Source organism: Ciconia boyciana, chromosome 1 (genome assembly GCF_034638445.1).
Source record: "Ciconia boyciana chromosome 1, ASM3463844v1, whole genome shotgun sequence".
Taxonomy (NCBI): Eukaryota; Metazoa; Chordata; class Aves; order Ciconiiformes; family Ciconiidae; genus Ciconia; species Ciconia boyciana.
The window spans coordinates 162,408,413-162,517,473 of NC_132934.1; the positions used below are offsets into that span (position 1 = coordinate 162,408,413).

At 43.2% G+C, this 109,061-nt stretch overlaps 2 protein-coding genes across 6 annotated transcripts; one reads left to right on the plus strand and one right to left on the minus strand.

Annotated features, from left to right (window-relative positions):
* Positions 1 to 1,352: 1,352 nt before the first annotated feature.
* On the plus strand, positions 1,353 to 43,608 carry DZIP1 (DAZ interacting zinc finger protein 1). Of its 4 annotated transcripts, none has more exons than XM_072849973.1 (19): positions 1,353 to 1,496; positions 6,673 to 6,756; positions 6,831 to 7,334; positions 10,864 to 10,948; positions 12,491 to 12,615; positions 15,836 to 15,997; positions 16,738 to 16,875; positions 18,187 to 18,249; positions 19,510 to 19,650; positions 22,112 to 22,160; positions 23,498 to 23,554; positions 34,033 to 34,178; positions 34,508 to 34,703; positions 35,061 to 35,190; positions 35,382 to 35,432; positions 36,265 to 36,467; positions 36,851 to 36,981; positions 41,952 to 42,123; positions 42,917 to 43,608. In XM_072849973.1, exons 2-19 carry the CDS (start codon positions 6,754 to 6,756, stop codon positions 42,997 to 42,999), a joined length of 2,439 nt encoding a protein of 812 aa, XP_072706074.1. In that variant the 5' UTR covers positions 1,353 to 1,496; positions 6,673 to 6,753; the 3' UTR covers positions 43,000 to 43,608. The 4 variants fall into 4 exon arrangements, with proteins under 4 accessions (XP_072706074.1, XP_072706078.1, XP_072706076.1 ...); XM_072849977.1 differs by lacking the exon at positions 42,917 to 43,608 and adding an exon at positions 37,597 to 37,642 and having other exon boundaries at positions 41,952 to 42,028; XM_072849975.1 differs by lacking the exons at positions 41,952 to 42,123; positions 42,917 to 43,608 and adding exons at positions 37,597 to 37,642; positions 38,390 to 38,695.
* A 1,380-nt stretch (positions 43,609 to 44,988) lies between these two features.
* On the minus strand, positions 44,989 to 108,799 carry CLDN10 (claudin 10). Of its 2 annotated transcripts, none has more exons than XM_072853977.1 (5): positions 108,730 to 108,799; positions 52,043 to 52,204; positions 51,797 to 51,878; positions 46,019 to 46,126; positions 44,989 to 45,289 (listed from the first exon to the last, which is right to left on the minus strand). In XM_072853977.1, the coding sequence occupies exons 1-5, from the start codon at positions 108,797 to 108,799 to the stop codon at positions 45,175 to 45,177; spliced, it is 537 nt and encodes a 178-aa protein (XP_072710078.1). In that variant the 3' UTR covers positions 44,989 to 45,174. The 2 variants fall into 2 exon arrangements, with proteins under 2 accessions (XP_072710078.1, XP_072710068.1); XM_072853967.1 differs by lacking the exon at positions 108,730 to 108,799 and adding an exon at positions 58,937 to 59,242.
* Between the last annotated feature and the right edge of the window lie 262 nt (positions 108,800 to 109,061).

Consider the following 109,061-nt stretch of genomic DNA (forward strand, 5'->3'; position numbering starts at 1 on the left):
AATGCCTGCTTTAGTAGCCCAAGACGAGCAGATCTGCAGAAGCAAAAGCCAGGCCTGAGGACCTGATGTCCACATTTTACACATGTTCAGGTTTTCCTTCAGACTAAGCTTTAGCCTGATCCTCTGGATTGAGCGCCCATTAGTGACTGGAGCACGCTGATGGACCCTTAGGACATTAAAACTGAAGCATCCAAATGATTACTGATTTTCTTAAAGCTGCTGTACGCAGCATATGTGCCCACATCAACACTGTCGCAACAGCATTTCATGGCTCAGGAAGGAAAGTTGGTGGCTTGGTAAGTCTCTGAGCATGCATGTTGAGAGCCAAAGTCTTCCAGAGCTTATTGCCTATATACTTTGGAAAAAAAATGGTGTCTCCCTGGCCAAATGGAACTCCTCGATGAAGATTAGGTGTTGTAAATGTGCAGTGGTCATCTCCTCCACTGAATTTGCCGGCATATTTTATATTAAATACAAACCGTTTGAAATTTTCCTCCTTGCCACAAAGGCTGCACAGCATTTACTTTGGAAAAACAAAACTGAATACCTTACAGGGAAGGGGAAGAAAATTAGGAGGATCTGACGTAATCTGTAGCCGTTGGAATGATTCTACCTGCATGATACGATACGTATTTTCATTGAACCCCGTCTCTTCACCTGACATTACTTCAGTTAAGATACCTCCAGGAAAGCATACTCCCGCCTTACCCTCGCACCGGAACTTGGTGTCCTCTTGCACACTTCAGGAAAACACTCATGGAAGAGCCACCCCCGCCGTGGAAGTTAACATTACGCTCCCTGCGGTCCCCTGAGCTCCCCGCTCCGGCTCCGCGGGCGGGCGGGGCCCTGCCGCCTCCGCCGCCGCCGTCTGCCAGGGCGCCCTGCCCTCCCCTTCTCGCTGTGGAGTGCGCTCTTTGACAAGTTGAAATGTATGCTTTTCGGTGACTGCGTGACAAAAAGTGCCTTTAATGTCAAAAGGGAACCTTTCGAAAGCTTCTTTTAACTTCCTTTATATTTAAAAAGAAAAAAAAAAAGGCGGAAAAGAGGCTGCTTCTGGTCCGAGAGACTCGGGACGCCGCTCCTGGGCTAGGACCAAGACAAAGGACATCCCGCCTGGGCATAAACGTCTGCCGGGCGGGTTTCAAGAGCCGAGAGCCGGCGAGCAGCGGGGGAGCGCTGGCCTGCGCCCCGCAGCGCCAGCCTCGGCCCCGAGCCCCCCGCGCCGCTCCCCCCCGCAGCCGCTGCCGCCGCCGCCGCTGCCCCGACTCATCCTCCGCGGCCTCGGGGCAGCGGGAGGCGCAGGGGGATGGGGACGGGGCAGGCGAGGAGGAGGAGAAGGAGGAGGGGAGCTGCCTCCCTCTGCGGCACGCACCAGTAACCGCCCGGGTCGGGGGCGGGGAGCAGCCGCAGCCCCGCCACCCCTCCGCGCCCGGCGGCGGGGAACCGCGCTCCGCGGAGCGCACGGCCGCCCCTCCGCCGTGGAGGAGCAGCGTGAGGTGAGTGGAGGGGCTCCCCCGCCTCCCTGCCCCCCGCCCCGCGCGAGGCCGGGCAGCCGTTGGGGCGCAGGAGGGTGAGGGGAGGGAAGCGCTCGGCGGAGCCTCTCCTCAGGAGAAGGCGGGAGGGAGCGGGGAGGGAGGCCGCTCCCCGAAGCGGAGCCGGAGGTTTTGGCTGGGAGATGGAGCCCGGCTTAGGGCCTCCCGCAGGCCCGGCCCTGCTCGGCCGGCTCCCGCGGCACCTCGCCGAGCGCCCCGCTGCCTGCCCGCCGGGCCCGGGCTTGGCCTGCGGGCACAGCCGGGGTGAAACGCCGCTTTTCCCCTGTGCTGCCCACCCCGGTGGCAAGGGGTGACCGGGGGAGCAGGCCTCCTCCGCAGCCCACGACCCTCGGGTTACGCCGGTGCCACCCCTAACCGAGGGGGCTCGTGGGTGGGTGACAGCCCTAACTTCTGCATGGGCACAGCTCCGAGGATGGAGTAAAGCTGACAGAAAGAAAGAAAAGTGTTGGAAATCCGTGCGGGCTGAGACTGCCCGTTTTGATCACTTTTTTCCTGTCTTTCTGCCTCCATTGAGATAACCTGGGCAGCTTGTGCCTCTCCTCAGCTTAGCGGTGCTCCGCTGCCAGGTCACGTTCAGTTAAAGCGGGTTGAGTTGGAGCTGCGTGAAACTCCATGTGGATATTCCTAACTAAATACATCAGTCGAGGAAAATAAGCATATCCACGGGTTTGGTTTAACTTTGCTGGCTTTAAATAATGAGGTTTTTTATTAAACCCATGCATCTGCAAGTTGAAGAGCCTTATTGCATTGTGTGCTTTTTCATGCTCCTGCTTGACACACAAACTGGCAGTTTACAAAATCCATGTGTTTTCTATATAAAGACATTTCTCCCATGTCAAATAGATAGAGCAGATCTTTGGGAGATAGATTTTATTATGTACAACTTAACAGTTCCTTTGACTAGGAAAAGTATCCAAATACAAGTTTTCAAGGTGTTTTAAGGAATTTGAGGCATGAACATTTTGGACAGTAGTCAGTATTTGAGCATTTTTAAAAAATCTAGTTGCTTACAAATAAAAGTTATTTATGTACTCTAAATGGAAGTGAGTCTGCAGTATATTAGAAATAGCTCTAAAGGAGATTAGTGGTATATTTTCTTAATACTTCAGGTGTCAGAGCAGTGCAAAGTTCAGTGGTAAACTAGGCAGATCTATATATGGTATATATAAAAAACGTTAAATAAATTTCTTTGAAGGTAGCAATTGCTGGTGGCCCTGTTCATGGAAAATGACGTGGCAAAAATGTCACGCTTGCAGGGGAAGACTGCAATGTTACAAACACCACACAGTATCTTTCTAAATTTAAAAAAAGTCATGGTAAGTGATGGAAGAATCTGAATGGAGGATGTACTGAACCTTAGGTATTGCAGTAAAGTGTGGCCAGTAGGCTTAAGGTTAAAGGTCCAAAAAGGAAAGTTGTAGTGCCAAGTATTTTGGAAGATTGCCTTCCAGGGTGGCTCAAGCCAACAGGCAGGAGGGCTCACTCTCCTGTGTTCATGTTATTGCCTTCTCTGTTCAAACTTCCAATACATTGAAATTGATTTTGTAGATTAATGAAACCTTGCGCTGCGCCTAGATATGTTCTGGGAAAGGTTGATTTTCAACCTTTTTACAGAAGTGGGGAAGACAGAAGGGTGTAACTTTTCTGTATGTGGATAAAGCAAGAGAGAAGTCCTTGTGGTTCTCTGTGGGTATGAAAAGACAGGCATTTCTTCCAGCTTTCCCTTTTGTGCGGGGGTAGATGTGGGTGTGAAGAATGGGAGAGGCTGGTAAGAATTGAACCACAGGTTGCTGAAGTGAGTGTCTGCCCCCCCCCCGAGACTGATCTGGGTCTCTTTGATACTGCCTGGGGTAGGGTTTTGGTAGCTGAGGGCTGGAGGAAATGCTTGGGTCTGTGCTGTGAAGCAGAGGTGTGTCCCGTGGTCGTGGTTTTGGGATGCATGCTGGGTGTGCTGACTGCAAGGAAGATACCTCTGCTGTGGGTGTTCAGTAGCACACCCCCGTTTCTCCCTTCAGAGATTCATCTTTTTGGAGCATGAGTCTGGTATATGCCTGGGTTTCCTTTAGGAGGGACGGGGATGCGCAGCCTGTTCGCTTCCTGATGCCGAGTCAGAATGTAGCCAGCATGCATATGGAGAGCAGAGCTCATGGGGGGCACCACAGAGTAGCTCACTGTCCCAGAGGTTGCCCTGACCATAGGTTGGATGTATATACTGGGGTGCATCAAACACAGCATAACCAGCCGGTCAAAAAAGGTGATTATCCCGCTGTATTCAGCATTGGTGCAGCCTCCCCTAGAGTACTGTGTGCAGTTCTGGGCCCCACAATTTAAGAAGGATGTGAGGTCCTTCAATGCATCCAGAGGAAGGCAACAAGGCTGGTGAAAAGGCTGGAAGGAATGTCCTGTGAGGAGCAGCTAGGGACTCTGGGCTTGTCTGGTTTGGAGAAAAGGAGGCCGAGGGGCGACTTCATGGCTCTCTACAGCTTCCTGAGGAGGGGAAGTGGAGAGGGAGGTGCTGAGCTCTTCTCCCTGGGATCCAGCAATAGGATGCGTGGGAATGGTTCAAAGCTGGGCCAGGGGAGGTTTAGACTGGACATTAGGAAGCATTTCTTTACCGAGAGAGTGGTCAAACACTGGAACAGGCTTCCTAGAGAGGTGGTCGATGCCCCAAGCCTGTCAGTGTTGTAGAGGCATTTGGACAATGCCCTTAACAGCATGCTTTAACTTTTGGTCAGCCCTGAATTGGTCAGGCAGTTGGACTAGATGATTGTTGTAGGTCCCTTCCAACTAAAATAGTCTAGTCTAGTCTAGTCTATTCTGTTCTGTTCTATTCTACTTAACCTATGTCTGCTAATATGGAGGAATGAAATGAGGCCAGGTTTGTAGGAAGATTCAGTATATTTTGTTATATCAATTCATATATGTGGGAAAAGCAAACAAGCTTTTTGGCACAACAACCAACATAAAAACTTACATAAAACTAAGAGCTTGTAATTTGTGAGGGAAACGGTCTTTGCATTAGTGCATATAACAACATTGTTGGTATTTGCGTGGAAGTAGACGTATGTTGCAATTAATAGTAGACATGTTACCGTTTATATTGGAAAGGGCAATGTTAAAAATGCAGATGAGAGGTGAGGTTCATTGCAAGTTCCTAGGAGATGAATGGAGGAAAATATTAAGGGGGAGTCTGAGAGATGTGGAGAAAATGAAAGGGGACAGAGGAGGGTTAACAAGATGGTTAGGGGTCTACAGCACAGGATCTACACGAGGTTGAGGGGGCTGGGCTTGTTTAGTGTGGTGAAGAGAAGGCAAAGGGGCACTCTAATAGTGGCCTACAGTTACTTGGAGAATAGTCACAAAGATTTTTTCTTAGCAGTAGCAGATACTTGGTGAGGTATTAGGAAAAACATTTTCAACAGGAGGAGAGCACAGCCGTGCAACAGGTTGCCCAGAGAGGGCATGGACTATTCATCTTAAAAACCACAGGTGATGTGAACTAGTGTTGGTGATAGCCCTGAACTGAGCAGAAAGTTGGACTAGGTGATCACCAGAGGTACCTTGTGAACAACATTTCTGTGAGTTTATGATAGATGATGTAGAGGAACCTATGGAATGGAGTGTATGATCAAGTATATGTTGTGTGAATGTTCTTGGAGAGGTATATATCTAGGAATGAGCAGGAGGATGAGAAACTGAAGCGTGTGTTCACGGAAGGGACTGAAAAGCCAGGTAGGTATAAACATGGAACATGGTGGTAAGGCAAGGGCAGTGTAAGGGACTGAATTATTAAGAAATGGTAACGGGAAGAGCAGGTTTTTGGAGAAGAGTAGTAAGGATGAGCGAGGGAATAGGATAATTTTGTATAGTGGAGAAGAAGGATGCCCCTGCCTGAGGACAGTGTTTGAAGCCGCTGAGCAGGAGCAGGGAAATGGGAACACCATGCTGGGGAGTCCTAGGAATTGTGGTGAGGCAGGGAGATAGGCACCAGTTGTTGGCTGCCTTTGAAGAAAAATGTTTGAGCACGGGATGGTGAAGTAGGCGATGTACGCAAGCCACGAGATGCTTCACGGGGATGAAGTGTTTGGGAACGGTGCAGCGAGGCAGGAATGACAGGCAGACGTGGTGAGGTAGGGTTATATGGTTGTAAGAGGTGGTCTGGTGTGTGGCGATACCAGGTATGATGAGTGAGGAGAGCACGTGGAAGTGGCATGCAAAGGGTGTATGACTGTGTTAGGGTGAGGAAGGTATGTGAATGTGCCTGGCAGGAGGTTGGTGTGCGGGCGTTGGGAGAGTATGGAGTTGCGCTGGAGAGATTGCACGGGGCTACCAGCTGAAGCACCCAGGGGTGCAGCAGCGTGAACCGGATGTACAGAGAAATGGCATACGTACCATATGCTGATGGTGGGGAGGTGACAGGTGTCACCACATCTGGGAGATGAGTAGGTAGGGCTGGAGAAGGGCGTGAAACAGCACGGAGGTGGAGGAGGGTAACGTCGTGGTAGGGTGAGAAAGGTTTGTGAGTCAGGAGCGGTACGGAGGAGGGACAGGGTGGTGGGTGGGGAGGCACGCTGATGCAGTGAAGTGAAATGGGTCTATAGAGTGCCATGGATAGACTTCTACGGTGAAGTGAAGAGAGAAAACATACACTGTGTAGCTGTGGTGAGGGTCCATACGCGTAACAGCATAGCTGAGGATATGTTTGTTGATGGGCGTAGTGTGTGAAGGTGGTAGAGGATGCATTGGTACAAGCGTACGGTGTTCAGGGCAGGGGGAGCGCTGGGGTCCGCGAGAGAGGGCTAATCGGCACGTCGCTGCCGGGAGAACGTGGGGGTTCTGGGGGAAGAAGATACCGGGGCGGGGAGGCTGCCGGGATTTGTGCCGAGCACGGAGCCGAGTCCCCGCAGTGGGACACGGATGCCGCGTGCCTGGGCGGCGTGGCGACAGCCAGCCCGCCGCCTGTCCCGGGCCGGGCCGGGCCGGGCCGGGCCGGGCCGGGCGGAGGGGGCGCTGCCAGGGCAGGGCGCTCGGCAGGCGGTGTGTCGGGGAGCGGCGGGGCGGCCCGGGGCGGGCGGGAGGCGGCGCGGCCGGGCCTCACTCCCGCCTCCCCCCCGCGCAGGCCGGGGCTGCCATAGCGACGCGGAGGACGCCGGCGCCGAGCGGAGCCCGAGGGACGGAGCCCGAGAGACGGAGCCCGAGCATGGTGAGCGCCGGGGAGGGCGGGCCGGGGGGCGGGGTGGGTGCCGGCCCGGGCTCAGCCGTGTCTCTCTCCCGCAGCCCTTCACCGAGCGCGCCTACTACCCGCCGGCGGCGGGGGGAGCCGGGGCCGGCGCGGGGCCGGCGCCGTTTCCCGCCTTCCAGTTCCGCGGCCGCCATGAGGGCCCAGACTGGCGGCGGCTGAGCGCCGTGGACGTGGGCCGGGTGTCGCGGGAGGGGGACGTGGCGGCCCTGCAGGAGCACCTGGAGCACGTCACCTTCTGCAGCGCCGAGCGGGAGCGCTGCCCCCACTGCCAGGGCCCCGCCGACCCGCTGCTGCTCAAGCTGCTGCGCCTGGCCCAGCTCTGCACCGAGTACCTGCTGCACTCGCAGGAGTACCTCAGCGCCCAGCTCGGCAGCCTGGAGGAGGCCTTGCGGGCGGCCCAGGCCCAGCGCGACCAGCTGGGCAAGGAGGTGGCCCACCGCTCGCAGGAGATCAAGGGGCTCAAGGAGGAGTGTCGCCGGAGGAAGAAGATGATCAGCACGCAGCAGATGATGCTGGAGGCCCGAGCCAGCTACCACCAGGTGAGAGGATAGGTCCTGGAGGCCCTGACATCCACACCTTGCCGGCTCCGAGCCCACTGGGGACGGGTGGCAGAGCAGTCCCGCTCTGCTGGGGTGCAGTCACTTGCTGGGTGAAAGGCTGGGGCTGCAGGGACCAGTGCCCTTACAAAAAGGGAGTGCATTGCTTGCAGGTGCTTCGCTTCCCATCTGTGTTTCACAGATATTTGGCTGGTATCACAGGCGTTTGGGAGAGTGTCACATCATCTTTAACAAATCCTCTTTTTACTAACGAGTGCTCTGTATTCTTGTATTCACTTTTGACGCATCTGAAGTGTCAGATACATACACATACAAAACCTGTGATAAACGTGTTACTACTTTCTGTTGCTGTCTTTCCTTGTGTATCAACTACATGGTCAGAAAACACACAGGTCAAGTACATCAGAACTAGTGCTAAGCAGTAACCTACCTGTCTGCGAGTTGTCACTTTCCTGTGGTAATGTTCTCCAGGCACAAAGTTTCTACTTGTGTATGTGACTCAGAAATGACTCAGATATGATGGTAAAGAGCCCCAGTGAGGTAGCTCATCCCTAACTCCGCAGCAATCTGTTCCATAAGCGTCTTCCCTAAGAGCCTTAGTACATTGCTGTTCTGACTCTCTGTGTCATGGCATTCTGGTTTTTTGGGAGGGGTTTTTGTGTTCTGGGTGTAATAATTTGATTTAAATATTTTTCAGCTTCAGCATTTTTCAACAGGTTTCAGGAATGCAGTGTGCAGCTTCAAATGTCGTCTGAAGTCTAGAGAGTACACTGGACACAGACTTGACATGATTTCAGGCTAGCGCTTTGTGTCTATATGTTTAAAGTTATAGTTTTATTCCTTTTTTTTAATTCTTGGGATACTAGCAGTCCTGACTGTTGAAATTCTCCTTAATAATGGAATAGGTGCAGTACAGCAGCCAATGCAAGTTTTCTTATGTTATGTACAATCTTATCCCACAGTATAATACCAATTTCAGCAGGCTGGCAAAGTTTAATTTTTTAACACATCAGCTAAGTTGGCTCAAATGTTTCTGTAAGGGAAAAGATACCTTATGCCCCAAGAGTAGAGCTATACATATGGTAGACTTCATGGGAACCTTGTCTCAATGCATTCATTTGAGTGTTAGTCTTAAGGACAAGCTGCTGCTGTTGAATCATTTTAAAAAGCCTTTATGCAACTTACAGGACTGTCTGTCCTGTGTTGCAAAAGCAAACTGATTGCATGCATAATTTTACATGTAAAGTTAAGTAATTCTCATACTGTGATTGCCAGTTAAATATTACCAAGTTTTCCTGAAATATTTGTAGGATACAACTGTCTCAGTGGAAGCTGAAGAACATGGTAGTGATCTTGGCTCATCACTAATCTTCTGTTCAGTGGCATTTACAATAAAGCAGAGATGGAAAGCTATTTCCCATTTTTAGTTTAATTTCATATAAAGTAAACATCTACCCTCCCCCCTTTTTTCCTCTCTGTTAGTAAATTCTTGTCTCTAGAAGTTATTTAGGTTCACGTGGGAAAAGTGAGCTCAGGGAGTGACGTTGCACAGTTCCTGCAGTTCCTACAGTATTTTCCAGATCCTGAGTGTGAATGCCAGAGACAAATTAAACCCTTCCTAGGGTTTGTAAATGCAGGGCAGCACTGTGATCACTAAACAGTAATTGTGTGTTGTTTACCTGTGCCATGATCTTGGCTGATCTGCAGTGCCAGATAAGAGGGGTTTTGCTGGTGTTCCTGAGAGGATAGTTCAGATTTCATCCCCTCAAAGTCTTGGCTGTTTTGCAAACAAGCCTGTAAATAGTTACTTGCCTCTTTTAGTGGAGGCACAGTTTATATCTAATGTAACCATGCTTTGAAATTCAGATTTAATGCCTTTAATCCACCACCAATGTAAGTTCAACCATGAAATACTACTATAAAATGGTACCGGTACCTACAAGTCATAAATTTGAGACTCCTTGGTCAATACCTTCATCTGAGTAATACAAATTTAATTTTAATAATTTTTCGGGTTTTTGATACTTTGTTCAGAAATCTTATATTCTCATGCACAATGTAGGCATAAAGTGCACATTGTGTCTAACGCTGTGAAAAGTAGTTGCAAGAATAATGTTACATAATTCAAAACCTAAGTATTCCCTGTGTTAATCCTGTCTCCTGCAGTAAGAGCTTTCTTTCACTACCAGCAAGTCAAACTGACATGAAGTTTGTGCTTGAATGGATAACATTATTTCACAGCCAATTTCATTCCATAAATCATGTGCAATCTGGTACGCTGTAAGCTCCCTCTTGGTTGGCAGCAATGCTTTACTACCGTACTATATCTCTTTGCTTTGGTTTTTTGTTAGCACTTTCTTGCATTCGTCCAACAAAATTTTTCTTAACAATTCATGGCTTTAGTGTTTGCTGAAAGATATTTATATTTAATAGGATACCTGACTATCAGTGGCAGTATTTTAAATATTAGATGAAATCTGGGAATTTGGTTATGGTGGCAAGGTCTTGAATCTGTTAAGTCAGTCTCTTACAGTCGTATCACACTGATGAGGAAAAAGGACTCAGCTGAGTATTTGTGGTTTGTTAAAATATATTTATTTGAAAAAAAAGTATGAGAGGTAACGAGCAACCCTACCTAAAGCGATTAGGGGCTTTGATTCACAGTCTTGCCACTATGTTGCAAAATCTGTAGATGTAGCTTCTGTCCTTGGGATACCCATCTGTTTTTAATATTCTGAACATTAGTGGAATGTATTTTGAAGGTGAACAAAAAAAATCTTTTAAAATTGATAGGATCCAAATTTGACTTAAAATATGACTTAAAATTCGAATTTAAAAATAATAAGTAAATTACAGGAACATGAATTGAAAGAGCTTTACGCTTCAGAAGGATGCTAGGTAGCATACTAATGTATGTACCTCTTCTTGCAAAATTGTGTACTGTTGCCTTATTTTGGTTGAAATGTCTGACCTTTTTACATATCTATGGTCCTTCCAGTATTGTCATCTTACAATTCACTTATGTGTACTCAAACCCATCTTTATTGTTTTTTCCAACTGTATGGTGCTCTCCTTTGCTGTGATACAAGAGTCATAAGAATACCTGAGCTGCTAGTTGGCGAGACTCAGTGTGTATTTTGCTGAATAGTGTTGTCTTACTTTTTCCTTATACTTCTCTACCTACCTATATTCATCTCTTATCTGTGGTTTATATCAGAATTTGAACTTGGTTGGTCAGAGTCTTTTTTGTTCAGAGTTTCTACAGTGCCTAGCACAATGGGATTCTTGCCCATGACCATCACTGTGAGACATTAAATAACAGAAATAACTTTACAGAAATCAGGCACTGTGAGAATTTTAGTCATTATTCTTGTGAAATGTAATTTATTAAAGTTACCTACTTTTGATGTCTGGGCAAAATGTAATATAACCTGTTAAAAACCTTAACCGCTATACTTACCAAACAGATGTTACTAATAATAACTAAAATATTTTTATCTGTTTTTTGTAGTGTCAGTTTTGTGAAAAGGCTTTTATGAACTATTCCTTTTTACAAAGTCACATGCAAAGGCGTCATCCGGAAGAATCTCAGATTGGTATGTACTTTAATGTTACCAAAAAAATCAAGATAAATAGTTTAGAAAAGTGTAAACATAGTGAGAATGTGCAGTCCATGATTTTGTGTAACTGTGAAGAATGATTTTAACGTGGCAGATAGCAATTTGTGTGAATGCAAGCAACACTGACTGACAAAATCTATTGGGCGACATATGTTTCAGTCTCTGGAAAATAATTAACAAAAGATTGTATGCCATATTTACAGTACCTTTTAAAACTAGCATTCCCGCTGAATACTTAGTAGCAGACTTCAGAGCACAGTTTCTTTTTGGGCATGTGTGTTATGAAGGTGTGGATAAACGGAACAAGTTGCACTAAGGCAAGTGCATTTTGTGAATACCTATGAATCATCAGTACAGAAATAATCCAGGTCAGCTGAAATCAGTTTGAATAGGATCAGGCTCTCCTGAACTAAACTGACTGTAAAATATAGCGAGAAAAAGAAACTGTCAGTAATAATATAACTTCATGTATCTATGATAATCTTGGTTGCTATACCACTAACTTACATACTTTTGTCTCTCTGCATTGAAAAATGTTTAGTTTGAAAAACATTGCTCTCAAAGTTTATTTCATTCATCTCTAAATTCTCTCCTTCCTGTTAGGTTGCATGCTTATGATTTATTACTAAGGACTAACAAGTATTGACAGATGGCAGTGGTTAGAAATGAGTTAGGAAAAAAGAGCATTTAGGAGGAGAAAGAGTGGGAAGAATCTAGTGAGGTCTGAACTGTAGCTTGTCAGGCAAATAAAACAGCAGGAGCAGTGAGAGGGGTCTGAGTAAGTGTCTGAGGAAGCATTAACATATTGGAAGAAGAAGGAAGCTCTTGTGCACTTTACATTTGATAAAAATGTAAAGATGCTGCAGAACCAGTTGAACTAATTATCGTATAAAGAATTAGTCTGAAATGGCTGTATGAGGGAAATAATCCATGCAGTTATTTCTGAAATAATATTCTGCATTGTGCTCAGATTCCCAGATGATGGGCTAGTAAATCTTTGGTAAATTGATAAAATGTTTCAAGATTATGTATTGTTATAATTTCTGCATATTTTAACATGTTTTATTACAGTGACATTCCCTCTGACTCATTCCAGATAAATAATGAGTTGTATTCCAAATGGACTCCTTACAAAAGTTATTTAGAATAAATTAAAGGTAACAGAATGGAATAATTGAAGTTCACTTTGTCCTTCATACATCCTTTTTTGAGCCTGTGTTGCTTAGATTCCTTTGAAATTAGATTATATAATACTTTTTATTGTAAATATTTCGTAAATTATTTCACATGTCAGTAATATCGGTATTTTTCAGTCTTTAAGGATAACATTAGCAGTCCAGAGAACACACATATTTAAAATCATCTTTGGAGAATCACAGTAGTGGGAGGGGAAATGGTCTATGAGAGTCACACTTCATGAAGATGTTATTGAAATGCTATAGAAACACATCTGCAGTAAGTATCACATTTCCAGAAATTACAACAAACATTTTTAAAATCTGTTTTTCTTTCAAACAGAACAGAAGAGGAAAGCAAAGACAGACAAATTGCAGGATGAAATTGATAAACTGAAAGAGCAGTTGCAGCTCACCAAGTCCCAGTTAGAGGCTGAACAACAGGCTAATATGGTCAGGTTTTCTAAGGTAATATGTGCTAAATAATATGAACCTCTCAAAAGAATTAGTACTTTGAACTGTGTTCACTCATTTTGTAACTGGAACAGAACAGAAATGTATCTACAGCTTGCCTGCCTGGCAGCAATGGTACTTGGGCATTAGAGCGTATGTCCCCCTCATGCCCCCATAATTTTGAACATCTGCTTTCCCCTTACTTTTGTGTTAGACATACTTTAAATGAATACTTAAGACACACTTCTGTTAGCACTTGCCAGTTCATTAGATGTGTGGCCTGTTATTGAAGCAGATAAAATTGCTTTGCTGTGGTGAAATACAAGCCATTTTTAATATTACGATATTTTGTGATGATTAAATGTTTCTTATATATGACTGTGATTTTATATGTGACTCTATAAACTGAGTCAGATTTATTCTTTGCTGTGAAGAACTTTACTGTCTAACAGAGGTGTAAAGCAGTCAAGGAAGAGAGATTGAGAAGAAACAAAGCTATCTAGACGTTGCATGTTGGTCTTTAAATGCTTAGAATTTGGTTGACCAGAGAGCCAAAGCAGAAAGTAATCTTAGCTACTGCTGTGTGAATAAAAAACCTTAAAACAGAATGATTTAAAAGCAGTAATTATCTGTTTGTAATCACATGGAAGGCTTTATTTGGGATGATATTGAGTTTTGTGGTAGTGTTGACTAGCTCATAAAGAGAAAAAAAGAGTCTCTAAGTTACCTGTTTCTGTTTTTTAAAAGCTTGATAATTTCAGATCATCTCACAGTTTTCATTTCTGTTTAAGTAAATACAATCAGATAATTTGCTATTGAAACAGGGATGGAAATTTTTTTAAAGGAGGGGGGCTTTGTGATTCTTTAAGGAGCAAATTCTTGGCATAAGAAACAAAATAATTCTAATGATTCATTTAGATGTTGATCTTGGTATTGCAGTTTGCCTTGTATCACATTCAAAAGCAGGGGTTTCTGGCTGTTCACATAACCTGTGGGAACCTTGTCTTAATATATCACCCAATATTCAGAACTTCTTAGTGGAGTTTGAGGACCTTCAAACATAAAACCAACCATTATGTTTGGAAAGAAACACTACATTTTTAATTTAAAGGAAATCAACAAACCACCACTATCATTATTTTCTTCCTTGTTTTCAGAGGAAAAGCTGGTCTTCTGTAAAACATGCAATGTTTCTTTTCCTGAACACAGCTTCAGACTCTCCTTTCTTCAGTCTTTCTGTTCCCCTTCTCCTGGGACCATTCAGCTTCCTGTTTTTTTTCCATTTTCAAAAGTAACTGGATGACCAAATGAAGAGCGTGGGTAGTTTCACCTAGGAGTGCAAGCAGGGTCAGAATAATGAGCCTTGGCTCTATGTGGACATCTGCTAGGTGTTCTACTCATTCATTCTGTGCCTCACTTTTGAGAGGTACATCTATAACATATTTTTCCTACCCCTGAAGCATTGTTTTTCTTACGAGATGGAACTTGGAGTATTCATAACAGTGCAGCATAGATTTTTTTGGTGCCTTAGGGGCCTATTTTGAAGTCACTTGTCTTAGCTGAGACTCCTACCTACAAGGGGACTGCCTGAAATGTCCTGAAGCTACAGCCTGCAGTGTTACACAACAAGAAGCTTTCAAAGCTTCTGTGTTTTTCTGGGATGTCAGAGAAGATAGAAATGTGAAGTGTGACTGGTTACAGTTTGTCTGCCATGACTGCATCCACTGTCAATTCAGGTATCGTTATCTTGTTGTCTTTTGATAGAAAGGTCAGAAGATCTTTCCACAGTGTTTTTTGTAGGAGAACCACTACTGGAGGGAATTTGGATAAAAACTGTCATGCTTCCAGTTCTTGGTCCCTTCTACTCCTTTGAGGTGGAAGGATACAGAAGATCCCGCTCTTCATAAGTGTACAGTGATTGCTTGTTATAGTTAGTCGGAGAACAAATTCAGAGTGAATACTGTGATGGAAAGAAGTAGGAGTTGCCTAAAAAGTGCGTATATTCTGGACAGTGAAATGCAGGACTTTGAACAAGTTGAAGACTATATAAAAATGAGTGACTAGGTAATGGAATTATAAAAGTAATTTAACAGATTAAGTGGGGTAAATGTATACGGGGAAAAAATAATTCTAACTTCATCTACAAAATGATGGCTTCTGAGCTGAGTGTTATTACTGAAGGGCAAGATCTTAAGGTTGTGATACATAGTTCCAGGGAAATGTTAGCCCAGTGGTTAGTAGCAGCCAGCAAAGAAAATCAAATATTACAAATTATTCTGAAAAATCACTGCGCAAGTCACAGCCTAAATACTGTATATAGGTCTAATCCCTTTATCTCAAAAGGGATATGATAGGATTAAATATCCTGGAGGTATTTAAAAGACGTGTAGATGTGGCACTTAGGAACATGGTTTAGTGGTGGACTTGGCAGTGTTAAGTTTACTCTTGGACTTGATGATCTTAAAGGTCTTATCAGACATCAGTATCTCACCCTCCATCCCCACCAAGCTGTTGCCTCTTTTCCAGACTGACAACTCTTAGAGTGGCTCAGCCATTCTAAATACAGACTGTGAAGACACAGAGTGAATAGGTATCAATCATTCACTCTTTTTCCAGCTCAGGACCTAGCATCCATCAAATGAACCTGGCAGGAGCCAGATTCAAACAAAAAAAAGTACTTAGCTCTTCATGCAACTTGTAGTAGACCTGTGGGGCTCCTTGGCGAAAGATGTTGTAGTTGCTAAAAGCTGCCGCAGCCTCAAGGGACGAGTGCAAAAGTATAGGAGGAGAAATGTATCGGAGGTTACTAAGTTTACAAAACTGTATCAGGCTGAGGAAGTCCTCTGAGCTGAAAACAGTTGGCAGCTTGGAGACTATTAAGGAGAATGTGCATGTTTGCTTGCCCTGTTATTATCCTTTCCCACCTATACACTTATGGCCTCTGTGAGAAACAGGATGCTGAACTAGCTGGATCTTTGATATGACCAAGTAAGGTCATTCATGTGTTATTCAATGAAAAATAATGAACTACCAAAACTTCTTGAAGCATACTTGTTTTGCTAGCAAAATGTATAGTTCGCTATCCCAGAATTCTTCAGAAACTGGTGTTTTTTCATGTTTTTGATGTTACAGTGTTGCCCATTGAACGTGACTGCTTCCCACACATAGTTTGGGTGCTTGAATTAGTATTGCCTGTGGGGAAAAATAACAAATAATGTTTTTAAAATAATTTCAGGAATGTGAACAGCAAAAATCAAAAGAAGAAGAAATTCTACAATCATTTCATAAATGGAAAGAGGAGGAAAAAGAGAAATTGGCTGATGAAATAGAAAAAGTGAAAGAGATGTTTATGAAAGAGCTCAAGGATTTATCTTCAAGAAATTCAACATTAGAAAATGTAAGTGATTTAAATTTTCCAACATTTTAAGGCATGCATCCCTTACAGTAGATGGTAGTGAACTTCACATATTTGAAATGTGATGTAGTCGTCTTAGAGGTCTTCTTACAAAACTTTAAAAATAATGGTTGGACAACAGCCATAATTGTGTCTTTGTATACTGGTACTTTATTAACATAATTTAAGTTCTTTTTTTAATAGTATTGGTTTGGATGAGTGAATTATGCCTTCAGCAACTCGGTCAGTTTTTTCTTACTCCTCAACTTTTGAGTTCCTGTTTACAGATATTGTTTTTATTGCTGTCTGTTAGGTATCCTTATATTAATATTCTTATAACTGGCATGGAGAGGACTAACCTCTGCATTATAGTCCTGACAGTAGAACTGCACGTGCTTTCAATACATGCTCTGGAAATCCTTTCCAGAGTTTTGACTAGAAAGAGGATTGTAAAAGTATAGGTGGGTCAGAAAACAACTACGAACAGCATTATCAGAGCAGCTTATGTTTTGTAGCTGCTAGTTCCTGTGTATATTTGCAAGGTATATTTATGTTAGATGTATATATTAATTATTACATGAAATTTTAAAATGCTGAACTCATGAGAAATGTGAGAAGTGTCTGATGCAATCTCTCTGTTATGTTTTAAGTTATGTTTTAAGTAAATTTTGTATTAAATTACAGTTTTATAAAACAAAATCTGTATACATATTTGGATCTTCATTTTTCCCCCTGCCTTTTAGCAACTGTTAGAATTGCAAAAGTCCAATATGCAACAAAAATCCAATTTAGGGACGCTGAAAGACAGTCAAGAATTTACAGAAGAGAAACCTCAAAGTCCTCAGGATTATCACAATGTGGTTAAACTTCTGGAAAAGCAGGTAACGCTGTAACTTAATGCATTACTTTTGACAGACTACTTGTGTTCTTTTCATTTTTGTACATCTCTGAGTAGGATAAGTATAAGTAAAACTCTTATTCTATAAGTAAAATTCTTATTCTATAAGTAGGATAAGCATAAGTAAAATTCTCATCCCTCTGAATGTCTAAAATAGCTGTTTTTAAAGTTTTACTACTATTTAGTACAATCTCTGTAATGGAAATCAAGGAATTATTTCCCTTATCCCTTATAAATAAATTAATTTTTACTTATTTATTGATATTCTCTTATTCTTTATTATTAAATATATTAAGCTTTACCAAGTATGGTTGCAGTTCAATTCCAGAAGGCTCTAATAAACCATTATGTCTGCTGATCTGTGAGGCCACTTATGGAAAAATTCGAATTTTCCATTTTCCAAGGTGAAAAAAAATGTTAAGAAGCTTCCTGACAGGATTTGTCAACCTGTGGCTTTTGAGTCATACGAAGCGCTTGAGCTTGTCAGGTGCAACTTCTGTATCAGGACTATATCTTCTGACCAGCACAAATGCTGGTGCTAGTGCAAAGCTGTTGACAATCCAAGTCCTATCTATAGGAAAGACTGGGCTAGGAAGGGCCACTGAGGCCAAGATCACTGCATTGCTCTGAGGCTCACCTGCACGTCTGGGTTGTTCTTATAAAAAAAATGAGTTGTGAGGCCTTTAGAAATTCCCACAAACCTTTTAATGCTTGTTTTTTGGCACTTTGAGGCACACATTATATATTTCATGGTTCTTGGGATGTGAAGGTCTTCGTATACTGCTTGTATCATCTGGAAGTTTGGTCACTTCTGTTCAAAGATATGAAAAACTTAGTGAGTTTTACTTTATGTTTTTTTTATTTCATCAAAGAAAATTCGGTTCACTCTCAAACTCGTATATTAATACTGTTTTTTATTGTCATTATGCAAAAAGCATCATTAATGAGTGCATGAAATGACATTATTTGGGGGGGAAAAACCCTGCTCTTACTAATCCTATTGTTAATACACAGAGATGTATCAAAATACTTGTGTATTTCTCACTCACAGTCACTGTATGTACAAATCAAGGAGGAAATACGTAGTTTCTAGAGTGATTGGTAAGAAAACGACACTCGGACGCATAAAACATGCTGATGACTGTTCTACATCTTAAATACAGGGTTACTCAAGTTTCATATCATCAATAATCTTTTCAGTATTTATGCTTTATTTAGAAAAATAAAGCTGCATATATTGAACTAAATGGTAATGTGTTATTAACAGGAATTAATATTGATTTCCTCTATGCAGGAAAGTAAGTGGACATCTAGAATACAAGCCCTTCATCATGACCATGAGACAGAAAAGTCCCTGGTAAGTGGCACAACAAACCACTTACTTAAACTAAAAGGAGACTTTTTTCTTATTTTCTCACCCTTTCAGTAGTTCTTGATATGCTAGAATACACCTGTTGGATTAGAAAGCTTAGATATCAAGAGTTTATAAAAGTGTGTCCTCTTAGATGTATTTATTATCTCTGTATTTCTGTTGTGCTAGAATCTTGAAGTTTCAGTTAAGGCCAGAGTTGAAACAGAATTTATCATTTAAGAATCCAACAGACACCTGAAAGTGTATCTCTGTTTTGAAGAGCTCACAACTAATTCTGTGAGCACTGTAGTATACAGTGTTTTCTGTGTTATGTGAATATGCTGGACAGTTGAGATATAACTTGCCAACACGTAGCTTTCATCTACCCTGTACCTTCTGCTGCCATGGACCTATGGCATATGTCTCAATCTTCTTTTTGCTTTTCTATCACTTCTCTGTTGCTTTTTCTGTTGTAGCTTTCTAACACAGAATCTGTTCAGCTTTTCCAGGAAAAAACACCATGGCATTTTGTTTTGCATCAGTTTATATATTTTACTATACAAAGCTTTATTCCTCAGATTTTTTTTATGTCTGCATTTCTTTTTAATCTCTTTCCTGCTTTGTTTCTCTTGCTTCTTTTCCTTTCATTTTCCTTTCATCTGCGTGACCATGTAAGAAGTGAGCAGATCATAGTGGTCTGACCAATGCTTCTTCTCCTCTGGCAAGAAAGCAGTGGGGAGGAACCATGGAACATTCCCCAAAAAGGATGTAGTTAATGATACACCCACATACAATGCAAGAATAGAATAAGGCAGGAGTAACGTAAGTACTACTTTTGGGATGGTGCACCTAAAATATTGTTCCCTTTCTTCTACATTCAGGGCTAATATATTAGGTTTATCATGCAAGTTCACATCTCATCACCTTAAAATATCGTTTGACACTATTTATAACCAAAACATTTTTATAAGAGTCGTATGCTTTTTCCTGCAATCTTATTTTTAGGCAATCTCAGTAAAATGTTTGTATGTCCCTTTCTTTGTATTGAGATTTAGATAATCTTCCTTGTGTAAATAAAAAGTGATCCAGACAACTGTTTTGTAATATATGCAAGTCCCAATGAAATCACAGGAGACATTACTTTTTTTGCTGAAAAAAAAGTGTTAAAAATATTTAAGCATGACACTTGCTTGTTTAAACTTTATAGAATTAAAATATTTTATATAATATTAATATGAAGTTACTTTTCTTCTGATTGCTTTCTAGCTACTATCACAGATTGAGAAGCTTAAATCATCAGTGAGAGAAGACCTGAATAAAAATAACACCTTTTACAAGAGGAGGATAGAAGAATTGGGGCAGAGGCTTCAGGAGCAGAATGATCTGATTATTACTCAGAAGAAGCAGGTCTGTTTTGCGAAGCACTCTATGTTTCAGAGAGCACAGGACATAGAGAAACATTTTACTAGCATTTGATCTTTGCTGTGTCTCTGGTTGCATAGTTAATATTCCCAATTTGTAGTAGTATTGCTGTAACATTTTGGTTACACTTTGGAAATTATGTTGCTGAATAGAATAGATCTGGAAAAGAGACACAGGAATGTAAACCAGGAATTAAAACACAATTTAGAAGGAAAGGATTAATAAACCAAATGTTTTTAATAATTTCAACAGAAAGTTAAAAGATTACTAGGTCGCAGTCACCAAAGATCTCTGCAGATGAAAAATTTCTGATAGTGAACAGGATTTAATCTGCCACAAAATAATCATCATGAAATCTAGTGTTTGACATCTGAAAATACATGACTTCTCACACTAAAAATAAAGTATCATATTTATCACTTTGAGAATAATTAATTAAATTATTACCATATGAAATTTAACAATATAAAGTGCCGGATTCTCCACCTGGGACGGCATAATCCTGGTTATACATACAAACTGGGGGACAAGCGGCTGAAGAGCAGCCCCACGGAAAGAGATCTGGGGGTTTGGGTTGATGGCAAGTTGAATATGAGTCAGCAGTGTGCCCTGGCAGCCAAAAGGGCCAACCGTGTCCTGGGGTGCACCAAGCACAGCATAGCTAGCCAGTCGAGGGAGGTGATTGTCCCACTCTACACTGCACTGGTGCGGCCCCACCTCGAGTACTGTGTGCAGTTGTGGGTGCCTCAATACAAGAAGGGACATCAAACTATTAGAGTTTGTCCAGAGGAGGGCGACCAAGATGGTGAAAGGCCTTGAGGGCAAGACTTACAAGGGAGGAATGGCTGAGGGCCCTTGGCTTATTCAGCTTGGAGAAGGCTGAGGGGGGACCTCATTGCAGTCTGCAACTTCCTCAAGGTGGGCAGTGGAGGGGGAGGTGCTGATCTCCTCTCTCTGGTGACCAGCAATAGGACACGAGGAAATGGAATGAAGCTGCATCAGGGGAAGTTCAGATTGGACATTAGGAAAAGGTTCTTCACTGAGAGGGTGGTTGCTCACTGGAACAGGCTCCCCAGGGAAGTGGTGACGGCACCAAGCCTGTCAGAGTTCAAGGAGCGTCTGGACAACACTCTTAGTCATATGGTTTAGTTTTAAGTAGTCCTGCGAGGAGCAGGGAGTTGGACTCGATGATCCTTAGGGGTCCCTTCCAACTTGAGATGGTCTATGATTCTATGAAATAATTTCTTTGGAAATTAATTGTTTTTTCTTAAAAATATGCTTTTGTTCAAACATAACTATAGATTTTTTGAGGTGATCGGTGGGTGAAGATCAGGGTGGTCTGGAGTTTAGACTATAGCATGATTATGCGGTCCTTACAACCTATTCCTCTATTAGATGGTGCGTTCTTTACAAATCAACATCTGATTTTACACATTTTTCTTGAGATTAATGTTAAACCTATACTTCAGTGCTTAAAGAATTGGAAAGATAAGTAATAGTTTTTACATCTCCACCTTGACGAATTTGATAGCTGGAGCAATAGAGGACTTAATCCTAGACAAATTACTTGCAGTGAAGTGACCTTTTAAAACAAAACAGTATGACCACAGGTGTAAAATAGGTTCAGGGGGATCTGAGTTTGGTGTTTGTGAAATACAATTGTGAAGATCTACATTCTCAATACCTGGAAACTGGAAGGGCTTGAGAAATGTCTAACACTTTTGTAGAATCCAAATTGAGTGGACAATGAATTGAGGCACTACTGGCTATATCCAAATGGATAAATAAAAGAGGACCAGGGTCCAATATCTTGTGCCAGCTCCAGCTGACATTGACTGTGTGTCTATATGATTTGGGTTTAGCTTCTATTTTGTGAATTGAGAGTGCAGAACATTGTTTTAATGATACAGGATTCACAAGTTTCCTGTTTTCTTTAGATTGAATTACAGACAGCTTGTTTCCTCTACACTCTCAGTTTTGTTCAGCACGTCTTGGGTGTCAGATAGACAAAACTGTAGAGCAGACAGGCGAACTGTTCATATATTTAAAATCAATGTCTAATTAAGTGTTGCCCTGGAGTGGAGCGAGACTTGCAAAATTGAACATGAGTTGCTGAAGCAGAAAGTATTGAAACTGTAAGTGCTGAATTGGCCCATAAGCCCACTCTCCTTTCACTTTATAGCTTGTAGTAACAGGGTGTACAAAGCATGAGTTCACATAAGACAACAAAAAGAAATAAGTCTTCAGCATTCATTAAGCATGAATGAAATATGCATTAGGCAGTAGAATAGAGTTCCACAAAAGTAGTATTTTTCTCCCCAAATCATAGACAATAATTTCTGTTATGGAATAGTACTGAAACTAGGTATTTTGTACTCAATGTGCATTTCTAGATACTGATCATTTACATTTGTAACTATTCATGTATCTGTCTTTTCTCTTTTAGATAAAAGATTTGTCCACAAGATCAGTTGCAAGCTTTAAACCATATGATGGTAAGTACAAACTGTAAGAAAAAGCAGATTTTGTTTCTGATTTCAGCAGCTTGGCTGAAACAAAAGTTATAATTCATTGAAAAACATAGACATCAACTTTACTAACTAAATATTGAAATCAAATCAGTACTGGCAATTTATTTGTGTTTCACAGGGTGTCTACCTGTTTCCATGCCATGATTTTCAAAGTTCACGTTTTGCAGCTGTAAGGACTTTTAATGTACAAAGTTGATTGCTTGAGTAGTGAAGAGATGTGAAACATAGCAACTCTATTTTGTATTATGTAAACAACCTTTGGCTTTGCTTTATGAAGTGTAATTTTAATTGTTTTTTCATGCTTGACTGTTTGTAGGCTGCAGAACTTACAAAAGGGAAAATACTGAAAGAGTAGACCAAATTGATTAATTTATCAGTTAAGATACAGATGTTCAAAGAATTTTAAGAACTCTGATATTTTTGTCTGTGCAATGCTTTAACATCTGAAGTCCATTACAAATAGATAACCTGATAATAGTGTTTTGGGATGCAATCCTGCACCACAAACACCCGTATAGTTGATGCTGCAATTGCAGTGGCTTGAAGTAAGTTTGTTGCAATAGATGATGACAGCAGCATTAATTCTAATCTCAGTTTGGAAACCATCTTGCTTTATTAGCAGGACATTGGCTTGAACTGAATCTAACAAACAGCAGGGAGTAGGTTAGTTTGAGGAGAGCATAGTAATAGTATGGCTGTATGGCTTCTCAACTGGAGCTGGTCATATTCAGCCACGCTGAAGCACAGACCATGGCACACAACTGAATTTGCCCCTAGGCCCCAAGCTGATCTGAGGAATGTAGAACTGAAGTGATAATTCACTCCAAGGCTACACTCTATTAACCCTATATATAACACATGTTATATATAGGGTTTGCACTAATTGATATGAAGTGTGGATGCAGCAGATCCTCTTCGGGGAATACAAGTGTTGATCGGGCTAGACTTGACTAAGTAGCTTTGGGCCAGGACTTCTTCCCTGGGATGCAAAGGCAACATACAGACATGACCAAAGAGATGATCTGACTAGTGTGGGTTCACATTCCAGTTCAGTGACAATTTAATTACCAGTTTCTTTTCCTGGTTCTAGAAGTATTAAAAATGTTAAGCATATCTAGAGATGTACTTTTATGTTGTGAAGGACCAATTTTTACTTTATAAACTATTTGTTTACAATAATACACCAAAAATTGTGTAATTTATAAATATGATTAAATATTGCAACATCTATGAATCTGTATATGTCTGTTACTGTTTACTATAGTACATTTACATTATTTTTTACTTTTACGCTATTTTAGTGAACACTACTGTAGAGCATCTTGAAGAATCTAAACCAAGTCTACCAGTGATGCATGGTAAGTTTTTTTTGATAGGTCCAGATCCAGTACTTTCAAATCTAACACTCTGTCTTCTTAAATGTGTTGCTTGTCAAATCATAGCTGTAAGAGTAGTTGTGTTGAAATAACGTAATTTGAATTGCTTTGCTGTGTGTCAGCATTCCTATCCTCCAGTGAGAATTCCTATGAAGTAATTGTAAAGATGCACTATTGAAAAGAATAAATGAAAACCAAAATAAAATAATTTGAGAATATTTCCTAGCATGTGTATAGTATTGAGGCACTTTAAGGTAAATTAAACTAACTGAGGAAATAAAGTTATGTTTTCTTCTAGAAAATATGCTTATTTTCTGATATATGCATCTACTGGATAGGTATGTGCGTAAACTGGAATTTGTATAGAGAAAAATGTGGAGATGTTTGTTTATAAGTCTTGAAATACTGTATTTTTCACGTGACTTCAAATGTCAAGGAGAAAAAATACAGAAGACATAATCAAAATAGACAGTCAGCCCATCTAGATAGTTCTTCCAGAGGATATCTGTAGTTACATATAGATCATTATTTAGTTATTTTAACTTGTGGCATTGTGATATTGTTTAGCAGTGAGGGGAAGCGATGAACCTCCATTTGCATTGTTTGGTGCTTTGTGAAAAGAGTTTTCACTTTTTTCTCAGTATGCAAAGTAATGGAGAGTACTGTTACCATACCAATATTCTGCGATCAATTCATTCTTTACTTTCATTTCAAGTAGAAAAGCAATAGGAAAAATGAACTTTGAGCAAGTAAAATGTTTAAATGTTAAAACCATTTTATAAATTGAGTTATTGAACTATAACTAAATAATGATTTTATTTCTCTTAGTTTTAAAACCTGTCAAGGGGAGAGGAAATGGAATTTGTCTAAGAAAAATGTACAAAATTTTTCTTTTTCAACAAATTCAAAAAGTTCTGAAAAGGCATATGGGCAGAAGGAGCAGTATACAACAGAAGCTTTAGACAACTTGATGAGGAATGAAAAACTGATGAATATGAAGTGTTGATTTCAAAATATTTGTTGTGTCAAGAATTATTAAACTAAGGAAAAGAGATTTTTATTATATGGTAAAATTATTTTAATAGTACAGAGATTTCTTACTAACCTATGCAAGGTAGCTGTTCATTGCTAGAAGCTTTTTAAGTGAAGCTATACAGATGAAATGTTGTTGTGTAGAGAAAAGTAATAATATATTAAGTATAGATTATTAATAATAGTATTTTAAATAATCCAATTATTTTTCATTCAAACCAGCTTCATTGCACCAACACAGTAGTGCTGGTTCTAGCTAAGAGATCTCTCAGCAAGTAGCTTAGCTGTTGGCCTGAATTTAAGAAACGAGTTTTATGAAGAATATTGCTGCTAAAGGCTTACACACCAAGCTTGTCGAGCATTGCTTTCTTAGTGCATTTACTTTCGTTTGGACTGAGGAGGAAAACAGTTCTGTAAACATTAGTATTTTCTGTACTCTGACAATTGATATCAGCTCATTCAGATCTTTCCTGATTTCTTGCTGCTCCAAATACGAAGTTTGTGACACCTTATGAAACTTCTCAAGATAGAAAAGGCTGTTCCTGCCATTGATGTACAAAAGATTCACTATCAGTTTATTATGAAACCTCAAAGAAGGCGTTACCTTCCGATTCCTTTGCTGATGATTATTTTATTTATCTCTGCAGGTCTCTCTGTCTGTCCCCTTTCTTCCCTTCTGGATTTTTTTTAAACTTACCCTACCTAATTTCTGGATATAAAGGTTAGCAGAAATTATAGTGTCTTTCCCAAAATTTTGACGGCTCCTCGAGGGATTGACTTGCATACTGAATTAAGACATCATGGCTGCATCTCGTGCCATTATGAAAATGGAAGTGCTTGCTGGTAACTTCTGTACACAAATTTATTTAGCACAGAGCATCTCAGAAATCACAAGAGCTATAGTTTTCCAACCAAACGATTGCCTGCATATGGAATATCTTCCTTTTCTTTCTTTTTTTTCTCTTTGAAAGAAAATTTATTCTGGAAAAGGCTCTCTTATGTGAACTTAAGTACACTTTTCAAAGTTGCCTGGAAGCTTTTGCATCCTAAGATTAGTTCTGCACATCTTAAATCTGTGCTATGAAAAGATACCCAAATTACAAATGAGGTATCTTAGGTGTAAAGTAGTGGAATAACTGTGTTATCCTGCTGCTTTTGTGTTCATGTTCATGATTTCTTGGGAGACCTAATAGTCTGCCTTGAATGCCATCCTGGCTGACCATTCTTCTCTCAGTTTCTGAGCTAGCTGTAGAGTTTTGTGCAGATATAACTTAAGTCTTATCTTCAAAGATTACTTAAGTCTCACAAAAAGGCAATGGATTAATTATGATTTTTTAAAATAATATTTTAAAATCAGAGTTTGGCTCCTATATTACTCTTGAAATGTTGATAGTTCAATATTTAATCTTTGTTAGGTCAATAATAGTAGGTGGAATTGAAGACAGTAGTTAAAAAGCAAAGATATCAATTAGATTATTCATTAAAACCTATGACTCAGTCTTCAAACATGGTGTGGACTAAGGCCCAGCTGTTGTTAGGGTAATAACTGAAGCATCTGAGGAAAATTTAGTCAAAGTAGTCTTCATAGACAGTTCACAGAGAAAAGGGGCACCTTCAGAATTTGGTTCAGCCGAACTAAGATCTGAATTGCTCTTTGAAGTTGCCTGTGTCTCTTCGTTGACTTTAGAAGGAGTCTGAGATGAGTAGGCTCCTAACTTAGAGGCCTCAGGTAAGTGTAAAAAAATTATCATATTTAAGAATATTGGTGTAAAATTAATATTTGTGCTGCTTATGTGCAGTATATGGCTTCCCACTGATTAGTTAGGAGAAAAATATATGAAGTGCATTGATTCAAAGATGATGATCAAAATTATAAGTATCACAGATTAAGTCTAGCAGCTCTTCAGATGTGAAATTTGAGTATAAATTAAAGGAGTAGGTAATGACTATAGGCATGGCTTACATTCCTTACATCTTTAAGAACTGCAGCAATTTACAGCAAACAAGCTTTACGTTTCATCCTTGGTTTTCATATTGCAAGTGCCAAGTGCTTACTGTAGGTGATACTCTACTATATATAATTGTAACACTTCTGTTCAGGCTAAAAGTACTTCAACATTTCATATTTCAGAGTAAATAGACAGGATTTCTCCTTTAAATATTGGCCAGAAAACTGCTTTTCCAATAGTTCTGTCAGAATATTGGGGTTTTTTTAAAACCAGTAGATACGAACAGACAAATAATATATGATATGCTTGAAATATACACAGCCCGAATTCTTCATTATCGTTAGATATATTTCCTATTTCACCTGCATAGAAATGGTCTTCAAATATTATTTAAAACTGATATTTAATGATTTGTCCAAGTATGCCAGGCACATAATTTTTCAGTAGTATAATTATCCACTGAAGAAATTAAGGCAACCTGTACTTTTGATACATCTCATCTATCTCTCCACACATATTAGGTGGCAGAAAAGATATTCTGGAAGATGTGGGATGACACACACATCATTGTGGAGGTCATCTTAAGGTTGCTGGCCTTAATGATGGCTAGTATTAATATGTCTGGATTCAGGCCAGTGAGATATGAATATGAGCAGCCTTCAGTAAGACTGGTGTTGGTAGCTGCTATTTAGCTAGGTTCAAGCCTGAGGCTGACAGGAACTGTTCTTGTGAGGATAAAGCTAGGGTTAGGTTTTGGACTGAGGCTGGCTGATGACATATGGTGAGGCTGTGTTCAGAATTTGCCACTGGGCTAGGTACAGGATTTAGCAATGGTACTGTTTGGTTAGGGTCAGGTGTGGGACTGTTGGGGAGGACCAAATGTTGGTTTGGAGTTTGGAGTTAAGGTGGTTCATGCCAGCATAAGAAGTTGATTTATGTCAGGGTCTGCAAAGCGCTGGTATCACCCAGAGACTTCTGGTTATTGCTGAGCCAAGGTTTTACAAGGATCACTGACCTTGGGTTAGGATTAGGATTAGGCAGACATTGATTGGCAAATGAGAGTTATGGTTGAGTTAAGAAGGATCAGTTAAGCAAGGTAGCAGCAGCAGAGCCTGACTGAACAGGTTTAACTATGAAGTTGAAATTTATCTCTATTTCATAGGCAAGAAAGGGGTGGAGGTGAGAGCCAAGGTTCAAGTTGTGTCAGTGAACAAAGTATAATTGAGGTTGCATCTGAACTGCAAGACTGATGTAATCTCCAGTTCTACGAGTACTCTAGTAGTCCAAAGCAGGTGATCTGCTGGAGCACAACATGCCTCCTGCTGTGCTTCAGCCTCCTGGGATCCACTTCCAGTAAGGCAAGGACACAGTTTGGGTGTTCATCTGGAATGGGGAACAGAGAAGTGACTAGGAGCAAGTAATTTATACCTAGGTGTGAGTCCAAAAGGGAAGATAGCACTCTGTCTAGGTTCAACACTCAGGCTAGGATGAAAGCTAGGAGTAACATCCTGGCCAGCAAGATCTGATGTTGAAGATGTTCATGTAGAGCAGCGTCCACTAAGGACAGCTGAACTAGATTTAGGGCTGATCATTGACAGGAAGGTAACTGGCTCTACTTAAGTCAGAAGTTGTAGTGATTCCTTGTTTAAGGCTAACATTGGATTGTGGCTTGGTGAGATTGTGGGCAAAAAGGTCTGATGAACTAAAGAAGGTTACAGTAATTCAGAGTAGTTAGGATTTCTGTCTGCATAAGCAGGATTGTTTTCGATATAAAGTTAGCAAAGATTGCTTTGTACAGATTTGAGGTTTGGCTGGGTAGTCAGACTTAAATGATTCCTAAAAATAAGCTTGCTGCTGATTTCAAGGACGTGCACTAAGCTAAGAGCTGAGAGGTCTGATCAGACGGCTAGAAGAAGCACATCTCTGGTAAACACGAGGAGAGGGCTCCTTAGGGGGATGATGATCTCCACACCTGGCTGTAAACCAGAGGAGTGGTGAACCAAGCTGGTTTTTCTTACATTGGATTCCAACATGTTGTTTAATAAATATCTCTTAGAATAAGTGTACAGTAAAGAAAAATAAAAGGTCCACTTACATTGGAGAAGGTCGTGTTTCCAGGTGTTGCACTCCCCCATGTCTCAGCATTCGAACTCTGTCGTCATGCAGTGAACAACAATATTACATGTAGCAAGTAATACAGTTTGGTTTTGCTCTTGCAACTATTCTTTTACTGATTTTAACTTACTCTGTTTCTAGTATACTGAGGGAGATAAGCATGTACCTTAATGCCAGATCAGCAGACTATTTTCAGTTCTGAGTTCTGGGGACTGGGCTTTTCCTGTTAAGTTACTTGACAAGGGCTTGTGCAGAGATGAGTCAGCTCCTTTAAGCAGATTGCATTTGAGTAAAGTACAGGTAAAACAAGTATAGTTTAAATCCAATTACACAGCAACTGGCTAACTGTCTAGTAGGTCCAGCCATGAAACTCGGAGTCCTCAATGCCGGTGCAGCTAAATTAAATCCCCCCAGAACATCCCTCATCTGTGCTTCCGGCTCTGTCCTCCAAAACGGGCTCACTGTAGGCTTTTGGGAATGATCCCAAACTGTGCCTGAACATTGTTTTGGAGAATGTTAGTTGGTGCGGGGCAACAGTGTGCCAGGAACAGCTTTAGGAGTTCAGTAGTGTGGAGGATCATACTCCAGTGCCCAGGAATGCTCTGGCCACTGTAAATTTTACAGCCTTAGAGACTGAAAGACCAGAAGCCTGTTTGTCAATCGGTCTCTCAGAGTTTTGCTTTTAAGAGTTTCCATAAAATATATTGACATTAGAATCTTGTTAGCATCTTGTGGCAGTGTAAGAAGCATTTTTTTAGAACTACTTATTTAGAGTAAATTATATGGGAGCAAATCTTAAGTCTTGTAACCTGCTTGGAAAAGCAGGTGAAAAGCTGAATAGAACTGCAAGTATGGAAAGCATGGAGAGAGCAGCAGCCATACCCAAGCATTTACAACACCAGTTTTAGTCCCCTTCACATGGGGAATATTGGAGATGTGACAGTAAGTGTCACTTAGCTCCAGCTGCTCATTTCATTGTGCTTACCCATCACAGTGCATCCATGTTTGTACCTAATTGTACGAGAAGTGCTGAAGAGCAGGTATCTTTACTGCAACGTCACTTCCTCCCCTTCTACCCATACAGTGTAACAACCATTTATAGTGCCAAAGGTTTCTTGTGAAGGCTGGGGCAAATGTATGTTCGCCCAAAATATTGGCCAATAAATTGTTTTCTCCTATACTGCCAGTAGTTGAATGCTGAAAGTATAGTTTGCACATTTCTCTGTTTTTATCATAAACCCTAGAATAAACTAAAATTCTAATTTTCATTGAAATAAATTTATTTATGGAAGGTGAATATTAACATTTTAGAAACCTGAATTTTTATTAGTCTACATATAAGCATTTTCATGCATCTCTTATATCTGAAGTCTATAAAGTTGTAAATAAACTGTACTCTGGCTTCATTTATATAAAGCAAATTGTACCAGACAGCCTACAGAATAATAATTTCAATGTGTTTAGGAAGCTGTTTTCAGCAGAGAACATTTCAAGATTTCTTTAAGGCACATGATAATACTGAATCTCACTATATTGGAGTGATTGAAAATCTTTTAAAATTGCTTTTATTGGAAATTATCATATATATATATATAAAATTTCTCTGTGTCTTGCACGTATGGAGTCAGTACTTAATAATTCTCTGGAATAATGAGTACCATATTTTTTCCATATATTTTTGAGGATTTCTATGTCTGTCCATTTTACTTGCCTTTTGTAAACTTTTAGTATCAAATTGCACATACACAATATTTTAAAATAAATTTAAAAATTAAAATTCTTCTTATGAGAAATGAATTACAATATTCATTTACTTAATCCTAGGTGGCCTTGTCACTGTAGATGCTTAAAAACATCCTACCTGGACTCTGGGTGCCATTCCAGAAAGGCATGGGTTTTTCTATAGTTGTGTGACGTATCAGCCAGCCCTGTGTCGATGGCTTAAAACTCTGATATATCTGAGATTACACTAGACACCCATGTTTGGGCAACTGAATCACTCCTGAAGTGACTATTGTATTAGGGTCTCCTCTACAAAAATGTACGACCAAGGCAGTGAATAGTCACGTTGCATTGGGTTTGTGATTGGTAAGCAGGTTGTCAGCAATCAGGAAAATTGACATCAGTGTGTTTTTTTGCCTAACTTTCCCACTCTGGACCTTGACCTTCTTCTGTCCTGTTTGTCTGGTGTTCCTGTTCTTCCTTGTTATTAGAGCAGGCACCCTTGGTGCATATGCTGGAGCCCATAGAGGAGCTTTCAGAAGAGGAAAAAGGTAATGGTTGATTCAGCTCAAAATGTAGTGGCATGTGTTTTTTGAAAATAAAAACGTAAATATTATTTGATACCTACAGTATTTTTTCATTGTATTTGAGTATGCTTATGTGATTTGGGTGGGAACATTCCTTGTTTGTGTCAGTCTCCTGTTTGCTGTTGGTGCTTGTAAATATTATGATTTCGTTATCCAAGTTCAATGTTTTTATGGAAAGCTCGCTAACTCTTTAAAGCAGACGCATTCCATATGTCTAAAGGCACTTGAGCTAAGCAGAGCGAAAATGTTTGATAGGGAATACCCCCTTACTGGGAAATTTGTGGTGCTGACGCTATTGCAATGTATGCTTGCTTCTTTTTCAAACTCTGCGTAAGAGAATAAAGAGTTCAGATAGAAGAAGGAAGTTGGTGGTGGAGGTTGAAGCTGCCTACTTTCATAGATGCACCAAAGATACTTTTACAAGTAATCTAAGTTACGCCTACCTCTAAGCAGCCACAGCTCCAGCCAGGGTTGTGCAATTCTGAATTAAATTACGTAGCCCAGGGTTGGCAACTGTTCTGCTTCATCTGAGGAAAACTTGGAGAAGGCCACATTTACAGTGACAGAAGAGAAAGCATTGGTTCATCCTGTGTGGTATTCTTCTCCTGAAGAAGGCTAACAGTACTTTAGATGAAACACCAGATAGCTGCATAGCATAATAATCTGTACGGTGTGCAAAAATCAAAATCAGTCTTGAATCTTATAGCCAAGGAGTTTAAATTTTGAAGGAATGATGCTGTTTCGAAAACAAAATTGTCGTTAGAATACATCTGCAAGAAAGTGAGGGGTTTCCCCAGGGAAAATCCAGTGACTCTGAACAATCTTAAATAAAGACTGCTCGCATTTTTGCCGTTCTTTCTGCTATTTCTCTTGCTTGCCATCTTCTCTCTTGATGGATTGTCTTTGATTCTTCTGCTGTGCCTAAAGGCATGGCCTGCAGTACAAAAGAGAGAAAGAAAGAATGCAGTCTGAAAAGATAGACCAAGATTTTTTTGTTTTCAGTGACAGCCTTTTGTAAGGGAGAGTGTGAAAATTCTTGACTTGGCAGATTATTTCATAGCATTATGTAGGAGCTGAGACAGTGGACCAGACTTAAGGTCCCTTGTCTCCAAAGTTGTCAAATCTAGTATTTAGGGTTTTTTTAAAAACCGAAAATGAATAAGAAAACAGTTCCTTAAACAGTCGGCTCCAGCAAAGAGGATTTGACTTGAGTTAATTAGCAAGAATTAATATAGTCATTAATTAGGATAATGCTGGATAGTCTTGTAACCCATATTAGTAAGTAGTAATTATGAATTTTAAAACTATTTTAGATGGATCTATTTTATTGTAAGGATTAACATCTGAAAGGGACAGGATTTTCAGAAGGCCCCTTGGAGCCTTCTGCTTTAAAATGTCTCATGTCTGGCTTTGTGGGAAGATGCCATACCGCATAATGCACCTTTTCCTGATTGGGGATAGTCTGATGGCCTTATGTTTCCACACCGACCAGTAGTTTGCCTCTTCTGGGACTCAGCTCTCCACCCAAATCACTTTTAATCTCACCTCTGTCAGCAACTGAGTTGTCCACACAGTTCCCAAAGCCAGTTAAGATTTCAGCCAGATTCTGTCCTCTTCAACACAGATCTCTTAGTACAGTAGCTGGACTCTTTCAGTTTTCATTACCTGTAGTTCTTTCCCAGATCCATCGGAAGCCACTGCCTCAAAACAACCTAAATATCATTTGTGTATCTTGAGGCTTTTTTGGGTCTTCCTCAGGGTGCTCATCTTTCCCTTAAAGAAAATGAGAACTAAATCGAACTGCTTTTTAAGCAATCATTGTTTAAAAATAGGAAAAGCGGCACATTTGTTTTGAAAGAAAACATTTGAAAGTCACAATATGGAATTATTCCTTCATTCATGTCCTTGTCTGTGGGCTGGCAAATGTCTGTGGGCTTGTCTGTGGGCTGCTGCCCTGTAAGGCATACTGGACAGAGACAAACTCCTGCCCAAGGTTTACCTTTTATTTCAGGGGGCGAAGTTGGGAGTGTGGTTTACAGCATTGCTTTCCTGGGATGTTGTATACCCCTCTGTGTACGCTTTGCCAGCTTCACTGACCACTGCCAGACAGAAGAAGCTACCATGGTCCCACTGATTATTGGTTCACTTGGTATAAGTGGCATTCAGTAAAATTTTGTCTTGCCAGAGACACTTTAAAGGCAGGTTCCAAATGGGTATGTTTTGTGGCTTTACTCCCCTGTATGACCCTATAATACTTTGGCCTAACTTAAATGTCAATCTTTAATTTAGATGGAAGAATCTGTCTAGATGATTCTTTATTTCTTGCATAAGAGTTCATGTCATTACTGACAGTTAAAGCAAGGGAAAGAGACAGAAACTTCTTTGTCTGCTTTTAAGTATGTTTGATGTCATAGACCCGCATAGAAGAAAACACGACACTGAACTTTGTCCTTGAAAGAGTTTTGAAGATAAGTATTATCTGTCATGTATTTTCTGTGAAATGGTCTGCCTCAGACTAAGGTTTTGTCTTTACCAAGACTTTTGAAAGTGTTACAACTTTCCAAAGATTTGATTTCAGTAGGTGTTTTACATCAGAGAACATTGTGTTGTTTGAAGCTTTTCTTGAGAACAAGTTTGTCATATTCCTGTTCTAATTCCTGCTAGAGTTCAGCTTTGATTTGAAATACCACTTTTAGAGAACTTAATTGTCAGAAGATAGTCTTTCCTTATCAGAAGTTTCCAAATACAGTTCTAAAAGTAAAGATCTTTCTTGCTAAATATTCAGGCATATATCTTTACAGTGATTCTGTAACAAGAAAAATAAAAGACACTTGTGATGGTGAGTACGAAGTGCTGAGGTATAGATTCCAAGTGAGCTGACTTTTGTAAGCTAGTGCAAGATTTTCAAAAGAATACAACTCCATCTAGACAAAAGGTGCACATGTATGTCTCCGGTGGTTCTAAAAAATGCATGCTTCAGTGCAGTTTTTAATTGTCTCATGTACTGTGGATTTTTCAAATGTCTCTTAAATGCATTTTTCCATTCTTATTTCAGAAATTGAGAAAGGTGATCATAAAACAGCTAGAAGTAACCATTATTTAATAAATGCTTTGAAGACTGATCCTTCTTTAACTAAAGAGTTACGAGTTGTTTTGGAGCAAGCCCTGGAGGAGAAGCTGGAATCCTTGGGAATTAAAGCAGTAAGATTATTTTGAGTTATTTAAAAGAGGGGTAATCTTTGTCCCACTTTTTTGCTATTCTGTTTCACTCCTGTACCACGACCCTCAACCTATAAAATCCAAAGCTTAATTTCCACATCTTATAAATAAGTGTAATTCATTAACCTGAGAGGATGTCCATCAAATTACAGCTGTGGAGCATATGGCTACACTTGTGAGCAGTGTTGCCAACTTTTGTGATTTTTCTACAAGCTTTGTGATATTTGAAGTTTAGAAGAGTGTATGTGATCGTAGGATAGCAATCCCAGAAATAATAGCCCCTGTGTTTACAATACAATTTGTTTCCTTAGGGTGTTCGCGGTATCCCAAATGAGCGCTTAAATAAAATTCTGCGTGCTATTCAATCTGCTAGAGAATGCAAACAGAAGCAAGAGCCTGACATTCAGCGAATTCGAGAGCATCTTGAACGCCAAGTTAGCTTTCGAGTTGAAGAGAAGTCATCATCTTGTAATAGACCTGTTTCCTGTCCTCAGCTTCCTTCAGAAGGTTAAAATGTTTGGGGTTTTTTCCATTCTCTTACATTTTATAACTGCTATTTAAGGTTTATTTAGCAACATTTCTGTATAGCTGCTTTCATAATTTTTCATATAAATATTCTATATAGTTATGGCCAACTAAACAACTTCCTTTAAAGGGTTCTTGATATTGTGTTTAACTGCAGAAATCTTAGCTCCTATATTGGCAAGATACATGGTAACTGAACTGCTTTGAAGAAAAAATTACTTTTTTTCTTCTTTTTTGTAAAACTATAATCTATTGCAGAGACATCTTTAATTTTAGAAATTAAATATAAAAGATACCAACCATTGTTTCTAATAATCAGATAGATAACTTCTCTTGTAGATAAACAGAAGTTCAATCAATTGGGAATTTCCTCATCTGCCACACCACGAAAACCAGTAAAACGGTCTTCAACAGCTGTCCGCCCAGCTGAACAACGAACAGCCATCACTGAGAATACATCTACACCAAAGTAAGAGATGCTATTCTCATAGTACGCATACCTCAGGTAATAATCCTATGGGTTTGGGCTTTTGTGACAGATGTGAACATTTCCTGCTAATATTGTAAGAATTGAGCAAAGAATTCACATTACTTCTATATAAACTTTATGCTTACTTAGTTGACTGTCAGTCTTGAAATAACTTGTCTTGTTATTTTTAGATCCAGGAAGCTTTTTGGAAATGGAGTTTCCAGAAAGACATCTAGTATCACGTATGTTTTGTTCCCTTGTATTTTTGAAGGAAACATTTTTGGTGACTGAATATTCACATGCTTGCCACGCAAAAGCTATTATTAAGCTGAAATTATAAACACTTTCTGGACTGCATATTTCATATTTTGTTTTAAAGTATTATTTCATTTGAGTCTGTTGTTCTAATCCCTGAAAGATAGCATGTTCTCCTTTCAGAAGATGTATTCTTTATTGTGAACCAGAGAGGGACATTCAATAAAATAGGGTAGTATCTCCTTTAGTTTCATTCTCAGATGCTTCTTCTGAGCCAGTTAAAAGCATTTAAAGACTCTGGTGACCTTATTTTTTCAGTTGATATTTTCTTACTATGACCAAACTTAAACACAGTATTCCAGATTCCACTCACATCAGGCACATTAGTTTGTAATTTTCTGCACTGAAAAATTCCTGAATTATTTTCATCTAACAGAATATCAGAACAGACTTTCTGTGGTGCAGATTCCTTGACCCTGAATTTTTCACTCCCTGCTGATCCATGAAAGCCTATCTTTGTTTGCCTGGCAAGACTTGTTATATATTAGTCTATTGTTTTGTAAAGATAGTTGCATAGATGGAAATAATCATGTCTATATAAGAGATCATTTTGTGATAACTTTCTGAGTTTACTTAGCAGCATGATTTCTTTCAAATAGTTTTATGGATAGTTAGAATTTTATGGGAGCTCCTGTTTTTTTCACATAAGAAAAATGCACGTGTTACTGGAAAGGAAAATACAAAGAAGCTTAAATGTGTATGTATCAATGCAGTCACTGAAACCCAGTAAGTCCTTGGGTTGTATGTGTTTTTGCATAGAACTCCACCATTCAGTTCAGAGGAAGAAGCAGATGAAGATGATATTAAGCAGTCTTACATATCACCAGAATTACTGCAAAAGCAGTCAAAAACATCAAGGAGCAAAGTCAGTGCTTTTCAGAAGGCTTCTGACAAAAGCGATATGGATGGGACAGAGGAAAGTGAACTTGAAGAAACTGGAACACCTGTGAAAACTTCAAAAGGTTTTTTCACTACTTTTGTGTATACATATTGTAACAGCTGTGCATGATTTTGCATTTCCTGATAATATTTCTGTGTTAGAAAACATAATGAAGGCAGACTATCTAGTCTTGAGTGTATGTATATTTGTCTGCACTTTACGTTTTTGCTAATATGTTTATATTAATATAGTACTTAGAGATGTCAGTTCAAATTAGATGTGTATCGTGCTGTTTTATATAAATGCAGAAAAAGAGACAATCTGTGCCTCAGAGAGACTTCTGTCTAAAACGGTTTTTCTCAGCCTTTTACTTATTTTTACTTTGCGGAAGATTTCTAGAGCGTTTACAGTAAAGCCCCTTATTTGTGAATGGAAACTGTCAATCTAATTTTTTATGAACTTTAGGAGCAGTTATTCAAAAACTGACCGAACAAGTTGGAAAGAGTCTTTCTAACCATGGAAATAAGAACAAACCAGCTGGAGGGATTAATGTTGCGCAGGCATTTATTAAGAAAGAAGAGGTGCAAGAACTGAAGGTATCACTTTTAATAGCCATTATTATTTCATTAAGTAATTGAACTACATATATATCTATTACTTTTCTTTGTCATGCTGAAACCATCTTGATGCAGTGAAGAACTTAATTCTCAAAGACAGTTTTGGAATCACAGCTAAGTAGTCTTTTTGGGTACGTCTGCACTGGTATACAGAAGAGTGCTAGTGAGCGAGCTGTGGCAAGTGACCTTTTCATCCACACTGCTTATTAGCTTATACCATGACTGTTTTGGATCACTACAGCTAGCCCAAAGTTTGGGCACAATTGATATAGTTTTTATCTCCTATTCTAGCAGCATAGAGAGAGCCCTTCTTTAATTGCTTTTGTAGTATCTTGTTTTGATGGAAAAAATGAATTTGCTTATCCAATATTTTAAAATACTTTTACTTCTAGAGCTTTATCTGATATGGAACTTTTAAATACATTTTAGTGAGGGGACAAATTCCATTTCTGAGTATGGTCTTTGTTCTGCTGCCTCTATTTACAATCATATACTGCTTTCAAACTATATCAGATGTATCACTCATGTTTGTCCATTGAGTATGGCATGTGTTCACAATCGGAATACTAACACAACTTATTCTTTACCCCTCAGGCTCCTAAGGTCCCAGTCTTCCCCTCAGTTTAGAGTTTTATAATTGGTAAGCCACTTTGATGCAAATTGATCTTTGCCTGAACAATTTTTTAAAAAGAACAAAAGTTACTCCAAATCAGAAGTCAACAGCAGATAGTGCTATTTATTTCAGTTTTAGTAGTTGTTATTAGATTGAAGTAGACAGCCAGATACTAGTTCTAGCATTCAAGAAAATATTTTTTCACTAAATAAACAAATAATAATTACTGAAAATCCTGTTATCCATAATAAAACTGATAATCTTAGGGCTTCCTGACTAACAGTTAAATCTGAAATTTATCACTTCTGCCAGAAACAGGGACACTTCTATTCCAGTTTCCAGAAAGGAGTGATTGTCTTAATCAACTTTAGCTGTAATGGTAGGGTAATCACATTTAGCCTCTGTGCTTTCAATTGCCACTGGTGACACCTAACTTGTCCATTGACTGTGTGGGAGCTGCAAATCACACCAAACTCAAAATTATCAACTCAGACATGACTATTACAGTGTAATTTTCTGTCCAAATGTTACTTTCAAATTCTCTGCAATGTCAGATGATACGAGACTGTAAAATGTTCATGGTTAAATTTAGGGCATGTTACATTTTGTAAAGATCATAGATCTTTGTAAAGATCATAGATCTTTACAAAAGATCTTTATTGTTAAGGAATTTCGGCTTCAAGAGCAAAAAGCTGTAGCAAAATAAGCTTTAAAATCGATGTTTTAAAGATGCCTTAGTTTTCACTGGTAACTTCTCTTCCCACGTCTCTCAAGCCCCTGAACCTCAAGGCAGGGACTGGGGGAATGAAGTCCCTCCCATCGTGGGAGAAGATCAGGTTCGAGACCACCTGAGAGAACATGAACATACATAAGTCCATGGGACCTGACGAGATGCTGCCCAGGGTCCTAAGGAAATTGGCTGAGGTAGTTGCCAAGCCACTCTCCATCATATTTGAAAAGTCGTGGCAGTCAGGAGAAGTCCCTGACTGAAAAAAGGGAAACATCAAACCCATTTTTAAAAAGGGTAAAAAGGGAGGACCCTGGGAACTACCAACCAGTCAGCCTCACTTCTGTGCCTGGTAAGATCGTGGAACAGATCCTCCTGGAAGATGGGTCGAAACATATTGAAGATAGGGAGGTGATTAGAGACAGCCAACATGGCCTGACCAAGGGCAAATCATGCCTGACTAATCTGGTGGCCTTCTGCGATGGAGTGACTGTATCAGTGGACAAGGGAAGAGCTACGGATGTCATCTACCTGGACTCTGTAAGGCATTTGATACTGTCCCCCACAACATTCTTACCTCTAAATTGGGGACATACGGGTTTGATGGATGGACTGTTAGATGGATAAGGAACTGGCTGGATGGCTGCATCCAAAGAGTTACACTCAATTGCTCAATGTCCAAGTGGAAACCAGGAATGAGTGGTGTCCCTCAGCGGTCCGTATTGGGACCAGTACTGTTCCAATATCTTTATTAGTCGCATAGTGGGATTGAGTGAATCCTCAGCAAGTTTGCAGATGACACCAAGCTGAGTGGTGCAGTTGATGTGCTTGAGGAAAGGGATGCCATCCAGAGGGACCTTAACAGACTTGAGGAGTGGGCCCAGGTGACCCTCATGAAGTTCAAGAAGGCCAAGTGCAAGGTCCTGCACCTGGGTCAGGGTAATCCCCAATATCAATACAGTCTGGGTAATGAATGGGTTGAGAGCAGCCCTGCAGAGAAGAACTTGGGGATATTGGTGGATGAAAAATTGGACATAAGCTGGCAATGTGTGCTTGCAGCCCAGAAAGACAACCATATCCTGGGCTGTATCAAAAGAAGTGTGGGCAGCAGGTCGAGGGAGGTGATTCTCCCCCTCTACTCTGCTCTGGTGAGACCCCACCTGGAGTACTGCATCCAGTTCTGAGGTCCCCAGCACAGGAAAGCCATGGACCTGTTGGAGCAAGTCCAGAGGAAGGCCAGAAAAATGGTCAGAGGGCTGGAACACCTCTCCTATGAGGAAAGGCTGAGAGAGTTGGGGTTGTTCAGCCTGGAGGAGAGAAGGATCTGGGGAGACCTGATTGTGGCCTTTCAAAATATGAAGAGGGCTTATAAGAAAGGTGGAGAAAGACTTTACCAAGGCCTGTAGTGACAGGACAAGGCATAATGGCTTTCAACTGAGAGTAGGTTTAGATTGTATATAAGGAGGAAATTTTTTATGATGAGGGTGGTGAGACACTGGAACAGGTTGCCCAGAGAAGTTGTGGATGCCCCATCATTGGAAGTGTTCAAGGTCAGGTTGGATGGGGCTTTGAGCAACCTGATCTAGTGAAAGTTCTTCCTGCCCACGGCAGAGGGGTTGGATGAGATGATCTCTAAAGGTTCCTTCCAATCCAAACCATTCCATGAAAAATATTTTTGCTATCATTCATTTAGAATACATTGTGTCCCTGATGTATTAACACAGTGGTGTGTTGCTGTATGGACGTGATGAGTTTGAAATGAGTTTATGAACCCGGGGCAGGTGTTGCTACTTTGTTTCTGGAATCTTTACAGAACAGCACACCATCTTGTATTCTTGCTAATTATATATAAATGTGCATATATATTTGCATATATAGATATGTGCAAACATATTTGTATGTTTAAATGCAGGCATATAGTTCAAGTTAATTCTTTAAATTTTAGGTGGGGTTTTCAAAGGTGCCCAAAGACATAAGCACGAAATGCCATTGGAATAGTGGTTTCTCTGAAAATCCAAATTTTTTTTGTCAGCTTAAATACTAATAGCTTAAATACTTATAGCTGCTAATGGTTGTTCTCAAAACCCACAATACCATAAAACCTTTGTAAGGCATCCCATTGTCATACGTTTTATAAAGGTCATGTTTTACAGAAGTTACTTCAGAAACGTTTTAGAGAAAATTAATTTTGTGCTTACCTGAAGCTGTATTACCTGAGTTCACCTGTACCAGACATTGTATGGATTATGGTATTTCTTTGGAGTAAGTCTTTGAGTTAATAAAACTGCTTAGGAGTTTTGATTGGTACTGTGTATTTACACTTGATCAAAACTGAATTCTGTTTGAAGTTGACATTTTTCTTTGTATTTTGTACTTTAAAGATCACTTGGGATGTAGTGAGCATTTGAGGAAACTCTTCCTCCAGCATTTCTCAATATATGTGACACTGACTTTCCCATTACCACGCCCTCCAAATGCAGATAATTTAAAACAGCAAAATGTTGAATCCTGGTATGTTAATGATACAGCACACTGAGCAGATCTGTCAGTTTTTGAAAAACAGTTTGCAATGTTAAAATTGAATTATGTTGCAAGATAGAGCATTACTGCGGTCTCTTCCCTTCTTTCGAGACACACAACACGTTCATATTTGTTGATTCTTCTCTAGTATGTACATACCTTACATTGCTTTCTAATAGCATCTGAATCTTTCTTCTGTGCAACAGAAACAATATTACAGAAGCATATCTTACTGTAATATTGAGAGACTCCAGTGAAATAAGGTTTTCGCTTTCTGCGAAACCATCTTTTGCTTTCCACAGTTAAGCTCTCTAATAATACCTTGATTCCATTGAACCACATCTGACAGATAAATAGGGAAATGCTGTAGCTCTTCTTTCAAAAGCGGAATGAAGATATTCAGTTCTCAGGCAGATGAGATAAGAAAGACTATGACTTGTTGCCTTCAGGTTCATGTTTGACTTGACTCTCATTTTGTGAACTAACTCATTATGCAAGTCCACCACTTAATTAAAAATATACTTGTACATGTTGACAGTGAGTCTTAAGAGGAATACATATTTTAAGTTTGAGCACCATGTGGTTTTTTTAACTTTCATTATTTAATTTTCTCTTTAAATTAATTAGTTTTAAATTGAGGAGGCCTTTATTGCAATATTGAATTTTTCTAGTGTGAACACAGAATGCTTATATAGCAAACTAAACTGCCAGCTTGCTGATAACATCATGTCTTGATTTTCATGTAAGTAATATACATTCTAATGCTTAAAAGACTTTCCATTTCATTGGAATAGCTAATATCCTAGAAAAGACGATCCTTTTTTAGGTTAGACGTGTGATACCTGAAAACATAGGTTTCTGCCAGTTATGAAACCGGCAGAACTTTTAACTTTTGTAGTTCCTGACTTAAAAAAACCCACCAATGACTTTTAGCTTTAGAACTATAATAATGAATTAATATAATTTAGGTAATTGAATTATGTAGATTTTAAAACTGTGGTGATAGATATCATAAAGGCCGTGTGCCAGTGGAAAGGCGATGTGCCACAGACAGAGGAAAAATCCATGTTTTTTTCTTCTCCCTATTAGTTCACAGAAGTTGATGAAGATGATTGGGATATATCATCAGTAGAAGAAGACTTTTTATTAATGAAAGATGATAGAGGCCAGAAGGCATTGACAGTTCAGAAAAATGAGTCAAATGCTGCATCTGTGGTACATGCGTGGGGTCTTCCGAAGACAAGGGTACCAAAGGAGGAAGGTAATGTATTCATACTTCTACATTATAAGCCTTAAGCACCCAACATACCTAGAGGAGAACTTTAGTATACTGTATTACACATTGTAATTCAATATATGGTATTTTATATGAAAAGAACAAGTAAGAAAAACTGTGTCCTTGGTTTTGTGTCATATAAATATCATATATGATATTTATGATACATACTTATATGTAAACAACAGACACACATAAATACACAGAGATGCCAAGAAACTTAAATGTGAGATTTTAAAACATACAGTACTATCAGGCTTCAACCTCATCTTAAAAATTAATCATCCAGGGTTGTTTTTTTTTTTTTTAATCCTTTCCCAAATTTAAGGGAGGAGGGAAATTTTCTTACTTTGTCTTGAGAATAATAATCAAATTTCAGGTTCTAAGTGACCTTCCAGGCTGACATAAATATTTGAGCTACTGGTAAAGTAATAGCCTCAATCTGATATAGAACTTACATATAGTAGTTTCGAGCCCTAACATTTCAATATACTTAAAGGTTAAAGCTGTGTCAGTTATATAAAGATACTTCAGGTTATTTTTAAAGGGAAAGTAATGTTGACACTGGCTGCTTGTACTGTGCATTGTATTCTATGACAGAAACAGCCTTCACACTATCAACACTTGTAATTTCCTCAGCTGTTGAAATTCTGGACTTCCTGAAGTCCACAGATGTTTTCTCACATAGCATGTGACTTTATCTCATAGATAAATAAAGAGTAAAAATACCCCCAAAATATTATTAATAATTGTTAATATTTTTTTGTTATTTTAACAGGCCCTCATGAAGCTGATAATACAAGCACGTTAAAAAGCAGCTTAGTCACTGTAACAGATTGGAGTGATTCTTCAGATATATAATTGTTGCATTCCTGATGGGAGGCACTGCTTTTGGGTTCTGCTGGGGTTGAAAACGTAGTTGAAAACATCAAGTGTTTCCCACTCATTTCTCATGTTGGTCACGTAATAACAAGGAATACTGTTTACAGAGCTCTTGTGTCTTTCAGTCCTGAGTTTGAAACAAGAATATTCATATACACATTACTGGCCATGTCTATGTGGAAATTGAGAGTTAATGCTTCTTTCTCGTCAACTCAATGGTGAAAGTCTCTTTGATTTCACTGAGGTGAAGATTTTGCCTCTAATGTTTACATTAAAGATTGAAACTGGTTTTGCAAGAAAGCCTGTTAACCAATGAACAGAATTTACTTCAGAGTATTACTTTATAAAATTTTTAAATGCACATTTTCTTGTATTTTATCATAAACTTTATATAAAATTGTGCACATTTTAAATAAAATATTTCCATATATTAAAATATTATGTTTCTAACATGGTTCACAATAAACACTGAATGAAAAGGAAAAAAAGGCCTCAGCTATAAAGCTAGTTATTATTAAATGCCTACTATTTTGGGAAGTTACTCTTTTTTTTTTTTCTATTAGAGTTGAGTCTTAGTTAACATAAAAGCACAGAAATTGGAAAAGAAATTAAAATGTCAATCTAAGGTGAGGGAAGTACTGACCTGCCATTGCGCAAGTACTGTAATATTTCTGTCTTGTCCATATTGGCTGCCTTCTTAAAAAAAACACAATAGTGTTTTGACTTCAATGAAATGCAAAAATAAGGTAAAACAAAAAGAACCTTGAATGGCTTTGTAGTTCTGATGTATTTTAGATGGTATCAGATACAAAACCTTTTCTATCATACTGTGCCATTAGTAAATACAACTATTCATTTTTTATATTTACACCCTTGTCCCAAAATGAAACACCAAGGGCCTATCTGTTCAAACCTCAAGACAGACCTGAGTTTGTGTCTAATTCTAGGGTCCCAGTCTAGAAAGTGTTTTGTGGTTATTCATAATCTCTAATCTCATTTATTGAATCATTGTACAAATATTCCCTCAAAAGCCATTGCATTTCTATGGGCAGCACCCCCCCCCCCAAAAGTACTAGCTGTATTTTTGAACTGTTGTAACTAATTCAGGATTATCTAAAAAGTGCTGTGAAGTATTGCCTGCTTTTATTTGGTCGGCCCTTCAGGAATGTCATTGGCAGAGCAGGCCAGCTGGTATTGCCTGGGGTTTTTCCTTCCCTTTCGTAACCCATTCTGGAGCTGAAGGTGTCCTGGCACCCTGCCCAGCGGGAGGGAACGAAAACAACCCCCTGGAAGTGACTTGTCGCTAGCAGAGGTGAGTGCTGAGGCAGGGCAGGAGCCCAGTGGCACAAAGCAAATGCCGAATGTAGTGACTGTCTCCAAGCCTTGTCTTGCCCATCACAAAACTCCCCAAAAGCTGCAGCCTCAACCTTTTCTCTCCCTGCCATGCACACGAATGCTCACAAATCACGCATGCGTTCTTGTCATGCATGCGTTCTTCCTGGGCTGTGCAAGACTGTCTCTAGTGACTGTTCTTGCAACAACTGGCCCCGACTCATCTTAGCACCTGCTCCTGCCTCCCCAACTCCCATGCTGATTTTCAGTTCACCCAGTCTCTTCCTCTTCTTATTCCTATGGCACCAAGTTGACCAAGTTGCTGGTTTGTCCACGCTGGCAACGTGATAAGGAGGTAAGAGCCTATTGATTCCCACTGACTGTCATCATCTGGCGCTGCAGATACGATGTGCTCTGCAATTCTGATGTCACTGCTAATCAGTGGTGAGCTATTTTACATATTAACCTGCACAGAGTATGGCTGTTTTGTCCAGTACTGAACCCATTTCAGAAACAGTTGCAGTCAATATGATGAGTGTGATGCCATTCCCATAAGCAATTGCCATACTGAGTTGGTAAATACCCCATTTATTTTTTTCAAGAAAGCAACATCAGCTCATGATTTCCAGCTATAAACTTTACAATACCAACATCAGCCTTAACATATTATATAATAAAATTTACATCAATATGTAAAAAGCTGCAAGTTAATGTTTTAAAAAATCATTGTCTTAGTGGTAATTACATTGGGGTTGGGGGGAAATCACTGCATGAAACATACAAACTTATTTTTAAAACGCTTTGAATCTTCCAAGAGTACAATTAAACATAAGCGTTCTTGTCAAAGTGCTTCGGTGGGGTTTTGTCTGGGACACTGTTGTGGACCTTTGTACGAGAAGACATCACAGATGTGGCTCCATTATATGCATACCCCCTCCTGAAAAGAAAAGAGAATCAACCATTTACAGCTCATCCTACAGACAGGTAACATCTCTGTATGCAAGCATTACAGCAATATAAAACTAGAAGAAATGTATAGGAAGGTACCTATAAATTTCAGGGGAGGGGGCAGGGGGGACATCTTCCTTGCCTCTGTGGTCTCATTCTGGTTTGACATTTCCCTTCCAGCATCTCTCTTTGCAATTCACTTTTATATAAACTCGTATCCCTTGTTCACAGCCAAGTAAATGAGGGCCCAATCATGAAATCTTTAGGCTGTGGCAGATCCTAGGTGAACAGTTACTCCCTCCAGCTGTGCCTCTTCATTATCACCCCTCTTCTGCTGCTGGAGGTCCCACTGCCACTGCCACTGTCCTTCACCTCTCTCACTTTTGATCTGATGATTTGTGATTAAATGAACTTGTCTATCCACATCTGTAAGGTGACCTGACCACTTTTTCTACATCAGTGAATGCATTTTTTCCAGCTGTAGTAAATTTATCAAGTATATATAACACAAGTATTTGTTCTGAGTCAATAGCTTTTCTTAATTACATTAATGATGGACACAGCATTATCCTTAAATCCCATTATATTCTTTCAGCCACACAATCCTTTTCTGAACCTCACTACAAAGTGTTTTGGAAAAGTAATCAAGACACATACATATAGTGGATACAAATGCGCTAGTATTGATTTATTTCAGTAAGTACAGCTTGTGTTTTACCTTGGAGAATTACTGTTTTCAGCTATTGAGAAGCAGAATATACTGCCACCAATTATGCAGAGTGAAGCTCCAGCCCATCCAATGAACAAAGCTGCTCCTAATTCATACCTGCAGGAAGTTAATAAATGGGTTTAACAAAAGAGAGCATGAATTTAACAGTTTTTCAGAATAAAAGAACTAAATTTTATTTTTTCCTGAATAACTTTCCATTGACATACGCTTTATTCATCGCAAAATCAGCAGCTCTGCTGTTCACCCATATTCTTTTCATTATTTCCCTCTTACTCAGGAGGCAAACTCTGTCCCTGCGGTACACTTGGGCAATGCTTATCTCCCCATGCAGCCAGCCGGGATGCCTGGCTTTTCCACATCTCCTCCTGGATTGCTTGGCTGCAGGGCTACGCGTTTCTTTGACCCATTTACAGCGCACAGCTCCTGTCCCTTCGGACCATTCCAGGTTTGTTCCCGCTGGCTCCCAAGCTGGACTAGGGCTTTCAGTGAGCCGGCGACTAGAGCTGCTGCCTACAACTCTCCTTAACTCTCCTCTCTGTCTCTCAGGATGTCTCTCCCTCCCTATCCACGCTCCGGCATGCTTAAAACAAGAGGTTTTTATACGCGTGTGCGTATATATATAATATGCATATGCAATATGTATACACACACATATGCAATATATGCATATACATATACAGGTGTATCTGATACATGCATATGCAGACACAGATATGCACATACATGCACGCATATGCAGATGCACATGTGTATACACATGCACCCGCGCGTGTGCCGGCAACTTTCTGCTTCTCTAGTCCCGGTGGCTGGCTTCAGGCTGGAAGACACCGCTCCCCTCCGAGCCCTTGGGCAGAGCTCCAGGTCACCAGCAACGGTCCCCTCTGCCACCCGGGGCAGCCACCACTTGTTTGCAGCCAGAAACTGCTCAGTTTGACTCCAGGAGGAGATGGTGTTGCTTTAGGAGCATTATCACACAAGGGTAAGCCCAAGTTTCTAAAGCAACAGTAGTAAATGACGGACAAGAAGGGCACGGGGAAGACATTCTTTTCCTCCCCCTGCTTGAGCTCAGCACTCATAACCTGAGCTCTGGAGCTTCAAGACGAGCGGCAAGCCATGGCTGCCACTTGTCTGCTCCATTCCCCGGCTCTTTGCCTGAGGTGCCGCTCTTTACAACACACTCAGGATGACCTGCATTAGACCGCAGGCCCAACAGCCTCGAGAGTCTCATATTCCTCAATATTAGGCCAGTGTCTTCTGCTTCTTCTTCTCTGCCCCAGTTCCTTCTTGAGGAAACCTTTATCTCATTCTGACTACTAGGATCTAGGTTGAAAACACAGGCCCCCGTCCCCCCATCCAGCCGCAGTTATCAGTCAGGTGGCCGTGCTGTTCAAGCCTTTGTTAGTAGGTTTATTTATTGTAAGCTCTAGTGAGGCAGCCGAATGACAGCCTCTGCTTGACAGCCTGCCTGTACAACTGAAAGACTGTGCAGTTGATTCCATGTGAACAGATCCTAACTTAACATTAGCTGAAATACATAACTGAAAACACTGTAAGCTGTTCTACAAAACTCGTCTTCACAAAGATGACACTGTGGAAACACTCAAAAATTGCCAGTGAACCTAGACACCCAGAAAATGATATAGCGACTTCTATAATAGGGGCAAATGCTGGCTGGAGAACAAAAAATCGCTTTTCCATGTTTTCTTGAGATTCCACCCAGAGGTAAAACACAGACTTTAAAAAAAAAAAAAAGTCGTACAGGGAGAAAAAGCCACACTTAGGATATCAGTGCTAGATGCTATGGACACCCAGGTTCAAGTCATTTCTGACTCGGGGACTTACTGCCAAAAAGAGAGGGAGCCATTACAGCTCAGAGGTAGGACACTTTGTGAGGGCTTGCTTCCCGGGGATCCCTCCATCCCCACAGGTATTGCCAGAGCACACCTAAGGTACGGGGACCAGGGCCAGGCTCCCCACAAATGTCAGCGCAGACCACCCTGGTGCTGCAGAACACAGCTGGACCAAGACCCAGGAAGGCTGTTGCTGCAACAACTTCCTTGCCAAGACCATTTGCCTAGAAAGGGAAACACAAGTGCGCTTCTGCATTTCCATCTAACAACATTAAACGGTTGGCCAGAGGCTAATGTGAGAGAGAGAAGGAGACCAATTGCCATCTCCCCTCCTGAAGCTCTTCACTGGTACAGAAAAGAAATCAAGGTTACATTGGGTTTAATTGGGTAGAAAAGGGTTACCTGACTGTTGCCTACTAGTTGGGAAAGAAGACATGGGGTCCGACCTTTGTTCTTGGGATTTTTTGTACTTTTTAAGCAACATTTGTTACTATAACATGTATAAACAGATTGCATATATGGATCCTTCTCGGGTGACTGCCACTGCTAGGTTAATGAGTGAGTTGCAGAGCTGGCCTAATTGGTCTTTCCTCCACAACTTTAAACAGATAAAATAACTTTCTGATTTACACTGGTGCTTATGAGGAAAACTTCAAATTTTCAGTTGCACATCAACCTGTGTATGGCTCCCTGGATTTTATCCAGTCCACCTTTTCAGCATTTAAGAAGCCAACCCTAACCTCCCATCAAAATCCAGTCTGTAAAAAAACAACCTTACCATACAAAAACCCCCTTACATACATTGGTACCTCCAGAAAAAAAAGAAAAAAAAAGGAGATAGGCTTTTTTAGAAGAAATTTCTGCACTTGCTGTTTTTCACTTCCCTCTTTATCATTAAAATCTTTGCAGGAAACCCCTCTCTTCTCTTCTTATAATTCTTGGTTGCAAGAACCAAAGCAGCCACTCTCTGAAGTCTGTGGCTGTGTATCCACTGTCTCCAATCAGTGAAATCAATCAGATTAGAGATCACTTACAGACCGCTGGCAGCTCAGGGGGGAGCAGGACATTGATGAATGGTGGTGACCGCTGAGGACTACAAGAATTCAGCTGCACAGAACTGAAAGCCACCTTCAACTACACTGACCAAGCAGGCTAAAAGCAGATTTTTTGCTGTAATCCAGGGAGGCAGAATTCAGTGAAAGAAAGAAAATACAATATGAGTATAGAAGAAAAATATTCTAGTTGTTACATACATTAGGACCATGAAGTAAAATTCCAAGCAAACCAGTGGAAGCTTCGTTAGCTGACTGGATGTCGGCATATGTAAAGGACATACCTACCTACCTACCTACCGAATCGGCACAACTACTCAAGGGAAATACACATTTTGAATGTCTAATTCTTATGATGCTCGGAAAATGAAAAATAGATTCAAATGTAACAGCAGGAGAGTGGAAAGAGGGCCTGTGTGGACTGTGCACAATCCATTCAGAGCCAAGAAAGCTGAAGGGAAACAATTCTCTACAAAAGAGAACGGGAAGTTCGTCAGATAATTTGGATAAACTAACCCCATTCATCAGTAAGAATGATCACGATTATGGAGTTCAAACTGTGGCAGGGACAAAAAGGATAAACACTGTAAGAGGGGGTTTTTTTAATTAAAAGTAGTAAATAGTTTCCTAAGAGAAGCTGTGGCACCAACGTTAGCAAGACAGCAAAACAGAAGCACAGATTTTCCCCTATTAGATGTGTCTGAATAAAAATGAAATCCACCTTGGCTGCAAGTACCAAGGCGTCCCATGCGGTCCCCAAGACTCTGCACGTGTTATTATGTAGGGTCACGCAATTCCTTTGGAGCTGTTTTAAATTGCAATGCAAACTATCACATCGGGACATACAGTCCAGCCTAAGATTTCTTTCTAAGTAAGGCGGGTTTTAGGGTGTCCCCGTGGTGCCTGTCGTTCCTCAGTGAGGTACGTAATTCAAACCTGAAGTCTCTTGGGCAACAGCTTTAGGCAGGTCTCTGATCCCTCCTGCACCCATACATAGTCAGGGTGCCTCTTCCAAATGCAGAAGGCCAGAGGGAAATTCTGACGGCTGAGATGACACTAAACATCTCGTGTGGTTTGTTTTCCACTAAGAGCATCTCAAGCCTGTCTTTGACACTGCCAGAATAACTTCACGAGAGAAACGTGCAGTAAAAGGTGAAAGGTTGAAACCCAAAGCAGCACCCTCTCTCAGTGAAGAGCCAATGCCAAATTTCCACAATATACCAGCAAAGCCATTAAATGCTTCTGCAATGCATATCAAAGTAAGAGTTCACAGACGGCAACGAAATACATTACTCCAACATATTTTACATTCGTTGAGAGAGAAAGGAGTCGAATGCCACCATTAGCTTCATCTGATGCAAGGTCATCACATGAGCTACATACACCGTGCGCAACTCAAATTACAACTTGTGGCTTTCCTCTCTGCTTTATCTTTGCAGTCGTGATTATGTGTCCCCACACCTGAGCTATGCTGGTTGTTCAGGAAAAAGGTAATTTCTGCAGAGGATGTTTTACTACCTTTATTTCGATATTTAAACCGGATTTCTCATTCCCTTGCAGTAAAACTCAGCTGTGAGGTCTGCCTGCTCTTTTGCAGCAGAAGAGCGTAGGAATACAGTGTAGGAAAGGGACTTCTGGCAACAACCACGGTATTTTTCACTAGGAACAGTAAGCCTGATGAATAATTAACTTCTGGCTATATAGCCAGACTCCATTTTCTTCACAATACCTCACATCCTTGTTTCTTATGGAGGCCTTTCAATCCTGTCCTTACCGTATCAAACAAGCAGAAACTATAGCAGAATTACGAAGAAAACTAATACGAACTTGTTTTCAAGACAGGAGAAGCTGTGTCAGCCCTACATGGATCCAATTAATGTTATTTATTCAGACTATTTTCTTTCTATCAAGGAGAAACGGAAAGGCTTAGGGTTCCTTACTGAGTCCTTACTTGGGTCTCAGGGAGATGTATACCCAATGCTTGACATATCCTGGGATCACCACCAAGAAAACTTTGAAATCCTTGTCTTTACAGATAACTTTACGTTATGTAAGAAGCCAAAACAGGAAAGTCTATGATGCTATAATTTACAGCCAATGTTTTCAGACTTGTTAGTTAAGACGTGAATCCAAAATCCAAGCACTGGTTCATGAATTGCTGTCCTTGTAGGTCCTGAGAACTTGCACAGCTTTAAAGGGAGTCCTTAGGGATGCTCATCATTTCTAGTGGATCCTGCCATTCTATAAACTCTCGCTCCCTTAAATTTAATTACATGTATAGTCAAAGCATTTATGTTAGCGCTTATATGATTGCGGGTTATGATAAGGTTTATGATCCAAATTTCAGTCAACTGGATCTGAAAATCTGTCAACAAAAAGTCCACGGACCCTGCCAAAACCTCTCTGTAAGAGGAGTCCAGATTGCACAGTGCTCAACACCTTTATGGAAACCACCTTCTATCAAAAGCTTAAGGAAATCATTTTCTTCCTTTCCTATCAAATGAAGCACCTAATGAGTGCCTCTGTCTTGTGAAATCCTTTTGCTGCATCTCTGATACAAACGCAAGCTTCACTCCTGATTAACCCCATCTGCTCTGCAGCAAGTGAGGCAGAACCCTGCCAAGCTGCGATAAGCCTGGGCACAAAGATTACAGAGCAATCACTGTACGGGGAGGTGTTCGTTCGTTAAATTTCAGCACACGGTTACTACAGTTGGAAAATATGATTAAATAAAACTGCAGTCCACTCTCCTTCTCTGCCCAACAGGAGAAGCACCTGCTCTCTGTTTAAATGGGTTCTGGTGCGCAGTATGAAACTTAAGGTCTACTTCTTTGAAAGATTTATGGGTATAGGAAAGTACTTACTTTTGTGCAACAAAAGAAGGATCAAAGAACTCAGACGTAATCCTGTTTGCATACAGGGAACAACTAGTCATAGAGCACAACCCTGAAAAGCATAAGACAAACCATTCAGTGGAGCCAGCAGAAGAGCTTTGGGCCTGACCCTGAAGCCAATGAAGTCATGGAGAATTGTGCGCGGATTTCTGTGGAAAAGAAACAGCTCCGGTATGACTTCAAATACCCAAACTTAGAGAAATAAGGTGTATTTACCAGAGAGTATGAAAATCAGTCCAGCTAAACAAGCTATTTTTGCTTTAGTCTGATCGGAGCCTCCGACTTTGGTACACTTCATCCCAACCAGTCCAAAAATGGCACCGAAGAAGCCCAGGCAGACGGCGGAGATCATCAGTCCTCTGCAGGCTTGGATGTAACCTGTGGCGAGAAAGAGTAAGGCTAATGTGAGAACTGGGACCACAACGGGTTTCACTGTAGCTCCTCTCCCTCTGCGCAGCGTTAGGCATTCACTATTGCAAACCGAAGCAGACCTTGGCTGGAGTAATGTCACCTTACCACTGAGTGTATTCTCCTAGGTGATGTATGCCCTTCTCAGGGCATCATCACCTGAGCCCAGCTCCTAAGAAACATACTGTGGTATCCAGGGCTGCAAAAAATAATCCTGTGGAATTGCGTACAGTATCTGCAACAGGGTGTACCATGAGGTTTTGAAGAGCAACTCCACGTGGTCTGCACAGTGGCTGTCACAGGTTGCGGAGCCACTCTGCGCACACAAAGCAAGTCTTGCATGTCAGTCTTGTTGTGCGTGTGTGTTTCGGGTGCAATACGACTGGCAGCAGATTGGCAGCACTGACCCTGGCCGGGGTCCTGGGCCTGCCTGGGCATGTCACCGATTTGATCTGGACCCAAGAAGGCCCTCATTCTGCAAGGAAGTCAAACGTGCTGAGCTTCATGGACAGCAGTAACCCTTTGAGATAAAACAAACTACTGCCATACTTAAGCCTGGACAAATGTGGCTGGCTTCAGCCACACACAATTTTGCTGTGCTGGCTGAGGCTGCTCTGAGCTGGACCTCCCAGGGGCACGGCCTTTCAGCAGGACAACGGGTTGCTTGGCCTCTTCTCCCTTCCGAGAAGATCTTGTAATTGAAAGACTGTGATAACCTCATATCACTGTTTACAGGGTGGAGCACTGCAATCTTACACAGCTGAATAACTATCACAGATGTTTTTCTTCATAACCTGTTGTTACATCTCATTTAAAATGAAAATGTACTTCCACTATTAGGGTATTCATTCTTTTCGCTGTGATCTCCACTGGGTGGAAATGTTGAGAGCTAAACCACATTTTCATTGCCTATTACACCAAATTTTACATAATAACAAATAAACAAAAAAACCCAACCTGCATAAAAGTCTTTAATATATAGGAAATTAATATATTGCAACAGGAACTAGAGGACATCTAATGAAAACAGAAGGCAGCAGTTTCGAAACAAAAAGTGCACATGTTCACATAATGAAGTTGTGGAACTCCTTTCCACAGGGTATGTGGATGCTAAAGGTTTACAGAGATTCAAAAAGAGACTGGATACATTAAAGAGAAATCTGTGTCTGGGTGGCAGGTCTTTGAGCTGCAGGTGGCCATCACGGATGCTTGGCTGCCTTCTGCTCTCCTCACTGCCACCCACTTTGGCCACTGCTGGAGGCATATCAGCTCCAGGATGACCGCTCTGTGTTGGAACAGTATTTTTAAAAAACCCATTGATTCACAGCTTTGAGCAACAAGGAGCACACAAGAAGCACTTCGTACCACGTAACACCCCGTTTTATCAGTCCTACCGAATTTCGGTGCTGTGCCGCACGTCTGCGAACGCAACCTACTGCCATTTATCTACATCTGCTGGCATGCATACAGACTTCTTTCATTTGCAACATGCTTCTGTAGCCCATCTGCTAAAGAAATACAATAGTCAATGAAATGACTGTAGCTGTCGTACGCCTCTCATGTTGGAATATAAGAGAGAGAGTAATTTGTGCCCGTTGAAGTGTCTATCACATGTTAAGTCTGAACTATAAGGTAGACTCCTATGGTAGAAGGACGAGCCACCCTCTGGAGAAACCTCCTATTCTCCATTCGTGATAAATGAAGCAGAGAGCCTAGGGTGACTCACAGTGAACAGCCAGATTGCGGTTACCTAAAATCAGGTGAGATGACCACCTTTCTCACCCAACTGGGCACAGTAAAATTTCTTCAACAGTGACATAAAACCGTACTCCCAAACAGTTCAGTTCAAACTTGGGTGACAGGTCCACCTCTGCTGTTGAGTCAAACCCCCTGTTCTTACTCCTTTTTCTTCACTCGCGCAAAACCCAAGGGATGTCAGTAGGAAAAGGGCTTTATGAAGATTTCAAAAGGTGGTTCTTAGTTTATAAAACCCAAGTCTGAAGAAAGCAGTCTTGCTTTGTTAATTTTTGCTATAGGCATGGAAAAGTTGGCTTTTACTACTTTTGACGGTGTGTAAGGTATTTCTTGTAGCACACAGGTAAAGCGGGAGATGAAGGCTGGCAAGGAAGCTATTATTTTTGACAGGTCCAATTTATTGACACTGTTAGTAGCTAACTGACACATTAAAGTGCTGAACCATGAACATATTTACCCAGAGGTCCTCTAAACTTTTATTTATGTCTGAACCTCCTAGGAGAAACAGTAAATATTCACCCCAACCAAAATAACCAGCATATGCTAGGAACCACACAGCTGAAATTCAGCTGTTCCTGAAGGTCAATACACAGTTTTAGAATAGGCAGAGGGTAGTGAGACAGCAAGAAATAATTAACTCACTCAACCAGAAATCATTTTCAATTATAAACAGCATGAGGTGGAGGACCACTCAGTTCTGCTGAATGAATAACCTTCCTCACTAAATATTTCACCGAATTGGGCAGGCCAGGCACAGCGGGACTTGTTTCAGCTCGCCACAGCAATCACCCAACTGGCACACATTTTTAAAACAAAATATATGAAAAAAATTCACAATCTACACCAGTAACGTAGAAGAGCAGAAGACTCTGTTTGTTAGGCCCACTAGGTTGACTGGAGCATTAGGAAGCATGAAAGGGCGAAATCAACCTTTTCACCAAATCCAGCCTCCTATTGCTTGGACCCTATGTTAAAACTATGTATAGCATTTGGCTGTAAGAGTAATTAAACCTTTTCTTTGCTTCCTAGAAAGCAAGAACATTACGTTGCTTACCAAGGCTTATAATGCAGAGAAGTGTAAGGGGGAGCTGCCTATTTCTTCACACTCCTCCACTCAAGACCAAAGAGTGTCCCCTTTCCAAATATTTATTGTCTGTGTTTGCACCAGCTCCTGTAGGAAGCTTGCCATGTGCACGTTGACCACCCAAATGAAGCTCCCAAGCAACAAAAAGCCGTATGTTTTAAACAGACAAGCAGACAAACACGCATTACTCATAAAGTCATGTTGAGCAGCATTCCAAGAGAAACCTATTTCAAGGTGGGTTTTTTTTTTTAAAACAAATGGTTTTTTTGTCTTGCATTCAAATTAATCTTGTTAGATCTTCATCTTTCTTGCCTCACTGCTCTCACGCTTGCCTCTCATGCTCACAAAGAGTTAGGAGGAATTCGTATATTCATATCATATGACACTCAGAAAAAAACCATATGCAAAGTTCTGGGGACTGTCACTTTCACAATAAATGCCTCCGGTGGCATCTTGCAGTCTGCATCACGTGAAGTGTAAGAGGTTGCCTTACAGATACAGCACAGATTCCTTCTAAAAGTACACACCCATTGCTTTTGTATGCTTTTCTAAGCTCTAATACCCTCTTTAGCTCATAAGTAAATTTTTGTTCAGCTCTGATCTTGCAAAAGGTCATCAGATCCACTGTTGGAAGCACAGTAACTGATACATCCTCTTTTGGGGAGGTGGTTTCATCACTAAGTTTCCACCTATGACCAGTAGCACATAAAAGTAAACCCAAAATGACTGTAAGTCCCACAGACAGCAAGAACACTTTTGCTTGCATACAGAATGTGGGGCTGAGCCCTTAATGAGGGTTGGCCAAACTGATTTCTTCTACAGGAATGCATAAAGGTGGAAGGGCATCACATGCCATTTTCTCGGGTGGCCACTCATGTGGAGTGATGGCCTGAAAGCCATCAGGGCAGCCCCACTGCCATGCCACCCTACAGCAATCTGGGGGGCACAGTCCAAGACCACTCCATGCAAACCAAAACAAGGGTAACGGGGAACCGTCTCCAGATCACTCCTGACCCAAACTACGACATTGCTTCTGTAGAAGGAAGGACTTCTGCACCTCACAGGAGTGCCCCAGGAACCAGCATGGCGATACCCTGATTTCTTGCCCCCTTGTTTTGCCTCTGATGCGCTGGTGGACTTGAGCAGTCTCTCCAGACAAGAAGTCTGGCAAAACTCAGAGGTTTCCGATTTGACAAAAAAACATTTCTGTAGAAGAGGAACTGCCCTGCGAGGCAAATCCTCTCCAGTTACGTGAGCAAGGAGTGGAGTGGAGCCACCGTTCCCCAGGACGACAAAAAGAATTCTAGTAATTTCCCAGTCCTGCCCTACCATTTCGAGGAGAGCAACACGTTATCCCTACATGTATCTCGGTAGGGTGTTTCTGCTCACAAACACTTCAGGGAAAACGGGAAGCCAGATCTGCCCTTTTTTGTGTCTTCCGAGTCCCCCACCTGAGGATGGAGTGAGGAAGTTCCCCTGTTCCCGGTGACAGGGAATGGGATCCAACTTAGCCACATAAGTCTGTGCAAAGAGGAAAGGAGAGGCTACTTGAGGGCCGAGGCAGATTCAGCTTCATGCTGACATACAAATCCTTCTAAGCCATGAGTGACGCACTGCAACCCTGAAGTACGCTCCTGCACCGGGGAAGGGTTAGGGCAAAAAGGGGACATACCCCCCCACCCGTCAGGAGGTAACGGGTTCCCAGCAGAGCCCGTAACTGCAAGCAGGGGAGTCTGAGCTAGGCTAGCTACTGAAAGCACCGCCGGTTGTGGTGGCTGCCCCTCCGCCCTGCCCCAGCTCGCCTGGCCTGTGCTGTGGGGGGTTACGTGACTCTCTCTCCAGCCTGCCTTTCATCCACATTGTGCCTGGGTACCAGGATCTGGCCCCGCAGCATTTAGAGATGTTACTGAGAAACACTGAAGCCAAGCTTCCTTCCACTACCGGTAAACTATGTGGCCAGCAGGGTGGCATAAGGCCCTTCCAGATGTGCATTTCAGATTCACTTCTGTCCAAAGTGAGTTAGTGCTCGGATGGCTGTTTCACTGTGCAGCAGGTGCCTCACAAACTCATTCCTTGAGCAAGTGGAACGTGTTACCCAAGGCACAAGGTGTCCCAAACTTGAGTTTGGAGGAAGGGGTGGTAAGGACTTTGCTGTCGTGTTTCTTCTTCTTTTTGGAATTTTACGTTCTTCTTATTCTGAAAGCAGATTAACCCAGAACTAAAAGAACAGCTAAACAATAGATTCGGTGGATCCCAAAGGTTACGCGCTGGTGATCACTCTGTGCCCGCCTGCACACAGACCACAGCTCCTTGCCCAAGCCTGGAACCCACATTCTCGGCTGCTACACTTGGCCGTAGGGCCACTGATGCTAACAGAGTTGAGCCAGCTCTCCCCCCGCTCCGGAGGAACCGGCAAACCCCTCTGCCACCATGGGGCTGGGTCCAAAGAAGGTCTGGGGAATGGTGCTTCTCCATCCGAGGGAAGCATCCTGCAATAGTGATGTTTAAGGGTTGCCTGCCTTACCTCTTTTTAGTATCTTGACCTCCTTTGGCCCTTTGTACACACACAGGTTAAAGGTTTTCTGATATTGGTATCAATTAGCTTCATGATAATATTAATCCCTGTTATGATAATATTAATCTGCGTTTTGATAATATTAATCCCTGTCTTGATACTATTAATCTCTGTTTTGATAATATTAATCTCTGTTAGTGATTTGATTAACAGACTTTCTTTTCCTTTTAAACAAACCTTTCACACAAAAACCCGCTCCCAGGCTCCAGTGCAACGGGAGTGTCTGGCCAGACCACGGAGTGTAGACCTGATTTTTTGGGAGTATCAAAGGCACTGGGGCCCTGTATAGTTTATTTGTCTACGACCATAAAAACTTGGAAAAGGTGCCATCATTTTAAACACCGTTCTTCCCTTTCTTTACAGCCACTCCAGAGGCTATAAATGGATGCCATCTGCACTTTCCCTGTTTCTACCAGCCACAATCAGTACGGATTTATCAACTAAAAGTTTAGTCGTAAAGATTTCCTGCAGCGACGCAGTTTCCCACAGTAGGGCTTCCTTAAAGGGCAAAAATGTTTCCCCTTAACCAGGGAATTTCTTCAGCACCAACTCAGTCTTTGGTGTCAGGCACTCCAACAAAACTCTCAGCTTTGCTTCAAAATAACACTGCCCTAAACTAAGCCGAGCTATACATGGCTTTCGCATACCTTTGCATCCCTTACTGCCCCAAGCGTTTACGCTGTCATTTATCAATGAAGCAACTACATCCGAGTTAATAAGCGCTTAGCAAAAAAAGCAAAGGAACATTAATTCAAACAAAATGACGCACAGGCTTGTTCTTCTCCACCGGCCGTTGCACGGCTGGCAAAACCATTAAAAAAGAGGAATGTCACGACAGTCGGAAAATAAATCGGGGAGGAAAATTTGCCTGCATTCTTCTTGCGTCAAATCCCCACGCACGGAGTCTGCGATGGGGAAAAAAAGCAGGTAGCGACAGCCAGAGAGGCCAAAAGGGACACTTAGGCCCGAAATACCATCTCAATCGGCGGGTGTTAGGGGAAAAAACCCACTTCCACCGGTGCGTGCAAGCAGCGCGCTGCCTCCTGCCAGGGGACGCGAGGGCACTCGCCCACGAGCCCGCGTGGGAGCCGCCTCCGCCGGGGCCCCCGCCGCCCCCCGGCCCCGCTCGGCGCGGCCCGAGCCCCCCGCTCCCGCGGCCCCGCCGAGGCGCATCGCCCGCCCCCGCCGGCTGCGGGGCCGGCCCGGGAGGAGCCCCGGAGCCCCCGACTCGCACAGACCGGCACGGGGGGGTGGGGGGTGTTGGGGTGGGGGTCAGCGGGAGCCTGACCGTCCAGCGCCAGCATGGATGGGAAGTCCTTGCAGTTGGAGACGCCGGTGGAGTCGGTCACGCAGGTCTTCCAGAGGTTGGCCCAGAAGGTGGCGGTGGTGATGACCGTGCCGTCGATGGTGGACACCTTCCAGTAGTCGGTGGGCAGCGTGGAGGAGACCAGCACCCAGCCCGAGATGGTCAGCAGGAAGGCGATGATCTCCGCCGACGTGCTCGCCATGGGCCCGGCAGCAGGCAGCGGGCAGGCAGCGGGCGGGCGGGCAGGCGGCGCGGAGCCGCGGCGGCGGCGGCGGCAGCCCGGCAGCGGCGGAGTCCCGGCGGCAGCGGCGGAGTCCCGGCGGCAGCGGGCGGAGCGGAGCGGGGCGGCGGCGGCGGCGGCGGCGGCCGCCCCGGGCCGCGCAGCCCAATCAGCAGAGGGAGCTCCCGGCGGCCCCGGGGCCGGGGCCGCCCCCGCCCCGGCCCGCCCCGGCCCGTCCCGCCCGTCCCGGCCCCGCGGCGCCGCGCCGGGGTCCCCCCGGCCGCGCCCGAGCGGTGCCGGCAGGCGGGCGGGGAGGGCAGCGCTGCCCCCGGACGGACCCCGGCCCCGCAGCCCGGCGGCGGCGCGGCACGGCGGGGCAGCGCTAAAAAAGAGGCGCGGAGACAAACAACCCGCGGCGGGGCTGTGACGAGGCTTGAGTTGCTCCTTCCCCTGCCGGTGAGCGGCGCAGGGCACGGGGCAGCGCGGCAGCGGCTTGGCTGGTGCTCCCGTAGCGTTTTCTCGGTAGTTTCAGGCTCGCGTCGCTTTCTGCACGCAGGCATCCCCCCGCCCCCCCAACATGGCCTTGCCAGAGGGGTAGGTTTGAGCAAGGCTCGTAGAACACGACCCTACCGAGCGCTCCATAGCCGTACAAGGAGGCAAGCTCTTGAAATACGTAGCAAGGTTTTTTAAGCCTCTGCATTTCAGCTGGCCTCCTCTTACTGTCCGGCCGCAGACGATACAGCTTTTAGTAGCTGGGTTTGCAGTGTGAGCTGATGAACTTGGGATTTTCTACCTCAGTCTTAATGCACTGGCATTCGAGGCTGCAGCTCGCAGGGGTAAAGTTATCCACCGCAGCTTCTCCTCGTGTTCAAAGCTGTTTACTTTCCACATCAGTAGGATATTTGCCATTGATGTGGAAAGTACACTGCCGGTCTTTCCTTTCCTCCTATTTATTTCAAAACTATTGTTATATTTTCTAAACCTTTTTGCCAGATGGGCAATCACTGGAGGATTAAGAAACCACATTTACATCATTATTCTTACGATGAATGCTCTTTGGTTTTGCCATGTGGACACAAACCCGGATGTAATCACCTTATACACATTTAAAAAAAAAAAGGAAAAAAAACCAGCTAGAGTTAGGTGTAGCCTTGGATGTGGGTCAGAGCTCGATGGGAACAGGCCGTTTGTTGATCTGTTAATGCCCCGGCAGGATAAAATGGGGTCTGCAGCCGCGTTTACTGATGCAGTGGCTCTCTGCCCGCTCCCGGCCTCCTGGGTACCCTCCGACTGGCAGGTGACACACACAGGCACTGGCAGGGAAGAGGGAGAGGGGAAAGCAGGTGGTAGGCTTGTTTGCACAGGGGCATCGGGCGTGCAGTATGCTACAGCTCCCGTTCAACCTCTGTGCCAAGATGTCCTCTCCTCTCTTCTCGGGAGGGAAAAGAGAGAGAAAAGAGAGAGAAAGGGTCTGGCTGTGGGTGAGCCCCCCTCCACTATGGTGTTGGAGAAGTGCTTCTGAGTCAAGATCTGGGCATGGTCGTAGATCCGAGTCTCATCTACATGACGTTATGATCTATTTATCATAGGGCAGGGCAGCAGAAAGGAAAAAAAAGTTGGTGTTTTTTTAATATATTTTCCCCCATCATAGCACTTTGAGGTCTTGCAGACTGGACTTCTTTTGGTGGTGGAAAGCTAGGTCAATCCATGCAGCTATCAGCTGGGATCTAATCCAGTCTGAGGTAGGAGACTTGAGTCCAAGTCTGGGTCATCGTGTTTTCTTGATGTGGGGAGCTCACCTATTCTTTTGTTGATAAAGCAGCTTTGGTTGGTGTAAAGCTTGTTGAATCCAGGGACTGGTGTCTGGGCAAATTTTGGCCAGGGCCCATCAGAAGTTTTCAGTGTGCTGCCAAACTATAACCAGGAGGCTGGAGCGAGTGTTGAAGGATAGGAGCACAGCCTGGGGACTTCTAGGTCCGAGTTTGAGCCCCGGGGAAGAAGAGGAGGAGGAAGAGGAGCTTCCTTACAAGCATAGGCACCCCTTCCCAGAGGGGCTGTGGAAGGGACAGGCTGGGTGGGTAACCCTGCTGAACCTGCTGTGGGCTCTGGCTGTGATCTCCAACAACCAGTTCTGGTGTCCCAGACCACTCTGCTTTCAACAGAGCTGGACTTTGGCTGCGATGTGCAGTGTGGATCCATGTCTCTCTGACCTATCTACTCCCAGGGACTTCAGAGAGAGCCCATGCAGGTGGCTTAGGACAGAGGAAGTTAATTCCACCCCAAACCCACTCTGCCTGTGAGGAAGGACCCATCAAGCAGGGCTAATTTATACGTTCATTCCCTTGTAAACCCCGTTTTATCCAGAATGACGTAAAGTGGCCTCAGCGTACATGAGAACCAGGCTCACTTCAGCTTCAGGGAAAGGCTCCTCTTTTCTACTCCTGACATTGCTGCTTCTGAGGATGTTTATGTTACTAGCCCAGTTGCTACTATCTTTCTCATCTAAAATCAAAGCAAGACGTTGAGCTTCTGATCTCATCTGTGGTGGTGTAAACCCAAAATGACATCGTGCGTAGCTGAGTATTCACCCCAGGTTGGAGGGTAAGGGAAGTTGCAAGAGACACTCTTCCCCTGTGGCATTTTCTTTGTGTTGGCTGGGATCTGCAGGGATTAGACGTTGGAAAACATTCATCTGCGAGGCTGTGTTTCTCCCCTTACTACATTTTCAGCTTCTCTCTCTTGTGCAACTGCAAGTCCCTCTGTCGTGAGCTTAACTCAGATGTCTTCCAGCTTCCAGTTTTCCAGAAAATAATGGTCCCTTTTCTCCCCGTTGCTGTGGTAGGAACTTAATATCCATATGAAGACATGCCTATAACTCCCTTCAATCTCTTTCTTCCTCCCACCATAGCTCTGGCTTTGGCTTTGCTTACTTGGCTTTCTTAGCTATTTTTAACTCGTGTAGTAGAGTGAAAGACTTGGCCTTTGCTTTGTTTCTTGTTCCTGTGTTTTGAGACAAGCTATGACTCGGGAATTTTTTTGAAGTTCCTCAGACCACTGTGGGACAGATTCCTGTTTTTTTTCTGTACATAAATTGATCAGATTGTTGCATTAACACAGTTTTGTGCTGGGTCATTTGAATGAGTGTGGATTTATTCCCTCGGACTGGGAAAGAAAGGTGCTCACACCTTTTTGTAAGAAAACTAACCCTTGTGCTTCATTTTTTGTGGCAAGTCTCATTGGCTCTTGGGCATAAAAATGGCATTTTGGAGGGAATTATTAGTAAGTGTTTAAAATAGACTATTTCAGTTGGAAGGCACCTACAACGATCATCTAGTCCAACTGCCTGACCACTTCAGGGCTGACCAAAAGTTAAAGCATGCTGTTAAGGGCATTGTCCAAATGCCTCTACAACACTGACAAGCTTGGGGCATCGACCGCCCCTCTAGGAAGCCTGTTCCAGTGTTTGACCACCCTCTCAGTAAAGAAATGCTTCCTAATGTCCAGTCTAAACCTCCCCTGGCCCAGCTTTGAACCATTCCCATGCGTCCTATCGCTGGATCCCAGGGAGAAGAGCTCAGCACCTCCCTCTCCACTTCCCCTTCTCAGGAAGCTGTAGAGAGCCAGGAGGTCGCCCCTCAGCCTCCTTTTCTCCAAACCAGACAAGCCCAGAGTCCCTAGCTGCTCCTCATAGGACAGTCCTTCCAGCCCTTTCACCAGCTTTGTTGCCTTCCTCTGGACACATTCAAGGACCTCACATCCTTCTTAAATTGTGGGGCCCAGAACTGCACACAGTACTCCAGGTGAGGCCGCACCAACGCTGAATACAGCAGGATAATCACCTCTCTTGATGGGCTGGTTTTGCTGTGTTTGATGCACCCCAGGATGTGGTTTGCCCTCTTGGCTGCCAGGGCACAGGGCTGACTCATATTGAGCCTGCTGTCCACCAGCCCCCCCAGACCCCTTTCTGCAGGGCTGCTCTCCAGCCATTCCTCTCCCAATTTATACTTGTCCCTGGCATTACTCCATCCTAGGTGCAGAATCCAGCATTTGGACTTGTTAAATTTCATCCCATTAGTCATAGCCCAGTGCTCCAATCTATCGAGATCCCTCTGCAAGGCCTCCTGTCCGTCAAGAGAGTCAACAGCACCTCCCAGTTTGGTATCATCAGCAAACTTGCTAATGGTGCATTCAACTCCTGCATCCAGATTGTTGATAAATTTATTGAACAGGACTGGCCCCAGAATTGAAGCCTGAGGAACACCGCTGGTGACTGGTCACCAGCCAGATGTAGCCCCATTCACTACCACCCTTTCAGCTCTGCCCTTCAGCCAGTTCTTCACCCAACGCACCGTGAACCCACTCATCCTACAGTTGGATAACTTGTCCAGAAGGATGCTGTGAGGGACAGTATCAAAAGCCTTACTAAAATCCAGAAAAACTGCATCCACCGCCTTCCCTTCATCCACTGGGCAGGTGACCTTATCATAGAAGGATATCAGATTAGTTAAACAGGACTTGCCTTTTGTGAACCCATGTTGACTGTGCCTGATGATAGCATTGTTCTTTAAATGCCTTTCAGTAATACCCAGCATAATTTTCTCCATAATTTTTCCAGGAACTGAGGTTAGACTAACAGGTCTGTAGTTTCCTGGGTCTTCCCTCACACCCTTCTTGTAAATTGGAATAACACTGGCTAGCTTCCAGTCAGCAGGGACCTCCCCAGGCTCCCAAGAATTTTAAGCTACATATATTTTACAAATCAGAATGGAATATTAATAAATAGTTGGATTTTTATAATGTACAAAAGTTTATTATATTACTATGTACAAAAGAGTCCTTCAGAAATGGTTTTGCTCTCAAGTCTGAAATACAGGATATTATTTTAGCTCTTGCAGGATCAAAATCACAAGCAATCGTTATTGCCTCATAAGTTAAACACTAGATGACAACAGCATTTGTTCTGCAGCCAGGATAAGCAGGCTAGGGTCGTCATGCCTTTGTCCCGGAGTAATTTTTCTTGTAATTTTACTATGCATAGGTTGGGCAACTTGAGACTCTTTCCTGGCTCTGCTGTGTTATGATTTCCAGGGTGCCCAGAGCACTTGTGCAAAAGAAAAAACCCCCAACTTTATTTTTCTAAGGCTGAAGGACAACTTCCTTGTTTGCTAGGGTTTCCCTGAGAATTTGAATATTGAAAAGGTAAGGCAGACATGCGGGGAATATAGACAGGCTTGTAAGAGCATCATCACCTGGGCAAGGTCAGGTCTGCTGTCAGTGATAGATCTGGAGAATACACCTCAGCTTCGCGTATGCATTAGAGGAGATTAACACAACTGTAAAATGAGGAGGCTTGCACGGTGTTCTGCATTGCGCAGAACAAAAAGTGCCGCCTAAAAAATGAGCAACCAGATCCTCTTCTCCAAAGGAGAGTAGACAAAGGAATGTTTCTGTGTCGCCTAAAAAAAAAAATCCATCAGAGTGGGAACATCAGTTAATAATCACCAGTCCTTGCCGGGGTCGCCACCGTTGTTTTCCTTAAGCTATCAGAAATGGAATTAAATTAAATTACTGCACATCCTTTGTAAACTGCCAGGACAAGAATGATTTTAAGTTATGTGGTTCATATAGTATGTAACAAAAAGTAAAAAATTAATAGGAAGTGACAACCCAGAGCGTTTTAAAGGAGTGAAAAATTGCATTCCATGAGCCAATAAACTTTCCCCTCTCCCATTCTCTGCAGTGCATTTGGACATTACAGACTTTGTTTCTTGACACCGAGATTAATGCATTATTTCTTTTTTTTTTTTCAGCTCGGCTTAATTTTGTTGAAAAAAGCCTGTGTTGTTCCCTGAAAGTTTGTAATACAATGCTTTTAAAAATAGATATAACCTGTTTAACAAACTAAGCAGGAAATGTGAAGAAGTGCATCTCCTCCTTTACTGGAGGTGCATTCCACCTGGCCAACAGCACAGGTGCAGCTCTTGGCGTTCAGAAGTCGCCTCCACATCAAATTAAGTTTTGCTAAACCCAGGCAGGTCACAGTGGAAGGGAGGGAAACTTTTGGACTGATTTTTAGAATATGTGGCCCTATGGAATGTGATTTAGAAAGTGTTTGCAAAATAAAAGAATACTGTATCTAATGGAATTTAAAAGGATTTAATCGAGGTGGGAGGCAGATAAGCAAATGCCTTTCCAAAGCAGCCTGTGTTCAGAAGCGATCCTTGCAGTGAGCCATAAAGATGAAGAGGTTGAGTCCTGACCGGTGGCTGAGCTGCAGGCCAGGGTTGAGACCTTGATGCTCCCGGAGCGGGAACGTTTTCCCACCGAGCGTGTCCTCTGCCCTCGTGTGCCGCAGCCCGTCCCTGCCGTTTCCTGAGCACTTGGTAGATCTGGACCCGAGGAGTCTGTCATCTTTTATGGGCACCAGGATAGCTCCCCGTCGCAGGACTCGGAGAAGCTGGAGCCAACCCTCTGGGAGGAGCGCAGCACCAGGACAAGGGGCCTGAGCTGGAACATTCCCATTAGGTATTAGGAAAAAATTTTTTACTATGGGGATGGTCAAGCGCTGGAGCAGGCTGCCCAGAGGGGCTGTGGGATCTCCCTCCATGGAGATGTTCAAGACTTAACTGGACACGGCCCTGAACAAGCCCATCTGATTACACATGTTTTGGACTAGATGACCTCTGGAGGTCCCTTCTAACCTGAATTATTCTATTACCCTACGATTTTGTTACCTCGCTGAAGCCAATAGAGTAGCACTGGGATGCATTTGGCTTATTAGAGCTCTAAGCGGCGCACTGGTGCACTAACGATTACATATTATATGTTATGCTCAGAACATGATTGCATGTGGTCCCTGCTACCCTGTTATTTAGCCCACATGCTGAAATCTTCTTTTCTCACAGAGGTATATTTCAGTTCATAACAGCGGTACATTTAACTACTTTTCCAGCTGTTTACACATAGGGAAATTTTTCCAATGGTCATCCTTTTTTTTTTGAGGATACCTCTGCATATGCTAAAGAAAACCCAAAGTGGGGAGCATGGCACGGAGGCCGTTAGCTCTGCCAGTGTAATACCCATCCCGAGACAGCGGAGCGGGGTTGAGAAGAGAGGAGCTTCTGAAAAGAGGGACTCATTTCCCGAGTGGATGTGAGCAGCAGAGATGATAGGTGTGTGCTTCAGCTAAAGGGGGGTGGTCGCAACTGGAGGCAGCGGTGGAGGAGATGACTCGGTGTGAGGTGGCTGGCGGGCATGGCAAAGGCCCTGGAGGAGGCAGAAATAAGCCATGGGAGATCATGGGCGAGGGGTGATAATTTACAGCATGCTCTTTGTACCTAGCCCTGCTTAGGTACCAGCTAGCCCTCAACACAAATTTGTCCCAGTTTCCAGTTGGGAGGAACGGGAGACAGGTGAAGGTGAGGGTTATGCTTTATGCCTTCCCAGCAGTATCCCTGTCTGCAAGGAAGCTCTTCCCCATGCCCTCCTCCAGTTCCTCTCTCCGATTCCCACAGCAGCCCCATATTTACTCAGAGAAGGGTTGTGTCACCAAGAGGGTGTTGTGGTTTACCATCTCGGGCCTCACTGTTTATCAGGCACCGGTTGTCCTGGCCAGTGGCACAGAAAGATTTCATTTACCCAACAGCATGAGAACCACAACCTGGAGCAAAGCAGCTTCTGTAGCATGACTTAATCTGAGAGCAAATGGGCTGGGATCAAAAAAGGTCACGGTGACAAAGTGGAGTTGAAAGCTGACTTAGATCAACATGCTCAAGCAACTCAGAAACAAAGGGAATAAAGAAATAATATGTGACTTTTTTTTGATCAATACAGATTCAAAAAATTGATAAACCGAGGTTGAAATTAGCATGCATTCAATCCATCAGCAATACTGCTTCTTTTGATCCTACTGGTTTAATTTGGTTTCTAAAGTGGTGTGTGTATTTGAAGTAGAAGTGATAGCCAGACTGATTTGACAGACGTGGGTAAAACCCTCTAGTGAAAAGGGGGGCTGCCTGCAGAAGCTCTTGGATAAAGAGGACAGATTTAAAATCAAATTTAAACTTGCTGAGCTTAAGGAACCACAAATAAAACTGACAGTAATGAGATCTGAGGAGAAAAAGACCCTTCAAAACATAGATGCCAATGGGAGCATGCATGTGCTGGGGGACATGGTCAGGTTCCCCCTGTCTTCCCGTCCTCCGAGAGCACTGCCTTGTCAAAAATCAAATGGATCAAATGCACTTGGAAGCTTTTTAGTGTACCGAGCAGTGCTTTGGCTCATTTTGTGTGCAATTTGTGTGCAGCACGGGGTCTTCCTATTCCTCAGTGCAATGTCGTGCCCCCACGCTGACGCTCGAGAAAACAGTCTGCCAGTGTGTACTGCATGTAGTAAATGAAGCAGTCTATTACCTAGGAGAAAATTCATTTGGACTGCTTATTTTTGCTGGGTCACAGTCCAGAGTAGCCAACAAGACATTCGCCAAGGGCAGGACACAATGTGCTCTGCCTGTTATGTTAATGCTTTCATGTTCCCATACTGAAAATATTTTTCTTTCATTACATTGCAGGAGTTCTACCTTGCCATTGCCCTTGTAAAGAAATAAAGCATTTTCCACTGATAACAGAGATTCAGGTATGCACTGTGTTTTTCTGTTTTCCTCTTTGTTCAAGTGTCTTTTCTCAGCTGACTGTTTCCGTGGCTCATTTAGATGTTCATTCTAGCTTTTTAATTCATTTTAGCTGCAAGCCAGGTGAAGAAGGGCAGAATCACTTTTGACAATTTAGCATTAAAACTATGTAAAGTCTTTTTTCATGTCAGAAATGCATGTCAACTTTTAGAAAAGGAGAAATTCTTTAACAGTTTTGATTTAAGTCCAGTTTGTAAGGAAAGTTTGCAGCACTGAATGATGCCTCATGCACACAGTCAATGTTTCTGATTTTGGTGGTAAGGCTTTTATGTGGATTTATATGGATACTTTTTTTTCAGTAAGCAAAGTCGTAAAGTGGGAGAAAATGAAGCGATCTGTTTACTTTGTGCCAGCGCTGGGAAAATTTACTTTCTTTTTTTTCCCCTTTCTTTCTGGTGTAGTTATCTTACGTGTTACGTGTAGGTAGGAATCAGAAAACCTTCCAACAGCAAATTCATAAATTTCAGAAGCCACAAAGTGGTAGCTTTTGATTGTAAATTGCTTGACAAATACCAACAAAATACAAATGCCAGCGGATGCCAAACAGTGAGGTTGGAGATGCCAGCACTTATTGTAGTGACTATTTGTTTTTCTCTGGGATGGTGCACTATTGACAAAAATGACTTTCGGTGATGTCTGAGGATTAAGGGTTTATTTGGAAAGATGGCCCAGAGCGTTTTTTTCATGTGGTATTCTGGGAAGTGTTAACTTTTCTATGGACATACGGGAAAAACCTGATTTGGTAAGAGGGAGTTAGGACATAACCCGGCATGCAAAAGCTACAGGTTTGCTGCATCCATTAAAGAACCTGACACAAATGTTAAAATTCAGCTGGAGGAAGTGTTTGTGTTATTGCTGGATATACTGTTAATGCAAAATACTGTACTTTAGTATGAAATGCAAAACATAATCATGTGTGAAATTCAGTTCCCAGACATAAATCCTGCCCTCCCCCCTCCAGTCCCATTAAATGCAGGGCATCTCTGGAAGATGTGCAGATTTATGAGAGGAATTTTCTTGCCTGTAAAGGAAACCTAGAGGGACTGCCTTAGGCGTGGGCATCAGCTTATAGACGCCCATGCGCCGGCTGGTCAGTGGCGGAGCGCATTAGAGCCTTGCGGAGCTGCGATCCGGTGCCAGCCATTGTCCTCGCAGGGCACTTTCAGGTGACACGTCACATGTCCTGAGCTGTGAAAATATTGATGTGGGGATCACACGCCTGAACCAGCTTCATTTTTCCTCCCATCCCAAGCAGGAGCTGACCTCAAGCTGGGATCCTGGCCAAGACGGTGTAATGCCCTGGAGGTTGCTCCGAGCCCTTTTGCTGCCTATACGTTGCAGGAGTTTTTACCCACCTCTGCTACAACATTTTTCCAGCTCTGGCAGCACGAGCCCCAGAGCCGGACACCTCCGCAGGCTGAGGTTTGCTTAAGCGTGACCCAAGGCGCAAGTCCCTGTCCCCTGCCTGCGGGCTCTCTCTGCAGAGCTCCATAGCGGCTCTGTTTCAAGCCACTGCTTCTGGGGGGACACTGGCCGAAGGTCACCAGCCTCAGGCTGGCATTATGCCTCAGCTCTACACAGGGTGACCAGAGAAACGAAAGAAATGATGGGTTTTGAGGATGGACTTTAACGTATAGAAAGGAAAAGCCACAGTTAAAACAAAGGGAGAGTGCAATCCTCCCCTGTGTTCAATAGAAGTTATTTCTCATATTTTTCTAGCAAGCCTCACCCCTGGAGCTCTGACCAAGCTGCCTCCGCTTGCCCACTCCACCAGCCCAATATTGTCCTGGGCTCTTCCAGGCCTCCCACCTAACCATACACATCGGCTGCCTGCTCTCGCCCCAACGAGTCGTGGCATGAGTGGCTCAGCAAATGGGCGTCCTCGAGTTTTGAGCCCTCATCCCTCTGCCCCTCTCACGTCTCTAACAGTGGCTCCCATGGGCAAGCGTCTCGTGCAAGCAGAAACTGCCCGGTTGCCCGGCGAACCTGATGGGCACCGGTGTGTTTCTTGGCTTTTGGCAGGGACCAGCGGCATCCTTGGACGCATGCCTAGCAGCTGACAGGCTCTTTGCCCAGCTGCGTTTCAGTGATTAACCTGCTACCTCTGTCTGTCAGCTTAGGGGTTTCTATGCCACACCAGAAAGACAGGAAAGTTAAAGATTTGCTTGAACTCTCTGGAGCTGGAATGATGCTCCAAGGGTGGGCATCTGCCTGCATATTCAGCTAGGTATCTACCACGTGGTCAGAGCAATACAGATAGCTGTAAATAAAGCCCGTTACAGCTCGTGTTGCAGACCTTGCTCTCCAAACAAGGCTTGGAGAGGCCAAGGGGATGTGTTTTAGGCAGGACTGTAAGAGGTCTCTCTCCTGTTTGTGCCGCCCCTGAACTCAACCCCTCTTCTGCGAGACACTTCTCGGCACACCGGTGTCTGTTGGCTTGTGAGAATGGCTCCTGCCAAGTTCTTCAGGCGTGGAGTAGGTCATTCCCTTCTCGTTTTTAAAGTGTTGTGGTTAATTTCTAATGAGAAGTGCCTTTGAACTTCTGAACTTTAAACTCAGCGGAGGAAGCCCTCCCTTAAGTACATCAAAGCCTGTAGCTGCGCTTAGGGGAACGATTCATGCCACGTACTCATCATGCCGAGAAATTATCCCAAGTCCTTTATGTGGCACATGCATCATTGAATATTTTAATATACATGAGTAAATAAAATAAAGCCATTAGACTAGGATGCACGTCCCTGAGAGCAGAATTTGCTCCTCAGGTTATCAGACAGACTGAAATACCAATCACTGATCTTTCACAGAGAAAATCTCTCATGTTAGAACAAAGCAAACAGGCATACTCATATATATATATGTTTGTATATATTGAAAGAATGTGATACAAAGACTTTTTTATATCCCTGCCTTGTATTATGTCTCAGAATAGGAAAGAGAGATCAGGTTCTTGTCAAAACTGCTATTTCCTTGATATAGGAGCAAAATTATTAGCCAACAACCCCACCAACCACGGTTTCATCTTTTCTTAACAAAATTAAACACATATACAGCTCAATAAGTAAGCATTACACTACAAACTGATGAAGCCAATTCATAAAATAGCAAGAGAGAAAGAAAGGTTTAGGATAAATAGAGGCAACTAAAGTAACCCAACCCTGCCTTAGCAAATAAAAATGTTATTTTCCCTCTCCTTACAGAAATCTACAACTGGAGACTACAAATGGTGTCTGATCACAGGGCTTCTCTTTATTCACAGAATTTCTTCTGCATTAGATATTCCTACATACTACTACCCACCACCTGTATATCCCTAGGATTTTTCATTACTAGAAGTGGGATGGGCATGTAATAATTACAGCAATTCATTAGCCTTATCAGGAATTATCTAGATTTACTTGCAAAGCAGAGAGGTACTTCCTTTGTAGTTTTGCCTTAAAACCCCCTGGCCTAAAAATGCCCATCAGGACATTAATTTCATTAGGATTTTGCTTTTCATCCTTTTTTTTTTTTTCTACACTGTTTGTGTTCTTGCTAGCTAGAACTTGCTTTTGCGCGTTTAATCCGTTAGAGAAGATTTCCCAAATGAGCCAGTTGTGAACCACGGGTCTTTATCTTTCATCAGCTCCACTCAAACAGCAGGTTACGACGAAGTATGACATTCTGGCTTGGTTTGTTTGTGCAACAGCTGGGATTTTTGTAATGGGGAAGTAAGATACTTGAGTAATCACCATCTGTTTTCAATAGGGCTGCAGTAGCCTTCAACAGAGAGGGGTTTCTGAGGTTCTTTCCCTGTTGGTTTCCAGCATTTGATGCTGATTTCACTTTTTTCTTTTATGGCAGCAGTCACACCTGGCTGGATAAGCTATCTCAAGCCCTTCCTGATACTCAGATGGGCAATAAGGATAGTGTTCAGCATTTCTGTGGGCATGCTCTGTACCGTTGCAACACAGTATTTTTCACTCTAGAGTTCCATCACCTTCAGTGACTTTAGGTCTACTGTCCCAATATATTTGCAAGCTTGGGAGTACCCAGAGCTTCGATGGTGGCCCTGTATAATCACTGTCTCGTGCGTGTAATTTTGGAGTAATTTGTACTCATCAGTAGAGCTTGCCAGATTTTGTATTACAAGGATGAAGTTGCCAGCTTATGTAAATTTGCTGTAGTCCTACTCTGCCTAGTGTCTTCCATCACTGGTGGTTTACACAATTATTTCTGCACTGTGCATCCAGTGACTTGTGGTCTTATTTGAATGATTTCTGCTCATGACCAACTCACTAAACAGTTCACATCTGAAACCAATTGCCAGCAGTTCACTCTTCATTATAAGCCTGATCCTGGTGGGCTTTATTATTATTTTGGAAGCAGTGAAGGATTGTGCTGGTTTTGGCTGGGGTAGAGTTAATTTTCTTCATAGTAGCCAGTATGGGGCTATGTTTTGGATTTGTGCTGGAAACAGTGTTGATAACACAGGGATGTTTTGGTTATTGCTGAGCAGTGCTTACACAGAGCCAAGGCCTTTTCTGCTTCTCACCCTACCCCCAGCGAGTAGGCTGGGGTGCACAAGAAGCTGGGAGAGGACACAGCTGGGACAGCTGACTCCAGCTGACCAAAGGGCTATTCCATACCATATGGCGTCATGCTCAGCATGTAAAGCTGGGGAAGAAGAAGGAATGGGGAGATGTGCAGAGTGATGGCGTTTGTCTTCCCAAGTAACGGTCACGCGTGGTGGAGCCCTGCTTTCCTGGAGATGGCTGAACACCTGCCTGCCCATGGGAAGCAGTGAATGAATTCCTTGTTTTATTTTGCTTGCGTGTCTTTGGTCAGTTGGGCTCAGCTGTCCCAGCTGTGTCCCCTCCCAACTTCTTGTGCACCCCAGCCTACTCGCTGGTGGGGTGGGGTGAGAAGCAGAAAAGGCCTTGGCTCTGTGTAAGCACTGCTCAGCAATAACCAAAACATCCCTGTGTTATCAACACTGTTTCCAGCACAAATCCAAAACATAGCCCCGTACTGGCTACTATGAAGAAAATTAACTCTACCCCAGCCAAAACCAGCACAAGGATCAACACCATAAGAGGCAAGTCAGCGAGGTATTTACTTTGTTATTATGTTAATATTGGAGTATGTTAATGTAGGTGTGAAACAGCTGTAAATGCTGTTTCTCCAACTCCCAAACCCTTTTCTGATGCCCATTTCAGGAAGGATCTCTAAACTGTGATAGTAAAGGTTCACCTTGCCTAATGTATTAGCATGCTCATGAATTTAGCTTAGACTTACTTTTGCTGCTTCTTAAACTAATACAATGCTACTACATAATTATTAGCTATCCCTGTTTGCTGGGAGCAGGGGTGAGATTAAAATGTGTTTGTGCCTGGGAAGCAATCTTCCGATAGGAAACCCCAGAGAAATGCAAAATTTTCCCCACCTTTGTAGGTTGAGACAACAGGAGGGCACACTGTGTAACCTCCCCATTTGGCTGGACCATGGCTAGAAATGTGACGCTTGCTTTGCACCTGAGTATGCAGAGACACCTTAACAGAAGTGGTTTTGTGTGATGACTGCTGTATATATGCTTAAGGGGCAGGGTTACATCTTCGAGCTGAAAGCAAGTCTTTGTGAATACATAAATCACAGAAGGACTGTGTTTGAAGATTGTATCATATCCAGTGGAGGTGATACAATCTACACAGCATGTACATCTCTGAAATGAGTCATTATTTTGAATAATGATGCATGCTGGTTCATTGTCTTGTGAACAGTTATGAGGAAGACTTAGCAGGAAGGGCTTACTTCAAGCTTTCAACCCTCAGGATCCACCAGTCTGTGAAGTTTAAAGAGCACTGACAAAGGCCATGTGAAATGGTAACAGGGATTGATGACAGGTGAATAAAAGGAGCTATTGATCTGCGCGACAGCTGGCATAAGTAACAGTGTGGTCTAACCACTGTGACATTCCTCTTCCTCTCCCTTCCCTTGCCAGCCATTTTCATCATGACTTCTTTAGCGTCTCTGCAAGGGGCCCTTCATCCTGGTCTCTATTGCAACATTGATAACAGCCCACCAACGAAGTAATCAGAACTTTCCATAAGTTCACTTAAATTTACAATTAATGTGATATAATATGACAACTGGTGTTCGGCAATAAGCACAGTATGGGTAGCCCTGTCCCAGACTGTCACTGCAGAGCATTACCTGGCAAATGCAAGAGGTGGGATTCTCTCTAACTTAGGTGTCCAAAGTCCAGATGTCCACATCTGGGCTAGTCACCCTTGTCTCTATCTAAACTAGGTCAGGTGAATCCTACCCCAGATGTAGGCTTCAGTTCCAGATTGTAGACCCCTAGATTTAGGCATCTAGTTGTAGGTGTCCGCACGTTAGATAGATGGCCAGGCTCCACAGTGGTCATCGGAGCTCGAGGCAGTATAGTCAAAGGAGTCTGGAGAGCTACTCAGCTGATCAAATATAGGGTGAAATGGGATGAACTGTGTGCTTTAAGTGCTTGTTTCGTTTTACTGATTGTAAAAGGAACCAGGACTGACAGATTCTTATGTAGTCATCTACATTATAAATGTCACAGGATGGGATTTTTACTACGTTTAATGTCGAATCCCATATTTACAAATGGAGATAGAAACAGTCTGAAAAGGTTTTGGCATGCAGAAATACAGGCTGGCAGCAACATAGTTCTTTTGTATTGCTGGAGATAAATTTTGCGCCCTCTTCTGGAAAAAATGTTTGGCACATTGATGTAATAAAACATTAAAAAAAATGTCTATACAGTGAAGTAAGTCCTCTCTTCATTTTTCCTAGAGCAGACTTGGCACAATGAACAACTTGGTAGATGCTGGCTGTTCCTTCAGTTCTGATCACTTACCAGTACTGGTACCTATGGCTCCGGAATTGTGACTGTATCTGCTGATGAAGTTAATAACCAGACTGTGGTCTCTTGTGAAATATGACTTCCAAGTGAATACGCCAAAGCGCAATGAAAGCAAAGATTTTTTTTTTTTTTTAAAGTCTATTGGTATCTGTTCACCTGGAAAATCCAGAGCAGAAAACAACCCGACAAGTCTGAATATGACCTCAACTATGGCAGTTTTACAGCGACATCACTCAGTTAGCGTCTACACTGTTAAGATTTATGCAGCTCTGAGTTCATAATCAGATCCTATATCCAGTCACAGGAAAGCAAACAGCAATTCTTATTTCACTTGTAAGAAGAAATGGCACTTTTCAGGGCTACATCACACGCCTTATCTCCCTCAACAAGCTGAAATGTGGCAGATGGATAATGCAAGCAAAAGAAATGGTTGGACCTAGCGAGTCTGACCTTGGAAGAATGGTAATTTTGGCTATCAAAAAAGAGAGAGCCACCAGTTTGCCCACTTATGTGGGAGGTCCATTGTCTGAAACTTGAAACGTGTGAAAAGGGGCATGAGAAGAGTATGGGCAACTTTCCAGGTGGGATCCGCACATTCCCATCTCTGAGTGGTTTCGTCCAATTCAGCTGAATGACACCTCTTCCAAACTTCTCATCTGAGCAGGATAAACTAAAATGGAGCAGGCAGTTACCAGAGTCCCCAGTCTGTACGCTCTCAGCAGAAGTGTTTGCAGGTTGTCTGCTTTCCGCTGATACTATGTGGTCACATGTTGGAGATGTGTGATCGCTCAGAAGCATGCTGGCTAGGTATCAGCAAGTGAATAGCAAATAAACGCTTATATCAACAGATGGATTTACTGTGTTAAAATTGCAAAGATCACAAACTACTCTTTGTACTGCTGACAGACCAATAATATGTATTAACCCTGGTCATAACATCTTTGGCAGAGTCTTAGCCAATGGTGTGAAAAGGGTCACTGGAATAATCAGTTCCCTCCAGTCATTCTGAGCTTCAGAAAGAAGAGAAGCCTTGTCGGGGAGAAGAAATGAGATCCGTTTCATGAAATCAGCTGTCCTTCAGGCCAGTTCTCTTCTCAAGTCTGGATAAGGCAGGATGAAGTTGGACACCAGCCTGACTGTTAGCTTTGCTTTGCTGAGCCGTTAGGTGTTAACTTTGCTAACCGTCCTTGAAAAGGGAGGAGCAATGGGGCAGCATATGGATATGCAAAGATGTGGACCCACCACCTCTTCTGGGGGAAAGGACTAACACTGGAGTATATGTAAAAATTTCGTGTGCAATCTTTTTGCCATTCCACAATGAGCAGGCTGGGTCTGAAGCTGTTCTTACCCACAACTGCACAAAAATGGCTTGTTAGAAATGCCCATATTTTGCATCAGTAAAGGTCTGGGGTCCTACCATGCAGCTCTTGCTCAGCGCTGGGTGTTGCAGCAACCACCAGCATTCCCTGTGTGGCAGGCAGGGTCATGCAGGGTTAGCAGAGCCCCAGTGGCCCCCACTATCCACAGAACTGTCATCTGATCCCCTGAAATGGAGACCTTGCAGCTCTGGCCAAGCTCTGCGCCCAGGGAGCCTTGACCACTCCCCACTCCCAGCCTTGCCTGTGCAAATTGGTGGTGGCTCCCACCTCCGGCAGACCTGAATGGCAGTTCTGCTTCCTGCACTCCAGCTGATCTTGGACCTGAACGTATTTTGCTACTGGGACCTCGCAGTGACAGGGCACCTAGGCTTTCCAAGCATGGGAAAAATCTGTTCTTTGGGAACTGAATTTCCTGTGAGTTCCCAAACTCCGCACTGTGATGGAGGAATAGGTCTGTCACACTTTGATACTCTGTAAAAGCAACATGGGAGCGTGGGGATGTAGAGGCTGCAACAGGAGTGGAAGGTGAAAAAAAGTGAGAAAGCAGAAGAAAGAAACAAACCTGTCTCAAACAAACCTGAAAGAAAGAAATCTGTCTCCTGTGGACCCAGGAAACATGGAAATGCGTGGCACTTCAGAATATGCTGCCCATGGGCAGGGAAAACACAGGCACGAAAAGTAGTAGCAAGCCCTGAAGAAGAACCTCTCAGCACTTAGGAGTGTTTTGGCACGGAGGTAGGAAGGCACAGCAAAATGAGATATATGGTCATTTTGTAAGAAAGACTTACTTTCCACTTAACAGGGCTATGAATACGGAGGAGTCCATGAGGAATCTGTAATACAGGAACCATGGGTCTCACTTATGAGCCATGAGCCTGAGCCACCTACTCATTTTGGATGAGATTTGTCTCTCTTAACTTAGCTGTCTACAGTTTAGGATTGAGCCTAAGCCACCGACTCTAAGATCCATGTCTAGTGGATGAACACTTCCAGAGGGTGATCTAGCCCATTGACCTCATACGCATTGCCCTCTGGGGATGCCTGCCTGTTTTCACTTATTGCAGAAGGAGTTTAAGATGATTACCTTAGACATCCCTTTTAGACTGCTAAAATTAGTGAGGTGAGTCCCCCCTCCTAAGCACTGCTCAACTCAAAAAGTAGTGCTGTTGAAATGAGTGACTGTGTCTATGTGCCTCTGGAAGAGCAACTTTCTGGACCAGTGATAAATTGCACATACTGCCCACAGTCTGGTGCCTGTCTGCATCATCTCCTGTCTGTGGACAGACCCCGTGGCCACACTTGGGAACGACTTCTCTCCTTTTAGATGATGCCTGCTCCAGCCGTGATTGGATGAGCCTGGCCGTTGACTAATAAGATATTGACACAACCAAAAAATATACTTGCAGCATAACAAGTGGGTTGGCTTTTACACATGTGGAAGGGTATGGCCTCAAATTATGGTGGAATCGAGGCATCATACTGCGGACGGCTTGAACACAGCAAAAAGGTCACATTGGGAAAGGGGAAGGAATACACCTTTGTTCATTGTCTTCCCAGGAGCTGCCAGTATTTATGTAATTTGCTGGCTGTGTGTGCCCTGGCTGCCAGAGTACACAGCTTTTGACACATCCTTCTTTACCCAGGCAGACAGCAGGTGGGATCAGTGGGCAACATAGAATCATAGTATCGTTTAGGTCGGAAAAGACTCTTAAGATCATCAACTCCAACTATTAACCTAGCACTGCCAAGTCCACCACTAAACCGTGCCCCTAAGTGCCACATCTACACGTCTTTTAAATACCTCCAGGGATGGTGACTCAACCACTTCCCTGGGCAGCCTGTTCCAATGCTTGATAACCCTTTCAGTGAAGAAATTTTTCCTAATATCCAATCTAAACCTCCTGGCACAACTTGAGGCTGTTTCCTCTTGTCCTATGGCTTGTTATTTGGGAGAAGAGACCGACCCCCACCTCTCTACAACCTCCTTTCAGGTAGTTGGAGAGAGCAATAAGGTGTCCCCTCAGCCTCCTTTTCTCCAGGGTAAACAACCCCAGTTCCCTCAGCTGCTCCTCATAAGACTTCTGCTCCAGACCCTTCACCAGCTTCGTTGCCCTTCTCTGGACATGCTCCAGCACCTCAATGTCTCTCTTGTAGTGAGGGGCCCAAAACTGAACACAGTATTTGAGGTGCGGCCTCACCAGTGCTGAGTACGGGGGGATGATCGCTTCCCTAGTCCTGCTGGCCACACTATTTTTGATACAAGCCAGGATGCCATTGGCTTTCTTGGCCACCTGGGCACACTGCTGGTTCATATTCAGCCAGCTGTCAACCAACACTCCCAGGTCCTTTTCCACCAGGCAGCTTTCCAGCCACTCTTCCCCAAGCCTGTAGCGTTGCATGGGGTTGTTGTGACCCAAGTGCAGGACCCGGCACTTGGCCTTGTTGAACCCCATACAATTGGCCCCAGCCCATTGATCCAGCCTGTCCTGATCCCTCTGTAGAGCCTTCCTACCCTCAAGCAGATCAACACTCCCACCCATCATGGTGTCATCTGCAAACTTACTGAGGGTGCACTCGATCCCTTCGTCCAGATCATTGATAAAGATATTAAACAGAACTGGCCCCAGTACTGAGCCCTGGGGAACACCACTTGTGACTGGCTGCCAACTGGAGTAAACTCCATTCACCACCACTCTTTGGGCCCGGCCGTCCAGCCAGTTCTTTACCTAGCGAAGAGTACACCTGCCTAAGCCATGAGCAGCCAGTTTCTGCAGGAGAATGCTGTGGGAAACCATGTCCAAGGCTTTACTAAAGTCTGGGTAGACAACATCCACAGCCTGACAACATGGTCATCCTCGCAGCAGGAATCCCTCCGCTCTGCCTTTCAGGGGTAAGGAGCAGGGATGCTAGGTTTCCTCCATGTCTGCTCCTTAGAGAAAAGGATGTGTCTGACCAGTATCTTGGGAAATACAACATTGGCATTTACTGTGTTATGACAGGGTGAAATTTCACACTGTCTTGCAAGTCATGTGGAATGTGTTTGCCTTGGCATGTACTCTTACTGCCCTCAGTTGAATTGCAGCCATCTCTTCAGATACCTATTCACGTAGATCTTGTTCATCGAGTCATTCACTACCTCTGGGAGGAAGACATGGCAGGCTGCTACCGCTCCAGTCTCCGGTACCAGGTCCTTGTAGCGTTCCATGGGCGGTGAGGGAGGGAGGCATAGGAGAGCTTTACCACTCGGCACTTGCAGAATTGGGATCTGGTTAACATATACAGCTCTGGACCTAGTCTTGCCACCTGTTAAGAGACTGATACATTTTTTTGGTGTGGAATGGGAGGAGTTTATGGGAGATTTTGAGACAAATGTATTCTGTGCAAAGTGATCTGTATGAAAATGTCTGGGTATTTTCTGTTCTTTGGCATTCAGCGGGATGGTAGGGAAGCTCTAGTGTGAATGGTTTTATCCTAAAAATAATGCTTTTCTTAGGTAAGGTCTACTGCTGCAAACTTTGCTGTTTGAGTAGGCCTGTATTTTTAATGAGTGTTTGTTGTTCAAACCATCATGATTCTTTTCAACTAAGTTATCTGACGAGCTTTACATGTATTCACTCACACTTCATGGCATCTCTGTGGGGGGGGAACAGCTTTTCACCTGCTTCATTTCCTACCTGAAATCCTTTGCTATATTTTTACTTTTCTGTCATCACTTTTATTTTTCTTGCCTATTTATTTTTTCCCTTTCAGAGCCCTAAGCCAAGAATATGGATCACTCTTTCCCTCTGTACTGACTTGTTCAACTTTACCCCACCTGCTTTCTCTTTATTTTTTCTCTTTTAGATGCCTCGGCTGTCTCTGTGTTGTGTTGAAGAGTTTCAGATGTTACAGGGAAAATTATATGTCCCCTATGGTAGTGCACCTTATATTTCAATATTATTTTCTGCTCTTGAGGATTCATCTGTCTCAGCTGCACCGCAATTGTAAAATGACTGCAAGAGTCTCCTGGAGGCAGGGATTCATTCTTGTTTTGATGATAGAGAGGAACACAGGAACAAACATGCTGGTAACAGCATAAAATGGCCATCTGCCTCCCTCTTACAAGGTCCCATAAAGCTGTCCCTCACCATCACTTCTAAGGCAAGCTCCATTCGAAGCGGCAGTGGGTAGCACATTGCTCCCTGGGCAGGAGGCATGCCTTCACTCTTGCAGGGGAGAGACCCGAGTATGTGGGAGATGTTCTGTTGCTTTTCCCCTGCTATTATAAAAAGCTGAGACAACATGGTGTTGATTTGTTACACCTGCTCATTTTTTTCCAGACAATTTATTTGTCTGATCCTCTTGGCGGTACTTTTTAAATGCTACTTTTATTATTTGGAATTGGTGAATGAGTTTGCTTGACCTCCCAAGCATCAGTTCTCCAGGTATTATTAGATTTCAGCCTTTCAGTAGAATTAAAAGTAAATCATAGTAAGTGACCTGGTTGGTGGTCCTTTTGAGGACATGAAAGCATTTGTTTTCCTCCTACCATATAATTTTGTTTCTCACATCTGAGCCTTGCAGTATTTGAAACACAGTTCTGTATCTTTTCTCAATGGCTTCTGCATTTATATTTTTTCTTATGAGTAGATCTTTCTCTCAGTTGCCCCAATATACTATATTTTCCCTTTCTAAAACTTCTAAAACTTTCCCTTCCCTAACTTCATCTAGGATTTGACATCTACCAGGCAATGCATAACAGGGCTGGACTTGAAGATCTACAAGAATCCCATGCTTGAACATTCCTGCACTAGTGCATGGAGCTACTCCTGCTTTCTGCTCAGCCTTTGTAATGGGTGGTCTCTGTAGGCACCAGGGGGAACAAGGCAAAGCTGCAGAGCAATGCACGTGTTAAATGCCTGGACTTCAAATCTGGGGCAGTGCTACAGATTCATCTCTCTAACCTTGAGCACTTCACGGAAGCACTTCTGTAAGGCATATTTAAACCTTTATGTAAACTCAGACTTTTTCCCCAGGTGATGGAGAGGAGCCCCACTAGTGGGACAATGTTTGTGGTCCTGTGCTATCTAAAGGGCTTTGCCGAGACAAGGGTCTTGGTGGCCCTGACTTGGTAGTGCTTCAGCAGTTCTCAACTGAGGTACTTCTTGTGATACTTTGGATAACTGATCTAGTACCAACTGCTCCTAAGATAACCAAACTGTGCCTTTATGAACTTTCTTCTCACATTTACCAGACCTTTTTTTGCTTGAGTACAGTGCAATTTACTCCCTGGAAACCTTTACTAAAATTAGGCTTTGCAACTCCTTTGTATTCCACGCTCCTGAGATGTAAACTGTCTGGGAACATAAGATACAGACTCTACAGCTGGTGCTTTCAGATTATGGAGATAAAATTATCTGCACAGGCAGCTACGGAAGGTGCACAGGTACCAAATGACCATTACAAATAGCATACACTGACCATCTGCCAGGGTCACAGATAGGTAACTAAACCTCCCTTGCAAGAGGTGGTCATCCTAGCTCCAGGATGAAGCACTGCTGAAGAAACTTGCACTGTTAAGATGTGTCTCATCTAGCCCAGCTTGAGCGGACTAAAATGTCAGGGAATAGTTTATGCCAATTCTCTAGGCTCTCTCTGTAGGCAAGACAGAGACAACAGAGGGGGAGGGACAGCATATCCAAAAACAGTTGTCTGAGATAGGTGGGGTGAGTTGCCTCTTTCTTTCTCTTGACAGTAGGGAGAGCGGAAACCAGTTATTTAATTCTTATTGTCCTCTTTGCATCCATTTTTTGGACATTAGAGGATTTCCATCTTTAGCTGTGACAACCTGATACCTCCAATCATACAGTATTTGAAAGAAGATAGTATCTTTTTCTTTATGCTTGCAGGATAGAGATCTACCTGACTGGGGAGAGATAGGATTAGTTATTTACACTTTCTGCACACTTAAGCAAGTGGACAAGAAATTCCCAACTGGCTAATCTTCAGTGACCTTGAGGTCTGTCATATATATTTGAAAACAGTTTTTGCCCAAGCCAGCCATACTCTGAACAGTGCTTTCTGATGAACCTAATTGCTACCCTGTTTATCTCCTTATTCCACTGCACTGAGCTACTGTTGTAGGCAGCAAGTGATAAAATCTTACTGGTTTTATATAACTTCTTTCTATAAACAACTTCTTGGTAGAAGATTTATCTTACAACCTTTTGCATTTTAACACCTCTTTGTGCCCCCATCACCTGCCAAAGAACATAATGTTTTCTGTAAATAATACTTACCTGTATTCAGGATATTTCATTTTACTGTATATTGTTCTCTGTTCTCACAGAAGTGTCTCACAGAGGTTTGGACTCTGCAGATACTCTGGACACAGTTCTTGCAAAACTGGTTATGTCTAATGTTTTGTAGCTGTTCCAAAACACCTTCGGCAATATCTGCTCTCTCACCTATTTTAACAATTTCCCATTTATTAAGTTTGAATGTTCTGTTGCTTGTATGGGCTTTGTATTTTTGGGCTGACCTCAGAAAGTGCAAGGCATGTGGCAGCACCCTCATTAACAGCAGGAGTTAAGCACAGAAGATTGCAGGGTGGGCTGCAGGGATGCAGAAAGCAAAGATGAGCAGTCTTAAGAAACACTGAAACTGGATTCAGGATCAGCTTGAAGAACAAAGGAGGTGCACCCTCATAAAACAACACAGTAGCTCAGGATTCAGATCTAGTTCAAAGTACCTAAATCACCAAGGTGGCTTAATTTTGAATTTGTTCTGTCTGCTTTGAAGAGGGTAAAGCTCTACAGAGGCTTTCCTTCACAATACCTTTGTGACTAATACCTTTGGCAGGTCCCCAGTAGCAATGGCTTTGCTATCGACTGGGAGAGCGTTGTTGTGAGCTGTAGAGTCAGCTCGGCTGGCCGCTGTGAACACTGCGTTCATGCACAGCTCTGGGACCTTCCTAAAGGCATAAGAATTATGGGCTGCCTCTGCGTAGCTGAAGGCAGCTACAGGCACTCCTGGGCATAAGATGGTGCTCTCAGGCCGAATTTTACAGGGTGGCTTATATCCTCCCACTAGCTATCACTAAAGCAAATTGTCCAGGATCTCATTGTATATCGTTTGGTTTGGAGCTCTTCCAGATCTGATGTGATGGCTCTAAGACATAATTATGAATTTTAGGGTGGGGTTTTTTCAATGTTGTTATATCATGAAACTGAATTTAAGGTTTTCACATCCCAGTATAACATGTCGGCATGTGTGGGAGAAGGTGTTGCCTATTGGTAAAGCCAATCTGTGGAGCCTGCTGTGCTCAGAATTACATCCCAGTTTATGTTTTGGTCAAATGAATTAGTTATCTCCAAAATAGATCATGGAAGTGAACTAAATGACATAGTGTGGACAATGATGGTAAGGATGATGAAGGGCCTGGTGAAGACCCAGTGGTAGTGTGGGCAACTGCACCTAGAGACTTCAGTCTCTAAGAACAGGACCCCTAACAGCCAGGAGCCTCCTGGAGCCTCTACATTGCATCTGGAGGGAGCTAAAGCACTAATAAGGAGCCCTGCTGCTGCTGCTTTATATTGGGGCAGGGTGCAGCTCAGCCAGCTTAGCTAAAAGGTTTACCCCTAGTTTATCATGCAGATTCTTATAGTTTGCAGAGAGAGAAAGAGGCGATCCCAAAGGACAATTCCTTCTCTGGTTAGGGCAATTCCAGTAGACAAAACAACTAAGGAGTAATGCAGGTACATAAACATACGTGGCTAGTGCCATTTTAATTGCCCTGAGGTATCCTCCAGTGCCCTGACTGTGGGATGTGGGTCTCCTGTATCATATTTGCCAGGCCTGGGGAAAGCCTCTGATATTTTAAGGGCTTTTAAGATCACCTATGTTTAAACATCTCAGTTGTTCCCTTCTCTCTAAGTTAGTACACCCTCCTCTTAGGCCCCGATTCATTCAATTTAATTCAGGGGTGTAACATCTGCCCTGTGCTCCCCCTGCCGAGAGGACTGGCGAGAGGTACTCAATTTACCTAAAATTTGATCCCCTCCCCTCCAGAGGTGTCTATACAGTGCTGAAGCTGAAGCTGGGCATAAATGCTGGTTGACAATGTTTATTACTCAGATTACAAGTAAGCTTAGAGATGATCCTATTTCTCGTGGTCTGCCCAAATAACAAACAGGTAAACTTTAAAAGCATCCTTTTTTTTTTTTTCCTAACCAAGCAGGCAAAATGACCAACTTCTCAGTGTGCCACTCCAGCTTGGGCTTCTCTTTATCCACTGACTACAGCGGGAGTCCAACACCGCAGTTAAAGGTTTCAATTTCATGGCACATCTGAGCCTCTCAGCTGAAGGAGCAATTCACCTTTTGAGATAAGACACAGTCTACCCAAACTCTACTACACCAGAAAGTTCCTTACCTGGGATCACAGGAAACTGCAGCAATGCTGCAGCTACGCCTGAGAGGTCGAATGCCCCAGTGTGTTTGGAGAGAACCACTTACTCCCCTGAGCACCAGGCTGCGAGCAAGGATGGCCAGATCCCGGTTTCTGCCTGGGACAAGTCAGTTCACTTGTGTGGTTCACTTTTGTGTACAATAAGGTACTACTTCAAAAGCATGTATGCTTGAGACTCAGTTTTAGATAAATTTTATCATGAAAACCTCTGCTCGCTGATAAAAACTCCGACTTTACTTAAACGTTATTTCTTTTAAGCTGTCTTACAACAAGAAGTAACCCTTAAAGTATTTATTCCTCTCCTTCACGGAGCTCAAACACCTCTCCAGATAAGGAATACATCTGAGAATTGATTTCGCATTAAGACTTGATTGACGTTCAGGGCAATACCATAATTCACTGAATGGCCTTTAGAGGGAAGCAGATCCAAAGAATCCATGGAGAGAGCAAGAGGCAAGCATTTTGCAAGAACAGACTGCCAGATCTTGGTAAACAAAACCCAAAGCTGAGACACTTGGCTTGTTCTCTATGCCCCTGTATAGTACTGCGTGAGATTAGAACACCCCTCATGTTATTCCAGTCTGAAAGCTCTCATAAAGCAAAAGAAGCCAGGGCTAAATTATCTTAATCTGCTAGTGTCAGGAGACTTTGCGGCTTTGTTATCTGGGGAGTCTTTATTTAGCCTTCAAAAGCTCCCTTGAGAGTAGGATTTGGGGATGACAGAGAACCACAGGAGCATCCAGGGCACTATGCGAGTGGTACTCATCAAGTCTGGAAAGAGGTACCTTCCTGTCCGACATTATAAGGCATGATTTGAAGTAAATCTGTGACCTGAAGCTTCCTGACATCTGTCTGCTCTCCTGTGAGGGATCAGGCAAAAATGTTGTCTGAAAAATACCTAGATACAGACTTAGAGCCAAAATCTTAAAGGATGATTTTTAAATACTACATATTCGAAGGGCTGTGATATGTGTGAAGTTGTAATTCTACCTGTTTGAAGCATTCCTTTGACACTAAAAAGTGTTTTAAAGACAGAAGATCACTTTAAAGATCTTTAAAGATCAGAATTGGCAGCAAAATCTCTATGTGTAAAGTTCTCTGCCCTTGCTATGTCCTCTTTATGTCTCAGTGGCACGTTGATGGAGCAGGAATTCCCCAGTGGGCATTGAGCCAGGGCAGTGCGCCTGTGTGCCACACTTCTGGCCCACCAGAGCTGTTGTTTTGTGGGGAGAAGGCAGATGTCCTATATATAGCCTGAAATGAGATAATGAGTTTGAAGCAGTCTTAGAGAAGTTCACGCAATTTTCAGTCCATGCATGCTTCTAGAGAATGAAGGTCCAAGCAATGAGCTCTGGTGTTGGACTTCTGACTGCCAGCCGTACAACTTTATGGCTTGGTTTAGGCCACACCAACTGGCTCTCCCCAAGACATATCTGCTCTGGAGTGTGGCCTGAGCAATCCTGAACACCAGCCTGGCCTGTTCTATTTTGTGCCATAGACAGAGCCTTCACAGGCTCATGGAGGATTTATAAATGGTGGAAGCCTTGAAAAGGGCAAACAGGGCCAAACTTAAAACAAAAACCAAAAAACAAAACACAACAGAAACATCAAGGAATTAAAAATTCGTACACCTAATGTCAATTGTTGGAATTTTTGGGAACAAGTAGTGAAATAAACTATTTGTAAGTATCTGTAAGACAATGAAGAGATGCATAACAGCCAGTACAGATAAGTCATGTCAAATCAATCTAATTTCTTTCCTGATAGAGTAGAAGGCCTTCTGGATAGGAAGCTGTGCTTAAATGTTGTATACCTTGAAGTTTTTACACTCAATAAAAACAGTATGAAATTTGCTGAAATTACCCTAAAGCAGAGACCCCAAACACCTGCTGGATCGTCAGTGGCTTTCTGTCCACGATGCCCTCAGAAGGGGTCTGCAGGGACCCATGCTGAACCTGCTACTTTTTGGTCCTTCGTTAGCTTAGCTAGCAAATAGGAACTCTGTTATTGCTGGCCAAGCTACAGCACGAGCTATTGAACCTACGTGTAAATAAAAGTATTCCCAATTGTGTCACATTATTTGCAAGATTATTTTTACACTTGCTGCCCGCTCTGAGTGCGGGTGCTGCCCTCGCCGACACACCACGGTGCTCCCAGCTAAGGCTCCTCTGGAGTTCCCAGGCTTACGAAAGGAGGTGCTAGCCCCCTTTTAAATGAGATGTCATGGCCCAGACTTACATAAACCCAGGTTAATCACATCAGTCTTAGTGTATACCTTTTCACTGATATTGCTGAGGGAAGCTATAAGCAGATTAACAAGTGCTGGGTGTAAGTTTAAACTTTAATCACATGTTAATATGCAAGGGTTGTGCAAGACAGCATTTCAAATGAAACGTGTAAACAACGTCTGATAATGTTTTACATGTTGTGGAAACCTTACCAGGTTTGTATACTCTTACATGTCTTAGTCATAATTGGGCTGAACATCCTGACAGACCAATTTTAGGTTTTTACTGAAGAACTTTTGAATCTCTAGAAATAGGAGTTAAATTCATAGGGAAAAAAAAAGACAAACAACAAGGTTTACATTCTTGGGCATTTCAGGGACAAAAAGGATTATCCAGTGTAAAACCTCTCCTCCTTCCAACTAAAGTCCAGTTGAACACGCCAGCATAAAGAGCGAGAGGAACTGGAGAAAGAGGAAACACCTGTGCCTGGGTAATGTTACACTGTCCTCTTGTTTTTGTCTGTAGGTGAGAAAGATTTGTTTTTCTGTGTGCACAGTAATTTGGGGATCCCAAAATCAAATTTTTAGACATGTTTATCCCAGAGGATCACATCAAAATTTTTAATCCTGCCACCAAGCCAATTCTTGATGCATTTACATAAAGTTCTTCCCCTAATGGTTGTTTCTTCGACCCTAGTTTCAGCTGTAACTGACTATGTAAGAGCTTCTGTCATATACATGTTAATGGACAATGATAAATGAATTATTAGCACAAAAGCAAGACACAAACTTAAAGAAATAACCTGTTTCTTCTTAGGTATAACACAAAAGCTTGGATAAGTGGCCAACTCATTCCTGCTCAGGTGGTTAGGACCAGACTGGTGTCTACATTGAAACCTACTTCCCGTGCTTGCAGATTAATTTCTCCCAACATGTAAAAAAAGAAGAGCACAGTGTGAGATACATGAACTGTACTGAAGGGGAAAATCCAAATTGTTTTATGGGATAAAGGTTTCAAATTATGCAATTAAGAGCACATTATCAATGAGGACTACTATCTTTGTCTCTTCCTAGGTTGTATCAACTGACAACCTCCCTGATCATTTTGGAGGGACAGCATGGGAAATCTCCACCACTGAGACTTTTTACCTCCGTGGTGGTTACTGAGAATCTGTATGATCAAGACGTCAGCCTTTATCCATTTAGATACAAGTTCCCTACACGTATTCTTCTCAGCCTCAGATTTGTTGTTTGCATAGAGTAAAAGTTAGAGACATCTTTCTCCCAGGAAATCTCTGTTGTCTTATGTCCTCTCCTCAAGAAACTCTAATTATTTTAATCCAAACCCCCTCTTTAAAAGCATTATCTGTGTAGAATAGACTGGAGCTAAGCAGTCAACCCCTTTATGTGTTTAAATTACTTCTTCCTTGGAAAACAGATAAATCAATTTAAAATGTGACTTGTCTGAAGTGGTGGGTGGAGGTACCATTTGAATCTTTCTTGTACTGATACCAGAAAAGTATTCTGGTGCTATTGCCAACTCAGAAATCATTAAACAATTCAAGAAAGTGGCCATGGGGTTTCAGACCCGAGTTCTTCTCTCTTTCATAATTAGTCCCTTTTTCACAAGCTTGTTCTCTAGCTCCAATGTCGATCAATCACCCAAAAACACCCTCTCATCATACAGACTATGTTTTACCCTAAGATGCACTAAGGCTTTGCGTCAAACTCAAGAGCTGGAGAGGACTGGGTCCCATTTCCCATCTCTAACGCTCAGCCATTCACGGGCTGGCCGCCCGCACAGCCCAGCAGAGGAGGGTGCCCTCCGCAGTCCCCGGGCCACCGAGCCGCCGGCTGCCACCGTCACGGACACAGTTTCCTGTCCGGCGGTCATGCTGCGGTGAACAGTTCTGGCTCTGGTCTCATTTCTGGGTGCGGTCTGGCTGGACATTTTGATCCTTTTATTCAAGACGCCAAATAAATATAAACTATAAAACATTTCAAAAGGAGAGCCGAGGTGCTGTACCTTCTCGATTTTGACAGAAATGATTCCAAGCTGGGAAACGCAGTGGTGACTGGTGGAGTAACTCCCAGCACCCTGTAGGAACAGCCTGACAAAGAGCCTACAAGCCCCACCAATCCAAAGGATTTTTTTTCCTTTCACTTTTTGTGAAGCAGCGTGATCAAAACAAGCTTGACCTTCTTCTTCTACCTCCTTCTTCCTCCTTCTTTATGGCATAAACCTACCTGCTTCTTTTGAAGTTTACTCCCTAGATTGTAAACTCTTTGGGACAGAGCTGTCCTTTGTGTTCTGTGTTTGCACAGTGCCAATTACAAGATGTACTCCTAGAAGCCAATAATAATAATAAATAATAAACATTTGTTCTGATTTCAGTAGTTCCTGATAAGTGCAAACAGAGCACAATGCCTGTGTTTGGTTCCTTTGTGGAGCGCTGCATGAGATAGATGTAATCCCCGAAATATGTGAATATAGCTGACCATCAGCAGAGCGGTGAAAATATCTCACGAAGCAGAATCAGATTCACAAATGCCCTAAGCACCCTATGGAGCAATATTTTCCTTCTAGTCCTTGTCAGTTCTAAAATCTTTGTGGTTTATGGTAATAATGAAAGCGGCACAGCCTTTCCGATGCAAATACACTATTGACTTCAGTCTCATCCTTCAAGAGAAAGAACACAACATTATTGCTGGAATTAAAAAGTAGATATGGAATTCAATAGTATACAAGCTACTGTAAAAGGAAAGTAATGTAAGTCAAACTTTAGCACTACTATTGGCCACATTGCCAAATCTCAACAAGGCTCCTACATTTCCATGAGGAAATGTGAAATTTCTCTGCTTTAAGAATATTCCACCAAAAAAATATATATATCTGAAGGCTGTTCCCTTGTCTCTTTTCAGTGGAATTTGGTGGGTGTGCACAGAGGTGATGGCCTGTCCTTTCTATATACGCGCATCGAGTACAACATTAGTGAATACATGTGACAAAGGCTGTTACTTTTCAGGTATATCCTACTAAGGGACTTGGTAAGTGAGGAGTGGTTTTAGTTTTTCAGAGAGGTATCTCAGGGGAACAAGTGCTCAATAATGGAAAGGAGGGGAAATCCTACCTCTCAGAGACCTTTCTGTACTGCCTCTGTTAGGAATCCCACCATCAACCCGAGCTGAAATGCATTAATTGCTTTAACACTTGGGTATGGGTCATCCATACACAAGCCATCCCCTTGTAGGTCTCCTTGCCATCCCCTTGTAGGTCATCAGCTGCACTTGGCGTATGGAGGATCGGAGCAGGACAGAGGTGGCCAGGGCTGCACAGGAGGGGAGCACCGGCACTGACGTAGGAAAGAGTGCGATGGGAGGACAGTGGGAGACTCACATCAAAGCTGCGAGACTCAATGTGTCTAAATGCACATCTCCAGGTAAAGGAGAATCTGTCCCTGCGTCCCTTCAGGACCCGAGTCCAGAGGCTTGGACAACCAAAACCAGTGAAAACTGCATCCTCTATGCACAAGGCCAGTTAGTCTGCTTACTTTTCTGACATTAGGCACCCAAAGTGTAGTATTTTGGACCGAGATAGCAGCTATTAGGAAACAACCACTAATAGATGTGAAAAGCTTCCTCACAACATTTTTAACTTCGTCAACCCATTTAAGGGCAGCGCTTCTTCCCTCCCACAAGATGCTGCCTGGTCACACTGCTACAACCGATGGTCTCTTTCTCATGCCCTCCTTCTCCCCTCCCAGGACTTGGGTCCTTTGCCAGACTGGCATCCCAAGGAGTGGGGTAAGGACACTGGTAAAAGAAGTAGCTTTTAAAAAGCATTTTATATTAAAATAATGATTAATATATGAGCTAAACATAAGGATAACTGGAATAATTATAAAGCTATCACTTTTTATTTTGTCTGTATTTTAGGACAAGAAAAATTTAAAAGAATCAGGTTGGTTGTGTATTTTAGACCTAGTAAGGTAGATTACTTAAGGCAACGTGTTTGGGATCAGGCAGTCAAGTTGCTGGTATTGCACTTCTTCCCCAATGTTTTTATTGTAGAATGTGATTTCTATAAACTTATCCTGTCATTTTCTTTTAAAAATATCTGACAATACATTTTTAATAGGACTAAGTTCTGAGGGCCTGATTCAGTCTGAGTCTGGTCTAACTCCATCAAAATCTGTGGAGTTTCCCTGGCATCAAAACTGCAGTAATTTAGGAATTACTTAGGCTTTGAATTTCTTGGATTTTGCCAGTAGGAACTTGGAACCAGCAATTCAAAAATTACTTTTCATTGCATCCGGAGATCCCCATTTACTTTCAAAGATACAATCTTCATCATCACATACTCTGGAACAGCACACTTGCATTCATGTTTAGAAGCTTTAACTATGCCTCAATTACATGGGGGAATTTTAAATAAGATTTGCTGATCCTTTTGTTTCATGGATTTGACTAAAACATTCTGTTTATTTTGGTATCACTCTCATAGCTGGCATGACTGATTTATCTGATGACTAATTTATTTGACTCCAGCCAGAGATATACTGCCAAAATTTCAACAAAGAGCTCCTTTGGAAAGGTTTTATATTGTCTCAGTGCATTCTAACTATTAAACACTTTATGAAAATGTCCATTGATTCCCAGAAGCTGCCTGGCAACCATATAGCCTTAAACAACTGAGCTTAACCAGCCCTTCCTCTTGATTAGCCTTTTTGCCTGCTGTAACTGCTCCTCCACTAGCCTGGTATTAGTGAAGCATCTTTCAAGAAGGATAGCATTATTTCTGCACAAGGAAAATGAGGGACAGCTTGACTGTGCACGCACACAGAACATGTCTTATGTAAAAGCTTGATCAAAAGAATAAATGGCAGGCTTAGTTTTTGAAATAGCTGGCGTTATCTCTTGCATGAGTGAGATTCAGGCTGTCAGCGAATGCCTATCAGAGACTTGTTTTCCTTACTCATGCCCATCATCGCACTATGGCTGTAGAAGAATGTGGATTTCATTGGGGTGTCCAGGCTGTGTGGAAAGAGGGGATGACAAGGCTTTGCACATCAAGGCCAGTTTGAGTCCTGGTCAGCTAAAGGTCTATTCAATGAAGACTTAATAATGTGGGGTGGAGAGGAGCTCCTCAATCTGAGGTGACGTTTTAAGGGCTGCAGCAGCTTTGGGTGAAAGTGTTGCTCCTTTTGGGCACAGACTGGGAGAAGGGAGAGATGTGAAATATGGGAAAATTAGTTGCAGGAGGAAAGGAGGAGATTGCTGTCCATGTGCACTGTGGTTTGAATTGAAAGTCGTGGGTATAAATGATATCCAACCGATCTGAGGTAGGGTAGGATTCACCTGCAGGTATCTGCTGAGTCAGAGTGGGATTCAGTCGAATCCTGCCCAGTATGTCCATACCTTCACTAATCATCCATCTGCTTTACTGTCAATTGGCATGTCTAGACTGCCCCTCTGACTTGGGGTAGGTGTCTCCCAGGGATAGGATGGATCCTGTCCCAGAAGAGGACAGGATCCCCTGTCCCTGTTGACTATAAGGGGGTCACAGGGTGACTAGCTCCCACACAGCATTTTACACCAGAGAGGTCTAAAGTGGTCTGGGATAAATCCTAAACCTATGCTTAAGATCCAGCGCAGCAATTTTAGCACTTCATCTGTGCCCAGCTTCAGGTGCCTGATGAAGCAGGATAACATCTACTAGGTAGGAAGAAAGGAGAACTATGGGACCCACACCATTCAAGATTACTAATGCGTGACTCTCTGTTATGTACACAAGATTGCAATCTCATAGCAAGTCTCAGCTGTTACAGAGGACATGAAGCTTATTCAAAGCATTGCCTCTCCCTGCCAGCCTCGCTTGACTCTTCCCTGAGCTGGTCCTTAACTGGATGGTTTTTGTTCAGAATCCAGTCTAAATGCTGTTTATATTTGATACAAGGAAGATAACGTACAGTTTGAGTACTTCAAGCATTTTGGCCTATATTATCTCCCCGCCTCCTCCGTTTTGGGCTGTTTCAGATATGTTAGGAGAATATTGTTTGGCAGTGAAAATAGCACAGAGAAGTGAAATGGGATGAATGTGAGTGTGCTGCCTTTGCTCAGGGCTGTAGATCTCTCAGCAATATCTAGGCCAAATCATGGGCATCAAATGTGTTAGAGAGCTACATGCGCTACAAGCACAGAGCAAAACACCTACTCCAAATCCTCCAAAAAGTAGGAAATGTCTATAAAAAAAGCACAAGATGATTTAATACTAACCAACCTTTGCAGACCAAAAGTCCACTAAAAGACCTTCGTAGACCAAAGGCTACTAACCAGATACGTTAGACCCTAGATACTTTATAAATTATATTTTCTGAATTACAGCTTTCCACCTAAGCAGGCTGCAAGGGGGAGTCCGAGAGAGAAGAGGCAAGGACTTTAGTGGGCACATTTCATTTCTGGCAGCTAGAACTGACCATGGGTTATAAGGTTGAGCTGATTCAGGTAACCACAGAGTAAAACAACCACAGAGTAACAAAATTAAGCTAAGGCTTCGATCTAGTCTGTCCATAGACAGCTGGAAAAGGACAGTTGTTTTTAGGGTATGACACTAAACTGCTAATAGTCTTTGTGGTAATCCAGGCTCACCATTTCTTGTGGTACTGCCACTGGACAATGGGGAAGTGATTATGCTCTTCCTGTTTGCAGCCACTTTTTATGTATTTGAAGGCTATTTTTGTGCCAATGGTTAGTCTACTGTTCTTTAGACTAAACAGTCTTAACTCTTCCAGTCTTTCCTCATAGGTCATGTTTCATAAACTTGAGGGATTCTAGTTGCTCTTATCTGTGTGCTTTCCAAGTGCTCTGCATCTTGCTTCAAGTGTAGTACCCAAACTGGACACAGTACTGCAGCAGAGGCTTTGCTTGGGCCAAGCAGAAGCCATCTCGCATCTTACAGACAAGCTCTTTTTATAAAGACTTGCTTTTTTTTTGCAACACAGTACCATCTATATGTCATGCATTGCCTGATCCCGAGAGGATCCTGGGTCCATCTACACAGACCTGATAGCTGACTAGAAGCTTGTGGAAATTTTTTTCTATTGCATTTCCAGTAAGTTATTTAGAAAGGAGGAGGTAGATATTTTGAGGCAAAGGAGGAGATAGATTATAAAAACTTAACATTACTTGAGCAATAGTACCGGGTCAGACATAGCACTGAACTAATTTATGATCCTGTCTCTGCTAGTGGCATGACAGAGACAGTAAGGCTGCAAAGATGTTGAGAGAAAAGGAAAAAAAAAGAAATAAATCCATTTAGAAAATATTGCTGTTGGTAGAATTGAGTGAAAGCAGATGTAACCCAGTGAACTTCAGACCCTGAAGTAATGTTATTTCTTTCGCTTACTGAGAAAAGTGAGCAATGCCAGTGAAAAAAATCTCTGGCTCTAAAAATCACTTTGCATGACTCATGCATAATAGAAATGAGTCTTGTTTGAAAACAGCCTTTTCCTCATTGTTTCTTCTTCTTTTAAAGAGGTACTTAGGAGTCTTGCACAGCTAAAATATATTTCTTTGCTTCCTAGTTCCTCTCCCTTGTTCAGCAGTGCTTTCCCTTCAGCATTATGAACTATGACCATCTTGCTGCAAGGCTGTGTGAGCGAGCGGGCACAACGTGGAAATCTGTTGCTGGACACAGATTTTTATTTTAAATGATCCAAGGTGGTAAAATTGTAAAGAACAGGTGGTTGAAAGCACTCAGATTCCTTAAATAAGGGTTCCCACTCATTCTTTTGATTAAAATGCTGGAAGTTTTTGGAAATTATCTAATTTCTCCCAGTTGAGCAGTTAGCCTTCACCCAGTCCCTCTTGTACTGAAAGCAGTGGCCAACTTGTCACCACCAGGTCAAGGCAGAGCCTTGCACCTTGCAAGCTCACTTTCTGCTTTCCTAATCATCTGCTTCCGTCAAGCTGTCTGATGTATATTGGGAGGCTGTGGCCTATGTGTTTTGCCAAGAGCTCTCTGCCTGCCCCGTGCCCCAGCCGCTGCACGCAGGGCTCTCTTTCCTTGGCTGCAAGTGTTTTGTCTCCTTGCAAACTATGCCCAGGAAAGAGGAGTGCAAGAGAAAGCAGGTGCTGTCTCCCTGACTCTCCTTTCTCTGGGGCGCATCTGAGTCTTGCACACTCAGATCTTGCTGATCAACTGCAAATCCTATCCACTGGCCCAGACAACCGGTGGTGCCTTACTCTGCCCTGGGCTTGCCCTTAGGTCTCCGCAGTAACCAGAGCAATCACCACACTGCAGCACAACTAGCGAGTGAACTTAGGAAGTCCTCAAATATTTGCATATTATTGCAAACATAAAAATAATAATAAAAATCTGTGGGATGTGGGGTGGTGTGGAGTATCTCTTATCAACAGGCTCCACAAAAGCTCCTTCTTTTGTTTATAAGGAACTGCAGCCCAGAGATGCCTGGATTTGCAGACAGGAAGGGTGAGGGGGGAAAACATCCCCACTTGTTTTCTCCTTTGAGCAACAACATTTCTCTTAACCTTAACCAAAGAAGGTAGCAAAGCCACTTGGCAAACAGACTCATGTTAAGTACCTTGGCTGGAAATGTTTATGCTTGTTCCTGTTAACACACACAGTGCTCTGCTCCATCCGTGCCGAGGGGAGGGAAGGGAAGGACTCGCCGCCCCACGCAGCCATCCCCCTCGCAGCCCGTCGCACCCCTGCACCGTGTGTCCGGGCAGGAGTTCACCCACAGATGGTAACTGCTGCCTGCAGGGAGGGATGCGGGCTTTGGCTGCCCATCCCTCCTCCTGCAAAGCACGGCCCCTTGAGAGGGACCACCACCACCACCACCAAGGGCAGGGGAGCTTGGCTGCTCAGCAGTGAGTTAGCTGAGTCGTGGTTTGGGGGTGTCTGCACCCACAGTGAAAGCCAGGCCAAAGCAAGGTGTGGCAGTGCAGAATGTGCTAGCCACAGAGACCCAACTGGCCATTGACCCTCTGAGAGTGAGCCCTGTCTTGTACCGCAGTCTGGAAAGCAGCCGAGAGCTCAGAGCTGGAGAAGCACGGCCCCTTCGCTCCCTGCTATACCCCTGCACTGAACCTCACCATCTCCAACCACTCTGCGTCTCATTTGCTTTAGGGGAAGGTGGCTCTACCGTATGTGGCCTCCCGCTCCCTCAGGAACACACATTTCCAGCTGTAGATTATTTCTTTGCTTTTGACTATCCCACCTTGTACCTCAGCTGGGCTCCCTGCACCTTCTGGAAAGATGTACCCATCTCAAACACCTACACAGAGGCAGCGGTACCGTGATGGTCCTTCTGCAGCCTGTGCTATTGGGCTCCAGTGTTTGCCAGAAACGCAAGAGGAGCCCTGTGGCAGTCTCAGCTGGAGATGCCCTTGGGAGAATACAGCTGAGGGAGAAAAGCAAAGAAGATGAAGGCTGTGGGGTTGGCAAGGGATGTGCAGGATGGCCATGCCGTGTTCACGGTGCCACAGGCAGTGACCTCCCTAGCAGACCTTGGTGAGCGGTGCCAGCCCACGGGTGCTTGCTCAGCTTCTGGGACCGCAGGGAGAGGAGCCCTGGCTGCTGGCTGCTGGCTGGGACAGCAGCGAGTCTTTCTGACTCAGCAGGAATTGACCCAAATCCCTGGCAGAGAGAAAAATAAATTTTCTGCCTTCCACTCATACTCTGTCCCTGACTGCGGTGGGTGCCCTTGTTTTAAAAGTCAAGGTCCAGGGCTCTGACTAGGACACTGGGTGACTTCTCAGCTGGTGTGTTTTTCTGGTCAGGTCGCATCACTTTGGGATTTCAACAAATCCCACCTCTGGGTACAGCCAATGTGGAGATTTTGTAGCCTCGCAAAATGACACCCAGCTCAACAGGAAAGCTGAAGAAACTTGGGCTTTTGCACTGAAAGGATGTCTTCACAGGGAGCTTCAATCTGAATGAGGATGCATTCATGAGGGTCAAAAGCCCTGTTGGGTCCTAGCCCTGCACCAAGCCAGGCAAATAGGTCGGCTCGAAGCGGACCTGAGCCTTGCTGCACACAGACGCTCAAGAGTTACTGACACTTTAAAATGCTGAATTTCTGTGAAGATTAAATGCAAACCACCGAGTTTCTAGAGACAATATTAAGTAATCATGATACTGGAAATTTTGCAATAGCCTCTGAGTAAAGCAAAACTACTTGCGGCATGAAGATGTTGAAAGGTGGTGTAAATTAAAGTAAAATTGTCTATTGCGTTGGTTTTTCTGGGATATAATGGTATCATCTGTTTTGTAAGCTGGAGCATTTCCATTTTCCATTATACTTTGGAAAAGCCAGATGCCATTAATGATTATTTAGTTAATTAAATTACCTCTTTTCCCCATTTTGTGAGATAACTACTTCTGTTATTAACAAAAGGCTGACTCAGGGCCCAGTACGTGGTGTGATGCTTGCTTGGGATGGGATGCCAGCCTGGGGCAGAAGCTTGGGCTCATGGTGGGCTTGCAGTGGAGAAGCTGTTTATACCTCCAGAGAGTCCTGTACTGGTCACCCAATTAAACACTGCATGGAGATACGGTTAGTGAGGCACTTTCACTGTTTCTTAGTGGCTTGGGTTTGGTTTCTGCTTTTGCTGCTTACAGGATGAAATATCAATAGAAAGGCTCTTATGTGACATTCTGTGTTATTGTTTAGAAATTCATTTGTGAAGAAGGAAAAGGCAGTCTCCAAATAACAGAAGATTTTGGCGGATTTCCATCTACAGCAGAAATTTAGAACTTCTGAGCTCTCATTTCCTTTGGAAATATGAATCAGTGTGCGTTGTCCTGAATATGAGCCCAAGACACATTTTTGTGTCTGACTGGTACCTGCAGAAGAGTAGGCTCACATCTTAGCTGGATACAAAAATAATAACAAGTATAAAAATTGGTAGAGTGGACCTGGTAGAAAACCAATATATATTATTTTGAAAGCAAATTCATGAGAATCTTCAAGTATTCAGTTTTGCTTCTCATTTTGACTGTCAAGTTGCGTAATTGTACTCTTTCAAATACTAGTAGAGTCTGTGTAATTAACTTTTGTGAAAATGGGGGGCTAGAAGGGAAATTTTGGAGTCTAACCTAAAATAATCTTATAAAATAAGATTAATGACATATCCAGTTGATGGTGTACAGTATTAAAATCTACCACATGGAATTCTTGATTTATGGAAAACTGTTCAATAGCCCAACATAAATCTTAGCTCAAGATGTGGAATTTAAAAATTCTATCTTTAAGCAGGTTATCCTGAGGACCTGTTTCACTAGAGCGTGGTTAATTACCTCCAGACTAACATATGTTTTCTTTAGAAAAGTTAAAACAGTAAAAAAGAAACATAACTGTAAAACGATCACATCAGTAGACTGTTGAGCATGGTCATTAGAAGTCTTCAATGCCTCTGCTCTTTTAACTGTTCCAGATCCTTTTTTAGAAATTTAAAGCGCAAATGTCTGGGTGACAAGTACAAGGTATTTAAGGTGAGAGATGAACAAAATATTCTCAGGAGACTTTGCATGTGCCTGAATTTCAATATGTGCTTTGCCAAATTAAGACCATAAATAGATTTTTAAATATTTGGGCAGGCAACAGTGTCTCCCAACATCCCATAAAAGGTCACTGTAGGGGCAGAACAAGAATCTGGCTTTCCAGCTTTCTCTCCAGGCCAGCACATTTGCCCATTCTCTGTAAGTCCTGTCCCTGGCATGAAGTAGATATACGGCCATCTTGTTCTATGGGTCCATCCTATTTAGCCACCGTCCTGTTCTTGAGTGACCTCAGCTAGCTAAATGCCAGTTCGCAGGGTCTACACTAACAGATTTTGGTAAATGTCCACTCAGTGTTGTTGGCTATCTGTGCCACCTCATCAAGAATCTTTTTGGCATCTCTTGTTCTGTTTCCTTTGACCCTGGTTTCATGCCTTTCGGTTCATTTCTCTCCGACAGAAAGCATCCCCTGGAACAGAAAGACTTTGCTGGCTTATTATTAACAGTGAAACTAATGAAGGTTTAAATGCTTGGCTTTGTGACTTGAATTTTGTTTTGAATATATGTGTGTTTAAAAAAAAAAAGGAAGTAATAAAATCCAGGAAGATTTTAATGACACAAAACCATTATTAAACCCTGAATACCATCAAAAGGGAGGTGCTGCTTCTTCACCTCAATAGTGAAATGTCATCAGAAGTGCCCCTTTCCTTGCGAGGTACCCCACTTCCAGGCCTGTCCATCTCATACGTTCAGCTTGGCACCTTTCTCAGCTGCCCAACTTCCAGGCCTCTGCCTCACCTCCTGTGCCCCTGCTGCTCACCCCCATGCTGAGAAGATCGTTTGGTCAGCAGGTCCATGAGCTGCTGCATGGCTGTGCTGGGCAAATGAGGCCATGGACTGAGAGGCATAGAGTGGGAAAAGGAAGTGCCCTTGCACATAAGAAAGCCCTGCTTTAAGGCTCAGCCGCCTGAGCTGATGCGCTCTCTCCTGTGGTAGGAAATGCATCCCTGGAGAGGAAAGCCATGCAGGAGCCTTGGGCTTCAATGTCTAGTCTGTAGAGAGAAGATTGAGTGGATCACAGGCATCTGCTGGGCACAGCCAGAGGTCCCTCACAGTACTGGCACCAGGACTGAGTCAAGGAATAAGTGCCCTGAAAAAGTGGGAATCTGAAGTCCTCAGTAACAGCCCTGGTAACACCTCTGCTCCAACCATTTGATCTCATTTGAATCAGTGAAACACCCAAGAGGATACACTGATCAGCCTCTAAACCACCAGAGAGCCCCATGGCACCCACTCCAGGAAAGGCTTGTAAAGGTAACCGGACATTGTAGGACTTGATGCATGTGGGATATGGAGAGGAATCCCATGTGCAAGCTCCACTAAAATGGCTTTGCTCATCTGGCATCTTGCTTAACATTGCAGAACTATGTGTAAGTACCATGAGACACGGAATAACACCTGCATTCAGGGATTTAATACTCCTATTGTCTGTGTAGTGATTTGTTTTGTCTGCCAAATTGGCACTTAACTCACACCTGCCCAGCCAACTCCATGTGGTAGCCACAGCAGAGATTTTTTATGTACATAGATTTTTTTCTCTACAATTCCTCACCCCATGCCCATTGGCTACACTCACTTCCCCATACCCATTCCCAAGTTGTTTGCTGCTCAGCCTCTCTCCTCCCCCTTGCACCGCTCCCTGGAAATGTCATATGTGCTAGAAGGCTGAAGATTTAAAATCTTAAATCTCAGCAGTGTGAATTCCAAAATCATCAGCTTTAATGATTTGTACTTCAGTCTCCTTCTCTCACCCATCCGCCTACCACAGCTGTTTTTGCCAAGTCTCCTCTCCCCTGCTGCTGCAGGGACTTTAAAAAATGAAATGGATTGTATCTCTGTAACTTTGAATGAAGCTCTGATTGTAGCATGACTGCTAAAAAAATTAGAAGAGGTACATTGGCCCTAGGCTCCTCAGTGCACGCTACAGGGAAGCTCTCCTCACCCGCCTCAGCGCTCGCAAGGCAGACCAGGGTACAAAACCTGTTTGAACAGAGGTATTTTAAGACATTGGCTGCATACCAATTACTGCTGAGTCCTATTCATTTTGCAGTACACTCTCTGCTGCTATGTAGGAGTAATCAAAGAAAGCTAAAAGCAAAGCAGAGATAACAATCTATCCTGGCATGAGTATTAGAAGATGAAAGAGCTTTGTTATTAATGCCCCAATAACAAGCTTTGCATTCCCATCCTTGCACCAGCTGCATGGGAACCATGCTAGCAGACAGCAGCACTTTGCACCTTCCATATTTCCTCACTGATTTTCTGCAAACGAAGACCACCTCTGGGGGGACTGTCCACCAGGCAAAAATCTGTAAGGATGACTGAAGAGAAGCACAAGCAGCATTACTCTTGTCCAGGTCTTGACAAAAGTGAAAAAGATCTCAGCACCATAACCTCTGCCCTTGTATAGAGGTGGGAAGATAGAAAGCTTATAGCACAAGAGGATTGCAGAGATGCTGTCAAATTGCCAGGTGTAAACAAGAGCTAAAAAGGAGGGCTGGTCTGCAATGCCTTGTGTTTTCCTGGAATCCTGCAGATTTTAAAGCAGTGTCAGAGTCTGTCCTTTGTAACCTGCCATTAGCTTCTCCTCCAAAACTGGCAGCTGGCTGTGAAAGCCTCCACCCTCAGTGTTTCCCAGCTGGCCCTGTGCAGTCTAGTCCTGCAGTTCTTGGATTCTCTTTGTGTATCTGTCTGGCTGCAGGTCCCCCAGTAGGCACACCTCTTTCCAGTGTGCCCCATAGCTCTGGACTATTCTGGTTCAAGTAATTGGCCAGAGCCAGACAATCTTCATAGTAAATAGCAGTAAATAGTGATTCATTGTGGTTTAGATTCATGAATTTTCAGAGCTTATAGATTAAAATCTTGGAAACAAAAAGCTCGAAAAGAAAACAAAATTTGGCAGCAGGATTTCTTGTGAACCACTTCAAAATCTCTAACCTGTGTTTGAGCTCTGAGATCCAAAAATCCAGGTTTCACAGAGTTGTCTCTTGGGGGACTCCATGGCTCTAAAAGCTTCCTCTGGAACTCACCACCCCCACGGAAGCCCTGGGTTTTGCTCTGGATCTACTGCAAAGCTGCTGCTGGAGCTCCCTGGGGGAAAATCTCTTGGATACTTGGGAGTTAGCCCCCTCCTTCAGTTCGTATCTGTTCTGCCAGGGGCTGCTATGTCAAACATGGCTCTCTGCTTCATGAATGGCTCTGCTGCAAATGATTCAATTCCTTCCCTTACTTGAAACCACCCTACAAAGACCCGTTATTCCTCAGACTAACTCCTACCTAGGCTGAACTGTTTGATTTACTTTCTTCTTTCACTTTTGGGGGTGGGGGGAGGGGAGAGGATGGGCAATAATATATAACAATATATACAATATATTATATATATTGTATTATATATATTATATATTATATAATATATAAAAATATATAATATATTATAGAATATATTATATGTTATCTATATAGTATTATATATATTATATATTACTCTATATATATTGTAATATATACAATATATAACAGATTCCAGAAACATGGAACTGTAACTTTGTTGTAACTTTGAAATTGTATATTGTCACAACATGTCATGACCTCTAGTGCATTACCAGCTTCCTCTAGGGACCAAACATGCATTTCAGGCTATCTTGTTTGAGCGGAGAGCAGACCTAGTCATCTAATGTGAGAACGGAGGACATGAGTTTGGAAAGAGGCTTGCTACAACGGAGAGGCAAACTGTGAGAGCTCAGAACCTTTTGTTGCCAAGATTTAACACCCTATTTCTCTGCATACACAAAAGTCCCCATGCTGGAATCAGCATTTCAGTCAGTCCAAACAGTGACTGTCGGGGTTTAACCCCAGCTGACCACTAAGCCCCACCCAGCCGCTCGCTCACTCCTCCCCAGTGGGATGGGGGAGAGAATCGGAAGAGTAAACGTGAGAAAATTCATGGGCTGAAGTAAAGACAGTTTCATAGGTAAAGCAGAAGCCATGCATGCAAGCAAGTAAAACAAGGAATTCATTCACTCCTTCCCATGGGCAGGCAGGTGCTCAGCCATCTCCAGGAAAGCAGGGCTCCATCACACGTAATGGTTACTTGGAAAGACAAACGCCATCACTCTGCACGTCTCCCCATTCCCTCCTTCTTCCCCCAGCTTTACATGCTGAGCATGACGCCATATGGTATGGAATAGCCCTTTGGTCAGCTGGAGTCAGCTGTCCCAGCCGTGCCCCCTCCCAGCTTCTTGTGCACCCCAGCCTACTCGCTGGTGGGGTGGGGTGAGAAGCAGAAAAGGCCTTGGCTCTGTGTAAGCACTGCTCAGCAATAACCAAAACATCCCTGTGTTATCAACACTGTTTCCAGCACAAATCCAAAACATAGCCCCATACTGGCTACTATGAAGAAAATTAACTCTACCCCAGCCAAAACCAGCACAGTGACCCTTCTGCCTACTGAGAAATGGAGAGTACTTTGGAATTAAGCCATAAAACTCTGAGAGAAATTTTGCCCATGTCTCATGGTCACCATTCTCAAATTTGCGCTACTGATCCTAGCGTATATTTCTTTTTATATTGATGCAACTTTGCCAATGCTGTTTTGACTTTGTTTTTCTAAATCAGCAAATGGATGTTGTACTCATTGGGCAGAAAAACTTAACGGAGGGGTGGCTCAGTCTGTGGAGCACAAATCAACCCCACCTCCCTCAAGTTAGCATTTTTCCTAGAAGGATTTGCTTGCTGCAGAAAAGTTCTTAGACGCGGTTATCTTCCAACCTCAGTATCGGACCCCCGTGACTCTGTCCCTTTGACTACCTGGAGTACCCCTCAGCAGAGTCCTCTGTGGCTGGCCATCAGTCTGAAGAAAACCCCCCCGATGGATTTCTCCCTTCCTGCTGATGGCTGCGGCCATTCGCCCCTGACTGACGGCCCGGCCCTCTCCCCTTTTGATCCCCCAAAAGCACGCTGGGCTGCTGCTTTGCCATGGCTCTGGGTGCAGTTAAACCGCTCCTCTCCTGTGGCCGCTCTCCCAGGGGAAGCCGGGGGCGAGGTACGCTGCCTTTCCAGGACCAGAGGGAGCTTCTTGCGCCCACCCGGGCAGCGCGGCACCGCCCCCGGGCACGGCCGGGGCTGCCCCGGGGCCGCGCCTGCAGCACCATGGAGAGAGGAGCGCGCTCGCCTCTGGCGGCCGGGAGCGCGCAGCGAGCGGGCAGGGTGCGGGCAGCGAGCGGGCAGTGGGCAGGGAGCGGGCAGGGAGCGGGAGGGGAGTGGGCAGGGAGCGGGCAGTGGACGGGGAGCGGGCAGGGAGCGGGAGGGGAGCGGACAAGGGAGAGGGCAGGGTGCGGGCAGGGAGCGGGCAGTGGACGGGGAGCGGGCAGGGAGCGGGCAGGGAGCGGGCAGGGAGAGGGCAGGGTGCGGGCAGGGAGCGGGCAGTGGACGGGGAGCGGGCAGGGAGCGGGCAGGGAGAGGGCAGGGTGCGGGCAGGGAGCGGGCAGTGGACGGGGAGCGGGCAGGGAGCGGGAGGGGAGCGGGCAGGGAGCGGGCAGGGAGCGGGAAGGGAGCGGGCAGGGGGCGAGAGGGGAGCGGGCAGGGTGCGGGCAGGGAGCGGGCAGTGGGCGGGGAGTGGGCAGGGAGCGGGCAGTGGACGGGAGCGGGCAGGGAGCGGGCAGTGGACGGGAGCGGGCAGGGAGCGGGCAGTGGACGGGGAGCAGGCAGGGAGCGGGAAGGGAGCGGGCAGGGAGCGGGAGGGGAGCGGGCAGGGAGAGGGCAGGGTAAGGGCAGGGAGCGGGCAGTGGACGGGGAGCGGGCAGGGAGCGGGAGGGGAGCGGGCAAGGAGCGGGAAGGGAGCGGGAAGGGAGCGGGCAGGGAGCGGGCAGGGTGCGGGCAGCCAGCGGGCAGTGGGTGGGGAGCGGGCAGGGAGCGGGAGGGGAGTAGGCAGGGAGCGGGCAGGGTGCGGGCAGGGAGCGGGCAGTGGACAGGGAGCGGGCAGCGAGCGGGCAGGGAGCGGGCAGGGAGCGGGCTGTGGGCGCCGGGCAGGGAGCAGGCAGGGCGTGGGGATCTGGCAGGCAGCAGGGAGCAGGAGCGCAGTGTCTGGCCCCAGCCCTCACTCAGCCTGCCCCATGTAACCCCACTTGTGATGAGCACAGAGCAGTGGCGTTGGGCACTGGGGCATTTATCACTAAGTTCCCTCCTCATAGGCTCGGAGAAGCCTGGCCTTGGCTGCCACAGGGATATCTGGCTGGCTCGCTGTCGACTGGCAGTAACCAACTGGCTAGTGTGTTTTCCCTGGCAGTAAGGTTCTGTCTGGTGAGGGAAACTCTCGTGTCAGTCCTTTCCTGCTCGAGGGTGAGCCCTCTGGGAAAGTTGCTAGTGTCACCCCGAAGTGTGGCTGGCGTTGCTCTCCCCGCCCAGATGAACTCAAATGGTGTTTGACTAAGCAAGGCTGCTCTGGGTACAGGTGCTGCGATAGTAGTTGCCTTGTTTCAGCTTCCTTCCACCTCTTAGCTATATTACAGTGGCAGCTTCATGAAACGGCAGCTCTGAATCTGTCTGCCGATGTGACCTAGAACACCTGGGCATTGCCCTTTTCATATTGGCTACCATCAGCATAGCACTGCTTGCCCTGCCTGGCTCTATCAAAACAGGCACTGGCAAGACTAAAGGGATACCAGCAGAAGACCTGAGGCTCAAACAAGCACAGGTTCAAGGAAGCACAATTCCTCTACTTTCTGGTACACCTTCCATGCATGGCATGGAAAACCAGAGAGTGCAGAGGAGTCGTGAAACACTGCCACAGGCTAGGCATACCAAATGCTGAACCAATTATTTGAAGAAGCCCTGATTGACTAGGGAGGTGTCATAGGAAAGGGATGTGGGCACAATTCAGTTTGCTAGTTACAGTTACGGTTTTTTATGTGAATGAGACAGCTCTCTCTGGCATCACCAAAAGCAAAATACTTAAATAAAGTATCTAAGCAGTGCTAGCATAGACAACTAAAAGCTAGTTCTTGTCCAATCTGGAGAATAATTCTTGGAGAATACTTCTTGTCCAATCTGGACTGTAAGAATTCAGGATGATAAACATGAGAGGAATGAGCAGAGAGGCAACGACTGCCTGTGGAGCACTAAGGAGTTAGCAGGAGATGGGGTGGGTAGAAACTCTGCTATAAAAAGTGAGTATCTTTCTGAAGTCCACAACAGCACTGACTCTAGCGGAGTTAGGAGCTTTAGTTCCCAGGCTCACCCTTTGAAGATACTTTATGGGTCCTTCTTATTGATAAGGACTGAGAGGTTAATCAGAGGTTAGTGGTTTTGTTAAACAATATTGTCTCTCTGTTAGTTTTAATTTCTGGAGTTTATTGACTGTGTGAGTTTATGCCTGTGTGTAATGGTCCCTTGGTTTTGATCATATAATTTCCATGAGTATATCTGGTGCACTGATAATCATAACCAAGTTAACTGAAGAGACAATGTTCCCAGATAACATTTAGCTTGAAGCTTGCTGTATTTGTGTCAGATCTGATGAATGACTTTGTTGCATACTTCTCCCAAAGCAGCTGATTTAATAAAAGATACTGCTTTCTCCCCCATTGCCTTAAATGACTGTAGCTACAACGCTATTATTATTTGTGCTAAAGTAAATATGTCATACTCCTCCAGGATCTTTCATCTGAATGTTTCAGTCACTGCAGCGGAGTACACTGTGGCTGTACATGTGAATGTACACGTACATTTGGCAACAGCCCAGCTAGCTTGGATACCGTTAGTGTGCCGTGCTGACCCAGACTTCCAGAAACATTAAACCCTCAAGATCTGTAGGTGGGCTGGGTTGCAGAAGCTGAGCTCTTATTGCCTTGGCTATGCTCCTATCAGCACAACTAGTCCTTTAGCTGAAAGTCAATTCTAGTACATATCTACATACTGCCAATGACCGCAGGGTAATCCTGCTAAAAGAAAGACCTCTGGAGTCCGTTTTTTGTTTACTGTGATTTAAATAGGAAAAGAAAAACTTAAAACTTCATAGAGCTTATGGAGAAGCCTCTCCTGCAGAATCCCCCCGAAAGTGCAATCAAAACTTTAATGATCAAATGCATCTGCTTTGGAGTAGAAGTGACTTGTGTTATTTACTGCTAATACTTTCTGTGGGGTAACCTGAAGATGGATAGGTAGGAATGGAGGGGGGAGCTTGTGTAACAGAGTTATCTTTGGCTGTAGGACAAATTGCAAATAGATTCCATAAAATCATAAATGTGCAGAAGAAAAAGTTATATTGCCAGCCCACCCTGACATCAGTATGCCAATAATGATGATACGTTGAGGCTCTGAGGACAGAGATGGGAGTTCATTACTTCTTTAATCTGAGTGTTTTATTGTTTTACAATGTAGGACAGAGTGAGAGTACAAAGCTCTTTCCATGTTGAACTCTTGTTTTCCTTGGATTACCAGGAGTTTATGTTTAGCAGGTTTTCCAAACAAAATACCTCACTCTTTCCCGGTAGTGTTTATGCTACATGTAACATTACCCTTTGCTGGTGCGTGCACTGGCAGGTTAAAATTAGACTTCCTAAATGTCAGTACAGCAGCTTGCTACTCGCTTACTTTAACAAGAGCATGCTACTTTAATTTGTTGTAAATTTCTTGTCTATGTTACTAAACAGCAAATAAGCAAAATCTTACTCAGATGCTTAAGTATATATTTAAAGGATGCACACATAATGATGCGTATTTTGTTTATTCAAGTTTCAATCTGCCAGTTATCAAAATAATAGTAACAATACAAAGTGGCAAATGGATTACAGCTGACTATTCTGAAAGCAGCTTTTATACTAGTAATAATAGCGATAATGATAGTTTCTAGTTACTGAAGTTACATTGCTTTAAACAAATTTGATCATATGTGCCTGAGAAGAAGAGTTGGGTTTTTTTCCTTTAAATCTTGGCAGAAATAATGCATAAATGGTGATTTGCAAAGATGTAATATTTCCTTTTAAAGCATATGTGTGAGTTTCTATGCCTTTTAAGTAATTTTTGATGAACAGCACTCTTTAAAAGTAAAACTATTCTTATCCATTCACATCCCTCACATGTGATTTGTGACGGTTTGGAGCAGGGCATGATAAAATGTGTACAAAAATGATGCCGAGTTTTATCTCAAAATCCTCGTACATGTAAGAGTCAATTTGTATGTTGCAGCATGCAGTCTGATGTGGCAGGGGCATGACAGACAAGAAAAGGTATGGATCTGTAACATCCCCGTGTTTCCATGTGTGTGCAAGGTGTGTGTGTGCGCCTATGACCCTGTTTATGTAATATGGTAACAACCGTGCAACAGTAGATTTTATATCTCGTTCAGCCACTGGCTGTTAATATCTTAGAATTGTGCTTCTTTCTGGTCTCGTAAAAGCTTTGGAAGACTGGCTCTGTCTAGCCTGGATTTCTTTTCTGGTTCCCTAAAATACCAGTGTCTTAACCCTTTTTTTCCTACTCTAGGCTGACTCCATCTTGCTTGTGTGCTGCCCACATCCAGGAGAAAACAGTCCCTCTGCCCTTGCCCTCGTGAGTGCTTACACACAGTTTCACTGAAAACGCTACCTTGCCTACTGTCTCAAGGCTTAACAACAAATAGAAACAAACCTCTTCATCTACTGCTTTATACACAGAGCAAAATAGAAAACACATTGTGTAGCAGACTTTCAGATAGTCCCTGTCTCTGAGAAAACCCGTTCCTGATATAAGGCAAGAAGACCCCATTTGTTTTTACGCTCTGATAGATGGCTTCCAAATCCAACACTTTCCATTCAAATGGACATTCTGAAACAGTACACCTTTGATCTTTAAAGTTAAAATATTAGTCTGTGATACAGCAAGTATATACACGTGCACTTAATTTCCAGCATGTGAATATTTGCATAGTATTCATGGACGCGGTTCTTTGCTATCTAATTTCCTTAGATACTAAAAAGAGTACCGATAGCTGTCACAGACCTTGCTATCTTTCCTCCCCTCCCCATCCAGCAAGCAGAATGCTTATTTTTGCATGGAAAGTAGAGCTGGAAGACAGTTGAGTCCATCTCTCTGCTAACAGTGGTTTGTTACTGATAGCGTATTTACTGGAACTTTGTCCAGTATACTTATCGCATATTACCAACCACAGAGTAGAGCTTAGTGTCTTTCTTGGAATACATATCATTCCTACAAAGTTGCTTCTGATCTTCTGCCTACAATATCCTTTACTTATGTTCATCACAATGCTTTACTCATAATCTCTTGCACAAGCCAAAATAATCTTTTTCTCCTCAGGCTCACATCTTGCAATAGACATAGCTCTCCGTATGTTCCAGTTAAATTAGACTTACTTACCTTCTACTTTGAAGATAGTAAGGTGAGGTCTGCAGTGAAAAGCACCCAGTGCGTTGCCGGCACAGTTCATCCAAAGACCCTGGAAAACCCAGGTTGCAGTGATAACAGATGATGCTCGACTAGTGACTTTCCACTCATTCGATGCAGTAGCAGCAATAGCAGCTCCCAGCCCACAGAAACAAAATATAAAAGCTACAATCTGTATTCCTAGCATGTTTCTCTGTAACCCAGGGACTTAGTAATGCCACTGCGTGGAGAGAAAAGTACTTTAGTCATGTGAGTAAGCAAAAAGGCATAACATAAGCAAATTATACTCGAACAAGTTCAGTAAC

Excerpts from the sequence above, each read along its gene's own strand:
- CLDN10 (XM_072853967.1), bottom strand. The coding sequence starts at position 59,156 with ATGGCGAGCACGTCGGCGGAGATCATCGCCTTCCTGCTGACCATCTCG. Across the intron at positions 52,205-58,936 it reads ATCCATGCTGGCGCTGGACG|GTTACATCCAAGCCTGCAGA; the intron begins GTCAGGCTCCCG and ends TTCTCGCCACAG. Across the intron at positions 46,127-51,796 it reads CCTTCTTTTGTTGCACAAAA|GTATGAATTAGGAGCAGCTT; the intron begins GTAAGTACTTTC and ends AACTTCCTGCAG.
- DZIP1 (XM_072849973.1), top strand. Across the intron at positions 34,704-35,060 it reads TCCTCAGCTTCCTTCAGAAG|ATAAACAGAAGTTCAATCAA; the intron begins GTTAAAATGTTT and ends CTTCTCTTGTAG. Across the intron at positions 36,468-36,850 it reads ACCTGTGAAAACTTCAAAAG|GAGCAGTTATTCAAAAACTG; the intron begins GTTTTTTCACTA and ends TATGAACTTTAG.